Raw genomic sequence first — 121,896 nt, forward strand, 5'->3', positions numbered from 1 at the left:
TATGGTGATATATCAATTGTGCCTGATTATGCAGCAGAATTAATTTTTAAATGTTATAAAGAAAATAATATTGATTTTGTAAATGAAATTTTAAATAGATTTCATTTTTATGTTAACAATATTGATCCAAAGGACACTAATAATTTAAGTAATATCGATCCAAAAGATATTGAATACAATAAATATCGACATTTTTTTAAATTTAAATATATTTTAAAAAATTATTCATATAGAGAAATGCTATATTTAATAGAAAAATGTTTTATTAAACAAAATTTAAATGAAAATCAATATTTCAATATATTTGTACGTAGATTACTTGCGCAAGTATTAGTATTAGTGGTTCAACAAAATTGTGATATTGGAAATGCTACAAATATTATTACTGAAGAAATAAAAAATTCAATAACTTTTATTGAAAGATTAAAAAATATTAAAAAATTAAAAAATAATTTTAATGAAGTATTTTTAATAAAAAATATTACATATGATGAAATAATTGATATACTTGACATAAAAAATATAAAAATAGATACGAATTTTGAAAATGATTTAAAAGAAAATGATTGTCTATTAAAAACGTTTGAATGTGAAGCATTTAAATTATTAAGTGATTTTTGTTCAAATATTTATTCAATAGGTGCTAAAAATACCATTAGTATTATAAAATGGAATCTTAAATTTTCTAATAATATATCAAATATTTTCAATTTATTAAATGAATTTAATAAAATTTATGATGATCTAATGAAATTTATAATAATTGAAAATGAAGAAAATGTAAAAATTACTTTAGAAAATACAAATAAAGAATATATTAAATCAATTATTAATAATCAAAATGATAAATATGGTACACCATTACACTATTCAGCTAGTAAAGGTATGGTTGAAATCACAAAAATATTATTAATATATGGTGCAAATCCAAATCATAGAATAAAAAAATCAAATTCAAATGAATTATTTTTAAATAATATTAATTTGATTAATAATGAAAATTATTATCTTAAAGGATATTTACCATTAGATTTTGCAATAGAAAATAATCATAATGATATTATTCAAATATTATTACCATATCAAAATAAAATCAATGTAATAGAATGTAATTGCTATAATGAAATAATTTCAGATGATAATTTTGTTTACAATATCCAAGATATGTTAAAATTTCTTCAAATAAATGATGAAGTTATAGTTAATAATACAGATACTAATGATAAAATATCTAATATAAATCAAAATTATTTTGCTTTTAATGATCCAAAAACGAAATTTTATTTAAATTTAGGTGAATTAATAACATATATTCCAATAAATGTCTTTGAACAACCAGGAAAATTATACGCTTCTAAAGCTTTTTTAAAACAAAAATAATATCCCAAATATATATTAAAGTACTTGACATAGCTATGTAAAATTATTTTAAGGTAATATTAAAAAATACATTATTTATGTATGTAGTATTTGTATTTAATAATAAACATAAAAATTTAAAATATAGCTTTAAAAATATATTTTGTTTTTTGTTTGTTGATCATATTATAATTACATACATATGTTATTGATCACATTATAAATATTTATTTATAATATAATTTTAAACAATTCTTTTAATTATAGACAGCTCCTGAAATACTTAAGTACAAATTTTATTATTGATGTTATTGTTAAGAGAAATTTTTCATAATTTGGTGGTTTCAAGATAAGCTCACCATTGGACAATAATCATTGGTGCTTAATATTTCAGTAAAATATGCTGTCAATAACCATGCATGAAAGCAGCAAGAAATGTTTTTATACGATCTAATGGAAGTGAATCCTACAAAATACTAAATTTAAAATAACATAAAATTTAACTAATATTATTATGTTAAGCAAATGTTATATGCAATTTCAAAAGACAACTTGTTGAGCTAAATAATTACTCCCTATCTTAGTTTAGCTTAGTTAGTTTGTTTTCATTTATTTATTTTTAAACATTAGTTACAATATAAAAATTATAATCAATGCAATATAGCACCAAGCTACCAAGGCTATCAGCTCTACTTTAGTTTTAAATAAATAATATAGCTAATAAAATCAATTTTTTTTTAAATACGTACCTACATATAATTTTACAAGTCCAAGCAACTTATGTACATATTTGAGTAACATCGCTTACAATTTTAATTTTCTTTTCTTCTCAATTCCTGCCACATACGACAAAAGGTCTGGGAAAGCAAAAAAAAAACTAAATTTTATTAATTTAATAATAAAATTTCAAAAGAAGAAGATACAAAGTTATTCGCACTTAAATAGAATATTCTTTGACAAGTCAAAGTCATTCAAAACATACTTTTTAATCTTTTTGCTTAAATATGCTGCAAAAAATAGATTTTTCAATTCAAAAAAAATATTTTTGTTGCCAATATCATTCACAATATACTTCCAGAACATAATTTTATATACACGTAATATTTAAAAGAATATTTTTGAACGTAATATTTGTAACCGTTAAAATATCGTAAACGATATTATTTTGACAAAAAACAATATGGCAATACTATTGACATTTTACGTGAAATGTCTTTTAAGTAAAATGTCAAAATACTGAAAACAAGTATAAAGGTCAGTTAAACGTCAAAAATTCAAGTAGGCAAAGAATAGCTTGTTTTTTTCCTTTCGTTGTAAAATGCTCACAATTTTGTTTTTAGTTTAATTTAAAGCTTCTAATCGTGTGGAATAATATTTAATGGAAAGAAAAGAAAATAAAAGATAATTTTGATTGCCATTAATTTATTTTCAAGAATTCAAAATTTTTAGTAAAAAATATCATTTGCAATTAAAAATATTTTGTAAATTTTCAATTAAAATTAAAGGAACTGCGCCAAAAAATTATTCAAACATAATTATTAAATTTTAAATAAAAACATTTTAGAATAATAAAATAAAAAACTACATAGCTACATATTACATATTTTATGTATGTGGAATTTTGTTATATTAAAAAGTGAAAACCTCATTTAAGTACATTGATCTAAGTAATTACATAGAAAATAAACAAAAAAGAAAAAAACCAGCCCCCAAAGTATATAAAACAAAAATAAAAATAAACTTTGTATGTAACTTTATATATGCATAAATTTATGTGTATGTGCCTAAAATTATCAACTTGTTTTGGAAAATAAAAACAAGAATAATATAAACATTAAAAATTTACAAAAAATTTAATGAAAGGAATTTTTAATTGCTACTAAAATATATTTAATTATATTCATTAACTAACTAGAAAGACAAGTAAAAAAAAAAATTGAAGAGTGGAAAAATGGATGTCTGCGGAATATTTTACGGTGATTCTAACATGACATACGGTTCAATGCGAAGTGGTTTATATCGGGATTATGAACAATTTCCATATGGAACTTTGGAGAATACAAAAACTTTTCCGTTCAAGGATTCTTATAGTAAAGTTAAAGGTACATACTTAAAAAAATTCATACATTTTAAGCACTACTTATTTAACATTAATTTCATTTTAGAATTAAATATTAGTATACCAGATATTTTGCAGAATTAATATTTTTTTTATTACAACTTTTCAAATCTTTTTTGTTTTTACAACATTACCAAATAAAATCTTGAAAAGTGTACATATATAGAATTTCCACGTAACAAAAGTTAATATTCACGTAGATTATTTTTACACTTATACATATTGATAAATAAAAGTAAAAAACAAAGTGCCTTTAAGTAGGTAGGTATATCTGCTCACTCTAATTCTCGTACATCCATGTACAATGTATCTAAGTATAAGTGGTAATAAACATAAAGATTTACCTACCCAAATATCAATCTGCCTACATGCATTTTTGTTTTTGAACTCTTTTGTATATCTTGACCATATTACCATGGCAAAAACAGTAAATAATGTAATATAATATAGGTATGTGTGTGCATACCTATATATCTATTTACATTTTATTTTGTATATGTATGTAATTTCAAATTAATGAACCAATTTTTTTAGGAGGTTGAAATGTAAACAAAAAAGTTGTAAACAAAAATATTTATCTTTTAAATTAAAAAACAAAAATAATGAACATGACAAAATTAAAAAAACATTTCTACAAAATTCTAAAATATCTTTGTTCATTCACAAAATATTCATAACTTATAAATAAATATTATTTTTATAGTATGTAAACTTATCTATGTGGCACATATTTACATATATGTACTTATATAAATATACCTAGGTATTTATCACATTTAAAATTGAAATGCGTTGCATTTAATATTAAAGATAAATTTATAAAATTGAAACAGTAAAAAAAAGCTAAGTACATTGTATTTAATAAATGAATCAGACAGACAATAATGAGTTCAAACAAAAAAGGTGTGTTATTTTCGCGATATATTTATGAATTCATTCTGCGACTTAATTAATATAAAATCATTTATATGTATGTAAGTACTTGAGTAGGTATTAGCAACAAAGGTATTTACATGTCCATTCTAAAAAAAATATCTCAAGTAAAAAAAATTTTAAAACGCAATTAAATTATAGTTATTTTTTAGTTAATTAATTCGTTGTGATCGGGTACATATTTTCCACCTTGATTAATAAAAAATTTACGCTTTATGAAATGGTGGAGTACTGCAATATTTAAATTACTTATATAAAAAAAGTTTTAATAGTTATTTGGTTAATGCTAAAATTGGATATTTTCGATAATAAATTTTAATTGAATCTTAATTTAGAAACTAAAATTAACAGTATTTTAAGGAAATAAGGTAAAGACCAAAATATTCGACGCAGAAAATTACTCATAAATGATGATATAGTAATTGAGTCACATAATTTTGTATAAGGATTTTTTTTATTACTTACATATATTAAGCAAACTACGTTATTAATAATATAAAGACTTCTCTTCTATAAGGGTTTGAGATCTTTCTTGGTTAATTGGCCTATAAAATTTTCAATAAATTTCTCTTTTAATTTAATAATATTTTTAGTTTCTTCTTAACGGTAATATCAATTTTTAATCCGAAAGATTATTTATTAATTGGTAGTAATTTTTGAATGTCCCTACCATAAGTAATCTTTTCCGAAATATAAAATTCTTTATTTGATTAAAGCTTTGAAAAATCAAAATGCAATGAATAAATTTATATAATAAATTGAAAAATAAAGCAAAAAAAAATATTTATTAATCTAAAAAATAAATAAATAAACCACAAGCGAAGGTAAATATGCATATATAATACATATGTACATATGCGTGTATATTTTTATATATGTATGTATAGAAAATTAAAAGCATAATATTGCGATATCTAAAAATAAACCACACGTTATTAACTTTTTTTTGTATGTAAATTATCATATATATGTACGTATATATATATATATATAATTTCTAATATGATCATACCTATAAAGATCTTGAGTGTTTTGTTTACTACTTGAATAATTTGCGCTTAGTATTAAAAATATCAGTAATAAGTTATCATTTTTCTTTTTTATTTAAAATCAAATTAATCCCAATGTATATTTTGCATACAAATATATACCTTATTTTATACTTTATACTTAAGTGTACAATAAAAATTATAAATACTTGATAATAATGTAAAGCGGGTGATTTTTTCCCAATCTAGTTTTTCATATTTTTTATATTCTTGACAACTTATTGTTGAAATAAGTTGACGGTTTGATTTTTCGCTTAACCAATGGAAGACAAATAATATTTATTACATTAATATTTATTATAATATAAATTATTGAATTATTTAACTACATAACTAAAAATTATTGAACATTTGCTAAGCAACCATCAAATGTTTTGATTTGGTGACCACCGAAATTATGTGATTTAATCATTCTACATTTCTTTCTTTGAGAATTTAACGTATTCTTCTGCATATTCATACGGTATCGTAAACTTTTAGAAGCAATTCAACTAAATTCTGATAAAATTTATTTCGAAATTTATTATCGTATTTCGGATGTACCATTTAAAATGGAATCGTGTCCAGCTTTTACATAAAATTTCATTTAAAAAATGAATGGCAATTAACCGATTGATTGAGTCGAATAAAAATTAAATGAGAATTTGCATTTTTTTAAATTTAAAAGCCATATGCTTAAAAAAAAATCACCTATTACAACTTGTTTGTACATATTTGATATTCAAAACGTGCTTTGAATTCAAAATGAATTTTATATTATAGTAATATACCTGTATTGGACTGCGAATTTAAATATTATTTTTGCTGTTTATAAAATTATACATAAAAATAATAATATCAAAGTATAAAAGTATTATATGTATACATACTAGGTAAAAGCAATAAAATAATTATAAGTTTAAGAGTTGTTTAAATTTTTTTGCTTTTATCTAGCTCAGAAATTTTAATCAAATATTTTAATCTCTTGTTTTTGAAGGTTCGGTTTTTTAAAAAATTATTTTTTATTTCAACATAATTTCCACATAACAACTTAATAATATTTTTCGTAAATAAATATGTAAATATTTTGCTATTTTATTTCGACTATGAAAAAAAATAAAAATATTTTGGGTGCAATTCATAATTTTTTTTGTCCCATTTAAGGTGAAAAGACTTCTGATAGCAACGAATAAAACTTGGAGAATACATACTTAAATTAAAATAGTTGTTAATGACTGAAATGCTCATAAGTAGGAAATATAAAATTAATTAAAAAAATAATTTATAATAATTTTAAACCCTTTTCATTTAGATATAAGTATGTACATGTATGTAGTACCCTTGCATACAAATAGCAATAATATTTGATTACTTAATTATTATTTAAATATTATTTTATGAAAACGTAAATAATATATAAATATATAATTAAATTTACAATTCTAAACATTTTATATTTTTATAAAATAAACAAAAATTAAGTTATTATAGATTGAAATAATCATATAGAAAAAATATGAAACATGTATACTTGTTAAAATTTTTAAGTATGCAGATGAGAACCTGACCTTTGTAATCATAGTAAGTACGTTTAACATTTGTTAATTGATTACCATATCAACTATAAATTATTATTATGCTTATATTTTTTATAATAATAAATGTGATTATACTGTTAATTACACAGTTTTAATCAGATGTTTATTTATTAAACTTTATTCTTTTGATTAAGTATTTAAAATAAATAAAGATTGTATAATTTTCTTTTTTAAAAAAAAAAGGCATAATTTAAAAATTTTATGATTATTATTGATTATCGGACAAAGTTTGGAATGCGACAATCAAATTTATCTTAAGTAATTATAATTAATGGAAAGTTCGGCCGTTTACAAAACTTAATGTAAAAATATGAATTAGCAGCGCTGAAATAAACTAAATCAAAATAAATTCTTTATAAAATAAAAAAATAAATAAGATCAAAAATATAATTTTGTTGATATTTTTAAGCTTATTTTGCACTTTTATTAAATATTTTCTTAAATATACTATTTATAACTTTACACAAGGTTATTTATTATTCTGTAAGAAAAATATTTTGTATTATAACATTCAGACCTACATACATATATATATTAACATATTAACATTGAAATATAAAAATTTTAAATTTTTATCAAAAAAAAAACAGAAACTATTTTTGAACAAAACCACCAAATTAATTCGGTGATTTATAAGGTGAGACGCATAGAAATCAAAAATGAATTCGTGAATGATTACAAAAAAGTAAAATTTCAATTTTAGTTTACATTTTTATTTTATATAAAAGTTATCAAACAATATTTACACACAAAAATAAAGTAAATAAGACTATGTGGCTTTTTTATTATTGCTTAATTTTATATATGTGTGTACAACACGCGTTTGATAATCGAAAAAGAAATGAAAATAAGCAGCAGTCTCTTGTTGTATTTTCAATATTAAAATAAAAGCAAGAATAATAAAATGTTAAAATGAATACGTGAATTTTCGCACATAAACAAAAAATTAAAGAAAATATGAGCATACAAACAAAATTTTCTATATTTATGTAGGTTATAATATTGAATGAATAAAAATATAAGGAAAGAGCGTGCGTATAGTGTAGTAAATTTTTAAATTTAGTTTTATATTAATAGCATATGGTTATATTTATAATTTTCTGGTTTCAAAAGGAAATAAAGTTACCAGGCATGTTGAACTCAGTAAAAATTAATAAAGTATTATTATTAAAAAATTATATAGAAATTTCTGTTAATAAATTTAAAAATGGTAGACTCAGCTTTTTATAACAACTGTTTAATAGCAAAAATAACTTTTGTGCAGGCGAAGAAATAGAATTAATTACAACATTAAAATACAATTTAAAAATAATATATTAAAATTGTTTGAATAATACATAAAATTTTAAAGTATTCGTGAGAAAAAGGGAACGACATGCAGTACGACCAGATAATTGCAGCCTAAGCTACATAGATCTACATCTCTCCCTCGGTGAGATATCGGGACTTTGACCGGGGACCCGACTAACTGGGTTATAACTATAAACATACATTGTCTGATTGGCGAACATGGTAAGAGGATGTTTCGCTAACGATATCTGCGGGAGTGACGAGATGAAGGACGAGTTCAGTTTTGACAAGGGATACTTTGAATCGCATTTCTTTTTACGAGCATCTGGCGAATGTTAATGCCCCGGATCTAATCCGGTTTAATAAGGATTCGGGCTGGTTCAAGTGAGGTTAGGGATATAGATATCCAGAGCCTGTGTGGGCTTAATGTAGCCTTTGGTAGCTGTGTAAGCCTAACCTGACATAAATAAAAGTATTGAATTTTACTTTATTCTGAGAACAAAGAAATGGTAGTATAATATAAATTTTAAATCATATAACAAATTTAAAATGATACTTAAAGGAGAATATCACAAAGTACATATAAATGTGCTTCTTCATAAAAATAAATTTGAGGAACTAAGTCCAAAATTGATTCTATATCACTTTCAAAAAAAAAAAATTTAGATAAAAATTCATTTCGAAAGTTTATCATAATTTCTTTGTTTTTCATTAAATAATTTAGTAAAGTTCATTAAAACTTTAAAATTTCAATGTATATAAGTTTATTCCTATATAGTTTAATCTTAATCATTTCGTATAATCAAATTATAGTATAATCAAAATCGGATATAATAAAGTTTTGTGCACACTTTTGAAACTTAAATTCAAATACATACATAAACAAAATAATTATATAAATATTTCTTATTGCATACATGTGTGTTTTAAGATTTTCTTTCTACTTGTCGGATTAAATTCAATTTTTAACCAAAAAGTAAATTATAAAAAAATTTATTGTAAACAAATTTAAAATAAAAAAATAAATACAATTTGTCTGGATTTTTACGCAAATTGCTTGAGCATAACTAAGTATATATTTGCAAATAAATTGAATAAGTAATTTAAGCAATTAGTTATTATTTTAAATAAATATTAAAATATTAATTACGAATTGATTAGAATATAATTTATTATTTACGTAAGTAGTCTTACTTTTCTATTGATAATTATTAAAATCTTCAATAAGAAATATTATTTAATTAATTAAAATTCGAATGTAAAATGAAAATTCAATAAATTTAAAAAATGAGGAATCGGTAAATTTCAAAAATTAGAAAGAGAGCTTATAAATACCTCTACACAATCAGGAAGACTTATTTAATTTCCCGGAATTATAAATATATTCATACATTAAATTGATAAGTATCTCGAACTATTGTATAAGGCAACAAATTCAAAGTATTCTTAAAATCAAGGTCTAAATTATTTTTAAACATATCTGCAAACCCTTTAATTAAATTACAAGTATACACGAGTAAAAAAACGTTTTCGTTCCGTATATTTACCTAATACTCGTAATTATTTCTTTGTTTGTCAAATATTTTTTTTTAATTAAATATTAAACAATTATATACTTTCACAATAAAGAATGTTTTTTTTTTTTTTTTGAGTATTCAAACCTTCAAGTTTTATCTTATCTTTCGTTTTCTATTCATAATTTAAACAATTTTGAATTCAATTTAAGTGTCCTTTATCAAAATAATAATTGATTGAATTGTTTGAAAAATTCTAAAATTTTTGACGTAATTCTATGAATTTTATTATTTTTATAATTTCTTCGGAAAAGTATGTATATAGGAAATCTAGTTTTTTCTAAGTCTTTCTAAATCGGTATAAACTTAAGAAATCGTAAATTTAATTCGTATTACTTAAATATAATAATAATAATAATAATAAAATAATTTTATTGTTTTGATATTTTTATCGGAATACCTTGTGCCAAAATTAATTGATGAGGTGATCATATAGTGAATCATAAAGGTTTTGTAATTAAGCCCAATTATATATTTACTTGAATAAGGAACGTTCATTATAAGCACTTTTCTAACAAAAAATTTTGAAAAGAGGTGCTTATTAGTTTAACTCTGCCCGTGTCAGACACACAACTATTACAAATTCTACTACGTTTAAGGCAGAATGCTAAAGGCAAACGCAGATTGGTATCCAAACACTTCTTCTATTGTAGTATAGTTGAGTAATGGTTTGAAATGACAAAGTGGCCGCTATTCAATTCAATTAAAATTTAATTAATGTTAATTAATTTGGTTATCATCCAATTTTGAACTCTTAAAAGTGCTTCTTTGCAAACCGATCAATGGTTTATTTTAGCATTTTTTAAACTATCTACTTAATTATTGTGTAAATTATAACTTTTTATAATTACAACTTTTATAATTTAAATTGGACTGAAATAATTATTATTGTTTTATTACTATAATTAATGTACGAAATTTCCTTTATTACAATTTAAAAATTGAATAAAGAAAAATATTTTTTTTTATTGTTATATTTTAGAATATAATAAAGTTATAGTGCTAATTTATTTAAGGTTATAGTTGCCAGACACATTTTTTCTTTGCTAATTCTCTCTAATTTTTCCTTTTTCTTTTATGATTATTTAGTATATGAAAGGCTATATAATAATTATTAAAAATAATATTTTAGCTTATATAAAAGTTAATGAACAGAAGATAAGATAAGCGGATTATAAACTTAATATTAGAATTAACTTTAAACTAAAATCTAAATTTAATCAGTAAACATTATAAAATTTATATTTTGTTTCTTATTATTTATGACCTACACAATATCATTAAAGTTTTAACCTGCTCTATTAAATAAAAAAAAAAATATAATTAAAATAAATTTTAAATTTTTTTAAATATTTTCTATATAAAAAAATTGTTTTAAACTGATTACAGAATTAAATTAGAAGCATTAGTATCTACATATAGTTGGACAAGGAAATGAATCTTAGACAGCTATAGTTTATGCTTATATATACCCTTAATGATTTCCTCCATAAGTCATTCTATAAGTAGTTCAAAATTTTTGACTCCTTTCTAAAGTCATATTAAAATACATATTTTGGGCATAATAAATAATAAGCATCTAAAATTAAAATATAGTTAGTTAATTAATATGGTCGGTGGTTCGACCAGCCTACCCCAATTGGCACAAATGTTGCGTTTTTCTATTACGACCCTGTGACTGTCAGGCCTATGCTACCCAATTATTTTGAGAAATGTGTCTAAATCCCCGATGGAATCCCCAACGTCAATCTACGATACTTCGTTCAAGCACGTCATGTTTACTTCGCTTAACTAATTTATTACTAGTAAAGTGATTACAGATTATGTATATATGCACATAATTACATGTTCAAACATTATAAAAATTATATTACCTAATTCTGTTATAATCATATAATTATATGGAGAATGTAATGTAATATACAATCACAATATCAAATATAATTTAAATAAATAAAAGTTTTGATTGAAATCTATACCATGTGATAACACTCTAATATTAAAATATTGAATGAATAAATTATAATGTATAGGTAATGTGATATTATTATGTATGCATATATATACTTGAGTATTAATATATATACCTAATACCGCGAGTAATACACAATTTACAAATTGAAAAAAAGCAGAAACTTTTGTATAACCTTCAGATCACAAAACTACATAAGATACATACATAACAAAGAAAATATTGCTACTCTTTATATGCATATAAACACGTAAAAAACTGGTTAATATTTCACAATAACAAAAAATCAAGAAAAACACAAAAAATATATGATTGCAACATTGAATTACAACATTAATTTCATACATTTTGTTGTAGATTGGCGTTGTTATTTTATCCGCACGCGTATTTATATAAAAATATATTTATACAAGTGTATAATAAGTGGAGGGATATATGCTATAAGTCTATTATAACTTTGTGTTCCATTTATAATACTGAAATAATAATTTTTAACTTTACATGTTCAAAGACATGCGGCGAGTAGAAGACAGTAAATTAAATTTGTTTTCTTTCTAATCTAATATACTTAATTATGTACATACAAATTTTGTATGTCCATTCAAATATACAGTCCATTTACCATTGTAAATTAAGTTCGTATCATGAATTCCGTTCGTAAATGTTTAAAATTTTATATCTTAAATATAAAGTAAATTTCTTAAGTATATGCAATGGGAAATAACCATGAACATATTTAGTGATATTAAATCTAATAGCTGTTAGATCTGTAACCATATGTTTTATGAATCATCTCAATAACTTCGATTGATCAACTTTCCAGAATGTTCGATGTATCTTAAAATTGGACATGGGAATTGTAACCGCTTCTCGTTTCATGTGTGATATCTTATTTATTATAGGAAACTAATATACATTAAAAAAAAAACTGCCACATTCATAATATTAAATTCAATTATATTTATTTGTAAATTATATATACATTATATTTATTTACACATATAAGTATATAGGTATATATACAAACAAATTGTATAGTTGTTTACCTTTTAGCTTTTTGTTTACTCTTTTTTTTTTTTAGTTTAAATTTAGTTTATAATATCCGTAATAAAACTGTTTAACAAATATTTTTAAATCAAAACAAATTTTCGCGCAAATTATCAAATTTATTATAATAATATATGATAATAACATACCTAGGAGTTATTTAATATAAGTATATAATATAAAAAAATTAATTCTACATGTGCACGTATATTTTATATAATTCATTATTTTTAAAAATACATATTTGAAAAGAAACATTAAGTTAGAATAAAATTTTGTATTATTGTCACGTGTTTTAATTTAAATTTCGCTCGGTTACTGTACAATTAGATAAAGGTCGCCCAATTCAATAATTTATCCCCTTTAAATATTCCTGCTATTGAACTATTCGTTTATGCTCATATAATTTAATAAAATTTTGTTGCCCATTATTTAAAACCCTAAAATTCTTATCTAATAATTTGTGTCATGCTAGCTGCGGTACAACCTAATCATAATTTAATTTATATGTATACTTATACAATTCATTTGCTTAGTAAATCCAGAAACTTAATTCTATGATGCTCAACAACAAAATGATTTTTTTAGGGGTTTGAGAAGGTCATATGTATATACACAAATAGGTAAATTTTTTTTTTCTAAATTTTATTCTAGAATGTTTACATTTAGTTTACTTACGTATAAACTAACAAGGCTTTTTCTTATTTAAAAAATTTTAAGGTTAAATATTTTAGTCATATTATTAATGTACATATAGTATGTATATACTTAATGCTTTTATCTTAATTTATTAATTTTATGAAAATTCGTTAAATAAATTCTATTATACTTATTGTACCAAGTATACATAAAAGTAAAATTCTAAAATTTTTAACCTTAGACAATAATTTTCTTTTATTCATAAAAAAAAGTCTCTATATGTAAATAGTTATTCTGTAAGAGAAGGGTACCCCGCCCAGCCAATTGTCTCTTTAAATAGTGTGAATAAGTTGATTTTCAATTTTTAATACCTCAAAATTATTCATATATGACATGCAAGAAAGAAAAATATGACATAAAATATGACATAATCCAAGAAAAATTTGTAATTTTACTGTAAAAGCTTTTAATTTAAGAAAAAATTGTGAAAATTAGTGAACTAATGCAAATTAAGAATATCAAAAAAATTACGATAAAGTATACCGCGATTACGCGACATTTAGAAAAACAGCTTTCTTTCTATTTCTTTTTTGCAGTAAATAGATAAAAAACAAATTTAAATATAAATAAAATATATATTTGTTTATTCAAGTAGATAAATATAATATAAAATAATCTACCCTAATTTGTAATTTAAATTATTTTAAAGCTGTACTCATATATAGGATAGGAATTTGAAGCGGATGTATGTGATATTTGAATATGAAAAAATTTTCCATTTAATTTCCTTTAGTAACTAAATGTGTACCTTAAAGGCAAGCACTTATATATATACATAATTAGTAATTTTATATACAACACAATAATTTGATAGCTTCTTCATAAAATTTTATACATATATGCCATTTATGCTAATATAAATAAAGTATTAAGACAAGGAGAAATTATAATTTGATAATTAAAAATTTTAAAATTTTCAATAATTGAAAAATTATTTTCTTTTCTAAATTACAATCTAATAAGTTTTATAAATACATATATAGCCGATAAATAAGAAAATAATCCATAATTATGTAAGTAATTTAAATAAATAACTACGTAGACCTATATACAATATTCATAGCAAATAGGTAAATTACTTGTTTTTTAATTTGTAATTATTATTCATTTTTGTGTTTGTCTAATAAGAAATTGAATATAATTTATGTATATCTTAATAAATAACTATTATTATTATTATTAAATAATATAATTCTATTGATTGGAAAAACCTTAATAATATCAATTTCAATTGAAAAACAAAATAAAATTTATGACTATTTATGTAATAAAAGATTTGATATGTACAGGGTTTTAGAATATGAAATACATCCCTAAGTTCTACAAAACTTGCAGTTAGGCCTTTATTACTGAATTTTGATTCTGAGTTGAAATAATAAAATATCATAAAATTCTTGATAAAAATCTACAAATCAGTTTGTTAATTATGCAAGTTTAGCACACCTTAGAGTGGTCATTTTTCTATTGCCCCAAAATTTTTTGAAATCGACAGCTTCTACGCACATATTGTGCGATATTTATAGCAATAGATAGCAAGTAATAAGAATCGTAATTAATTTGTACTAACCGTCTATTAAAATTTTAATAATAGCAATGATTTTAAATAATAATAGGTTCGAGACTACCGTTATTTGGACACACTTGTACTAACTATATACAATAGAGGTGTAAATTATAGTTGAAAAGTGTTATATAGTTGTTATATAATTTATTTTGTATGTTAATTAACAGTTCTCATGCTTACATTTAAGAATTTCTAGAAAAAAAATTAAATTATTTAGAAAATAAATTTTATATTTTTGTATTTACATTGATGCAAGATGATTCAATAATAAGTACTATAGTAAAGTCTTGCCTTAAAGACCTTAATGATCTCTTTGAAGAAAAATTTACTCGCAGTTCATATCTTTTGTTAACCGGATGATAATAGCAAGTAAAACTCTACCAAATTTTTTTAAAGTTTCAAAAATTATGGAAACTTGGCACCCATATATAGTTAGGCATAAAAAATTTTTCTATTTTTAATTTTCTAACTAAACTATATGGTATAAATAATATTATACTCATTACCGAACCATCCTACATTTGTACATTTACATGAATTACAAAATTTTTAATAAAATATTACATTGTAACATGTTTGTCACGTCTTTGAATGATCTATGATATACAATTTAACTCGCATAATATAAGAAACTAGTTTTTAAATTAAAAATTCATTTCCGAAGGGCATATTTTACTTTTCCGAAGGGCAATAGACTTGTATCTGTTTACGCACTAAACAAAATACTGTTGAACTCATTTTTGCTTTTTTAAATTAAAAATATCAAATTATATTTGAATATCAAACCTGAATAATATAAAATGGAAACACATTTAAGTACGCATTGCATTAAATAGAAACATATTCATTTAAATGCGCAATTAAAATTCAAAAATATTAAATTACGTATTTAAAAAAAATTTAAATAATAATTAAAATTTTTCGAATCAGTTTTTCTACTATATGTTCCACTGTACACCTGCAACGAAATATAAGTATCTTATATTAAATAAGTGCCCACAAAACCGAATATACCACATTAGATGTGATTTAATTTCGCTGGTTTTAATTGTTAATTTGTTCTTAATATTATGTTTTATTTTATCATGTTTGTACATACATGAAAAAATAAATGTTGCAGGGGTTAATATGTATAATTACAATTTTTAAAATAGTATATTGTAAATTAGATCCCATAAAAAGTTATAGACATCTAGAGTTGTTGAGAATTTGTGGCAAACACATGAATTGCAGTATTAAAAATATTATAATACAAAATTCAAGGTTAGTTTAAAATTAAAAACTATGTTAATTGGTGCTCTAATAATTTTCATAATGTTCCTAACTATTCTGTAAATTTATTATTCAAACACTCAACTTATTCGTACACACTTTTTATTAAAATCTCTTTTATTCTAGAAAAATTTTATTTAATATGCTAAATTTTTAATTAGAAAAAAAAAAATAATAAAATTTTTTCAAATATAGATAAAGCTTTTTTTTGTTTTATGGAATAATAAAATCAAAAATAGCGACACACAACCATAATTATTTTAAAAAATTATCAAAAAATTTTTTTCATTTATAAATAGGTACATGTGAACTTTAGAAAATATAACAAGTTGTTATTCAAATCAAGTACATTGTATTTGAAGCAAATAAAATTTAATTCGAAAAAGTTGCAAACAAAAAGATTCTTCTCAAATTGTTCAGTTCTAATTTTGAACTATAGAATTGCACTGTGTATATTTTAAAAGCTACAGCTGCAAGTAAACATTTCTGAAATTTCACGCAACAATGCATTTTTAATTCTCTAACTGCGTTTGCTTAATAATTATGAAACAAACGATAAATTTTTGAAGTTGTCAATCAATGCAAAAAGGTTTTCTTAGTTTTAAAAATGTGGACTCATGCTGTGTTTTCAGAAGAACCTGAATAAACGATGATATTTTGCAATAATTATTTGTAAAAAGTAGACTAATGCAGGGTCTTAATTGTTAATTTAAATTAACTTTAATTAAGTATTTAATGCTAATTTCATTTTTTATTCTTATTAATTTTCTGAAAGTAAAAAAATTCTACAAACACTTAAAATGCATTTTTATTTTCTTGTATAATTTCCATTTGAAATGTATTCAAAAAATTTACAATTCAAATTATTTAAGGTTTAAAAACTAGAAATATATTACAATTAAATAAAACTTTAAATAATTTCTCTGATAATTGTTTTATTTTTTAAACTAAAAGGTGAGAAATTGCACCTAACTATTAATTAATAATAATTAATTCTAAAAATGTGCTTAAAGCTTAAATAAATTAAAAAAATTTAAAGACTGCTCTATAGTATTTACTAATTTAAAATTCATGCATAAAATTTAGATAAAACTAGAATTTAATAGATTTTTAAATTTAATAGAAATTTTATTTTTATAGGAATAGGTATAATGAATTAAAATCAAATTTTTAATTAGGTTTATTAGATATATTTAAGTATTGGATATTTCGTATGTCTCCAAAATAATAGTATAAAATATTATTTGAGTTCCATTTACGTGTTCAAACTACTTATGAGTAGCTAAAATTGTGCCTACAACTACATATAATACCTCGAACAAATGCGTAGATAATTTTTGCAGTTATGTTGGTTTTTTCCGTTAGGTAGAAATAGTATTTTTCATTTACAGCAGATGGATCGTTTGTTTTTGGAGCTATTTTGGCATTTAATTATAATATTTGAAATGTGCGTTTTTTCAATAAATTGGTATTTGAACACTCAAAAACGAAAGCTATTTGGAAAAAAAAATTGTTATGCCAAAAAGAAATTAACGTTATGTAGTATTACTCATATACCGAAAGAGACTGTTCCATTTACAAACTACGCATATATTGGAACGCAAATATTACTTATGGTTTTCAGATTCATTTTGCAAAGCATAAGTGTAGATTATCAATTATTTTAATTTTTTTTTTAAGAAAGAAAATAGCTATTTTTGAAATTAGAATAATAATATAATTAAAAATTGTTGATAAATTCATGTTCTTGTATTTCCTTCCCAACATTCTATATGTATATGTATATGTATTATTAAATTATATTTGATTTTTTTCCTTATAGTATTCAGCACAAAAAATACTAAACAGTTCAAGAGTATTCAAATAATCATCAAATAATTTTCAAAACTGATTTTTTTTCCAAATATTTGATTTTATTTCTATAATAAAACGCTAAAAATTTATTGATATCGTAAATATATTCGAAAATTTTCTATAGAATTCGATAAACATTAATTTTTTTTTTCTAGTTTTTGATATCCAAATATTGAAAGTGCTTAGTTTAAATTTAAAAATTCAAATAAATAAATTTATGTACATAATAATTATACATGTATATATATATGTACATATATGATAATACTTATAATACAGTTACATATTTATATTTGTGATACGAATGTGTGCTAAATCTTTTAATATATTTTTTGATTAAAAAACGATTATTCGAATTGCCAGATAATCGAGATTTATGAATTCAACCTACAACAAAATCGATGACATTAAATTTGCTTGCAATGTTTTTACAATATTACATATTCTATATTATAATCTATATCTTATGACTGTCAAATATATATAGATACATAGAAAAGTATGTAGTTAAGAAGAAAATATAAATATACGCATACACCTTTTGAGATAGCAAAACATTTTAATGAGAGAATAAACTAGTTTCATAAACAATAGTACTTACCCCTATTTAATAGTATTTTTATAAAAAAACAGTATTGCATTTATAGACTACCAACACTACTCCGAAGTAGTGTTGATTTGAAGTGTTGTAACCATTAAAAAGAAACTCAAACAATAATTATTGTAAAATTACAAGAAATTAAAAAATAATGTTTTTCCGTATTAGTAGCGTAATTGGATCTACTCTCTTTTAATGGCTTAATATATATATATAATATTACATGTATTTATTACTATAAATAATTATATGATGACTTACCAAACAGAAAATCTTCCATTCAAAAATTAATCTTTCCACAAGCGGAAATTATCACTTTATTTGTACATTTAAAAGTATTCACATTACTTAAACATCAAAAATTCTCACTTAAGCATGGAATTTTTCCAAAAATGGCAATGATGATTACGAAGAAGTATACCTATATTTTCATTTGCAAGTACATACGCGTATATAAAGTCATAAATTTTTTTAGATTATTAGCTAAAAAAATAAAAAAATTTAAACAACATGAGTAATAATGTTAATCACATAATAAATTTTTATCACATTTTGTAGTTTAAGTCACTTACGTATACACCCATAAATGGATACATGTTCATTATAACATAGTTTCCACTTTGATGTACTTTGTATGTATGTACTTTAATTAAATTTAATTTTTTAATCTTCCACATATTATCAGAAAAAATCAAATTAATTTTCAAAACAAAATTTTGGACGGTTTTATCTTATTTTATTGGATAACTACATTACTTATACTCAAATGGATAAAATAGAAGAAATCAAAAATTTAATATGTGATCAAAATTTGAATAATAAAAGGGTTTTCCCCGCAAAAATTAAAATACGATTGCAATTTTAATGACTCTTGCAGTTATACTTCAAAAATGCTATAATTGACACAAAGAGCTCTTAAATTTTATCGTAAATATTGCTTATTAACAAAAAAGTAAAACAAAAGATTGTCAAACACTCAAACTACATGATAATTAGTATCCAACGGTCAACTATAATTTATATATATATATAACTAAATATTAATTTAAACATAAAAGAATTATAAAATTTTATTTTTTTAATCAATTCCAATTCTACACAATATCAATGATCGTATGCAAAATCTTAAAATTTTTTTTAAATCAAATAAGAAAATTTTTTATACATTTTACATGTTTAAAGCTATATTGTATATTTGGCAACCTTAAAATAATTTAAAAATGTATTCATTAATGGATTATGGAAATAAAAGTCTTTTTAAGTAAATTTTAAATTTAATTTTTCTGAATTTTTATTGTACAAGTTTTTAAAATATACAATGAAGTCATCTAGCTCTAGCTTTCTATAATTTTGTCTATAAAATGTATATAGAATTAAAATGCCTCCTAAATTAAAATTATTGAAGTAAAGATTTGAGTTAGCAAATTCTCAATTAAATAATTTAGCACAATAATGAATGATTTGAATTAAAATTTAAATGAAAATTAAATTCAAAAACTTTTTTTACTAAACAAAACCTTTACCTTATAAATTCTTAATATTTTAAATTTTCAACTAATTTTAATCATTTTATATTTATTTTAGAAAAATGTGAAATGGTTAAAACACAAAAGAATGGAAAACAAGTTTGTCCTTTTTGTAAGGAGCATAAAAAACGTCCCCTGATTTCTTATTTACGAAGAAGAGATATCCAAAAGAATCAAGAAAAAATTTGCGAGGAAGAAGAAGAAGAAGAAGAAGGAGTAGAAGAAAATATTAATGATGAACAACAAGTGAACAATATAATTAAACATTGTACAAGAGAAAACAGGAAACATAATCATTCTCATGAATTACCAACAGTATCAGAATCAAATGACAAAACAAAATTATAACTTTAAATTAAGATTGAAATAAAAAACAAAAAAAAAATTATTAAAATTATTATAATTTTATATAATAATTTTAAGGTTGTATAAACAGCGAAATGATCAAAACTAAAAAATTAATATGTACACATAAAATTTGTAATATTAAAAAAAAAGAAAAATAATAGTACTCCGATAATTGAAAAAAAAAATATAATTATTTTTACCCTCTTATTGCGAAATTTAAGATTTTATATTATTTAAAATAAACTACATTATTTAATGTAAATTCAATTACTTTTATAATATCAAAATTTATTAATTAAATTAAAAAACAAAATTTGGTAATAACACAATAAAAAAATATATAATTTTTTTTTTGTTCTAAAATGACTGAAATTTTCTAAAATATAAAAAAATTATCTGTTTTTCTATACAATAATAAAAAATTTTTCTATTGTTTATTAATTTTTATATAATATTTTACACTTTTCATACAAAATAGAATTTGTAATGGTTACAAAGATAATTTATGATAACTTTAAGTGCATTTCATTATAAAAAAATATTAAAAAATTACAATAACTAAATATATATGTAGCATTTAAATTTTTTTTAATATGAAATTTAATTAAAATAATTTGAATATAAATATATATAAATATTACTTTTTGTAGTCGAATCTTTGTTAGATAAAAATTATTTGTATTTGAAATTCGCCCAAATTTTGATCTAAAAATTATCATAATGTTTCTAACATTGACACTACTGCAAATTTATATTATCCAAAAATAAAAAACAGAATTTTCATATTACGTATAAATAATTTTTTCATTTAAATTTTAAATCTTTTAAAAGATATCAAAAATTGGTTTTATTTAATTATATTTTAAACTTTTTCTTATTTTCACTTTTCAAATAGTGAATTATTTTATTTACATATTATATATATATAGATATTCTATATATAACTAACAATAGAAATTTAAAAAATTACAAATTTTGCATTTGAAATAACTATTCTTACTAGGTGATTTTAATAATATTCCCAAAAACCCAAATTTGATAATATTCCCAAATTGTAAAACTAAATCATAAATAGAATTTTTAAAATGGAACATAATTAAATTTCGATAATATTTATTAATGTAATGATTTATCTTGAAATTTTAAAAGTACAAATATTACATATTGATAAAGTTTTGATTCAGTAATATCTCAGATTTAAAATAGTCGCTGTAACATTTTAACTTTAAAGACCATTTACAAATTATATTCGTTAGTATATATCCTTTTTTTTGTTTGCTTCTTTTATTTTTTTTTTCTGCATTTACTTTAAATACCTCTCAAATTAAGCAATAAGTTAGATACTTGTATGTAAAATACTCATCCATAAATAAGTTTATAATTAATGCAATATTGAAAATACTAAATCCTTCTCTTAAATATTTTAGCTTTTTTTAATTATTAATTTGTTTATAAAAATTTTGGTTGACATTATGAAATTAAATTGAAATTTTATTAAATAAATTAATATCTTAAATATTTTCTTATAATATGTTATCAGTTTATTAATTTTTATAAAATTTCTATTATACTAATAACAATTTTTCATTTATAAATACGAGCTTTAAACATATACAAATCCATACTATTTGATACAAAAATGGAAATTCTGATTTAATTATTTTTAATATTTATATAATATTAATATTAAATAATAATAGAAATTTATTATCCGTTTACATCGGAGTTTGTAAATATTCAAAAAAAAAAAAGAAAAGAAATATTCAAATAAATACTTATATATACCTTGTATATGATAATTATTATATACATATACATATATGTAATAATTATTTAATTTAATTATATAAATTAATATTAATAATTTTTAATATAATAAAAAATTAAAAAAATTTATTCTTTAAACAAAATTTTATGCAAGACTGTTACAAAATTAATTTCAAATTACAAAAACAAAAAAGCAGAAATTTTTATTTTTGTTTTAAAACTACATTTTATAAATTTTGTTATAAAATATTTAAAAAAAATATATACATATATATTTATATATATAAAAAAAAATTTAATAAACTAAAAACGTTATTAAAAATTTAATAATATTAAACATTAAAAATTTTTATTTTTTTACGATTAAATTTTATATGAAATAATCATAAACACACAAAAAGTCTAATAATATTATAAAAATTAATATTTTTGAATTGTTATTCTTATCGCATTTGTTTAAAAAATAATAATATCTGCATATATAAAAAATATTTTGATTGTATGTTAAAATAAAAAATTCCTTTTTTAAATATTTTAGATCCCTATAAAAAGTCTCCAATATATTTAATCGTGAAAAATATATAAATAATTAAAATTATAATATTCATAATAATACTGATTAAAATTAATTAAAGTAAATTTTCTTTAACGAACAGTAGTGTCATAATAATATTTAAAATGTTATACATATGCATAATGTATATATTTGTATACATATATAATATATATATATATACATAATATATATTTATTATATTATAATAGTAATAGTATTTAGTTTTAAATTTAATTTACAAAATTTTGCAAAAATTAAAATAAAACTGTTTTAACTTTTATAATTATGTGGCAAAAAGAAATAATCGTTTTACCTTTTATAATTCTATGGCAAAAAGAAATAATCGCTAAAGTCAACTTTAGCCAAAAATTAAATAACTATGTTAATGTTTTCAATATTCAAATCTATGTCCGAACAAAAATTTTGGTTGAAATTGTACAAAATGTAGAAGAATAAAAAAAATCGTAATCAGTAGTTCTAGTAAACTTCACAATCCGAATCAACATAGCTCCCAAACCATAACCTTGCTAACAGTTCATAGAAGAGAAATCAAAAATTAAAGCATTTTTATTTTTGCTCCCTCCTAAATTATTCTTTTTGCTACACAATTAAATTTGTATTTTTTTTTTTTGATGGCAAAATTTTAGTATGCACATAAAATATGTACGTTAATATTATATAACGTTAATAATATATATTTATCTATACATTTAACTAAACATTTATGTATTAATTAGATATAATCAAAATGATTATATTTTTTTTTTATATTGTTAAAAAAGAAAATTAATTAAAAAACTTTTTCTATACATATATTATGTCTGATTGCATTTTTAATAAAAATTTAAGAGAAAATGGAAATTCGTAGTTTCAGGGCTTTATAGAATAATAATATAAATATAGTTTTATAAATATTCAATTTTATAAAATATAATTAAATACTAATTTGAAAGCCTGCTTTGCCATGTCATTCAAATCAATGGTCAAACCAATGGTAAGATTTAAAGTTATTATGCGATCCCAAAATTCATTCCGTTCAATATTTACTTCTATAATTTTATCTTCAATAGCACTCTTGAATTAGCTTTTTTTAATTATAAACACTTAAAATAAAATTATTATCTCGGATACTAATTTCTAACTAATCAAATAGTTGCGCAAGTAAATTATTTCTGTTTTAGAGATTTGTGTTTCATTTATAATGCTTAAAATATTTACCGCATAAAAAAAATAATATAATTATGTAGTACATTTGTACTAAGCTTTTTTTTTTTAATTAAATACAAACACTAAGATGTGAAAAAGAAAATGTTATCATTTAAAGAAATGCAGATAAAATAATACAATAATTTGAAACTCTTTGAAAATTTTGAAAATATTTGAATAAGTTCAAGACCCCAACGACCTTATACTTGAAATGAAAATTATATATTATGTAAGTATTTATAATTTATTTTTTTTTTGGCATAAAAAGGTTTATCATTTTTTATTATTTGATTAAAGTTAAATAAAAATTTCAATCTCTAACCAGAAATAATAGTAGTATGCAATGAATTTATATTGAATACTTTATTTAAATTGCCAATTAAGAGTTAAAATTACCCGTATAAAATTAATAAAACTACAACGAATCAATAAAGAGGAACTACGAAAGTTGCGATATTAAGCATTTTTCATTATTTCGCCAGAATAATTATGTAAAACTACAAGTTTTACGAATTTTTAACGTTATATTTTTCTTATCAAAACATGCTTTTGCAGTTGTAATTTTCGAAGACAGTGTTTTTTAACTTTAACTACATATTTTATATTTAGATCACTTGCTAAGCTAAATTAGAATAAAGGAGATTTCAATGACACAACTTGGCGCTAGAAGAAAATTAAATTTCAGTTTTTCATTCGTAACGTAATCCAGTAACTCTTTAATATCCAAAAATTTTCTATTATGCTCTTTTTCTAATTTACAATATTTTTGCAGTAGTTATATAAAATCTTAAAAATTTACAGCAAAACCACCATTTTATAGCATGCTATTTTAGCAGATTCTGCAGTTCAAATTTGTCAAACGTTTTATATTGAAACCTAAGTTAAATCTGAATTATCGAAAATCACCAAAATATTTGAAAAGGCCCTTAACATATACATATAATACAATTTAAAAAATAACATACCGAACTCTATATTTTTTTTATCCTAGTATAAGGCAATTAAATTAATAATTTTAATAGTTTATATTAGCTTGCTTTTTGTTCTATCAAGTAAAATAAGAAATATGCAAATGAAAATCAGTTTTAATTTTACAAAAAAAATGTTTTTTAAAATATGTATAGCTACATAGAACCATTGTTATGAGAAAAAGTGTATTCATTAGAATATTAATTATAAAAATATTGTTAAAAATTACTTTTTTATATTTTATATTTATTAATCTTTTTGTACAATTTATACTTAAATACATATATGTATGTATGTTTATATTAAAAGAAAATATTAAAAAAATTTGAAAAAAAAAAATAAATTTATAAAAATATACTAAAAATTTTATTGTTTAACACAATAATTGTCTTTTATTTTTTCACTAAAATTTAAATACTAAAATCTGGGAAAATTTAGAATCATGTACGAAATAATCTATTTTTTTAACAAGCCACACATGTCCACACATGTGCATACTTAGCTACCTTCCTAAACAAGTCTACCTGAAGCTAATATTATAGATATGCAAATAAGAACATAAAACCTCTAGCAAGACATTTAATTCCTTTCGAATTAAAAGTGTCTTGCATAGAACTTCAATTCCTATTTTCAAATTTAACAGAAGTTCTGTAAAAAAAAACATGTTTTTTTATCACGGTGTAATAAAATACAAAATACTTATGTTTACGCGATATTACGCGTTATTTTTACAGCAATGGTTGATATACGTTTCATTCATGTTCATTCCACTTGGAAAGAATTTTTGTCTTTATCGGCAAAACCTTCGTGTAAACACATATAATAAATGTTAAATAAATTATTTGTTTCATCATTCACACAATTATCGAAAAATTTTAGTACAATAGAATTTGGAAAATATTGTGAATAGATATTGTGAATTATGAAATGTCAGAATAGTAAATACGTTAACAAAAAGTTTATAACAAAAATAATAATGTGCAATACTATTATGTACTGTCACAAATAGAATTGCCAATAGAATTGAAATTTTATGAATACGTGGCATTATGAATTTATTTTAGCATGTTTTCTTGATCAACACTTTTTTTTCAAATTTGATTTAATATGTTTCTGTTTAATATGTGATATTCTGGAAGTCCCATTTAATTAAAGCATTACGTATTTCTCTCTTATACTAATTAAAAAATTCAATGACGATTGCAAAATTTAATTTGCTATTCATCCAAAAGAATTATGTCTTAGTTAACTTTAGTAATTAAATTCAACTGCTTTTATTATATTGTGTAAATTAATTTTAGATTATATTAGACAGTGTCAAAAATAGAGAGAATTCTTTTAAAACAAAATTGCAAAAAATTTTTCAACTATTATTTATTATTTCCGTCAGAAAAAAAACATAACAACATCTGGCAATAATGATGTGATATTGTTTTCTCTTTGAATAAAACATAACCAAGTCATACCGAGCCGATATAATAATTGAAAAAGTTGTACAAAAGATAAGAAAAGTTGATTATTAATACATAACTATTAAGAAATCGTGAGTCTATTTGACTACACTCTAGTTAAGTTTATAAGAAGTTTAATTGAGAAAATTACTCAAACGTAGCTTAGATTATGAGTTCGAAGAACGTCCACCTACAAACTACAGAGAATGGAAATGCTAAATTTTTAAAACATTTAGCGATAGGCTTCATTCTAGTGCTAATATTTTTCACTTTTCCACAATGTTGTAGCAGTCACGATGATTTTGAAGCTAATCCAAGCTATAAATGGTCGAAAGAAGCTAATGAGAATTTCGACCCTAAAAGTGTAAAAAGTCACGAACATGAGCATCATCACCATTCTGACGGACATCATCATGATCATGATGGGCATGATCATCATCACCATCATCATCATGATTCACACGGACATTCACATGAATCTCAACATACTGCCCATAAACATCAAGCTACAGCAAAGGATTTAGGTAGTATATATTTATAATAAATTAATAGTTTTTCATTCAATAACAAAAAAAACTTTAAAACAGACTTAGATAGCATTTGGATTCATGCTATCGCATCTACAGTTTTGATTAGTGCAGCCCCATTCTTTATTTTATATGCTATTAAATTGGATAACACAGAATCAATGAAGCCAAGACTCAAAATCTTGCTTGCTTTTGCTTCTGGAGGGTTATTAGGAGATGCATTCTTACACTTAATACCTCACGCAGCTGTTCCACACACACACGGAGAGCATGGTGGTCACTCACACGGACATGGACATTCTCATGGTCATGATGATAATGACTCTCACACTCATGACATGTCAGTTGGTTTATGGGTTCTTGGTGGAATAATTGCATTTTTAGCTGTTGAAAAATTTGTTAGATTAATTAAAGGAGGAGGAGGTCATAGTCATAGTCATGATAACAAACCTGTACCAGCTAAAAAATCAGAAAATAAAAATGAAAAGTCAAAAGGTAAAAAAGAAAAGGCAAAAGGAAAGGAAAAAGAAGAAGTTGCAGTAGCAGGTTATCTTAATCTTGCAGCAGATTTTGCACATAATTTCACTGATGGTTTAGCAATTGGAGCATCTTATTTAGCCGGAAATAGCATTGGTATGGTTACAACAATTACCATACTCATACATGAAGTTCCACATGAAATTGGTGATTTTGCTATATTAATAAAATCAGGTTGTTCAAGACGTAAGGCGATGATGTTACAACTTGTTACAGCCTTAGGTGCATTAGCTGGTACTGTTTTAGCTTTAATTGGTGCTGGTAGTAGTGATATTGCTCCTGCATGGATTTTACCATTTACAGCTGGTGGATTTATTTATATAGCAACAGTTAGTGTTTTACCTGAGTTACTTGAAGAATCGACAAAATTAGGACAATCTTTAAAAGAAATTTCAGCTTTATTGTTGGGAGTTGGTTTAATGGTAGGAATAGCTAATTTTGAATAAAATAAATTATATAATTAAGATTTTATTTTTTACTTAATTCATTGCAATTCAAACATTTATATAAATTTGATAATATAAAATGAGACCATGTATTAAAATCAAAAGTTGCATTAACATTATAGATAACTATTTTTTATAATACTTGTGTTTTTCTTTCAACAATAGAATATCCAAATTATCCAAGAAATAATTGTATTTCGACTACAAAAATTTTATTAAAGCATGACATAAGTAATGGTAAAAAGTATTTTTTTTTTTAATAATTTTTTACTTAACTATTTGTTGTACCTTTTATAAAACAAATTTTTTATTTTGACGACTTTTTTTTATTGGGGGATTGCAAATAAAATTCAAGGTAACCGTGCAACAGATATTTTGATAGTCAAATATTTGTATTTTTTGTTTCTGTTTCAGTCAATGACATATGCAAATAAACGCAAACCAATAATGTTCAGTATTTAGATATTTCATCTGTATTTATATTATTTTATAGATGATGAAAAGTTATTAAAAATATTTCAAACACTTATTGATAATATCAATTTCTTTCTTTTTTGAGTATTTCTTTTCCTACCATTTGGTAAAAAGTACCTACTTATATATCTGTTTAGCGAAGTTATATACTTATTTATGTATTACTATCTATTGATAATAATAATATTAGTACTGATTTATAATGCCGGTCCCATCCAACGATTGTTGCCATGAAATTGCATAAATTTTGGATTCTTAAATTTACTTGATTGAAAATATTAAAGTTATTACAAATTTTCAATAGTTAAGTGGAATACACTGCAATCCTGAATTGAACTTAGCGAAAATTGTTTTTAGTTTAATACATTAAATAAGTTTCCTTCCCAATTTCATTTACTTAAAAGTATTATTTTTAACGAGAAGAATACTAAATTAACATTCTTACTCTTTTCAAAACTACCTGCCCTGCGTTCGAAATATAAATGAAGTAGAAATATTTGGAAAAAATATATATGTATTTGACATTATTCATAATGTTTTCCTGTAAAATTTTTTTAAAATTTAAGGAGCAAATTATTTTATTTGCCCAAGGCTCAAACTTATTTTATTTTCCCATATTCTTCCATATCATCAAATAATACGTCTTCTTCAACTTAAATGTGGTCATTATGATTGTTGGTTGCTATAATATAGGTTTTTATTGCATTATGTCTGTTCACATTCACAAAGAGGATAACGACAAAAAAATTAAAGAGTCTATAATTTTTCTTCTGTAAAAATATTCTTTTCTGCTGTAAAAAATTACTCTCATGATTTTTTCTTATAATTTTATACTTGTTCATACTTAAAATATAATATATTTATATATAGTACATTAAAATTTATTACAAGAATTTTGTACGTTTCAAGTTCAAGGTTTAGTTCAAAGAAAATTCTCAAAATAAAGAATACATGCAGGTTATTTTTGATTTCAGGAATGGACACTAAACTCGTAATAGGTTTGTGTATTAAAATCTTATCCTAAAATTCTTTAAATAATTTGCCTTTTTTGAATACGTAAAACATTCTAAATAATATGTTATATTTCAAATGAAGGACTTTTAAATAGCTCTATATAATATACATACATTTTTATAAAAAATGAAATACTTGTATCAAATTTAAAAGAAGTTAATGACGTCAGTAAAGTTTTTTCTCTATTAATAACCAAATATTCATACTCAATCATATTAAAAATACAATTTTGTTTATAAGAGAGTTGTAGGTAATTAAATGATTGCATGTAAAACCGACATTTAAATAATTCGGGAGGAAAAGAAATTTATCCTTAAATTTTTTCTTAAAAATCCGTATACCGTAACGTTAAGGATATTTGAAAATTCAAATGTAAATATCAATTTTAAGTTGTGGAATTTCAAAATAAATTATGTAATAATAATAAAAAGACGAATGTAGTTGAAAGATCTATATTTTTGCCATTATCAAGCAAAAACTGATACGGTTTTGAAGTGTATAGGTACTCTTAATTTCTGGGATTTAACGAATCACCAAATCTTATATATAACCTAAAGACAGACTTTTAGCAGACCATTTCCAATATTAATATTTAATAAAATATTTAAAAGCTCAACAAAAACAATAGATTGCGAATAGAACATGTAAATAAAACCCTTAGGTATATTTATTATATTATGGCACTATAAATAATATTAATTTTGAATAATTTAAATCTGCGTCATATTTGAATAATTGAACACAGGTGTAAGAGTTAAAAGTAAACAATAGAAAATTTGTATTAAAATCGTTTCTTTGTTTTACCTATTTTCTATTTATTTTCTCATGAATTTTTACTTTATTTTGACCTCATCTTCATTAATATTTCAGTTATCAAATGTAAGGATAAATTTATAAAAGGACTACCATACATAAGGAGCACATAAAAAAAATATTAATGTTTCGAGTAAAAAGGATAATATATTAACTGTAACTTTTAATATTACAGACGATGGACGATGATATTTAAAATCCTTTAAAATGAAAACAAAAAATATTTATTCATACGTAGCTAATTTAGATTGTATATCAGTTATTATTTGTGTTTGTATAACTAATTTATACATGTGTTTGTTTACATGTGTGTATTTTTTTTTCTAGACCTCATTTATCCTTTCAAAATTTTTCATTCTTTTTTAATTTCTGATCACGTTATGATGCTTAAGGATTTTTTATCTATTAAAAATTTATGGCACGATTTACGAATTTTTAAGAGCTTTATATTATTATTACAATATAGTGTTTTGAAAAATTATCATTGTTGAATGCTTTTGATTAACAAAGTGGGGGTTTTACATTAAAAATATTTAGATTTTATTTTTTCCCTTTTTAGGATACTTTCTATACAATATAAAGAAATGAAATAGTTTAAAATTTGTATATGATGCGGAAATATTTTATAAATAACAAGTTAAAACTAATATTTTTTTTTTGAAATAGCCTGTAAAATAAGGAAGAATATTTAGTTTAAAAAATTTTTAATATACTAATTTTTATAATTAATTTTTATAAATTTGCCAACCAACTGCAGAACAGATAGATGACGTAGTTAAAGGAACGAGTCACGGCCAAAAAAAATAATCAGTAATCTACCCCATTATAGGAGAACAACGGTCTACTAACTTGGCTATAGAGGTACGAAGAAAATATCGACAAATTGTTCTCCAAATTCCTTTATATAGTAATCATCTAGATTATCATGTATTGTTTACATCTTCTTATCTTCAAAATTTTATTCAATTTTCAAATTAAATTGATATTAAGATTAATTAAGTTGATTCGAAATAAATTTCTATTTTTAAATCTTAAATTAAATTCAAAGTTTATATTTGGTTAAATTTCACACGACAAAAAAAAAAAACCATCATTTAATCTAAAAATTTCAAATTAATATTCCAATTGGGTTTTATTATATATTTTGTCTCTTTTAATTAAAATGAAAACGAATTAAGAACTAAAAAAACAATTTCTATAAGGATTTTCGGTTGCTATACATACTTTGGATTATTAAGTCTAGACTACCAAATAAAATAGGTAAATCATATTATTAGAAATTAAAGGTATTAGAAATTTTGTATATGAAAATTAAAATTTAATACTTAAGCCTTTTTTAATTGATTTTAAATGTAATATATGTATAGTCTTATAATATTAGTTTTAGAAGAATTAAAAATAAATATTTCTATATTATTTTCCATTTATAAACTGACCGGCATTTTGACAAAATAGCTTAATTCTAGCAAATATCAAACACACACATAGATGTTTGATATTTTGCTAATAACGTTAAGGGCACACTAGCATAGCTTAATTTAAAAAACAAAATCCCAAAATCAATTTTAATTTCACAAACTTAAATTTTCTTAACCTATTAAAATTACAATTTTTATTTTAAAAATATTTGATTTAATTTTGAAATAAATTTTATAAGCTGGTTTAAAATTTTTTAACATACATTATTAAATTTGGTTCTTACATAAAGCAGTTTTTAATGATTAACCTAATTAAAAATATTGTTAAATCTTCCGTATGGTTTCTTGACATAAAGATATACTTACATAATATTTCTCTCTAAACATTACGTACATATATAGGAATGAACTATGTTATATACTTAAGTTACCATATTAAATAATTTCTATATCAAATTCATTTGAAATAAATTCTTTAGTTACTTTAATTTTCTATTGAGATGAATGCTTTATGCTCTTGTATGTATAACAGAGTCGTATTTACTAAAATTAAATTTACGTATTTTTAAATAAATTTAAGTGGATTTAATTTTTCCAAATACAAATTAAAAAGTTTCCAAATACAAATAAAATTTTTGGTAAAATGAGCGGAAACTATTAGTAAAGTAAGTTAGTTACAGTATATGTACCTTCTGCATCGTACTCTTGCTCGCAGAAGACTTTGCTCTCACGGCGGCGGAGTTGCGGCCTTCTGGGTCTCACAAGTTGCTCGAGTTCATCAGATCGACCGATCTGGAGCAAGTGTTGTAGAGCTATGCCTTGCAACCCAGTTGTGCAAATCTGCAAATGATAAAATTAAAAAAAAAAGGTAAATTTAATATGTTAAATACAAATACACTTTGAGAAATTTGAAAAATCATTCCTGAGACAAAAGCAATCCTCATATTTAATTTGATTAATCTCATTTTAAAGTGAATCGGAAAATGTCTACGATTTACTTTTAATTTACAATAAATTTATTATTAAATATGTAATATAATGTCAATTCCCGTATTTTCATCCATGAAATTTAAAAGTGCAAGAGTCAGTAGCATAACAAAACCGACTCTGTTAATTTAGATATATTTTATACAAATATAAGCAGGTTCCTATTTAATATCCTTTTCTATTTTCATTATTTTATGCATCATGTTAGACGGTAAAGAACATTACACTTAAAAAGAAAGCAATAGAAAGTATAATCCTTTATCAAATAAATTTAATTATCTTTCATTAATTAAATTTTCGTATTTATATGAATGTGGAATATATGTACATACACATACGCACATATATAGACTTGAACAGTATTTACAAGATCTGAAAATATAATTTATGTACTCCTCTATTTTTTATGTTTACATAAGAATAAGCGACAACATCCGCAACCATAAATCAAAATTGATTAAGTTGGTTCAAGTGAATTAATTTTTCTCTTACAATAATTCTGTTAGTTTTAATTTTTCGCTTGTCCTAAGATTTTAATGTAAGAAAAACTAATGAATGAAGTTCCAGTTATTGAGGCCGCTTCCTACCCCAATGTATTGAATTTCAGTATCGAATGCCAATCTGAAAAATCGTTAGTATAATAGTACCGTTGTAATGTATCTGTTAAAAAAAAAACATACTTAATTAGCGAGTAGCAAAGTTAATAAAACTAGTATTACTTAAAACTTTTCCAGAAATTGAGAAAATAATTTTTCGAAATAGAAATTATCCTTTCTAATCTAAATATGTTCAACTGTAACTGTTAATGGAAACGTCTTCGCAAATCATACATATGGATTTATGATTTAAAATTCAAATTAAAATTTATTGAAATAAAATTAAAATGTTAAACCATTGAATTGGAGTGAAATATAAATTTAAGTTAAAACCTGCAGTTTCGCCTGATCTACTACAAACCATTCTCAACCCAACTCAACTAAGCACTCCGGACCAATTCCAACTGTTGTATTCCATAATATGAAAAATTGTATTCCCTACAAAGCCTCAGAAAACTTTTTTTATCATTAAAGTTTTTTATTTTTTTACTATACCTACATACATAGATCATTAAATCTCTTACATCTTCATCTTCATCTTGACATTATTTCTCTTTCATACTACTATTTCTACACGAATTCTATATAATTATATATTTAATATAGCACATCTATACAACATTTTTGTAAATACAAAATTTTACTAAAGAGAAAATTTTTATAGAGAACTAGATAGTTGAATTTTCAAGTATGCATGCGTGTATAGTACATTGTCAACAAAATATATTATAGCAAGTACGCACTACATACAATATTAGAAAAACTCTTTATCAAGGACACAGAGATTTTTTTTTTGAATTAATTTCTATACAAAATATTTATGTGTTAAGTCAGTAGTTTGTTTAGGTCAATATACTGCTATTAAATTACATATTTTTTATAAAAATGTAAAGATATGAGGATATTGTGTAACCTTGTAGAAAATTATTGCTTCTAAATAATATGTAGGAATGCTTATACACATAAAATTAATTCGTATAAATGATTGTGTTGCGACAAAATAAATTTTAGAAAATTTATTATTCAGCGAAAATATTTTTTTATTTATTTGATAGTTTGCCAATAATTTATGTTTAATGTATATACCTAGAAACAATATTCCTTTAATTTATTATTAAGTTCACATTCTATTTAGAGAAAGAATAATATTCCAAATTAAATTGTATATGTACATAATGTTTATTTAAAGAGAGTGTGTGTACTAAAATACATGTTGCATTTAATAAAATAAATTGATAACCTTCCGGAATTTTACATCCTTATAAATTCAATATGATATGAGATGAAATAGTTTTTATAATTAAAGTAACATTTTTTATAATATTATGAATGCTTAAAGAAAATCATTCGCTTAAACTAAATCAAGGTTACTTTTAAAGAATATAAAGGTTTTAGGAAAAAAATATTTCAGAGAAAATTTTAAATGCACATAAATGTTAAAAGAACTTTCAAAGTAAAAGCCAAGTCGCGAAATGCCAATCCTTAACACTTCGCTTTATAAGCTTTAACAATAAAAGTGACAAATTTTTTTTGTAACTATGCAAAAAAAGAAAAACAAATGTGTATGAAATTAAAAAAATAAATGTAATTATTTGGAACATGGTTAAAGCTATCAAAGTTAAACATGATTACAGCTATCAAATCGCTCAAATTAGGTTCTCATTGGGTTTGTAATTATTTTGCTTACTTCTCCTATTTTACTTTGAAACAAACTCAGCTATCATGTGGGCCAATATATTAAGTGTGTGCAATACTTTACTTATAAGAATTGTTGTCATTAATATTGTCATTTGAAAAGTCATATTTCAAAATTTGCTGAATGTCGCTAAAATTCAAAAGTTCTACAATACGTAAACAGTTAGATAGGCGCACAATTTTATTTGGTTATTATAAAAATGGTCATCTTATTTGTTTTCGCATGCCTTATTATGGATATTATGAATATGTTATGGAAATCCTTAAACTTTAAAAAGATTATACAAACCGGACTTTTAATTTTTAAAAGTGACCGACGTGGGAATTGATACGTTATTGAATTTGTTTTTTTTATTGTTTGGTATTGAAGGTGTTCATCCACAACATTTCAAATGTTAGCGTTTAAAAAAGGATCGTTGCAAATTGATAGAAATTGTAAGTATACTACTAACGTAACCGGAGTGCTACTAATATTAAATAGTGATTTCAAAACTGGAAAATTACCAAATTAAAGCATACAACATTATTGAGAGTTTTGGGGAAGCCAGTAAAATTTCTAGTTTCAAATTTTGCTAAGGCCTGTAAAATTTCAATCAGATTTTTAATTAAAATGTTAAATTAGAATGTAGGTACATACATACATACATATGTAGGTAAGTTGAAATTATATAGTAAAATATTGCGCTATGCTTTTTAAATTGCAATTGTAATGGGAAAGTGATAAAGTGAAAATATTGAAATTTTAACCAAAATTTAGTACAAGTTGCACATAACTACATACTCAAATGTGTACATATAGGCATACTTATGTACTATTCAGTAAAATATTTTATTACAAATATTTAATTAAATTTCCAAATGTTTTACAATTTTTCTTTACAAGCATAACTTTATTGAGTCAAAATACTGCAGTACCATAGTAATTTTAAAAAAACAATGTTATACTCGTAAATAAATAAAAAAATTGAACGTACACGGGTAAAAGTGGAATATGTTTACTTTTAATTCTTTTTTAGTTTTAACAATTTCACTATTGTTGAACAGCCTTAAGCATTTTTCTACGAAATTTTGTTAAAATGTTGCAAATAGTAAGGAAAAAATAAAGCATTTTCAATGTTTTTTAAATAAATAAATAAATTAAATTTTTCATTTTTCTTATTTCAAACTCATTCTTTTAGTTTGTGCAAAAAAGAAAAACCATTCGCAAATGGGTTTCATTTTAACTTTTTGAATCCAGGAAAAATGAAAAAGTTTTGTAATGAAAATTTATCAAAATACAGAAATTAAAAATATATTTGTACTATTGTATAACACTAATTGCTTATTTCATGGAAGGTTTTGGAATTTATAATGAAGTGAAACTAAAAGTACAAAATAAGGATACGTGTATAGTACAATTTCCAATTGCAAAGTTCGGGAAGGTCTTAATTTTAATTTGCTACAAATAAAATCATACAATTGTTTAATAAGAATTTTATAATCTTCTGTTTTTTTTTTAATAATTTTTAAATTTTAATTAAATTTTTTTTTTTTTTACTCGTAAAATCTGCATAACTAGGTACGTGGTACATACTATCATCAGATCAGATTTATGAGGTATAGGTTAAACATAATTAAATTACAGTCTTATTACATTAATTAATTTCAAATTAAATTAAACCTTAATTATGATTAAAGTCTTGATTCTCTAATGATTAACTCAATTTTATTTCTTATAAGATGCTTATTTTTGTATATAAGTTTAATGAAACAAATTGTATGAGTGTGTAATAAAAAATTAGTTAAGTGTTAAGTAGGTAGGTACTAATAGGCATATTTTATGGATGATATAGATGAATATAGAAATATAGGTAGTATAAATATAAAAAAGAAATATTTATACAGTCGACCTTATATATAATTACATTTGAGCACATGAATCGTTTTTATATAATATAGAGCATTATATAGAACCCGTACAGTTAGAAATAAGAAATACATATTGTAACTTTAAAAAAACATGTTGAACAAAGATTTTGCGCTTACAGGTTAGGAAAATACAAATTAATGATATAATAAATGTGTAATTGATTTTAAGAATAATAGGTAGCACACAAAAACTGAACTTGCATTTGATTAATTACGTATAATTTTTTTATTAATTTTCTCTAAGAGTTTCTCACTTAAGGCTAGGGTTTTATATTACGCGATATGAATTCAGTTCAAAATTATTGCATTTTTCTATCTTGCTCGCTCAACATCAGGATTTTAAATCGTCTGAAAATTTTTACAAGAAAAAAAAACGAACACACGCACATCTAAAATTCTGAAAAATTCCTAATTAGTCGAATATTTAAAATGAAATTCAGAAATTTAACAATTTATACAATATTTTTTTGAATAATATATGGATAAAATTCTTTATTTTAAATTTAATTAAAAATGTAAAAATTATTTCTTCGAAATTTAAGCTAAATTTTTTATATTGTAATTTAAGAATATCTCTAACTAAATCGTATGCATACATATATGTAAAAAAAACATGCAAATCACATAAATTTTCAATAAATTCAATATAAAATGTAAAAAAAAAGCGTTCTATTGAAATATTTACTGATATTTTATTCAAATTCTATAGTCAATAGGGATTTTGAACTTTTAACCTTTTGTATTCTAAGGTAGACATATTTATTAAGTATGCTAGGAAAAAAATACGTCAAATAACGTAGAATTATGTTGATTGAATGTATAGGATCTACCTACCTATATTGCTTAACAAATAGTCATCATACAACTGCTATATTACAGAATACCCATCTATATAATAACATTAAGTACTTAAATCCTCTTGAATTTTTCATGTAATCAACACTTACTAAACAACTTAAAATATTCTTAAAATATTTAAGAAAAAATATATAAACGATTGATTAAAATATAAGTAATAAAAAATTTTCAAAAGAATTTTCAAATATGCATAAAATTTTATTTGAATTCTTTAATTATAATTTTATTTGAATAAAGAAAATTTATTTTAAAGTGATTTTCTCATTCTATTCATGGATTTTAAAGTATAAAAATAGTTAAATAAATTTCTAGCCATGTTGATAGATGACCTAGCCACCTATACCGGTGACAACATAAAATACAAACAGACATAAGTAGTATGATTTCAAAATTTCATTTTAAAAAAGTAAGTATTTAGAATATTTCTTTTATAAAAGTTCTATTTATTTTATCGATTGTTCTTTATTAAAATTTAATAGTCTTTTTATTGAATTTTAATTTTTTTTTAAGAATTATACATAAATATTATATCTATGAATGAAAATATCTTAGAAAAATTAGAAAATAATTTTCTAACACAAAGTTCGAATTGTAAAATGAAGAAAAGAATGTTATCTTTTCACATAAAATTCTTATAAATAAAGGACTAGACATCTAAAGTTTTATGTATTAAAAATGTATGTACTTATGTAGGTACAAAACTGTACATAGGTACATTGTATATCAGTTTATCTAAACTAAACAATGAAATTCTTTTGAAAATAATTTTAAATTAAATTTTGTAATACGAAGTATTTTGTAATAAGGATTTCAATATAATATGTACAAATGTGTGTAGATACATAATAAAGCACTAAATTCGATTTGATTTGAAATTTCAAGGTGAAATTAGTTGATGAATTCTTGGAAATTTATTTTTAAAAAAATTGCATAAATATAGGGGTTTTGTGTTTTGTTTTTTTTTTTCTTTGCTGCAACTGATAATATTCGAAGGTTTAGTGTAAAGTAAATTAATTTGTAAAATATTTTACTAATAAGCACTTGAAATTATTTCAAAATGTGAATTGAATGTCGGAAAACCCTAATCAATCAATACAGTTCATTTTTTAAAGGATGGATAACCAAGGAGTTGCAAGTTTCCACACGAAAAAAAAATTCAAATCTGAGGATCTGAGTCTGCTAATTAGATGTCAAATCGAGAATTTAGATGAATTCTTCATTATCACATATTTATTAAACATTTGCATCCAAAATAGAACAGCAATAACTCCACTCTCATATGATTTTTTTTTTTAAATTTGCGGTTATTTAATGCCAATATATTCCTTGAACAAGTCTTCGAAAATATTTATGTTTATTCTTAAAGTAATGGTTCTTATGCACTTATAACAAAAGCAACCAAAATTAAAGCAGCAACTCATACGAAATAGTAATAATCATAATGATTAGTCTCACGGCCAACCCCTCCCCACCCGCACGCGAGGGAGTCCACAAAAAATTTTTTTTTATTATTATTATTACTATTAATAATTTTTTTATTTTTTTTTTAAATTTTTAAATTTTTTTTTTTAATTTTTGTTTTAGAAGCAAAAGCAACAATTATTAAAGAAATAACTCAAAAAAAAATAGTAATAATAATAATAATAAGTTCCCACGGCCAACCACCCCTCCCCACCCGCACGCGAGGGAGTCCACAAATTTTTTTTTTATTATTATTATTACTATTAATAATTTTTTTATTTTTTTTTTAAATTTTTAAATTTTTTTTTTTAATTTTTGTTTTAGAAGCAAAAGCAACAATTATTAAAGCAATAACTCAGAAAAAAATAGTAATAATAATAATAATAAGTTCCCACGGCCAACCACCCCTCCCCACCCGCACGCGAGGGAGTCCACAAATTTTTTTTTTATTATTATTATTACTATTAATAATTTTTTTATTTTTTTTTTAAATTTTTAAATTTTTTTTTTTAATTTTTGTTTTAGAAGCAAAAGCAACAATTATTAAAGCAATAACTCAGAAAAAAATAGTAATAATAATAATAATAAGTTCCCACGGCCAACCACCCCTCCCCACCCGCACGCGAGGGAGTCCACAAATTTTTTTTTTATTATTATTATTACTATTAATAATTTTTTTATTTTTTTTTTAAATTTTTAAATTTTTTTTTTTAATTTTTTTTTTAGAAGCAAAAGCAACAATTATTAAAGCAATAACTCAGAAAAAAATAGTAATAATAATAATAATAAGTTCCCACGGCCAACCACCCCTCCCCACCCGCACGCGAGGGAGTCCACAAATTTTTTTTTTGTTATTATTATTACTATTAATAATTTTTTTATTTTTTTTTTAAATTTTTAAATTTTTTTTTTTAATTTTTGTTTTAGAAGCAAAAGCAACAATTATTAAAGCAATAACTCAGAAAAAAATAGTAATAATAATAATAATAAGTTCCCACGGCCAACCACCCCTCCCCACCCGCACGCGAGGGAGTCCACAAATTTTTTTTTTATTATTATTATTACTATTAATAATTTTTTTATTTTTATTTAAATTTTTAAATTTTTTTTTTTAATTTTTTTTTTAGAAGCAAAAGCAACAATTATTAAAGCAATAACTCAGAAAAAAATAGTAATAATAATAATAATAAGTTCCCACGGCCAACCACCCCTCCCCACCCGCACGCGAGGGAGTCCACAAATTTTTTTTTTATTATTATTATTACTATTAATTTTTTTATTTTTTTTATAATTTTTTAAATTTTATTTTATATTTTTTTTTTTTAATTTTTTTATTAACATAGCAACAAAAATTAAACCCGTAATTTAAAAAGCGAATAGAAAATATTAAAAAAACATCCGTTTATCCGCTGAACGTGCTCGATTTACAGGCCATTAGTTTTGGCCAGCTAAATGCGCGATCCGTTTCATAAAACTCCCTTCCCCATTCATACTTGTCCGTCATGGTTTTTGGTTTTGAAAAGAAGCTGGAGTAGCTTCTTGACCTCTCCAAATATCCTGTCGACCTTTCAAATGTGGTTGCCAAAAGACTTGATTCGCTGCCACATGCCGTGTAGAATGAAGAACTATCGCTACTTGCAGTGTCGCTACAGGCCGTTAAAAATACCGAACTATCGCTGCGAGGCGTAATGATAAAAGTCCTATTCGAATCCTCGCTGGAGACCGAATAGAATGACGTGTTCTTATAGAGTACGATACAGGGAACAATTGGCTCGTATTCTTCCAAAATTATGTTCCTTATATTCAATCGGTTTGCTTGAGAGTCGTCATCCATTGTTATATATTCCTTCTCTGGATCTCCATTTTCAATCTCAGCTAACGGATCGAATATACGCGCACGTCTATATAAACTAAACACACTTTCACAATATAGTAACACAAAACGACGCACAAATGTATAAAAAAAATATAAAAAAACACAGTATTCACCAGAACGATACTCAAACGCGCATTGACGCAAAGTTTTATAAAAATAATAGAAAAAAGTAAAGATAAATAAAATCAAAACACTTACCAAGAATGTGTCCATTTTTGTCTGTCAAAAAAAAAAGAAGAAAAATTTATTTTAGTTTAGTCAAAAATATAAAAATTAAAATCGCAGTAAGTAAAGAAATGTCACTACATTAAGAAAAAAAAATTTGTGTTGGACGTCGTACAGAAATCAGAAAATTTTATTTTTTAGGAAAAAAGAAATATAACAATAAAAAATGCAGATTTTTTTTTTTATTTTTATATTTCTTTTTTTTGCACAATTTTACACACTAATTTTCAATGTTTTTTTAAAAAACAAAGAAAATTAAAAAAAAAAGAAAAATTTTTTCTCAAAAATTAATAAATTCAAAGAATTCTAAAAAGCGCGAATTAAATCCCTTGAATTTACAAATTTTTTTAATAAAAATGTTTATTTTCACGATTTATTCGTTAATAAATCGTAAAAATAATTTTTAAATTTTTTTTAAGCAAAAAAAAAGAAAATATTTACCGCACGTCCGCTTCTTTCAAAATTTTTTCTTCAATTAATGTAAAAAAATTTGTGTTCGTATTTATAGTATTTCGGTTGTAAAAAATTGTTCAAAAAAATCCTGCGATCAAAAAATTTTTCTACATAAAAATTTTTGGAAATTTTTTAATCAAATTTCGTTAGAAAAAAAATAAATTCAAAATGTCAACACAACAATATTAAATTTTTTAATAAAATGAAAACAAAAAATTTTCATAAAATGGAAAATTTCTTTTTAAGTTTTTGTCCAAACCCGTTTCTTAATTTCTTTTTAGCTCAGAATGTTAATTAAAAAAAGAAGAACCAAAACCGAATGAAGAAATCCATAATTTCAAAATAACACACAAAGAGAAGTAAAAAAAGAAACAGATCATTGTAACAATATATGTACATATGTACTAGAATTATGCTAGAACATGAAAGCTTAGAAAAGGAATTTAAAAATTTTAATCGAAATATTGGACAGCTGAACAATTTCGAATGATGATGTAAATTAAGACAAATACATATATATTCGTAGCAATTAATTGAAGTGGATCACAAATTTTTTACACAAATTTAACTACATAGAACCATTGAACAGATCCAACTATATTAGGAATATTTTAATGTATTGTAGGTACCTCTTTCATTGCATGTGGTAGGTATGAATTATGGATATTCATTTCGGAAACTAAACAATTGAGAACACCTAACACATTTATAAAATTAATAAAATTAATGAATAAAATCTTAAAATTTCCAAAACTTCATTATTTTATACACAAATCTTAGACCCAAATTCCTTTCGTTTAAAATTGAAGTGAATTTAAAATAGAAAGCAAAAAAGAATAAAATTAAAAATTTTTTTTTTTTAAATTAAAATGTGTTTTTTTTTTGTAGATACTTTCCTGATGTAAAATGGCATTTCATATATTTTTAAATGCAATGTAAGGTTGCTGTGACAAATTCCTGTCATCTATAAGTATGTACATAAATAAATTTATTCATAGTAGCAGAGAGGCAATTCAAAAAACTAAAAAATAAAATTCAAATTTATACTAAATAACATGCAGCAAAGTTTATGTATAGTTTCGAGAAAAAGGATGTTAAATTTTATGTAATAAAAAGGCATACGTATATATACAGCCACAAATTTGAAATTTCCCTGAGTTTTTCATTTCTTTTAATTCCGGCATATTATTTTTGAAAATACTTGAAGAGCAACAAAACAAAAACTGTAAAAATATTATGTTCTAAAAAATGTTAAGGTTTTACACAATCTACATGTAAGACACAAGGAAATTTTCTCCATTCTATATTTAGACTTACACTTTACAGATATTACAAGATATTATTGAGATTATATTCCCAGTATATTGTTAAAAGCTAAGCGACAAGTATTTTTTTAGTTATAAAAGAAACATATTGTTTTAACATTGGTATGTAAAACAAAATAAATGGAAATATAAGAAAGAGCATGGAAAAGCATGGAAAAGAATACGGACACATAACAGCGACAAATGCTTTCATAATTTATGGAAATAAAAATTCGTCTTATAGTAAATATTTTACATTGTATTATAACGTAATTATTGAAAAGGACTCCCTGATTTAATTGTGCAGATAAATGTACTACGTTTGGCCAAGATCAAAATTTTGGAAATCAAATTTGCCTTACAATTTTATACAAATAATTGTGGATTTTAAATTAATAAATTAAATAAATAATTGTTCAATACATTCATTTCGTGCAATTCATTAAATTTATTTTTTGTATAGAAATTAATTATTATTATTAAATATAAATATTAAAATAGTTAATGAACATGTTACATATGTATGTATGATTAACAGATTTATGTAATTAATTTTAACAGATTTCTTACGCAAATAATTGTTTTCAGCTGAAGAAATTTTTAACGAATTCATGTTTCAAGCAAAGGAATAAAATTTTTTTAAAAAATTATTGATTTATTTAATTAATAATGATAATTAATTATATATGTATACATCCAGCCAGTTATAAATTCTGTAATTTACCCCATTCTCCCTAGCAATGGTACAATAATGAGGAAGCCATTATTATATTCTTAAAATTTACAATTTTTTTTAATTATTTAAATTAATTCATACAATCAGTCACCATTAGGATCATTTTTTTAGATTTATTTTCAAATTATTTGTTTTATTAATTGCTTTTGTTTACTTCTAGTAATCTATAGGTGAATTGAATTTTTTGTTTCAATAAATTTTATATGCGAAAATTTAAAAACGATGTCATAAGAACTAATGTTATCAAAACTAAATTGAAAACTTCAATATTATTCTTGTAGATTGTTTTGAAATATGTATACATTAATTAATTATTATTCCTAATATAGTTGGATCTATTCAATTGTTCTATGTAGTTAAATATGTGTAAAAAAATTTGTGATCCACTTCAATTAATTGCTACGAGTATATATGAATTTGTCTTAATTTACATCATCATTCGAAATTGTTCAGCTGTCCAATATTTCGATTAAAATTTATAAATTCCTTTTCTAAGCTTTCATGTTCTAGCATAATTCTAGTACATACATATGTATATTGTTACAATGATCTGTTTCTTTTTTTACTTCTCTTTGTGTGTTATTTTGAAATTATGGATTTCTTCATTCGGTTTTGGTTCTTCTTTTTATAATTAACATTTTAAGCTAAAAAGAAATTAATTTAAAAAAAAATTAATATAAAAAAAAATTAATATAAAAAAAAATTAAGAAACGGGTTTGGACAAAAATTTAAAAAGAAATTTTTCATTTTATGAAAATTTTTTGTTTTCATTTTATTAAAAAATTTAATTTTGTTGTGTTGATATTTCGTATTTTTTTTTTTCTAAAAAAAATTGATTAAATAATTTTCAAAAAAATTTTTATTTAGAAAAATTTTTTGATCGCAGGATTTTTTTGAACAATTTTCTACAACCTAAATACTATAAATACGAACACAAATTTTTTTACATTAATTGAAGAAAATATTTTGAAAGAAGCGGACGTGCGGTAAATATTTTCTTTTTTTTGCTTAAAAAAAATTTAAAAATTATTTTTACGATTTATTAACGAATAAATCGTGAAAATAAACATTTTTATTAAAAAAATTTGTAAATTCAAGGGATTTAATCCGCGCTTTTTAGAATTCTTTGAATTTATTAATTTTTGGGCTAAATTTTTTTCTCTTTTTCTTAATTTTCTTTGTTTTTTTAAAAAAACATTGAAAATTAGTGTGTGAAATTGTGCAAAAAAAAGAAATATAAAAATAAAAAAAAAATCTGCATTTTTTATTGTTATATTTCTTTTTTTTTCAAAATAAAATTTTCTGATTTCTGTACGACGTCCAACACAAATTTTTTTTTCTTAATGTAATGACATTTCTTTACTTACTGCGATTTTTTTTTTAACTTACTAAAATTTTATTTTTTTGACTAAACTGAAATTTATTTTTTTTGTTTTTTTTTTGACAGAAAATGGACCCAGTGCTTTTGGTAAGTGCTTTGATTTTAATTGCCTTTACTTTTTTCTATTATTTTTATAAAATTTTGCGTCAATGCGCGTTTGAGTATCGCTCTGGTGAATACTGTGTTTTTTTATATTTTTTTTATACATTTGTGCGTCGTTTTGTGTTACTATATTGTGAAAGTGTGTTTAGTTTATATAGACGTGCGCGTATATTCGATCCGTTAGCTGAGATTGAAAATGGAGATCCAGAGAAGGAATATGTAAAAATGGATGACGACTCTCAAGCAACCCGATTGAATATAAGGAACATAATTTTGGAAGAATACGAGCCAATTGTTCCCTGTATCGTACTCTATAAGAACACGTCATTCTATTCGGTCTCCAGCGAGGATTCGAATAGGACTTTCATCATTACGGCTCGCAGCGATAGTTCGTTATTTTTAACGGCCTGTAGCGACACTGGAAGTAGCGATTGCTCTTCATACTACACGGCTTGTGGCAGTGAGTCAAGTTTTTTGGCAACCACATTTCAAAGGTCGACAAGATATTTGGAGAGGTCAAGAAGCTACTCCAGCTTCTTTTCAAAATCAAAAACCATGACAGAGAGTTACGAATGGGGCAGAGAGTTTTTTGAAGCAGAGCGCGCATTTAGCTGGCCACAACTAATGGCCTGTAAATCGAGCACGTTCAGCGGATAAACGGATGTTTTTTTTTAATATTTTCTATTCGCTTTTTAAATTACTGCTTTCGTTTTTGTTGCTATCTTAATAAAAAAATTTAAAAAAAAAAATATAATAAATTAAAAAATTATAAAAAAAAATATTCATAGTAATAATAATAATAATAAAAAAATTTGTGGACTCCCTCGCGTGCGGGTGTGGAGGGGTGGTTGGCCGTGGGAACTTATTATTCTTATTATTACTATTTTTTTTTGAGTTATTGCTTTAATAATTGTTGCTTTTGCTTCTAAAAAAAAAATTAAAAAAAAAATTTTAAAAATTTAAAAAAAATAAAAAAATTATTAATAGTAATAATAATAAAAAAAATTTTTGTGGACTCCCTCGCGTGCGGGTGGGGAGGGGTGGTTGGCGTGGGAACTTATTATTCTTATTATTACTATTTTTTTCTGAGTTATTGCTTTAATAATTGTTGCTTTTGCTTCTAAAAAAAAAATTAAAAAAAAAATTTTAAAAATTTAAAAAAAATAAAAAAATTATTAATAGTAATAATAATAAAAAAAATTTTTGTGGACTCCCTCGCGTGCGGGTGGGGAGGGGTGGTTGGCGTGGGAACTTATTATTCTTATTATTACTATTTTTTTCTGAGTTATTGCTTTAATAATTGTTGCTTTTGCTTCTAAAAAAAAAATTAAAAAAAAAATTTTAAAAATTTAAAAAAAATAAAAAAATTATTAATAGTAATAATAATAAAAAAAATTTTTGTGGACTCCCTCGCGTGCGGGTGGGGAGGGGTGGTTGGCGTGGGAACTTATTATTATTATTATTACTATTTTTTTCTGAGTTATTGCTTTAATAATTGTTGCTTTTGCTTCTAAAAAAAAAATTAAAAAAAAAATTTTAAAAATTTAAAAAAAATAAAAAAATTATTAATAGTAATAATAATAAAAAAAATTTTTGTGGACTCCCTCGCGTGCGGGTGGGGAGGGGTGGTTGGCGTGGGAACTTATTATTATTATTATTACTATTTTTTTCTGAGTTATTGCTTTAATAATTGTTGCTTTTGCTTCTAAAAAAAAATTAAAAAAAAAATTTTAAAAATTTAAAAAAAATAAAAAAATTATTAATAGTAATAATAATAATAAAAAAAATTTTTGTGGACTCCCTCGCGTGCGGGTGGGGAGGGGTGGTTGGCCGTGAGAACTTATTATTATTATTATTACTATTTTTTTCTGAGTTATTGCTTTAATAATTGTTGCTTTTGCTTCTAAAAAAAAATTAAAAAAAAAATTTTAAAAATTTAAAAAAAATAAAAAAATTATTAATAGTAATAATAATAATAATAATAATAAAAAAAATTTTTGTGGACTCCCTCGCGTGCGGGTTGGGAGGGGTGGTTGGCGTGGGAACTTATTATTATTATTATTACTATTTTTTTTTTGAGTTATTGCTTTAATAATTGTTGCTTTTGCTTCTAAAAAAAAATTAAAAAAAAAATTTTAAAAATTTAAAAAAAATAAAAAAATTATTAATAGTAATAATAATAATAAAAAAAATTTGTGGACTCCCTCGCGTGCGGGTGGGGAGGGGTGGTTGGCGTGGGAACTTAAAAAATTATAAAAAAAATTTTAACAAAATTAAAAAAATTATTTATAGCAATAATAATAATAAAAACGAGAAAAAAATATAGTTGACCTTGTCAACTCTGTGATACCCGTACGAATTCGTTATCCTATGTGCGAATAATGATGCCATAACTGACTATGGAGTTGCCGTATATTAATTTATGAAAAATTTCAGTACAATGTGTTTTTCAAAATACTGTGTGTGCCAAACTACTGTTGAAGTTGTATGGCAGCTACCAGAAAGAGCCAAGAAATTTTAACGAATTTTATCAAGCACATCGGCCCTACTAATATATTCGTTTGTGTGAAATTTCAATACCATAGCTTTTATAGTTTCTGAGATATAGCCAAATAACTTTTGAAGTTGTATGGCAGGTACCAGAAGGAGCCAAGCAATTTCAGCGACTTTTATCAGACACATTGGCCCTATTAATATATTCGTTTTTGTGAAATTTCAATACCATAACTTTTATAGTTTCTGAGATATAGCCAAATAACTTTTGAAGTTGTATGGCAGGTACCAGAAGGAGCCAAATAATTCCAACGACTTTTATCAAACACATTGGCCCTATTAATATATTCGTTTTTGTGAAATTTCAATACCATAACTTTTATAGTTTCTGAGATATAGCCAAATAACTTTTGAAGTTGTATGGCAGGTACCAGAAGGAGCCAAATAATTCCAACGACTTTTATCAAACACATTGGCCTTATTAATATATTCATTTGTGTGAAATTTCAATACCATAGCTTTTATAGTTTCTGAGATATAGACAAATAACTTTTGAAGTTGTATGGCAGGTACCAGAAGGAGCCAAGTAATTTCAACAACTTTTGTGGGACACATTAACCCTATTAATATATTCGTTTGTGTGAAATTTCAATACCATAGCTTTAATAGTTTCTGAGATATAGCCAAATAAATTTTGAAGTTGTATGGCAGCTACCCGAAGCGGTACCCCGATCATGTCCAATTTAAATAGGGTTCTGGCTTTTACTACAATAAGTCATTTGTGAAAATTTGGTGAACTTAGCTCAATTAGTTTTTGAGTTATCGTTGGGACGGACGGACGGACGGACAGACAAAGCTAAATCAACTCAGAATTCGACGCTGATCAAAAACATACACTTGAGTCTATATCTAAGACCGTTATTTCTTAGCGTTACAAACGGTAAGGCAAATTTAGTATACCCTTCGAACATACGTTCGTACGGGTATAATAAGTTATTTAAAATTCGAAATGAATTTATTGTTTCAGTTACGTACAAGTTTCATGTAGCCATAGTTATTAAATAAAATTTTGCGCCAGACATGAATTTTTTTCAATTTTTTAACTCTTCTTTAAACCTTTCAAATTGGATACTTAATGTGAGTGGCAATGTATTGGTAACCAACCATTAAGTACAAAATATGTAAAATTTTGTTTATTATAAACATTATACCTACATACATTTTATACATACATATATACATACATGTCTTGAAATTCTATACTGTAAACCAATTATTGAATTTATTCAAATTTATTATTTTTGCACACTCGTCAAAATCAAATTTCACAGAAGGAAAAAAAAAAATATTTATTCTGTGTAACTACATTCACATTAATCAAAATCCAAGAAAAATTAATTTTCATTCAAAAAATTTTCCAAAAATTTGAGATTTGCTTTTGTCTTCAATATTTTGTTCAAATATACTTAAAAATTCACCAAAAAATTTCCCTTTAATATTTCGAATAGAATTCCGGCGCGAAATGAACATAGACTGAAAAATATTTTTGTATGTGTACGGGTAAGCATTTTGAATAAGGAAAATGAGTAAAAAGGAGGAAAATAATGGTTAACAAAATAATGAATATTCTTTTAGCAAAAGAAAAGATTTCTGAAAAGATAAAATTGGAATCTGAAATGGAATGAATTGGCACTATAGTTTTCAAAAATGAAATTTTCGTTTCATAACATTGGTTTTAAATATCTTAAATACTAAGATTTCAAATTAAAAATTAGAATTAGAGTGATTTTCTAATAAAGCCAGAATTCTTAAGAAATTTTTCAATAAATCATGACACATTAAAGTTTTTTTCTTTCAACTTTCAATCTAGAGTTATGGGCACACTTAAGCATTCTCTTGATTCTTCTGAAAGTCACTTAGTTGTTTATCATAATAAAAATCTGATATTTGTACAAACTCTAAAAGAAAAAGAAATTTTAATTATTAAAGAATTTAATGAATGCTTGCAAGCAAATTTCAATATCTTCAATTCCATGTAACACACTCCAAACTAAAACTCCAAAAGTTGTATTATTCAGCCTCTTCCATAATTCTTATGCTAATATTAAGTACATTTTTGAAATATATATATATTTCGTTTTTGAATATATATGTATTTTAAGAATATCTGAATCTGAGAAAGTCGTTCATAAAATAACACATTTCATCGCCATGACAATTAAATTAAACCAATTGATTAAGTTAGAGGGAAAACAGAATCCTTGTCTTACGATTGAGTTCAAATTTTTCTCTCAAAATAATAGAAGTATTAGGATGCAATTCCATTAAAAATTTAATCATCTGCATTATTGCAATTAAATAACAATAAAATTGAGTCTGAAGCTAGATCTCAATAAGAAACCGGTCCTTTTTATTTGCTTTCTTTCGATTCCTCTTTCAGAATAAGAATTTCTTCTTCATGTTTTGGTTCTTCCTTTCATAATTAATAATTTGAGCTGAAAAAAATAAGTATGAATTGTAATTCAGAATCAATTTTAAAAAAAAATAAAAAGAAATTTAATTTCAAGAAAATTTTTTATTTCCATTTTGATTTTACTAGAAAATTTAATTTTGTTGTGTTGACATTTTGTATTTATTTTTTTTCCTAATAAAATTTGATTAAAGAATTTTCAAAAAAATTTTTATGTAGAAAAATTTTTTGATCGCAGGATTTTTTTGAGAATTTTTTAACAACAAAAATACTATAAATACGAACACAAATTTTTTTACATTAATTGAAGAAAAAATTTTGAAAGAAGCGGACGTGCGGTAAATATTTTCTTTTTTTTGCTTAAAAAAAATTTAAAAATTATTTTTACGATTTATTAACGAATAAATCGTGAAAATAAACATTTTTATTAAAAAAATTTGTAAATTCAAGGGATTTAATCCGCGCTTTTTAGAATTCCTTGAATTTATTAATTTTTGAGAAAAAATTTTTCTTTTTTTTTAATTTTCATTGTTTTTTTAAAAAAACATTGAAAATTAGCGTGTAAAATTGTGCAAAAAAAAAAGAAATATAAAAATAAAAAGAAAAATCTGCATTTTTTATTGTTATATTTCTTTTTTTCTAAAAAATAAAAATTTCTTATTTTTGTACGACGTCCAACACAAATTTTTTTTTCTTAATGTAGTGACATTTCTTTACTTACTGCGATTTTAATTTTGAACTTACTAAAACTTTATATTTTTGACTAAACTAAAATAAATTTTTCTTCTTTTTTTTTTGACAGACAAAAATGGACACATTCTTGGTAAGTGTTTTGATTTTATTTATCTTTACTTTTTTCTATTATTTTTATAAAATTTTACGTCAATGCGCGTTTGAGTATCGTTCTGGTGAATACTGTGTTTTTTTATATTTTTTTTATACATTTGTGCGTCGTTTTGTGTTTCTAAATTGTGAAAGTGTGTTTAGTTTATATAGACGTGCGCGTACATTCGATCCGTTAGCTGAGATTGAAAATGGAGATCCAGAGAAGGAATATGTAAGAATGGATGACGACTCTCAAGCAACCCGATTGAATATAAGGAACATAATTTTGGAAGAATACGAGCCAATTGTTCCCTGTATCGTACTCTATAAGAACACGTCATTCTATTCGGTCTCCAGCGAGGATTCGAATAGGACTTTTATCATTACGCCTCGCAGCGATAGTTCGGTATTTTTAACGGCCTGTAGCGACACTGCAAGTAGCGATAGTTCTTCATTCTACACGGCATGTGGCAGCGAATCAAGTCTTTTGGCAACCACATTTGAAAGGTCGACAGGATATTTGGAAAGGTCAAGAAGCTACTCCAGCTTCTTTTCAAAACCAAAAACCATGACGGACAAGTATGAATGGGGAAGGGAGTTTTTTGAAACGGATCGCGCATTTAGCTGGCCAAAAACTAATGGCCTGGAAATAGAGCGCGTTCAAAGGATAAACGAATGTTTTTTTTAGTGTTTTCTGTTCGCTTTTTAAATTACTGCTTTAATTTTTGTTGCTATGTTAATAAAAAAATTAAAAAAAAAAAATATAAAATAAAATTTAAAAAATTATAAAAAAAATAAAAAAATTAATAGTAATAATAATAATAAAAAATTTTTTGTGGACTCCCTCGCGTGCGGGTGGGGAGGGGTGGTTGGCCGTGGGAACTTATTATTATTATTATTACTATTTTTTTCTGAGTTATTGCTTTAATTATTGTTGCTTTTGCTTCAAAAAAAAAATTAAAAAAAAATTTAAAAATTTAAAAAAATAAAAAAATTAATAGTAATAATAATAATAAAAAAAAAAATTGTGGACTCCCTCGCGTGCGGGTGGGGAGGGGTGGTTGGCCGTGGGAACTTATTATTATTATTATTACTATTTTTTTCTGAGTTATTGCTTTAATTATTGTTGCTTTTGCTTCAAAAAAAAAATTAAAAAAAAATTTAAAAATTTAAAAAAATAAAAAAATTAATAGTAATAATAATAATAAAAAAATTTTTGTGGACTCCCTCGCGTGCGGGTGGGGAGGGGTGGTTGGCCGTGGGAACTTATTATTATTATTATTACTATTTTTTTCTGAGTTATTGCTTTAATTATTGTTGCTTTTGCTTCAAAAAAAAAATTAAAAAAAAATTTAAAAATTTAAAAAAATAAAAAAATTAATAGTAATAATAATAATAAAAAAAAAAATTGTGGACTCCCTCGCGTGCGGGTGGGGAGGGGTGGTTGGCCGTGGGAACTTATTATTATTATTATTACTATTTTTTTCTGAGTTATTGCTTTAATTATTGTTGCTTTTGCTTCAAAAAAAAAATTAAAAAAAAATTTAAAAATTTAAAAAAATAAAAAAATTAATAGTAATAATAATAATAAAAAAAAAAATTGTGGACTCCCTCGCGTGCGGGTGGGGAGGGGTGGTTGGCCGTGGGAACTTATTATTATTATTATTACTATTTTTTTCTGAGTTATTGCTTTAATTATTGTTGCTTTTGCTTCAAAAAAAAAATTAAAAAAAAATTTAAAAATTTAAAAAAATAAAAAAATTAATAGTAATAATAATAATAAAAAAATTTTTGTGGACTCCCTCGCGTGCGGGTGGGGAGGGGTGGTTGGCCGTGGGAACTTATTATTATTATTACTATTTTTTTCTGAGTTATTGCTTTAATTATTGTTGTTGCTTTTGCTTCAAAAAAAAATAAAAAAAATTGACAAATTAGTAATAGTAATAATAACAATAACAAAAGAAATATCTTGAAAATTTTTTGTTAACAAAAACAAAATTTGAAATTAATTATAGGCAATCTCCATTCACATTTCATGTGTAGAGACGTGATGTAGCAATATATTACCTACACTCATCTAAAATGCAATTTACCTATTAATTTAGTACTTAAGAAATTTTACATATTTTTTAACTATAACATTAAACGTATGGTAGCAAAATAACTTTTAGAAGCACAGGTATATCATTAATTTAATTTGTGATCGAAAAATTTTGAAAATTGTAACATTTACAAATTTTATTAGGATCACAAATATATTCTTTAAATGCATGTTCAAATGCACATACATATATGTCTGTAAGTAGCTTAATTGTCAATGATAAATTAAAATGAATTCCAAGAAAATTACAGATTGCTTTCCACATATGTCACAAATTCCAGAATATAAATTAGGTAAAGTCCTGTTTATGCAGTGTTTTTGTGGGAAAGTCCAAAAAAAAAAATTAAAATCAATTTTTATGTTAATTCTATATATACATATATATGTATAACAACTAAACAATGCGTTAAACCTTTTAAATACATATTTAGAGATTTCTAGAATTTTATTCTTAAAATTTAAGTAGGTAATCAAAGTGGTTATATGCACTATAAATTGATAGTATAAAAGGCAAAGTAAAATGCATATTTCAATAATTCATAAGTGAACTTTATAAACAGAAGTAAGAAGCGGAATATACTAAAATAATTTTCCGAAATAATCAAATAAATATTTCTTTAAGGAATCTTGACAAAAAATTAAATTTTTAAATACGGATCTTAAAAATAAATTATTAAAATTTTTTAAAAACTTCATAAGAAGTTTAAAAAGAGTAATAATGCCAAAAATATTTAAAGATGTGACAAATAATAAAATGGAACAATCAACAAATGAATTAATTGATAAAAAAAATTCATTTAAATTAAATGAATCGGATAGTGACAAGGAAAATGATTCATCATTACAACATTCATTACTTTTATATCGTGAAGAATTAAGGAAACGTAAACGTTCTATAACATTAAAAACAGCTGTAATAAAAGCCGATATGACTGAAAAACTACTTAATAAAAATGTAAATAAAATGAAATGTTCACAGAATTTAAATGATAATTCAAATGATCATTTTAATTATGACATTTTAATAAATGATTTGAATGAATTTCAAACAGTTACCCGAAGTGTTATGTATAAAAAGAAATTAGAAAATCATATTGTACAAACACAACGTGCCTATGTCAGAAAAAAAATGGATCAATATTATAATGTCAATGAAAATGATAAAAAGGAAAAACAAGAAAATTCAAGTAAAATGAATACTAATATTAAGAAACCCACCGGTAATCTTAGATTTATTAAAATTTGATAATTTCATATATATGTGTGTGTGTATAATAAAAACCCCAGTAAAATTTGTGAAAAATATGGATTTGATCCTGATCACACTTTTTTATATGTCAAGCGAGAATTTATCACTTTATATATACCTCAAATTTTTAATATGTATGTCAAAGGAAGAATTTAATTCCAGTGTATTTTAAAATTAAAATATAATTATAATTTTAAATAATGTAAATTTTTTTTTAATGACATTAAAATGTAAATTTTGTAATTAATTGTAACCTTAATAAATAATAATAATAATTATTATAGAAAAATCTAAATTATATATTTTTATTCAATCAATTGCTTATAATCGAATTTGAAATATTTTATTTATTCTAAATGAAGTAAAATTGAGAAGTGGATTTCAAATATAGAACTGTCATACACTGCATTATGATAAAATTTGTAATAATAGCACTGCTTATTCAATTTTATTGTTTACAAATTTTTTTGTGAACTGAATTATGAACATTATTATGAATTTAATGAACATGTTTATAAATTTTGGAATTACTAATATCTTCAACAATTTTTAAGTATTGTATAACTGTAAATATTTGAAGATGTAAAATTGCTCTTTTATTAATAAACTTGCGTGGGTTACTTGCATAATCACAAAAAAAAAATCCCAGGGAATTATGATTATTAAGAAAGTAATTTAATGATTAATTGATGCTTTAATGATAAATGCTGACCCACCAGAATTAACTGAAAACCATCAAAATTCATTAAAAATATATGCTATTAAAGACTGTAGACTCTTAAAATTAGAGCACACATTTAAATTTTATAATATTAAATAAATTATAAATTTTAGTAACTACATAATTTACAGATACATACATAAATAGGTACAATGGATCAAATTTAAAATTTAATTTCTTTTCAAGTTTCTAAAATTTAATATAATACTTACTTCCAATGAACATATTCTAATTATTAAAATTCAAATTTTTGTTCATTGTTTCGCCTCTTTAGTTGGTGTTAAATTAAATTAGAATAGGGGAGAATGGTTATTTATGATAACTTATAATTTTTTATATCTGTACATTCTCTAAATATATTCTCTACATATTTGTTTCTTAATATTTTTTGTTTTACCTAAAAAATACCATTGGTATTATTAGGTGTTTTCAAAAACGCAATCTATATGTCGCGATATATAATGAAAATTGCGCTATATTTAGTTTGTCCTTAAAACTTTGTGAATTGCGCAGTTTAATCTTATTAACTGTATAGTTAAAATATGCAGTTATAGTATAATTAAAATATATTTATAATTATGTTTTTTGCAGTATTGCGTTTCACAGTTATTGTTTTGCAGTATTGAGTTTATGAAAATATCTATATTTTTAATAAAAAATTAATTTCTTTTTCTGCTTATATTTTACTGCTAATAAAATTCAGAACAGGTAGACATAATGCATTGTATGTGCAATATAAAAATGTTTTCCAACATGCGCACAATCCCATTACTTTTTTAAACCAACAAATCATACAAACTTTACCCTCACTATAAAATAAAGATTTAAGGATTCTGTATCGTACAATGAAACTTACAGGTATGTGCATTTAGTAAAGAATAAATTTAGCCTTATATTCTAGTTTACTAATTTTAGGTAATCAGAACACAAAAAAAAAATTGACCTGGTTGCAAATTAAGTGTACACATCGATTAATCATGCTTCATATTCATAAAGGATAAAATTTTTTTACCTTTTCTTTCGAAGTACGTACATATTTTTTTAAGGTACAAAACATTTTAAAAACATTTGTTTTTCTATATAAAAGGCAGTAAAAGTTCTGTAATTTAAAACAGTTTTAATCTATTCTTTAAGTATATTATAAAAGCTTAAACTGAAAATAATTTTTGCCCTAAAACAATTATTTTTTAATTGTCTTTGAGAAAAAAAAATAATGGTGAAAATTCTTAAAGATCTGACAAATTTAACTTTAAATAACAATAAAAAATCTACAAAATTACAAACAAATAATTTTTCTTTACCATATTCATTATTTTTATATCGAGAACAACTTAAGACTCGTAAATTTCATTTATTAGAAAAAGCTTTAACAAAAGTCAATATTACTGATAAATTGGTATTAAAAAGAATTTTCAAAATTAAAAATTCTCCTCCTACCATAAAACAAAATATAAAAGATATTTTGTTTGATTTACAAGAGTCTGATAATATGACAAAATCTGTGCTATACAAAAAGAAATTAATAAATCGTATAACAAAAATTGAAAGATTATTATTTATAAAACGGATGGATAAATATCATATTAAAAGTGGTTTGAAAAATCAAACTGCTGAGAGAAATTATAACTCTGGGAGGGGGTCAATAGGAGATGGGAAATTTCATAAACTCAATAAAGAAAAGCCGGTTTCGAAAAGTGGTTATGAGCAATGGGAAAAAACAATATAAAATAGCTAAAATATTTTAAGAGAAAATCGGAACCTTGTATATGACTTAAAAAAAAAGAAACCAGTGGCGGCGTTGAAGAAATTCTATGGAAATAAGCTAGTAGAAAATAATAAAATAAAAAAAATTATTTAAAATTTGGTTTTTTTTTTTTATCTATTTTTGAATTCTTATAATTTTTTTTAATATTAAACACTACGGACAGTCGTCCTGTAATATTAAAAAAATATCTCGTTTTTTCATTTGAATGTGCTATTTTCCCAATAAGATTTCTCAAAAAGTTTCTCAAAATATCGACCTTAAAAAAAATAAATGCAGGGTGACTAAATTTTGCAATATGGAAAAATTTTTCTCACTTAAAAATTACATTACGAAATTATTAATCTAGTATATAAAATTCAGTCTCTTTATTTTCACCTGGTAAATTTGATAGCAGTCTAATTTTATTATTTTAAAAAATTTAAAACACTAAAGAATTTAACAGCGACACATAACAGTTAAAAAATCATACCTCGTGCAACAATGAAACATTTCAATTGGAACAGATGAAATAATTATTATGTATATAAGTAGACAATTCACAAATATTCTTGTGCTAAGAAGAATTCTTATTCTAAAGAACTTATATAACGCATTAAAATATACAGAGGTTTGCTAGTACTAAATGGAATCAGGTAAATATAAATAGTACTCGTATATAAATTGGTCATTTTGCAGGTAATAGTTTTAAACAGCTTAATTATACCTTCACCCCTTCTATAACCACTTTTACACTATGTACATGAGTTTTAGTTGAAAAAGATAACAAGATTTTCTCGCTATAAATATCCATACAATTTTTGCAAATTCTTCAGTATCAACAAAATTTTCGTATAAGAGACATATATAACAATATTCGCAATTAATATAAATATAAGAGATATAATAATATTCGCAATTAATAGTCATATAGTCTTGATTTACTCTAATTATCAACATAAAGTACAACGAATTAAATATGTCAGCCATTGTTGAAGCATCAAAAAATTTTGAAGGGGAACAAAAGAATCCCGAAAATAAAAAAAAATATTTAAAAATAATTAGTTCTAAATTTGATTTAGGATATACGTTATCATACAGTATATATTTATACCAACAACAATTAAAACGAAAAGATTCACCTAAAGTGAAATTGAATGTTACTAAAGTTCATATAACCGAAATATTAGTTAAGAAGACAATTGAAAAATTGAAAAAACAACAGGAATCAAGAAACACATTAAATTATATTGAAGATGAAAATGTAGAAACAATTGAAGAGGATGATTATAAACCATTAAAAATCAATGACATTGAAATAATAGCACAAAATTTAAAATATAAAACAAAACTGGAAAGAGAAATTAAATCATTTGTTGTAAAGAAAAACCAAATTATGAATAAAAATAGCAAAGAAATGAATAAGAAAATAAATGACAAATTAAAACAGTAAAGGAGAATTACAAGAATTTTCCTGCAATTACTTATAAGTTATTTACTAATTCAGTAAAAATAATTTTAGTTCATAGTTAATATTATACAAATAGATAATTTTATTTTTTTTTTTAAATTTGATTTAATTTTAAAATTTTGTAGATTAGGAGACTTAAGATTAATTATGGATAAAACGAATATGATTACTTTTAAATTTGTAATAAATTACCCAAAATATAAAATTTTCTTTTTTAGCTTTCCTAAAAATCTTAAAGACCAGCCAAACATGAAATCAGTCTGCCACATTTAATATTTTTTCTACGTTATTTCTTATTACAGAAAATAAATAAAATTCTAACATACGACTATTGTGTAGCATGTATTTATTACGTATGTATTTTAATGAATTATTTATGAATTCATCAACTAATAATATAATTTTTAAATGTTTTTTTAAAAAAGTATTAACTTTGGCTGTTTACCGCACGTGAGCGCGTAGTCAGGTTAAATTCAAGTGTTACCACAATTTTTACTTACCCAATAAAAATTTAATATAAAATAAAGTAGAAGTGATTTTGCGGGCTCTTGATTGATATTTAAAAATAATATAAAATTAGTTAAATTTTTTGAAATTGAAAAAAAATTATTTTAAATTTTCTATTTAATTTCGTATTTTAATAGAATTATTCTTTATTTTTAACTTAGAATTATTCTTTATTAATTATTAACTTTTATTCTTTAGAGTTTTTATTCTCTTTCCACAATGAAATATCCTGTTATTCGAAAGTACCGTAAAAAAACGGTAAAAGAGAAAATATAATTATGACAATTTTCTTGTATAAATAAATTTACTTTAGTTTTATTAATCTACGCTAGAAGTCACTTCAGTTTCTATCGCATAGTTTTTTTAATATTTTGACATTTAATTGATGTTTAGAAATCAAAAGTTGTGCAAAGTCAAAGCTATTGCTAATTAAATAGAAATTTTGAGAAAAAATATTAATATTGTGTTTTTGTTTTTTATATAAAATATTTAGTGTGATAAAATTTGAAAGTATTACAAAATGTTTGGAGTTTCGTATTTTGATAAAAATTTAGGTTTGTGTTCAAAAAGAAAACAAGTTAGAATTGTACTTTATCACTAATGAGTCATCTTCAGCAACAAAGAATTTTTATTCAAATATTGAATTAAGTTTAAAATTTTATTTTTCAGAAAATGCCACAAGCCATCTTCATTTGGAACCAGATTGGCCATCAATATTATTAATTTGCGATGCTATAAGGCAAAATGATATAAGGTAAATTGTATATTAAAAAAAATTAATTTAGTTGATTTTTCATGTTGAATTTTTTTAGTGCAAAACAAGCATTCCAGTCAATTAAGAAAAAAATGTCATCACCAAATCCTCATTCAGCATATTATGCTCTATTGGTGTTAGAAAGTGTTGTTAAAAATTGTGGCACTCCAATGCACGATGAAATTTTTACGAAAGAAAATTGTGAGATGTTTAGCAATTTTATTGAAGAAACACCACATGAAAATGTAAGACAAAAGTTATTAGAACTTGTACAAACATGGGCATACGCATTTCGTTCTTCTGAAAAATATCAATCAATTAAAGTAAGTGAAAAATATAATTCCTATGTACATGTAAAATCTAAAATCTAAAATGCTTTATTAATTTAAAGGATACAATGACTATTCTTAAAGCAAAAGGACATATTTTTCCGGAGTTGAAAGAAGCAGATGCAATGTTTACAGCAGATACAGCCCCTGGATGGGCTGACGGAAAAGTTTGCCACAGATGTAGAGTTGAGTTTTCGTTCACAATAAGAAAACATCATTGCCGCAATTGTGGGCAAATTTTTTGCGGGCAGTGCTCATCAAAACAATGTCCATTGCCAAAATTTGGAATTGAAAAAGAGGTCAGTTATATATTTTTCTTTTTCATGCCCTAATTGAATTTAATATCTAGGTACGGGTTTGCGATGGCTGCTATGCTAACCTACAAAAACCTCAATCTAAAAGAAATGTTGTGGATACTGATTTACCAGCGGAATATTTAAACAGTACTCTGGCTCAACAGCCGCAGGTTAAATTATTTTTGTTTTTTCTATTTTTTCTTTTGTAATAATATAAATAATAATAAATTTTACTTTTCCTACAAAGAACCCTCCAAGAAAATCTGAACAAGAGTTGAAGGAGGAAGAAGAATTGCAATTAGCTTTGGCCCTAAGCCAATCTGAAGCCGAACAAAAAAATAAAGAGAAGGTTAAATTAATTTTTAGTAACGTGAAACATCTATACTAATAAACGTTTGTATTATCAATTCCAGTCAAAAGCGATGTCCTTCAAACCTTATAAAATAGAAGAACCGTCGTCTCCAAAGTTTTCAAGTTCATTTGAAAGTGAAGAGCAAGTGAGTGATCCTGAACTAGCTAAATATTTAAATAGAAATTTCTGGGAACAAAAAAAAAGTGCTGCCGCAGTTGCTCCAGCTAGTCCTTCAGCTCCTAGTCCTATGCCACAACAAATTGTTTCAAATATAACAAATAACAGTAAGGTATAGCAAAAAAACCTTGTAAAAAACCTGATTTTAAATTTAATCCTTCATTTTTTCTTAAATCTTTGATATTCCTGAATTCTTAATTTGTGTACTACAGCTGTTGTCAGAAGATGAGGAAATGGACGATTTCGCCATAAATATGAAAACTCAGGTAGAGATCTTTGTGAATCGTATGAAGTCAAATTCCAGTCGTGGGCGAAATATTGCAAACGATACTTCAGTTCAAACCCTTTTCATGAATATAACTTCATTACACTCTCAGCTTTTAACTTATATAAAAAAAACAGATGATAAACGGATGTGGTGTGAACAACTACAAGATAAGTTGAATCAAGTAAAAGACTCGCGTGCGGCCTTAGATCTTCTACGTCAAGAACATGCTGAAAAATTAAGGAGAGCTGCTGAAGAACAAGAACGCCAGAGACAGTTGCAAATGGCTCAAAAATTAGAAATAATGAGAAAGAAGAAACAAGAATATTTACAGTATCAAAGGCAATTGGCACTACAACGTATTCAAGAACAGGAAAGAGAAATGCAAATACGACAGGAACAGCAAAAGGCCCAATATCGAATTGGACAAAGCCAGCTTGGTTATATTCCAAGTGGGCAGCCGGGATCACCTAATCATCAAATGAATACTACAGGAATGTTCATGCCCTTTGGTTTTCCTATTCCAGGACAACAGGGGCCAATTAATCAGTATCCAGGCTCTAATCCACCACCACAACAAAACGTAGCTGATATTTATGCAAACAACTCAGGTATTGGAAATCAAATAAATTCTCAAATGACTGGCGTGGGACACAATATTCCTCAATATATTCCACAAGGGAATTTACAAAATATGCATCCTCCCAATATAGATCAAACAGGTAAAAAATTAATAAATATGCAACTTAAAAAAATTCTTCTAAAATATATTAATTGACAGGAAACATAGACAATGTAAATATAAACCATGGGTTAAATGCAAACATACCACCAGGGCACCCTGGAATGATGTCGAATCCTAACTTGAACCAAAACCAAAACATCCATCAAAACGCAAATCAAAATATGGCTTCTAATCAACATTTAAATCAGAATGGAAATACGAATCAAAACATACAGCAGACTAATCAAGGCTTACAAGATTTAAATAACCCAATGACCAATAATATGATTCCACAGCAATCTGGTATGATGGGGGTTCCTCAAAATCAAAATCAAGAACAAACAGTACCGTCAGTTCAATCATCATCTGCTACTAATGTAGCTTCAAATGAAATTGGAAGTACTGGTGTGGAAGAAAATCAAGAAGAAATAGAAGTTAAAACTGCTGAATTGATAAGTTTTGATTAAAAATATTACCTAAATAAAACTTAGATAATGTAAAAAACAACATAAAAATATAACTTTACTGTACATTTATTTACCCTTTAAAGTAGATTTAAGGAAATTTCTTTATAAAGTTGTTTTTCAATTCTTATCCATGTTAATTTATTTATCAAAGAATGTTTATCGAAAATTAACGACTGCTAATAATAAATTTGTATTGAACTTCTTTAAACAAGTTACGATATCATAATTATTTTTACTTATTCTTGCTCTTGTTCACATTTCTTTTGCTTTTTCCTTCCACAAAGATCATATTTTTCATTTGAAATTTCTTCATCACTATCAGAGCTCATTTCTGAATCTGATGATTCTTTGTAACGTCCTATACCAGGTAAAATTGCAATGCATTTCAGAGCTCCTTTATCCGCAGTATTAGCCATATTTGCAGTAGTTTTCTCTATATCATTTTCAGGTTTTCGTTTTTGAGCAATTTTTTTAGTTTCCATATCAGAATTTTGCGCATTGTTTGTTTTTGAAGTTTCACATGTTCCAGATGGTTTTCTTATTATGCCACTCATTAAAGATTTTTGTGTAGATTTTGTTTTCACTATTTTAGAATTTGGTTTAGAATTCATATTTTCAATTCTTTTTTGATTTGTTTTTTCTTGAAGGGCTGCAACTTGTTTTCTATAATCTTCAAGTTCTTTTTCAACCTCCAACTGTTGTTTTTTTTCATTTTCATATTTTTGCTTACTAACTAAATCAAGAAAATGCACTTCATCGTCATCAAGACCTCGAATCAAATTTTTTAATTTGTGCGCTTCCTCATATTCTAAATCTTTTTTCATTTTCTGTTCTTTTAATTTTTCATAAAGAGATCTACTATCATATGGTTCTTCTGGAGCCTCCACTGGATCATCACAATTTCGTACTTTTTCCCATTCTTCTTGTCTTTTCTTCTTCATTTCGACAATTTCTGCTTCTGTTATAAATTTAGAACTCATTGTTTATAAAAATATTTTTTAAAAAACAATTTAATATTGCAAAATTTATCAAATTTGGTATGCATGTACTTCTCAAAGTGAAGTTTTGTTTTTCTTGAACAAAATTTGACATTAGCACTATATTAGTATACTACTGACATATCTTTCTCATATCGATCTACAAGGGAAATTTCATGTGGATTATGGAACATAATCCACAAATAGTGATGGATTAATTATGATGTTGCAGTTGTCATCATGATTGTTATACTCAAGTGCTACTATAGGATTGTAATTTAAGAGATATGTTTTTTGTCCTTTCTTAGTATAGATCAGTTTTAGTATGGGTTTCAAAATAAGAATTAAATGTTTTATTCTTCATAATTTCACAGTTTTGTACTACTTATGTATAATTCGTATATGGCATAAACAAATTTTTTCTATTAGTTTCTATTGCTTTATTCTGACAAGAAGGTGTTTTTTCTGGACATCAAAATTTCGATAATCGCTTCGATATTAATTCCCAACTTTGTATGTTTTGTTTTGGTTTATTTTCTGTTATGACGTAAAAATATTTACATTTTCATGACAAATTATTATTGTATAAAATTAAAATTTCTTTGGAAAAGGATAATATGAATGCGATAATACTTAGAATGATGAATATATCATCGAGAAGTTCAAGAAATATTAAATATTTCAAAAACTTTAAAGTATGTTCGGTCGAACATTTCCCAAAGGAACAAAATTCGCGATTTTTGTGCAATCAAGTTATGCTAAACTCGACTAATTTTAAACAACAAAATAAAAAGTATCCGATATTTCCTATTGTTTTTGCTGGATTATTTTTTAAAAGTAAATCGGAAGAAGGTCAGAAAAAATTTCAAAAACTCACTCTTTATAGTAATAGAACATACATAAATTTTTTTATACTTTGTAGAGGAATCTCCGGAGCATCATTTAATAACTACAATTAAACGTTCTATATTATGCATTCAAAGGCAAGAATATAATAAAGCTGAACAAATGTTGCATCTTGCATTGAAAATTGCTCAAGAAATGCAACATAAAGATGGTAAGAAAATACTTAAATGAAATTGCCGAATTCTTAATATTCCAAACGAATCAGGTATTACATATGTTTACGATGTTATGGCAAATTTAGCCATGGAACAAGAACAGTTTGAAAAGGCTGAAAAGCTTTTTACGGAAGTAATGAGACGATTACTTGGAGATGGATACAAAGAAGATGATAACAAAATTCTTCATATAAGTTCTAAAATAGCTCATATGTCACAATTAAAGGGTCAATTAGAAAAAGCTAAACAAGGTTTCATTTGGACAATTGAAAAGATAGAACAGAAGTTAAAATCATTACCAAATGATAACGATCTTCTAGAGTTATATGGTCTAACTAAAAATTGGTAACATTCTCACTAATCCACTACCAAATTAATAGAATTTTGTTACAACTCATAAGGTATGCACAACTTTTAATGCAAACTGAGAAATTTGCGGAAGCCAAAACGATGTTTATACAAGCTTATGATATATTGACAAATGAATATGGAAAATTTAACGAAGAGGCACTGATGATTTTGAATAATTTAAGTGTGGCTTGTATAAATGTAAATATGTACCTACACAAAAACTATAATTATTAAAAATTACATTTATCTTTTAGTTAAATGATCACATTGAAGCAAAAAAATACTTAGAGGAGGCTTTAGAATTGGCGAAAAATTTGCCGGAGATAGTAGAAGTCGGTGTACTAAAAGCGAATTTGGGTCTTTTGTACCTTAAAGAGGGCTTGGTAGAAAGTGCAAAAGAGATTTGTTCAACAGCTTATAGGTATGGGCACAAAATAAAGGACAAACGTGTGATAGAACAGGCGGAATATTGTTTAGATCAAATTCAAGCATCATTAAAAAAATAGTTAACAATTTTGTTAAAATAATTTGTTGCAAAAGTTCAAAATACAGTTAAAAAAATTAAATTAAAATATTTACAAGGTAAGCTGATTTTGAATACGAGTATGTCGTAGCAAGAGGAAAATTTCCCAATTGTTTGTAAGATGAATCAAATTTTATAATTTATTTATATGTTGTAATTTAGTACCAAATTTATCTTTAATAAATTGAAATTTTGATGTTAAATTTTGGTAATTTTTTAATGGTATGTTCTCGAGGTTGTGATAAGAATTTAGAATTATTCAACATATGAGAGTGTTGAAATTTTTGATTTTACATGTGTATCAAATAAAACTAAATAGAGGAATTTAAATTTAAACATTAGTTTACTCAATTTTTCGTTACTTTCCTTTTTATCTAATAACCTAGCTTTTAATTTACATACATAAAATATCTTAATTTAATGCTTTCATTGAATTTATAGAAGACCTTGCATTTCTTGCATAAATTGCATATAAGCATCATCCTTCGTCGCTCCAGTTTTAGCTTCGTTCTGTTTAATCTCTTGTGGATAAGGTTTTGGTCTTTTTTGTAATTTTTGATCATCTCTTTTAACACGTAATGCTGATGGCACGAAACGTGTTACATCAGCACTTAGATTTCTAAAAATAGTAAACATATTAAATATTTTCCATAATATTGAAAATATTAATCAAATCAAACCTTATTTGCGGTTTCGCAGTAATTGTTGTAACACCTTTAGAATCAGGCTTCTGTTGTAGTTGTTGTTGTTGCTGTTGTGCATTGTGATGACCTTTTTGATGATGGTGCATCATACGATTAGGTGGCATTCCTGGTGGTGGCCCAGGTGGCATTCTTATACCTAATCGTTGTGGCATACCCATACCTGGCCGTACAGGTGGACCTAAAAGCAAAAATTTTATTATTTTAAATTTTGCAAATTTTTATTTTTTTTTAAATTTTTATTTACCTTGCATTCTAACTCCAGAAATATTAGGTGGTACGCCCGGCCTCATTGGAGGAGGTCTAAATTGCATCATTGATGGTGGCATTCCAATTGGAGGAGGTGGTGGACCACCTGGTAAAGTGCCCATTGCTGGTGGGGGTGGAGGAATGGGGGGCAAAGGTATTGATAAACCTTTTTCAGGAATAACATTGTCTTCTTCCTCATCACCAGATTCTTCACTATTTGATTCATCAGTGCCTGAATTTTTATTTTCGTCATTAAACTTTTTCTCATCATCATCACCTTCATCGCTGGACTTATCACTATCACTTTCATCTAATTCGTTTTCGCGTTGGCGATGAACATCTTCAATTTCTTTCATGAATTCGTCAATATTTTTGCTTGAAAAAGAATTTTTCCGTCCTTCTGTATTTGAAATATCAATGTTTTCATCACTTTTTGCATTTTTCTTATTTACTGAAATTGGTAGAGGTATTTCCTCTTCTTCAGCATCGGAATCTAGTTCTCTCATTGTTATTAAATTAGGTGGTGGTCCAGGTGGACAACCAGGTGCCTCCTTTTTTCTTTTTTCAATTTTCTGAGAATGTGTTGTGTGACTAGTCTGAAATTTAATATTTTTAAAATAGAATACTACGAAACGTTAAAACAAATCTATAAGTACTGGATCAGAACGCTTTACTGTTGCTCCTGGTGGTGCTGGAGGCATTAAAGGAGGAAAATTCAAGACATTTGGTGGTGGCACTCTTGGCAAAGGGGTTGCTCCAGGCTGTTGTCCAGGTGTTGTCATCTAAAAAAGTGTGAATGAATTATTAGATTTTTAAATCTTTTTCGATTAATTTGTTTTTACTTGTGGTAAGGGAATCTCATCAATTTGGACACTTTGTGCACTTTTGACACTTTCAAAATATTGTTGTTTTTTCAAACGTTTTTTTTCGTACTCCACTTCTTTTCTTTTTAAATCGGCCCAAAGTTCTGGATCATCATTATGCTGTTTGTAAATAAGTAAAAGTAAGAAAAAGGTATCATAAGTGTATCAAATTTTCCTGAAGAACTTACATAAAGTCTCATCACCCTATCAAACGTTTCTTTAAGTTTTTTTCTTTTTTCTCGAAGAACTTTTTCATTAAGAGGAGATGGTTGATAAACATTGTATTCTGAAATTTCAACAATTTTACAGCATTCAATAAAACCTAAATACAAAGGGGTACTAAATTTTTACCCATTTCATCTATTTTTTCCATTTCTTCTAATATTTGTGCAGGATCTTTTCCTTTCAAAACTGCGGCACGAACCATTTGTCGTTGCCTTTTATTTTTTTTGAGTTCCTTTTTTCGGGCCTCCTTCCCTATAATTATTGCAATTTTTATTTAAAATTTTAATTACGAATTTTAAAAACTACTTACGAGCTTGATCCGTTGGATTCATATATTTACCACTCTTAGTGGTATTTATTGAACGACGTCCCATTTTTCTTATTGATAATAAAATAAAATATTTCTAAAAAATCAAATCAAAATAATTTTAATAAACAATCGTGTGCTGTCTTTTTATTTTTACTTTGGTTTGAAAGACAGCAGAATGAACTCTGACAGTTAAAGTCAATATATTTATTTTTCTCGACTGGAGCGCCATCTATTTTGTAATATCAACATTAACATAAACAAAAATTAGGTTCTGTGAGAGTGTATGAGAATGGAGTTTAAAAATCATTTCAAATTTATTTAACTAAATTATACCAAAGAACCATATTATTTATATGGGTCTTTCGTATAATTCAAATATATTATAATTCATTATAATAAGTGGTTTTTAAATACTCAATTCAGTATAAATATTGTGAGTGGTTATATAACATAATTGTTTTCCTTCCCCATACACATGATAATCATCATGAGTCAATAAATTTTACCTAACCCTGTTCTACTACATTTAGTTAGATCCCATTGTTTCCACTAAAATGACGTACCGAAAAAGTTTGAGAAACATTAGCTTTTTGAATTTAAAACTTTTAAATTTTATTCTAGATTGATTATTTACAGTTTGTTTATTTTGAAAGAGCTGATTATTGAGGAACAATTTTTTAAAAATTCTATTTATTATTAAAAATAAATATTGTAATGGATTATTTATATGGCTTGCTTGATTCCGAAGAATTTTACAGAATACCTTCTAATATCAAAGAACGTATGTTAATTGATTTAACTAGTTAATACTATGAGCATAAAGTTAATAGCTTTATTTTATAGGATTTGCCAAATTAACCTTATCAAAGAAGAAACAATTAAGAAAGTCATTGGAAGCAAATCTAATTCAAAAGGAAAAATCTAATGAATGTAAAGAATTAAGTAAAAATATTTTGCGAGAAATACTAACTGACGATTCCTCAGAAAGTGAGTTTGAAGAATTAAATAAAATTTTCGAAAGCAGCAACAGCAACTTCAATACTGATAAAAACATATCAAATAGGATACCTTATAAACCGAAAAAACTTTCCGAGATATTCAATCAATTGACTACATCTGATTCTGATGAAACACATTGCTCTGCAATTGAGAACATTGAGAAAAAGGAAAAAGAAGTTATTAGACCAGCACAATACAATATTACAGAGGACATGGAAAAATTAGAATTTTCAATTGAAAGTAAGTAAAAAAAATAGTAGTTACGAATTAAAAAATATGTAATTAAATTTTCAGATGAATCAAATGCAAATGAAAATTTATTAATAGATGTTTTGTCACAAAAAGTAAATAGCTTAGGTATTTGTTCACCAAGAAAATCTCAAACTGAACAGATTTGTGAGAAAACACAATTAATTTCCGTTGAAAGTGAGCGTAAAAGCTTAAATGATTTAGATACGATTAAAAGTTTTCCACCATTGAAAATTGAAAATGGAACCCAAAAACATATTGCTTTAGCAGAAACTGAACCAAATACAGACTTAATATTTGGAAATTATAATAAAACATCTGCTGCAGTAATAAGTTTATCTTCCGAAGAATCTGGTGAGAAATCTGAAGACTTAACTTCTGATAGTGAAGACCTAAATGACTACAATATTATTGTTGTAAGTGATTCCGATACTTCAATTTCAAGTTTAGGTCAACCCCCGAAAAAAAGTAGCGATGTTACTGAAAATTATTCAGATCAAATTTCCGACATAAAAGCTTCTGGACAAACTTTTTTACCAGATACATTGAGTAATGCAAAGGCAGATCGCTTAGAAGCTTTTTTAAATGATTTACCTGCACCTAATGAATTTTGCGGCATTAATAATATTGAAAATAGCATTCTTGCAAAATCTACAGACGAATCAAATTTGTACGACACCCTGTCGGTTGAGGAATCGGTAGAAATTTCTGGTACTTCTACAGAAAATGAAATAAAAGATTCAATTTTGAAAAAGAATGAAGAAATTTTAATATCACCTATTCAACAAGAAGAATCATTTATTCAAAAGAATTTTCCAAATACAAGTAGCTCATCAAATTTCCCGGAAAAGAATAATTTAAATCCTGATAAAGAATTCTGTAGAAATACATCTCAAAATGAAAAATCATCTGGTTCCTCTAATTACGAATATGAAGAAATAAGTGTTTCCGCAAAATTTAATATAAAAATTCATATAAATTCTCAACCAAATATTATTATTGATCAAAAAGAAGAAACTTACACTTCAGGAAATTGCAATGAAAGCCCAAAAACTCAAACTTCAAGACAAAGCGAGGTTTATCAGGAGAATTTAAAAGCGATAGCCCCCGCTTCCATTGTAGAGACGTTATCTGAAAGTGATAAAAAGAACATTTCTGTTGATAATATTGATGTAAAAGCAAAAAAGATTTTAACGAAATTATACGGAAATCAATGGCAAACACCAGAAAATATCAAAAAATTAGACAAAACAATTAATTCAAAAAGTAAAGACGATTCAAAATACCAAAATGACGAAAACCATTTAATTTTTCCTAAAAATGCTATAACTTTAGCAAAAAATAAAGACGCGGAATTTATGCCAGATAAATACCATAAAACTGAAAGCAAAATATTTAAATTACCTCCCAAAGTAGCGAAGCCCGTACTTAATGGGAACTCAAAGGTTGAAAAATTTGCTTGTGAAGAGCCAAGAATTACCGACTTTTCCCTTTGTAAGTATTTATTTAAACAAAAACATTATGTTATTCAAATTCAAACAATAATAATGTATTGTAGTTCATAAAAATGTACGAAATGATTTTGAATCAACCCGTTTGAATATTGCTAATAGCCCAGATAAAGAAGGAAAAATCCTAAAACAAAAATTGCCACTAACTGAAGCAAAAAAAAAAAATAAATCTAACTTGAACCTTGACATTCCTCAAACCGAAAAAATAAAAACTACTGCAATTGCCACGCGATCAGGTAAAGAAATTATTTATATTCATACCTACTTAATTTTTGCAAAATATTCAAACATAACTCAGGTCGACAAATTAAGCCTGTGCAATGGAAAAATCTTCTAGATATGGATAGCTCTTCTGATCAATGGTCCGATGATTCTCAAGCAGATGCGACTTACAAAACGCTGTCGTCTACAAAAAGCGACGGAATTTCTTCAGACTCTATATTGTCCTCAAATGACTCTGATATTAGTGGAAATCGTTTACCATCAAGAAGTAAAAAAAAGTCGAAACGTAGAGATGCAGGGAAAAAGAAGAGTTCGGACAATGATAAAATTACATATTTAGATTTATCACAGGAAGTTGTTAAAGTACAGACTGAATATAAAAGCCCACCAGCAAAAAATGGTAATTGATCAACATATTTCTCAAATCAAAACTAATTCATCTTAATTTAAAAGATCCACGCTTTAATGAAAAATTAGATAGCCTCTTAAAATCGTGCACATTTGAACCTCGGAAACAACTAGAAGCTACACCTACCAGGTTTTTATAAATGAATTAAATCCAATATAAATATTTTTCTGAAAACATTTATTTTAAGTTCGAACATAAGAAGAAAATTATTTAATCCTAATTTTGGAGATGAAAATGAAATTATACCACCAAATTCTCCACTAAGACCTTTGCAAAATGATTCCCAAGACATAAAATTGAGTATTCCATTATCATCACTTTTTGGAATGCCAATAAACAAAAAATTAGAATCTGTTAAAACTGGAACACCAATTTTCAAAATTCCATCAACTTCTACTGCTAAAGGTAAACCAAATATTGTTATTTTTTGTTGAATTTGTAGTTTGAATATTCAATAACTTCAGATAAATATAATACCCCAACTGCAAAAGAATCTAATTTTAAATGTCCTACAAAAGAAGAAACACCAAAAACTCCCAAAACACCTAAAACTTCTAAGACACCGAGGACTCCAAAATCTCAAAAAACAAAAACAGATTTAATTGAACAAGAAATTCCGGAGCATGTGCCGTTGAATAAATATGGCTTTTTGAAATCATTAGATGGTATTTGAAATTGTTTTTCATTCTTTTGTTCTTTCTTGAATGTTATTAAAATTTAATATTTTTAGTTATGGTACCGATATCACGCTGTCATCCGGATGCAATCATATACAGAGAAAATTATAAATCCAGAAAAGAAGAGTTATCCCATAGACTTTACAAGTTGTATAATGAAAAGTTATTTAAAAACGAATTAAATGTTCAAATTATTTGGAATAAAAAGTTGGTTAATACTGCGGGAAGGTGCAGCAACAAAAAAAAGTAAATTTTTTTTAAAATACATGCTTTATAGGTACCTAGTTTTCCGAGAAAATTGCACTAATTTATTAAAATTATTTTTTCAGAGGAAATTTACGTTCAAGCGTAATAGAGCTAAGTGAAAAAGTTTTAACAAGTGGTGATAGATTAAGGTGTACTTTGATACATGAATTATGTCATGCTGCCACATGGATATTTAATGGTGAGCATGGACATGGAGCCACATGGAAAGCTTGGTATGTCTTCTTTAAAATTTTTTGAAAATTTTCAATTAAATAAAAGCGCTTTTCAGGGCTCAAAAAGCAAATTTTGTCTTCCAAGAGTTACCAAAAATTGGAGTGTGTCACTCTTATGATATCGAATATAAATACACTTATAAATGCAAGTTATGCCAAGCTAAGTAAGTTTTTTTTTTCAAAACGATCTGGTGTTTATATAAGTACATTACTCTTTCAATATTAAATATACATTTTTAAATAGATCTCATGCACATTCTAAATCGAAAAAGGTCGAAAAAATAAGATGTGCTTATTGTCATGGTGCAATTGAAATTTTATTGAATAAAAAAGATAAAGATGGTAATATTATTTCAACGCCAATAAAGGAACCAACCGGATTCGCTAAATTCGTTAAGGACAATTATAAAAATTTCCAAAAACCCGAATTAAAGCATGCAGATGTAATGAAATTGTTGAGCACTGAATTTGCAGCATTAAAAGTGGACAATAAAAAATAAAAAATAATATGTGCAACAAGTACATCTATAGAAATGCTTATATGTATTTTTATATATGGAAATATTAATCAATTAATGTAGATTTGTCATCTTTAATGTTTTATTTTTGCAAAAGTTTTAAAAATAATTTTATGATTCGGAACAACTAAAATATTTTTGCATTTTTGTTAACATATGATTATATATATCGAAAAGTATCTACATAATATTAGAAAGGAGAACTAAACATTGATTTCTGGTTTGTAAAAAGTACAAAGACGATCAAACTCTTCAGATTTTTTATCTAAATCTTTAATGAAATCACACTCGGGATAGAATTGTCTTATTTGCTCTATGTATCTTGTAAGAATTTCTGAGCTTTTACCAGTGAGATGTGAAAGAACTATCAAATTAATCAAAGTATCTAAGTCATTATGCTTTTTAGCTAAAGCTTCCTTCAATATAGCATCAGCTTCTTCATATCTTTCTTGTGTAATGTGACATACAGCTTGTCCGTTTAAAAGTAAGGGTGTCGGTGGATATTTTTCACAGAATTCTTGATATATATGGAATGCCTCCTGTAAACCATCACCTCCACTACATATTCCAACCCATGCTTGAGCCATTTGTGTAAGAGTTGCATCATCACTTTTTTCTTGCATCTTTGCTAAAATTGGTTTTGCTAAGTCAACCCGGTTCATTTTCAACAATGCTTGTATGGTCATTGCCATACATTCTAAGTCGTTAGATCCTTGTAGTGCTCTTAATGTTTCTTCATGCATCTCTTCATGATCAAATATGATAGCTGCAGCTATTTGCCATATATTTGTTTCACCAACATCCTGCTGCAACTTTTCTTGGAAAAACGATACGATTTCTTCCCGTTTTTCTGGATTTTCAAAGTAATCGTATAAATATCGGAATGCAACTAAAGCAGTTTTATTATCAGAATCGATTTCCGAATTAATTAATCGACCAGATTGTATGGCTAAATATGACAGATATGAATATGCTAAGAGTTCGGGCGTTCCTGAAAATTTTGATCTTCAGTAAATAAAATATCTCATAAACTATAACTATATAAGCAAAAGAAAATTTACCAGTTGTTTGTTCCGGAAGGATTGTGTTAATACAGTTCATAAAATTACCGATATAATAAAAATTTCGTGCATCAAAAAGAATCCCATTTTCTTCTGCCTCTGAGTTTGGTTGATCTTTCTTTAAAGCCATATTTCAGATATATTAAAGGTTAAACAAATCTTAAATTATTAAATTTAATAATTTTTACTTAGACGTGTAACTTCATATATAAATTGTACTATGTAGTATGTGTCAAAAATGTCAAAATTAAGCCAACGCATACACACAATGACACAACTGTCAGTATTGCCAGTTCACAGGGTTTGTATGGTTTTCAAAACTTTGTCAAAATAACAAACCGATTTATACCAGCAGAAATAGAAAAACAGCTTAATTCCTATTTTAGATTTTTTTAAGAATGCTGCACAACAAACACGAATTTTTGCAGTTAAAAATTATATATGAACAAAACTAAAACTATTCTCTAAATTTTACTGAAAAATATTTGGAGTTTAAAATGAAAACCTTTAAACAACTGGTAATTAAGTGAAGTAATTCAAAGTATTCAGCTTATATGACAGGAAGTCATATAAAAGCTAGCAGCATACATTTTATAAAAAAAGTTGGTGAAACAAATGGCTTGCTCAGATTGCAGTCTTGTTATTTTAAAGGCGATGTAGAAGAATCTAGGTTAAAATATTTGAAAAAATTACTTTCAATAATTGATGGAACTAAATAGTATTAACCATGCCATATGTCTTCAAAAAACTTTTGGACATTTAAATGTTATATGTACTTCAATGTCAATCACAAAAAAAAAAGTTCAAAACAACAATTTAAAATATAAAAAGGTCGGATTCTAAAGTTAAAGTTTTACAAATATACTAATTTTAGTGCCTGCACCTCTTGATCTAATAAATTATTAACATTTTATTATGAGAAGCTGCTTTATACCGAATTGTGATGCGAATAATAGAGATCGGCGAAACAGACCGTTTTTTAATGTACCTAAAGTGGGTATAACTTTGTTTACATCTTTTATAGCATTCAATTACCTTTCACATTATTTCTATATAGGATCTGAAATTATATACTATATGGAAAGAAGTTCTGCCGAAGAAAAGGGAACTTAAATCTACAGATAAGGTTTGCGTAGATCATTTCGATGAATCTGATTTGATTACCACATATGAAACTCTGGTTAATGGTAAAATGGTTATTATACCACGGGGTCGACCGAAATTAAATGAAAATGCAATTCCATGTAGAAATTTAGCAAATTGTGATTATGTACATACATATACATATATTTGATCCATTTAGGGTAAAACATTTTTTTAATCTAAATATATTTTAGCCAAAACGTGGACGGAAATGCGGAGTTAAAAATACAAAAAATGAAAAATGTGAAATATCTTTGAAAAAAATTTCATTAAAACGCGTAAAAGTGAAAAAGGTATCCAATTTGAATGAAAAATCTTGTAATGTTATAGTTCATACAATTGAAGAATCCTTTCCGGACGAAGCTGAAGAATTTTTTAAGGAATTGTGTGAAGAGGAAAACACAAATGAAGAGGTTGAAAATAATGTAGTCAATGTTGTTTCAATAAATATCGATAAAAATAAAATTGATGAATGCAACACAATTTGTCAAAATAATAAGCAGGTTCAAAAAGAAAAAATTAAAATTTTTAATGATCTGTACGAAGATATTTTTGAAGTTGAACTACCTTCAACTTTGTGGGCTATACATCGTGATCCATCAAACGTTTTCATCGCCTTTACTTATTTTGATCCAATATTGTATTTATCATCAAAATCTATTATTTTATATAATAATTTGAAGGCAGCGGTCAACCTTTTTAATAAGCATTTTTTAGAAAAAGATTTGAATGACAGTTATTCTATAGAGGATGTTGGAGAACTTTTAAAAGAAGTTGATAAGATAAGACTATGTTCTTCTAATAAAGAGCTACACAGTTCTTGTGAACTAAAACTTAGTGAAAATGATGACAGTGTCTGTACTACTTGTTCACAAGAACAGTATTAGAAATAAAAAAAATAAATACATATATAGAGCTGATGTGAGAGTTTTTTCAATTGTATAAAAATATAAGGTAAAAACTCATGCATAAAATATTTGTCCGAAATAAGTATACATATTGTTTATTATTTTTTGAACGATGAAATAAAAAAATTTTAAAATTTGACTTAATTTTACGTTAATTTTTTGATAATAAGTTGAAATTCTATTGGTTTTGTAGATTTATAGATATTTAAGTTTAAAGAACAAGACGTTGAAACTTAAAGCTTATAAAAGAATGATAATTGATCTTTTTTTTAAACATACAAGTTACTTAATAATATCATAAAACAATAAAAACCTGAATAAAGTTTTCTAAATTTTTATTTTGACTAAGTGATTCTTATTATATTTATTTAGAAAATTTTGGGAGCAAAAATAAAAATGAATAGCTAGCTATATAATATAAATAAGAAATAATAGCTGACATTCACAGCTTCGAAATTTTAATTCAAATTTCTAAAAATTTTAAAGGTAAATGAGTTTGCAAGCTAAATTTGTGTTAATAATAAATTAAAGAAAACAATACTTGCCTAAATAGAAAATTTGCTGTTTTTATTGGAACTAAAAAGAATGTAAGAAACAGAATAAAAATAATATAATAGTGATTAATTTGTTAAAAATTTTGGGGCATCTTTTATATCATCTAAATGCTTCATATATGCTAAAAATATTGACCACATAAAACTACATATGCTAATAAATACAACTCGATTTTTTTCTGGAACAAAACCAAAATTTATTACAGCAACTACTGGCCATATCGATACAGCAGCCTAAAAAAAAATAATTGAAATCGAAGTTAGAAAGAAAGGCAAAATAAAATAATTAACCTTATATGTTGGTAAAAATTTATTTTTAACTTCTGTTGATGCGGCCTCAAAACCTTCTCCTTCAAATAACGTCATTAAATAATAGAAACAAGTCATCGCAGCTGGGGTATATGAGATAGTTTCTACAATAGCTTTAACTATTGCAATTTTTAAATTTGTTCCAGGATACATAGCTGATGCTACTTTAATCCAACCATATAATGTTGGAGCAACAAAAAAACCACCAAATAAACCAAAACGCATTACACGGCACCAATCAAATTTTTCTAAAATTATTTTTATTATTAATTTTTTTTTTGTTATTTTTAAAACATTTCAATAAATTGATTGCAATTTCAACCTTTTCCTTCCATAGTTTGCTGTATTAATGAACTAGCTGGCCATGTTATTGAATAAGTAATCATTCCTCTTGTTACAGGATATTTAGTGGTTATTTGTTTTATATTTTTTACTATATGGTTCATTTTTTAAAATTTCTGTAAAAAATATATTAAAAATTTAAGTAAAATTGAATGAAGTTCGATCACAATATTCTGCGTTTTGTTAATAAAAGTGTGAACTTTGTAAAAATCATGGTCGTTAGTTGTTACTTACATGTAAATTATATTTTAATGATTGTTATAAAAAAAAAATTCTGAATTAAAAATCATTGCTTTTGAGAAAACATAAAAAGATGTATAATGTCTAATTATAGAGACACGTGGTAGTAAGAGGCACAGACTAATTACATTTAATTTAAATTTCAATATTTTCAAATAATTTCTTGAAACAATTAAAATAATTTTTCCATTTAGTGTCTATATAAGTATTTAAGTAAGTTTAATGTAAATTGTAATGAAAATTGTAATTTTATTTTCAAAATTATTGTGGAATATAATTTAAATACTAAAATTTTTAATCATTTGAATAATAATAACCTTTTTTTAATACTTCATTATAATATATGTAAGCCTAAATCAGTATGACTGTACATAATGTATATTATTATTTGTATTCTTACAAATTTAAGATAAATACAATAATTATGTGTTATGTCAAAGGTTTATCAGAAAAAAACTCTTCTATTCCCCAAAAATTTTAAAATATTCATTACAAATGTGTAGATTCTAAATTAATAGAAAGATACTCCAAAATATTGCAATATAAAATTATTAATTTAGCAATAAAAATATTTTTAAATGCATATTTCTTATGTTGATCAAAAGGTTTTCGCAATAAACCGTCGATAACTAAAAATTCAATACTAGAGAATTATAAAATTGTAAGAATCTATGATTGTGGGTATAAGATGACCTAATAATATAGAATCCTATAAAACTGAGGTAACGAAAAATTATTAAAAATTAATTGAATTGCTTATGTACACAATATAAATAGAGTTTAGAGCAATTTAAGAGGCAGTATTAAGGTAATAAAAAAGAAAAAATATAAAACGTGTACTTATGTGTTCAAATTTTTTAAATTAATTTTTAGAGATCGTAATCAAAATAATTACAAAAGTAACAACAATTATGTATATAGATGTATACATATGTACATATATATATATCTAAAATTTCAAATGAAAATATTTTGGAAATCAATTTTAAAAAATGCAATTTTTCAGTTTTTTTCAAATATAAAAGATTTTGCAGATGCACGTATTGTTTATTTAAATTTGATTATAAAATAAAAAAAGCATTAAAAATTAAAAATTTCTTTTTTTCAAATAAAATTATACTTATGTATGTACATGCATTAATTTATTGTATAATATCAACTCACTTTCTATATATGTATATAATTAAGTAGATCCAATTAAATAACTATATCGTATAATATAAGCACCAGCCTTTTGTTCATATTTTAAATTTTATTTAAATAAAATGTACAATTTGTTTTCATCAGTTTAAGTAAAACTCAATTAATTTATATTAAAAAAATTTACATATATTAAATTTATTTGAAAAAGGCAAAAGGATAACAATTAAACAATTAAAAAAAATTATAAAATTCAAGTAAATAAATTTTGTTGAATTTAATTAAACTTTCCTTTTTTAAAAGCAAATTATAACTGATTGATTCCTTTTGTAATAAAAATGCACTTTAATGTGCAATATAACATTGTAATTACATATCTACATACATGAGCGTATGTACGTAAAAAAAATAAACTTAAAAATTTGTATAAAAGCTTCCTGATGCACAAAAACAAGCAAAAAAAAAATAAATTTCTAATTTTAAATTTTTTGTCATTGACATTAATGAAGGTTTTTATATTTTAAAATTTTGCATTTTCTCAAAAAAAAAAAATACAAATAATTAAGGAAATAAAATTAAAAATATAAAATTCATTTCTTATTTTCAATGTTGAATTGACATAAATTTAATATTATTTTTTCAAATTCAATCATTTGTGCTTTAAATGTATAGAGGAGGAAGATTTGAATAAAAGAAATTATGATAAAATTGGTGGAAAAAATGATTCAGTCGAAAAAAAATTCATAAGTTAATAGTGTAAAGTTTTCAAAAATTTTATACCAGGCCTCTGAAAACGCTAAACAGTAATGTAAGAGGAATAGGCAACTATCACGAAATAGAACTTCATCATTAAATCTTGAAAAAGGTATGTGGTTTTTAATTTTACATTACATTGATTATGTAATTTCAAATTTTTACTTTTCAATACCGGACCTACATGATCAACGGATTAGACGTTGATCAATATTAATTAAAATAAGTAAGGCAAGGATGATCGATTTACAATTTAAAATTTGTAATAAGAGTTATTTAGCGTAAGTGTAGGACTGTAGGTAAATCACTTTTATTCAGTTAAGATTTAGGATAAATTAATTCTCTAATACTTTTACAATTAATAATTATTTTACAATATAAAATTTGAACACATAAAAATAAATAAAAAGTAAACAATTATTTTATTAAAATTTTAATATTTCGAAATTTTTTTAATTATGCTATTTATGCGTTGAAAATATTTACATAACGTTTACAGGTACACAAATATATGTACATTATAATTAATATTCTTAAATATTATATATAAATAAAATAATTAAAATAAATACATTTGGTTTTTTTTCTTTTAGAAATTTGTTTTAAAAACAAAACATTTAATACAATTTTACATTTAACGTTTGCCTTAAAAATACTTTTAATTTTTTTTTTTGTATTTTTCTTAAATAAATTAAAATAAAATAAAAAAATATTTAAGTAATATCTTTCTTGTGTAAAATTTTTTTCTTTTGTCTTTTTTAAGATTCTCTTCATATTGATTCTTTAGGCTGTTTCACCTATTTTAAAATATTGATTAAATTTTATTTATTTCGCATTTCATTACATTTTACTATTGTATTAGAAACTATTGGAGTTTGAATTAAAAGTTCACGTTCTCTTTGTTTCATATAAGCTAAAAATGTTGACCATAATAAACTAAAAAAACTTATATATACAACACGATGTTTTTGTGGTACATATGCAAAATTAATTGTTTGTAATGTAAACCATACTGGTGCACCAACTTTCCATGTTGAAAAAAATTTCGTTTGTAATTCTTTAAGAGCTTCATCAAATGTTTTACCTTCAAGAAGGCTCATTCCAGTATAAAAACTAGCTATTGCAAATGGTCCATATGATATTTGATCTACGAAAGCCTACAAAATAAGTTTTTTTTTAAATATTTTATTAAAAAATAGAATTTTATATAAAATTTAATGAAAATATTATGTATAGATTACTTTTTGAATTCCAGCTTGTAAAGTATTTTTTGGAAATACCGCTTGTGCAATACGAATCCATGCATATACTGTTGGTGCTGTATAGAATCCACCATAAATTGAGTATTTAAGGCAACGTATCCAATCAACATTTTCTAGAAAGAAGAAAAAAACAAATTTTAATAAATAATATTCTTTGAATCTTCATTAATAGTCCATAGTAGGAAGAAGTTTATGTTTGATGCGTATTTACAACATTTATGCCATCTTGTAAGTCAAAACAATATAACAGAGTTAGCACATTACACTACAAGTATAAAATATTTGGTAGTATTTATACAGATATTATGTATAGTGATTGCTATATATCCTATGTTTAATTATTTGAAAGCTTATTTTTAACATAATAATAATTTATTCTAGTTAGATTAATTGTGTTCATTATGTATGTTGGACCAAAGCTACTTTTGATAATCATGTGCATAAAGCATTCATGACACTTACGAATAAAAATAGAAAATAATAAAATAGTAAAATTTGAAAGATGAATAATGAAAACATTAGTATATTATGTTTGCAGTTAAACAATTTTTTAATTAATTCAAAAATGTAGCTGAGACAATTGAAATTGAAATTTTAGTTTTTTAAATAAATTGTTCTACATAATTGTAAATTGTAAAAAAATATTTTCTTACCAATTTTCTTTCCCTCAATTGCTGTTTGTTGAATAAAACATGCTGTTGGCCATAGAGTACCATAAGATAACATACCCTTAATTAATGGATGCTTGTCAAGTAAAATTCTAAGTTTTGTCATAATAGAAACAGTTGAAACTGTTGCCATCTTGGCATTAAATGTAAATAAATGTAATTTTAACTTAAAAATTAATTTTTTTGTTAAACTGAAAAGAAAAAAATATATATATACATATAGTCTGTTTATTTGTTCACAAGTATGTAAATTTATTAAAAAAATATTATTTAAAATTGAATTAATTGAGAATTGAATGAGTTCAATTGAGTGCATATTTGTCAATTTGTAATTGTAACAGTAACAAGTTTCCAGTAACGGGTTGTTATAAAAGTAATAGTTTTTCCTGTCCTATTGTTTTCTTAATTTTTTAATCATGTTACCGAAATAAGTTTTTTATTCCAAATACACATACATATGTACGGATGAGTAAATCTTGTGATGCTACCATTTAGTTTTTTTGTATGATATTTTTCAAAGGATCATTTCAAAACATTTTATTTATAGCTATAATTTAAACCTTGAAAATTTTTAATTTACAAAAAATTTTCAAATCTTTTTATGATTTTCTTATTTATCTTTAAATATTTTATGTTTTTCCCCGATGACGTTTAATAATAATTTTTCATCTTCTTTTTGAATAGGTTAAAGTTCAAAGTCAATAATTATGTATTACATTTAATTTTTTATTTATATATGTGTGTATAGTGCTACTAACACATTTAGATATAAAAATACAGGGTATTCGAAATTCGATTCCTAAAACAAGATGGTATCCACAATATATTTTAAAAGGAAATAAGAAATAATTCTAACCAACTTTTGCCACTTTTATCATCCGCTGTTTTTTTTCAATTTTTATTAAAGCTCAGTAGAAGCTATTATACAGATACTAGAAAACTGTACAAAATCTCATCTCTCTCTCTATTGAAATTAAATAAAAAAAAAAAATTAAGTGCACAAAATATTTAAAGGCGAAATCAAAATTAGTTTTCAAATTTAATTTTCATCTACCGTTTATTCATTTAATCATATGTAACTATTTTTTTAATCATGTAGTGTCAAATAAAACCTGCTCTTCTGATCTTCATTTTCATGCTAAATAATAAGAATATGAGGAAAGGAAAATTTTGAAAATACTTTATAGGTATTGGTTATTATATGCTAGTATACAACAAATTTGAATTTAATTTTGCAAATAAAGCGTAATTTTTGATTTTGGTTGAAAAAACCATTTCCATAACGGTAATATTTTTGGCCGAAAATCAATAATTTTTATAGGTGTTTCGTAATTCTTCGCCTACTTAACAATTGTTTTAACACTTTTAAAAATAATAAATAATTTTTAAACAATGTATATATTGGAACAAGATATGGATATATATATATTATGTAAATGTGTATAGGAATATATATATATATATATATATATATATATATATATTATATTATTTACTATATATATATATTTTATTATATACTATATTATATATTACTATATTATATATATATGTATATATATAATATAGTATATAATAGATAGTATATATATATATGTAGTATATATTATATATGTATATTTAAAATTAATATTTGTAAATAAGCACCGTTATAATTATATTTATTTTTATGTATATGCATGTATGTATCTGCTTGTCTGCTGATTTTCAAATAGCATAAAATTTTAATTATAATTATTAAAATAAATATTAAATAAATGAATCCAAAATCTTACCAATACGAAATATGTTTTAATAGAAGTACTTGGGCAATAAATTTTATTAAATTTTTTTGTTGAAATCTCAACTTTTAAAAATTCTAAAAAACTCAAATGCGTTTTACAAATTTTTTTAAATTAAAATTGCAAATATACTTTTGCAAAATTGGACGACTAGTGTGATTATTATGCTTGCCATCGATATTTTAAATTTTTAATATGCAATAATTTTTGAAATAAAAAGTGCTTATGTGGCTTCGATTCAATAATTATTATGTATATCAATTTTCTTATAAATAATTCTTAAATAATAAACACAGTGTGCTTCATCGGGATTTCTATTGGTCTAGAAATATTTTTTCTCTAATTTCTAAAAAAAAAAGAACAATCGAATATTTCAGACAAGTTTGATCTAAAACGGATCCAATTATTATAATTAATAGCAAAATAAGTTAAATTGATGTTATACCGACTTATGTTATCAAAAGTTTTTGGTTGTAAAAATATGAAAATACACGTACAAATAACTTTGAATTTACAAAGTTTAAGGTTTACATTAAAAAAGAAAATCCCAAATTTTATATTTTAATGTTTTAGTAGAAACTGTTATAATACTGGGTAAATCCCGAATTTTTTTTTTAATTTTAATACCCGTACTTTTCAATATCGTATAAAAGTATTTTAAATTTTTACCAAATGTCACCGTTTTTTTTTTTCTCACATTGTAAATAAATTTATAATATTTTTAATTACCCAAAATGGGCATTTTTTCCTGTTCATGTCACAAAATAGTTTACACACATGCATACATATATACATATATCTATACATATTAATAATATTATTAATGAATATGATAATTATTTATTATTAAACAAAATCAAAATAAATAAACTGAATAGAACAACTGAATTATTAAAATATTTAAAATTGTAAGCTTTATTTATTCTGATAATGTTAAGAAAGAAAAATAAATAAATATTGTTATTACACTTTTCAAATTATGTAAATAATCTTTATCAAAACTATATAACAATAATTATTATTTAATGTAATGTATATATATAACAAAATAAACTTTATTTGTAGGTAAACATGCAATTCATGCAAATTTTTTATTATTTAATATTTAATCAAATTATTTAATATTTAATCAAAGTTTATTATTGTATAAAATATTCTTTGCATAAAGAAACAAAGCTTTTATATTTAAATTTTTCTCATAAACATACAAACATAGAAATTCTTTCACACAAACTCATAATATACATCTTTATATGTATTTATAAATAACGGTACAATATGCAATTGCATTACACCGTGCAATATATACTTTGTGTTAAGTATTTATTGTTTAAACACACACACACACACACACAATAAATATTATAATTCATAAAAATATTTTTCTTTAATTTTATTTTATATTTTGTTTTTTTTTTTATAGAATTGACGTATTTATTTATATTCTAACTGTTATTCAAGGACATTTTAAAAAAAAAAAAATTTTTTTTTTTTAAATTCTTATTTCTAATAAAATATTTTTTATTCACTTTTTAATTTCTGCTAATAATAGGTGTATATATTAAAAAATAAACACACTAAACTGAACACATTTAAATTTCATAATAAATATGCCAAATTTTCTCATTATATACTAAAGGTATATATATACATATACATATATATTAATAATAAATAAACTATTTTTATATAAATGAGATTATACAGTAATAAAATTCGCAGAAATTAAAATTAAATAAGCAAATTTTTTGTTTAACATATATGTATATACATATTTATGTACGAATTTGACCAAAAAAAAAATTTTATTTCAAAGAGCTACGTCATTATTAAATAACTTTATAATATAACACTAAATATTTTAATAATTACGATGTTAACGTTAAGTATGTAAATATTACTAAGATTTATTAAGAACGGTAACACCTACATTAAAATAAATTATTATTGAAAATAAATGATTAATAATTAAAATTTCCGTACACATATAGGTACACATTAATTGAACTCGTTCACTTTATTTTTAATTATTTCGATTATAACAAAATATTTTACGTATATAACGAAAATATTAATGTACAAAACAAAATCTTAAAAAAAATATTAACACCACATTTTTAATTAATATTTTACCTTTAATTAATACTTTCTTTAATTTAATAAATATAAATTAAAAAAAAAAAAGAACAAAAAAATTTTATAAAATTAAATGAATGCTTCCGAAATGACGATCGTACTTTAACTAAATCACCGCAACGCAACTTTCTTATAATATTATTAAATTATTATTTAATTTTTATAAACATTTTTGAATATGTAATTCTAAAAGAAAAACAAAACAAAAAATAAAAATAAAATTAATTATGTATCATAAATACATAGCTTTTTTCCTCTATATATCTAGATTCTAGACAGACAGATACTTATTTTCTGTAGGCATGTATATAATAGTACAATATCTCTGATTTTTCGCAAAGCGAAATATATACATATGTCTATATTATAACAATTGTGTAAGTATAAAAATTTGTGTATAATACATAAAGAAAATGACAATGACAGTGAATATTGTTAAAAAAAATTTTTTACAAGTTTAATGTCATTGTGTTTTTTATATTTAATTCATCTATGTTTGTTATGTACGTAAACTGTTCATATATATATAAGCTTATTATATTCTCTATATACATATGTATATACATACATGTAACAATATTGCAAAGCATTTTTTTATTACGTCAAACCGCTTAGAAACACTGTTGAATAATATTTTTATATTTATGAAAGCTAAAAGCGGTATAAAGTTCATTTGTGTGGATGAATGAATATAAATTTATAATTGACATAATGATGTCGAAAATATGTATAATAGTAATATATAACATATATACATAGATTATAATTTGTTTACTTATATTTATTTGCACATATTTAAGAAGCTTTTATCTCAAGTTAATCATTTCAACTTGAAATAAAATAATGACGAAACTTTATTACATCAGTCAGTAATTCGCCGTTTTCTTGCTTTGAACAATACATACTAAGCTAATATAATTATTGTTATCAAAGAACACTACACGTGATTATCAAGATGGGACATTAAAATTTTTAAATATCGAAATGAAAATGAAATTTTTGTTACATTTGGAAATAAGTTAATGGAGAAATTATATTTATGACAGTGCTTGTATATTAATGTTAATCGTTAATACACTTTATGTTAATTATTAATAATGGATTGAATTGATTTCTTATTTTCGGAAAATGCGCATGCATACATAATTTGCAACGGCAAAAGTATATAATTATAATGAATCTTTGCTTTAAAAAATAACAGAATTACATCATATAAATTTCATACTTTTAGGAGAAAATATTCTTAGAAAAATTTTAATAAAAAAATATAACACAAGTTTAAATGTATTCTTGCATACGTTTTGGAGAAATAAAAAAAAAAAAATTTTTAAAATAATAGAAAAATGATTTGATCAAACAGTAAACTTAATATAATCAAAATAATTTTACAAGCGCATTTCCTGATTTAATACGAAATTAATGTCATCACGTTAGAAAATTAAAAAAATTTCTTTTTAAAATTAAATTGGTTTTTGATTTTATGGGAATTATTTTTGATAGGTCCATGGTTGATCATAAATGATTCACTTTTGAGTTCGAATAGTGAAAATACTACAATCTGTTGTCATGCAGTGAATTTCAAAATTTGCATACAGTAATGGGAACAGCTTTCAATTTGATTCAACAGATCGTTTTCAATTAAAAATTTTCCAGATTTTATTCTGTTATAACCTGTTATATTAATTTGGAAATATAATTTCAATGACTATCAAAACGGAATTTTGTTATACACAATCAAATCTCCAATGCCTTTTTTTGGCAAATAAATATTTAATGCATATTTAGTTATAAATATTTTCAAAAACACAAATCGATTTTTTTTTTAAATTTAATTTTCTTTTATTTTCTTATCATTATTTTTATTAATAACATAGGCTCTTATATAAAAATCAGAAAATAATATTAACATAAATGTATTTTGTATTACTAAGACCATTAACCAGAAAAAAGGATAACCACAATTACCCCTTATTATTGGTATACTAAAATGTAATATAAGAAAACTGAATTGTGTCATTTGAATTATTGTTATATATTTTTTCCACCATAATGATTTTTTTAATTCTGGTTTAAATGCTGTTAAAAAATAATAAAAATACATAATTGTATGTACAATACAATTAATTAAACCTAATATTCCAGTATGACCACCAGGACAATAACGTACACCAATCCATACACCAAAACAAATACCCAAATGATGGTATACATGTAAAAATGTTATTTGCTTATAACGTTTTCTTAATACAAAAAATATTGTATCCAATAGATCTAAAATTTTAAATAAAAAATAAATATATGTCATTCTAGCTTCAAAATATCCTTTTTCAGTATAACTATAATCTGGTGGTGCACAATAATTTCTCCATTCTTTACTATAATCATAATAAAAGAATATAGCATGTATTGCCTTAAAAAAAAAAGAATCGAAAATTTAGTAAAATTTAGTAATGTATGAATAAATTCGATTATTTTATTATTATATACTTACTACCATCGAATAAATTCCATTTATTATGACTTGTATCGCATTATATATTGTCATTATTTTATTTAGTTCAAATGGTTGTCGATTTTCCATGAATTTTCTGCCATAACTACTTACAAAATATAAATATAATCCTAAAACTGTTATAATTTTTATTGGTGATCCTAATAGTGGATAGTGATCTATTCGAGGATCTGCAATTTATAAGAAAATTATTTAATTAAATTATAATTTATACAAGTTTTATACAAGTTATTATTTTATTATATTACAAAAATAATAATATGGCCGTTAGGAAGTAAAAATATTAATAACCCAATCAAAGACATAACTCAGAAGGGCAAATTACATTTTTCAAGCTTTCTCTTTGGATTCTGGTATAATTCATTGCTTTTGAAATTATCTGGTAATATAATTATGGTAAAATAATATAAAAAGAAATTAAATGTGACTATTAATTTTAAATTTACTTTAATTTTAGGAGGTTTTGTTTTCCACACATTTATAGCAAAAGTTGAATGACCTTATTGATTTAAAAATAATAAAATTTATTGAACTTTATACCTAAACAAAACATTGGAATTTTTTTTACATCTATACAAACATATATCAAAGGTTTGTAAATGAATTTTAAAATTAATTTATAATTTTATATGAACTGGGCCTATTTTTGTTTTAGTTGTTAAGCCTAATAAAGTGGACTAGTTTTAGATGACATCAAACATGTTCCTGTACTATAATTGCTTTAAACAATTTCAATTTAATTATGTAGATAAAAATTATTGGTAGGTATAACAAGTGCATTATTATTCTCTAATAAATTAATAAAGGTTCTAATAAAATAATTTTATACGAGTACTTCAGAAAACTTCTCTATTATCTATAAAATATTGACAATGTTGTTTTATACTCTTTTATAATATTTTGAATTTAATTAATAATTAATTCGAAGAGAAAAGGCACCTGTATTAAATGTTTATTTCATAATAAATTTAATAAAAATAAAAATTTACGTATACATTTTCCGTTTTCATAAAATTTTTTGTGTTTCAAATTACTTAATTTGCATTATATTGCATACGAAATTATTCATTGACTTTAAAATAGAAGAATGACCAAAAACAAAAAAAAAAGTCTTGGACCAGGGGTATATAAACTTTTGCAATTGAACTTGCATGCGCATATAAATAAATACACATGTGCATATACAAATACTCATTAATAAAAATTTAATATTCTTTTTTCCATTTTTATTATTTTGTGGATTAAATTAATTTTAGTATATGTACAATAAACACACGTTCATAATAAAATTTGAATGAATTTTTTTTTTTTTTTTTACTTTTGGTTTTTGAACTTTTGTAAAATTAGAATAAATTTCGAAAATTTTATGACGTTTGAAAAATATTACTTTATATACTTGTATTTAAATGTAGCATGCATAATATGTATGTAATTAATTAAATAGAATAGCGCGAATTAATTTCAAACTTAATGATAATTAATAAATAACCATTTAATATTTAATAAATTTATTTAAATTCATAATCCTGAGTACTTCTTGAAGAATCCTAAGTATTCTACACAAATTATCATGTAGATCTTTTTCAATAATTGATAGGCCTTTTCATAAATGCAGTATACTGCGATATTCAATGAAAACTGCGTTATAAACAAAATATTGCTAACTTAAGGTGTTCATAAACATGGTTAATTTTTTGCAATATAGTGAAATAAACATATGAACCGTAAATAAATCATATTAACCGTTTTGATTTTGTAGAACACTTAAAAATATGTTGCATGCAGTACTTTGTTCCGCATTTATTGTTTTGCAGTATTGCGTTTATGAAAATTTTTGATTTTTTTTTCTAATATAAAATTTTGGTGAATGATAATTAAAATTTCCCTTATTTGGCCTTCATACAAAATTTTTTGTAGCTAACTTTTTATTCACATATTTAAGACATTTTAAGTTGCAAATATAAAATTTCAATTATATTAATATACCTAGCTAATATAATCGTATTTTTTTACATAATTAATTAATAGAACAATGACACAATCATTGATAGTTTAATAGGTAAAATAAAACAAAAAAATAATTTAAGGAAATTAAAAATATCCAAAATGGTGAATTAAAAAATTTGTTTTCACAACCTGCCAACAACAGAAATAATATAATTGAATAAATAAATTGTGAGTTTCAAAAAATTCATTTAGGATTTTGAAATTTTATCCCTTTTAAAATTATAAATTGTTGCACTAGGATTTGTAAACCTCTTCACTTTTTGAACAATAAATCGTAAATTTTATAAAATTTTACCTTTTTTTCCTTCTACATAATCAAAATAAAATTGGTATAGTGCTCTAAACACCAAAGCCATAATTAATTATTGTATTTGTGGCTTATTAAGTCAAAAAAAATTGTGTTCTTTAAATTTGTTTTTTTAATTTTTTTTTAATTTTATATGCTTTTCTATATTAACACTATTTTTAATATTTTTTTTGCTATTTTTAAAATAAATTTTTGTTAATATAAATAAGTAAATTAATTAAAATAATATTTATTTTATACGCGTTTTTAAAAAATTCAGGTTTATCCGATTTTAAATAATAAAGTTCAAGTACCAATATTCGAATAGTGACTAAATAATATAAATTGTTTTTTTCTTTTGTAAACCTTCAATTATTTAAATTAAAAATATAAAAATGGCTTTTATTTTTGAAATTTTTTTCGGTTTTTAATTTTCAAAGAATTAATTATAAGCAATTTACATATTCCGAATTGATTTTCTTTTTTTTATTTTATATTATTATTGTACATTTAATTTTTGTTTTACGAATGAATTTTTTTAGTATACTATGAAGAATGCTTTAAAGGCATGCTTTAAAAAACTAGTTTCTCTTTTGATATTAAATAATTGCAATCGTAAAAGTTTATTAATTTAAATTTGTTTAAAACGCTTTTGTGAAAAGGAAAAAATTTTTTGAGTTTTGGGTGAAAATCAAAAATTGATTATCCGAAATTTTGGCAATTAGAAATGCATAAAGTGTGCAAGTAATTTGACTTTTGAATTGCGTATTTAAAGCATTAAATTTTAACAAGAACATTTGCACTGAATTTAAGAGAATTAATTTTTTTTTTAATTTAAAGAAAAACAATATTAAAAAGAGGCGTTTTATGTTTCATTAAGAAAACGTAAACTTTTCGGATCAATGACTTCAAATCAATAACTTGAAATTAAATTGAAATCAAGTATTATAAATACACAACTTATTTAAATTGTAAAAATGAAAAATATAATTGTAAATAAATTAAATTTAAATATTAATTAATTAGTGATTAAAGAAAAATTATAAACGATCATTATTTTCATAATAAATTTATTTCTTACTAAAAAAAAAAAAAATACAAAATACAATTTAAAAATTATTATTAAGAACAATATTATATTTTTATATACAATCTTAAGGTACATTACATATTACATTAAATTTCCTTCTTTTCTTTTTTCAACATAATACATACATAAGTACTTATTTACGTATTAATTATATTTTAAATATATATTTTTATATATATTTACATATTTTATATATAAATATACATTAAAATATAATATTATTTATGTTTATTATTTTTTATACTTATGTTATTGTATTATTAAATTAAAGTTAATTATTTATATATTTTTACATATATACTTGTAAACATTAAGTTTTTTATTTTTAAGCTAAATAATTAAAAATCTATATTTTTACATTTTTAATATTTTATATATCTTTTTATTTCAAAATTTATTAACAAAATTTAATATTAATTTTTAAACAATGCTATTATGGCATGACATTAACTATAATAAGTAATGATTAATTTTTTCTCTTAAAATTTGTAATTATTTTTATTATGTGCAGAAATTATTAAAATATTTTGTAAATTATATAATGAAAGAAATGTATTTTCTTATTAATATGATGCTATATAAAGTACGGCAGTATATTTTATTTATTTTCTTTTGTATAATTTTAAACATATTAATTTTAGCAAGTTCTTTGTTTTTAGATTATCAAGTAAAAATTTATTTTCGAAAACGTGACAAGTTTACTTTTTATTTATTTATTTAATTTTTGTTTAAAACTGGGGCTTAAAACAAACTAATCGCTTTGCTTTAGTTTAAAAATTTCTTTTACAAATAATTTAATTTTTGGACTAAAATCAATTTCAACTCAACTTGGTTTTTCAAGGATTGAATATACATATTTAAATAAATAATACATAAAATATTTGTTGAAATCGAAATAAAAATTTTCAGCAAACTATAATATTTTTATTATAATATAATTAAGTATATGAAAATGAATTAATTTTATTAATACATCATATGTATATAGATGGAATGGCAAGCTATAAAATAATAATAACTAGTTCTTGAATTATCCATTTTTTTTTTTTTCATTTAACTTATTATCCTAAAACAATATTTTTTTAATAATTTTTACATAATTGAAGTATGGTTAAGTAAATCTTATACATAACATTTTTTATTTGTTTCCTCGTTTTTTTTTCTTGAATTTATTGAAATTTTCTTCATATGTTGTACATATAATACAATTAAGAACAAAAACTAGCTTTTAAATGGTTTCTCAATTTTTTAATAAATATTATACACCTCCTAAAAGATGTAATCAAAAAGGTTCTATCAGTAGATCTATTTAGCATTATACCATAGTACTATTTAGTAAGTACTACGTTAGTTGTTGTAATTTAATGTAAATCTGACGTCAATTTGACTTATTCTACGCTACAATTTTAAGTATTGAATACATCACATTGACGTTAGATACGCATTTAAGTGTTTCCCTAAATTCATAAAAAAATCTTCATAAATAATTAAATTTTATATTTTTTTTAATATTTAAATAAAATATTTAATAAAATTTATTTACAAATTCAATTTTTCTATAAATAACGAGACTTAATCGAAAACGCCAACCGCTTGTTAAGAATTTAATTTTTCGAAATGAGTACACATGAAAAATATGCATCATCATTTTTATTCTATGGATGATTAGATGAATTTAAATCAAGATGTTTGCATATTATTGAAAATATAATTAAAAATCTATTTTGATTCTTTACTTTAAACGACATGATTTTGTTGAATAAATTTGTAATACTTAAAAGAAATTCGAAAATTTTATAAATTTTATAAACGAAGCGGTTTTTTTTTATAAAATTATATATATATTAATTGTTTTTTCGATTAGATCTATTATGATATTAGGATATTTAATATAATTCAAATTTTCATCTATTTTTTTTTTATTTATTTAAACATTACTAATAAATATTTGTGCTTAAATTATGTTTTTATGTATTTAATGTAAGTAAAGTGCGATCATATTTCCTTAATAATAATAAATAAATTTCTACAATTATGTAGTTTTATTATGAATTTAATATACATTCATAATTTAATTTATATTTCAATAAACTTTGATTGATTACAGAATTTTAAAATAAAAAAAAAAATTTTTTTTTATTTTTTTCTTTTATAATTTATCACACTTTTAGAAAGACACTTTGTTTAATTATCTTTGTAAATACATATATGTAATTATTAATGTATCTTAAAAACATTATTTGCATAATTGAGAATTTTCAAATATAAAAATTTATTATTAAAATGTAGATGTTAATTATGAAGAGTCAAAGTTTCTTATGCAGTAAATTAATTGTCAATAATTTGTAAATTTTATTAAATATTATTTTAAATTTCTTTTCCTGTGTTTTGTCTAAAACATAATTATTTATTATAAAAAGCAAAATATTTTTGTGTTGGAGTTTTGTACTTTAAAAAGAGTTTTCTTGTTGAACAAAATTTGATTTTTTAATTTTTCGTACTACATTTTAAATGCACAAAATTGTTTTTATGTAAAGTACTATTTATTTAATTTTTTCAATACAGAAAAAAAGCAAAAAACATATAGTTTTATAGAGAAAAGAATTAACTAAATTCTAAATATGTAATACAATTATTAAAAGTTGTAAGAAAATGAATTCTTTAAGTCTAACGTAAAATATTCACATTAAGCGCATTCATTCTAACATTTATTAACTTACATATAAAATTTACATATATTTCATAATTATATTGTATTTCATTTTAATTTAAGATAAATTTATGAGTTAAAATTACTACGTAATGGCACTGTAATATACAAAATATAAAAATTGGTGTATCTGAATTATTTCAAATTCAGTAAATTTTTTTGACATTGAGTTATATAAATCTTAAAAAGACTATTGTAACTTATTAGAGTTTAAATGTGTGACTAATATAATAATTATTCATAAATTTCCCAAACTGGAATGCCTTCCAAGAAATATGGAAACTTAATTTTATTTTAACATTCAAATATGCAAATAATGTTTTAAAATAATGATGAAATACACATATTATACAAAAACATTTTAAATGAGCACCAATAATAATATAGCTCGATATTTTAATAATTTATAAACTTATCTCTAAATTATATAACACATAAAATAATTTAGTAAGATTTATTCTTTTTCTCAGAAAAAAAAAAAAAACAGTTTGTTATTTTACACTGAATTTTAAAGGATAAACATTTATCGCCAAAATGGTATGGTTTTTTAGTATAATTGTAAATTTATAATTGTGACTCATTTCTATGTAGTTATTAAATTATATATTTAATTTTCTATTTTAGAAATTTAGTTAAATCTAAAATTTGAATCAGAAATGTTAAAATGTTGGATAGTCTTAAATTAGAATAGTCAAATAATTTTACAAATCTATAAATTATTTCATTTTTAGGAATAGAAATAGGATTTAGAGTTGCTTGATTTTATAAATGCCGAGATCAAAATTATATAAATTGAATTTTCTATTACATCATAAATTGAATAACCATACCAATGCGAATCGAATTTAATTTACAATTTAGTCAAAGTATTATAAAAAAATCGATCCAATCGATTTTTCCTTTTTTTGACAATTTATTCAAATATTTTTAAAACAGTTTTAAAAAAACAGCTATTTATCTCCTAAAAATGGTTTATGTTCACTACTTTTTTCAATATTCCCGCTTAATGTTGGATCTGGTCTTCGTCTCTTGAAGAAACCACAACGATACATTACTGCTGCTAATAATATTAATAATAATATACCACATGCTACCGAAACTGCAATAATCCACCAAGGTGTCGAGCTATCTCGCACTTGATCCAATAACTCAGGATAGGCTTTAGTTTCCAACTAAAATATTTTAGGTATATTTAAAAGCACTTTCATAAAATAACTATATAAAAAATACCTGTATTCGAGTTTTATCACCAATTTGTTCGATAAAAGCCTCTTTTGGTATAATAATTCTGGCTCTTGACACAATTTTTACTAAATCAACTCTAGGATAATCCGAAACTAGTGTCGAATTCCAAAGTCTTGCTTTTACATGTATATATGCTTCAGTTTTTTGTGGCATGTTAAATAAATCACATCGGATATGTATACACTTTGCTGTATTTTTTTCACAATCCATTATAACCACATCATGTTTCTTACCATCTTTATCATAAAGATGTTCTGGTCGTATAATTTTTGCTCGATCTCTTTTTACTCGATTTAAATGAGCTTCGCTATTAAAGCTATGAATTTTTTCATCTGAGGTAGAAGTTACTTTTTTGCTGCTAACAAAAGATCGTTGTCCTGTATATGTATAAGAAGCCCCGCTTCTATTTGGATGCAACATAAACGATTCTGGTGGTAAGGTATCGCCATCGAAATGATTAACTTCAGACATTTTTAATTTTAATGGATTAATATCATTTGAATTGACAACGCTACATTTACTTTGGTGGAGACCTAGAAAAAACCAAATTAAATTTTATTTAATTATAAATATTTTATAACGTAATTACTTTCAACTATAGGTTGACTTTCTAAATAAAGTAACCATTTTCCCTGTGGCTTGTCATTTGCAACTTGATGTGGCCAACTTATATGTACTGTAACATTCGTTGCTTTCCACGGACCTTCGTTGTATACTTGATATGTATGTGTTATAGATGTACCGACGTCTTCCATATATACCATTGCACTTTCACCCTTAACTTCACCACCATAGAATGCCTGTTCAGGACGTGCCCAGCTGTAAATTTTAGTAATAATATAAAAATTAATTAAATTGAAACTTCACTCAAAATATTTTTAAATATACCCTCCGATTCCCAAGCTCGCTTTTTTGACTACATTGATGTCTATAGAAGCTTTTGGAAGTTCTCCAATCAATTGTGAAGTTGAATTTGCGAAAACTTGGAAGTTTAATTTTTTAATATCATCGTCAATAGCATTGGGATCAAATCGTATCGAAACTTGTACAACACTGTCACGTTTTAATGGATTTCCTAAACTACATGAAACAATTGTTTCATTATAACGGTTGCATATAACCGAATTCTGCAAGAAACAACCGTTACTTTAAATCTTGTTATTAGATTTATTTAAAGAACACTTACAGTTTTACTAGCAGCTATATATGTGATACTTTTTTGATGTACGAAAAATAATTGAGCCTCATACGCAGAATCAGCTAAATTAGTGATATTAACATTAATTTTAAATTCTTCGCTTTCTCCCAGCACAAGCTCATATTCGTCTCCTTAAATAAAATATTTTAAATTACAATTATATTATTATATTCTTGAAATTATTTAGTAAAAAAAACTTACTTGTCATCTCTAAATCTACCTCTGTTTGCATAACCAATTGGCTTTGACAAACATTATCATAACCACAATCCTTTTGGAACGTACCCTCGAATTCAACAGCTGACTGTTCTTTATTAAGAATAGGATTTAGGCCAATTAAAGCTGAACTCTGCAACTCTTGTTCAACAATCGTAAAATTTAAACGAAACTTTATAGAACTTTGTATGTCTTTTGTATTTTCTTTGATATATGCGGTTTCTTTGTAGCACGACTGTCGACTATTTGGCTTAACCATTATTTGCCGTTTAACAACATTACTTCGTTTCTTTTCATTATCAAAGAAAACTCTAGAAAATTTCTTTACGTTTGTATACGTTTCTGCCTCAATTGTATATAAAAGAGTAAGTTCTTTAGACTTGGTATTAGAAATGTGTTCTTCATATGATGCAATTAGGCAACAGGCTTCAAATGTGAAACTGTAATTCAAATATTTTGAATTAAAATATTTTTTTTAATGAGATATGTTTTACCAAGTTAAATTTGTGTTTCGATCAGTTGAACATCCAGATTTACTTGGATCAATGTTTTTTAATTCATTACCGCGAGCCTTCGTTTGAATATTAATGATTGGTCGTGTAAATAAGGCTATGACGGCTGATGATCCATAAGCACCAACTACCAAATCAGGGTAAGAATTGTCATCAAGATCACTTCCAGCTGCTAACGAACTACCAAAAGTTCTAAGACTTCTTCCTAATGGACCCAAATCGGCAGCATGTATAACCTTAAAAGATATGATATATTTATTTATAGTGTTTTTAGTTAATTAAATCACACAATATTAAAAGTTAATATATCTTACTTGACTCGGTTTTTTTGATAATCCTTGTGGGTTACCCAAAAATATATAAACTACACCATTCCCTTCATATGGGGCTCCAATTGCAATATCATCACATCGATCTTTATTAATATCTCCCATATTTGCCATAGCAATTCCAAAACGACTTTCGGCAGCACCAGTTAATTTCAATGTTGGTGTATCGGGTAAACTTAATTTATCATTTTGATAAACGTATACAGCACCACCAGTAGATTTATTGAAATAAAATGGAGCAGCTACTAATAAATCCGGTTCACCATCACCATTTATATCAGCTGTAATTAGTTCGTAACCGAAACTTGAACCAAATTGTTCACCATCTATAATTTGCTTTGGTGGTAATACAGAACTTGCTGTTTCACCAGTATTTTTATTAAATATTATAACTTGACCATGACCTTCAGAACGTGGTGCCCCAGCAGCATAAGACATATTATTGCCAAAATATTTTCCACCTGTAACACCCATCCCCAAGTAACTGTATTTATCAACCGGTGAATTAAAATACTGTGGGGCATAATAGAATGCTTTGTTTCGTTCCAAATATTCTCCAGCAATTTCCGTAACGAAAACTGTACCACGCCATGTATATGGACCTGGTGTACCTAAAATCATTTCATTTTCCAATAGTGCGGCTGAAGTTCCAACTTGACAAAATCCATAAGCTTCATGTAAACTGGAAACAAACATAAAATTATAAATTTTCATTAGTAAATAACTGATTGAATTAAATAACTATGAAGAATTGGAATACAACTGGAAAATCGGTAAGATCAGCGTAATTCTTTCGCTTTAGCACATTTTATTTTGAATAATTTTTTTACTTTCGGAGATGATAGCTTAAAGCATATTACATATTATAATTTTTTTTTATCGCGCAATAAAAATTCTATTTATGAAAGGTGAATGGAAGCTAAATTTAATTTTGATGAGCTGTCAGCAGAATATTCACAATTATAACGAATAAATAATAAATGAAAGAGAATACGAAGGATTCATTGGAATTTTAAAATAAGTATTCTGCTGATGTTAAGTGTATTTGGTTATTTATAAAAGTTTTCAGACAAAGGATTATCGCTTTTATAAATTTTTTCTTTTCTCAAGGTGTGGTCAACAGGTATAAAAGTCAAAAATATTTTTATTCTCACTTCTTTCTGCCATATAATTTTGCAAATTTTTTTTAAAGAAACAGAGGATCTGACATTTTTATAGTTTATAAGTATAATGAAAAAAAAGGATGAGAGTTAGAGTGGCCAGCATTTTAATTATTTAGGTTATGAATATATTTAAGTTTGGCGAAAAATTGTGAACAAGGTCAAGGCTCACCCGGAGCTGTATATCCAAAAGATGATGATATAAAATGCTTAGAGCTGGAATCAAGTGTTATTGTGGTACAGAATTTGTAAGAGTGTAAGCTATATATCTGTTATGTTGCCAGGAAAATTAAGTCGGGCGGAGCCCGTATTAATAATTTTCTCTAAAAATTTACAAAAACACAAAAATATTTAAAAAAAAAAATAAACATTTACAGAAATTACTAATTAGTCACTAAATTGAAAAAAAAATTGCCAGGTCATAGTTGCCACAGTCATAAATTAAACATAATACAATATCTTCCGGCGTATACTAGACACCGTAGCTTTCTTAAGTGTTAAAAAACATGCGAAGAAAGTGTGAATGTGTGAATAAATAATCTTTTTTTCTTTTAAAATTTAAGTGTTATTAAGTTTTCGTAAAATGATCTGATTTTAAATCACGTTCTTTAAAACTAATTTTGAGAAAGAAACTGTTTTAAATTATAATTTAAACACATTAAATTTTTATTTTCCACCCCCTAATATCACATCTTTTCCATTAATTATTTGATTTCCTTTTGGTCTTACCCATGAACTGGCTTTCCTTTACATGGTTCATAAGAATCATCAAATTTTAAATCATTTGTAAGTACATAACATAAACCACGTCCATATTGATTTTCACCTTCTTTAACAATATAACGATGGGCACAAACTAAAACCTAAAATTATAAAAAAAAAATTTAATTTAAATTTACTAATAAACAATATTTTACAACATAAAAACATTATTTTTTTTTATAATGTTAAAAAATGAAACTCAAAATATAATAAATCCATGTGAAAAAAATTATTATATTGATAATAAATTATTGAAATTCAATAAATTATAAAAATTTTTATTAATCTACAAAAAACACAAATTGTTTTTAAATGATCTTTTTAACTCTTCTTGTAACCAGACAAAATAAAATGAAGACGCACATTAGATTTATATAAGAAATTATTCAAAATAATTTTAACCAACGAACCCGCATCTTTAATTTTCAACCGCTTTCAAATCGCCAAAATGATTGTGATAATAAGAATAAAGAAACGATCAAAAATTGAATGTTTTTTTTTAAGATTATTGTAATTTTTTTATTATTTTTGTTAAGATAAAAATTAAATGAAGTTAAAATTTGTTTTCAATTTTTTCAATTAAATTCAAAATAAAATTTTATTGTCGGAAAAGCCTGTGTTGTTAACATTTTTACTTTATTATGATTTACATATACCATTATGTATGTAAACATGTTCATGTGTATAAATTTCTTGAGGAATTTTGTTATCTAACTGAGTTTTCGTTTGCAATATTGTTTATATTATACGACGATTTACATAAGAAAACTACAAATAAATTTTGAATAGATTAAGGCAATTTCTAAAGAGTTTTTTTAAACTAAATTTAATGTGAACACGATAAATTTAATAGTAAATAGTGCAAGCTTTGAACGACTTCAATGTTGTATATATATAGTAACATAAATTATACCAGATGTGCAAGATATACCAGGAACAGAAAATTATGAAAGGGTTTTTCTCTTGATGAACTTAAATTTTCACCACTTCTTGTGCTCACAAAATATTTTATATAGAAAAAAAAATCGTTTGCCTACTATAATTCGGCCGCTAGCCATTTAAATTTCTTGTTACACATTTTCCTATATCTCTTTAACAAGTATTACACATTTATTTGTTAATGGTGTTAATACTGAACTGTTATTTCGAAATGATATGCACAATTCCGAAATGATAGATCGTTCGATGAATTACAATTATAGTTGAAATACACCTTTTAAACTTGAGGGTGAAAGTAGAACATTAAACTGCTTAGCATTATTGATAGTTCTCTATTACTGTCTAATAGTGTTTCTTCTATTCATATGCTCGTATCTTATAGTCTAGTTCAATCAAATTTTATGATTTATTTTTTTTTCTTAAAAAAATTTCTTATTTTATTTTAATTTTATTTTAAATAAAATTTGTTTTTAATTATGGTGGTCGTTAGGGAATTAGATTTTCTTATTTCTTCGCGAATATTTTTATATATTACTAATTGTTCTTCCTCAGTTTAATTGACAACACTTTATTATTTAGTTTTTAGGGGCTAAAACATTTAAAAAATGAGATATATTTGAATTTAATTGAAAAAAATAAAAATTCGCTAGATATTATTCGATAAATAAAAAAGAAAAATAGTAAAAATTTATTTATTTGCGGGATTATAAGATAAAATTTTTTAAAGAATTTTTTAAAAAAAGATTTAGAATGAAATGAGGGGCTTTTCATTTATGCAAGCTGCACTGAAAGTTAAACAGTATGAAAAAATTTCTTCGTCAACCTTCGGGAATGAAATAATTGTCATGAAAATTAAAATTTTGAATGCACATTATTACAATCGATACTGTAGATATAGATCCTCGAACAGATCGTTCAAGGATCTATATTTTAAGTGCTTGCAGTATACAATTTTTCAAACAAGTTAGAGTTATTGAAGGGCTAAATTAACGGAAACCCATTTAAGCTATAAATTAAAATTTTTAACTTACCTTACTACCTAATCCTTGTGATTTTACATTGACACCTAACCATTGATCTTCTTTAATTTCGGAATTTTTAATTGGTGGCCTTAATTCAACGCTTTCATCATAAGCTATTATAGATATTATCCGAATAAATTTTTTGATGAGAGATGAAATATAAAATATAATAAAATTAATTTAAAATATTAAAATAATTAATTTAAATAGAAAAAAAAAATACAAAAATCAAAATTTGTTAATATTTAGCAGCACCCAAATGCAATGTTAGTTTTCTTCTTTTTTTTTTTTGTTAGAATTTTTTTCATGTCATATATTAGTTTCTTTGATTTTATTATTCACCCAAATTTGAGATTAATAAGCACAATAAAATAATTATTACAAATTGATTTAAGAAAAAAGCAAATTTAGCACAAACAAAAATAAATTTTTAGTACAAGTTTATTTTACAGTTACATATACATATATCGATTTGTATTTTACGTACATTGTGTATACATATATATATATATATGTATATATAGAGCAAACATTCACATTGTTAGTTTATAAAGCAAAAAAAAATATTAAATATAAATTCTAAAAAGGCAAACATTTTATTTTAGACCACAAAAATGATTTCAATTCTTTTAATTTTTTTTTAAATTGGCATTGACAATATTTTATAAAAGGCAATCAAAAAAGTGTCAAACAAGCGAAATTTTTAAAATTTAAAGATTAAAATTTGTATAAATTAAATTTATTATACAAATATATTCGAATCAGCTGTTTGATGCACACGTTCACAGCCGCATTTATACATAAACTGTTTTGCATTTTCAGTGTGATTATTAATAATAAAAATTTACCTTTTCGCAGTGGAAGACAACTTATAAAATTAAATAACATTTAATTTACAAACTACCAACATTTCTAATACAATCTTACCAACATACGTAATGGTATTTTTATCAGATATAGAATCATATAATTTTTTATTTTTAAATTAACATATAAGACTGTTAAGTTAACAGTTTAATTTAATGCATTAATGACAAATATTCAATCAAATTCAATTAAAATTGTTAGATTACACTCAGTTGAGTGTCTTAAATAAATGAGAGTAAAAACACGTCATTTTGTTGCATTGCTAACATACATTGCTAAACATACATTCATATATATAATATAATAATATAATAGAACACAAATTGAATCATTATTATTTGCAAAAAAATCAAAGCAGGGCTGGTCATATTAGAGATTTTCACAAACGCAATACTGCAAAACAATAACTACGAATCGCAATACTGCAAAAACATAACTTGAATATATTACTAACTATTCCACAAAATCAAAACCATTCATATGATTTAACTGCGCTACTCACAATAATTTTGCTATGAAGCGAAAAATTAGGTATGTTTATCAACAAATTACGTTAGCAATATTTGTTTATGAACACAAATATAACGCAATTTTTACTATATATCGAAATTTACTGCGTTTCAGAAAAGGCCTATTATGTTAAGAACTAAAAAAAGGAAGACGCTGCGCTGTGGTAACATATTGCTCTGCTTCAATTTACTTGCTTATATTTCTTTTAAAACTTAGTTATATAATAAAATATAATCAATTAATTTATCAAACTTATAATTAAAATGAAACAAAAAAACTTGTTATTAAACATTAAAAAAAAACAAAAAGACAGCGCAGAACATGCAAATGATTTAGCGGCTTTTTTTTTTATTCTCTAGATTATTTTATAAAGATAATTTGTAAATATTTAAGATTTTAAAATTTACTATCAAATTATCACCAACAAAATCTCTTTAACCAGAAACAAACAAAAGAAAGAAATTTATAAAAAAAATTAATCGTTTCTTTGTTAAAATACACTTAACCGGGAAGGATAGAAAAACGAAAGAAGCAAAAAAAAAACAATTTTCAAGTTTTATAGTTGTAACTCTTGTCTCATACCCTACACTCATAAAATAGTCGTAAAAATGAAAAGTGTCCTTTAAATGAAATTGCAAAAATGTTTTTGTCGGGAAAATTTATCTCTTTTAGTTTATTGCATGACAGCAACTGATAATCTTTAATTTAAAAATGCGGTACTAGCTCAAATAATTCAGCAAGACAGCATGCAGTTTTTAGTAATGCAGTATAATACTGGAATTTTTTAAGTTCTGGGATTTCAGTTTTTTTTATTCGAGACCCAAGATTTTGATTTAATTATTTGTTATAAAATAAAATCTTAGTTTTAAGCACTAGTTGAAGCTACAATAATTGTAGAATAGAAGAAATATAGCTTTTCTACAAAGAATCCATTAAAATGATAGAGAACATATTTACAAATTAACACCGGGATGACCGGACGGATGATCCTAAAAAGCACTTTTTTATTTCGTAAAAATTGGTTGAAAATTTGCTGGTATAAAATAAATTTAATTGGTTTTTAATCGATTTTTTATTTTATATAAAATTTTTAGATGATTTTCATTTATTTGCATAAATCTTAAAAAATATATGAAACTGTATTTCCTATATGTATATACATACTCTTATATATGTATGAATATAAATTAAGAATGATATGTGAGAATGAATTTTTCTTTTGAAATGCTTATGAATGTGCAGCTTCTTATTTTATCATGTAATATATGGAGCTATATACAATCCAATTAATTATATTATATGTTTTTTTGTGTTTTATAATTTTCCTAATTTCTAATTTTAAAAATTTCTTTAATTAAATCAAAATTAAATTGAGTAAAATTAAAAATATATTGAAAAATTTCATTTTGCTTTGCTGATAAACAATTACATATTTTAGGTACAATTAATATATAAAATTTAATTATGAACTCTGCAATATTCTTTTGAACTCTATTCAATAATGTTTAAATATTTTACATATAAAATTTGTCAATGATCTCATAACTTAATTCAATAATGAATTAAGGACAAAAACTTTATTCCCATTAAGGTGAAATTAAGATTTATAAATAATAAAAAAGTTGGGTCAAACCAATGGTTTGTATTGTAGCACTTTTCCCTTCAACAAGTGAAAATTCTGCTCTTAAATACAGTGTATGCATACCTATCACACTATTAAAATTATTTTCATTCATATTTAACTATTTCTAGGATTGCATATATTTAGGATGATGCATTCATGCAGTCCGATTTTAATGGTTAATTGTGTGAGTTAAGAAAAATAATTATATTTTTTAATGTCACGGAATTTACCGCTAGCTTTTTATGTTTATAGAAATTTGAAAACGTTTGCGGTTTTGGAAATATAAGGCGCCAAAAATTCAAATTTTGCAAATTTCAAGAGGCGATAACTTGAGAGGGGGAGAAGATGGAAAAAAATTTTCTTCTAACGAAATGAACTATTTGTTAATATCTATAAGCCTCTAACATTTCAAACTTCTACAGGCTGGGGTCTAGAAGAAAAACGAAATCAAAAATTTGGAAAAAAAAAATTTAGATAACGGTAAATTTGAACGGCCATTTTGTTTTTATAAAGTTTAAATATAGTATATCGCGCTAGGGGAAGCAAGCCGCTGGCTTTATGCGTTTGCAAAATTTCAAAAATGCTTATGGTTTCATTGCAACAAATATTTAAAAAAGGCCATTTTTAAGGTTTTGGGGGGGTATAACTTCTAGAGGGGGGGAGATAGGTAAAAATTTTGTTCTACGGAAATAAGTTTCTAGTAAAGATCTATGTACATACAAAATTTGAGCTTTCTATCTTCAAGGGTGTAGAAGTTTTGTAAACAGACACACGGACAGACGGACGGACGGACGGACGGACGGTCGGACGGACGGACAGAGTGAAACTAATAAGCACTTTTTTTCAAAAAATTTTTTGGAAAAGTGCTAAAAATGTGGCGCACAGTCATTATAAAAGCGTATTCTTTAGTTGTTTTTCATCTACTACCAATTGTATATAGTTGGATTGAATGATCCTACGAATATAAAGAGTTACAAATTAAAAATTTAAAAGTTTTAAGTTTTCTCTAAATTAAAATTTCACATACCGAAACTTTAATTTACCATTAAAAATTTGCAATACATATTTTAAAATGTTGAAAAAAAATTTTTTTTCTTGAATTTGCATTTTACTTTGCTGCCGCCAATTGAGATGGGATGAAAAATAGTCCTTTTTAAAAAACAAATGTGCCTTCTCTTATTCGATATTTTTTTTTTATTTTGCATCTTGTCTTTTAAAATCATGTATTTTAAATATATATACATACATATGTATGTATACTTATAATTATAATCACATGTTCTCCACTTGAAAATTTAAAAGATGATCTCATAAATTAAGAAATTCTTAAAAAAAAAGTCTTTATGGCTCATCTAACCTACACAATGCTTTATACATATTTCATTATAAAAGATTTTTCCAATTATAATTATGCAAAGGGAGCATTTTAATCCATCCATTTGTGTATGTATGTAAATATGTATGTGTAAAAGAACATCCATCTATGTAGTTCATATAATTTTTAATACCACTTGTCATTCCAGCTGAGATAGTCGATTTTAATTTTATTATTGTTTTTTTTTTTTATTAATTTGTTTTCTTTTTTATGAAAATGTATTTTAACTTTTGCACTTATGCCAAATTAAATCGCATTCATTGTTGATGAATATTTTTTTTATTTATTTAAAATACATGTATTTCAAAATGAAAACAACATAAGAAAAAAAATTAACTCAAGAGTGAATAAAAATTATAATAAAATAATTATAAAATAATAAGAAATAAAATAACAGAACTAAAAAATTTTAATTGATCTTGCCATCTAGCGTACAAAACTTAAAGTCTAGTTCAAATTTATTGATAAAATAACCTGTATTCACACATTGACTTTTGCATCTATGGTTGACATATACATGTTTTTCATCTTAGCAACAAAACTTTTGGGCAAGGGAAATGACACGCACGTAAGTTATTGATCCAAGAGTCGTCGTACATAATAAGTTGAATGCAGAGAGTTATAATACGTTGAACGCACATCGAACGTCAATTTGATTTATTGAGCTATTGACATACTGTTGGTGAATAAGTCGAGTTAATGATAGATTTAATATAGGCTTAAAAATAAGCTAAGATGAAATATTAGACTAAACGATTTTATTTTATTTTCTACTCAAGTGGATTTTTAAGCTTTTCGCATAAAGATATGCATTTAATTATGACTTTGTCCATAAATCTCGTCTTAATTTTCTCATTATTCTTATGAACCTCTCTTTTTTTTTATTATTTTCGGTATAATTTGTTCCTAAGTCCTTCATATCAGCAGTGATAGCTCAAATATTGTTCATGAAGTTTATTTAATGATATTCTATTTTTAGCATTAAATAAAAGCCGACAGCGTCTACACATAAAAATTTAATAGAACTTTAATTATATTACAAACAAAATGCATTGACAATTCTTGATAGTGGATAAGTCCTGACTAAGAGACTATATTTTTTTTTTTGAATTTAATATTCAAAATTTACAAATCCATATGTATTATAAACGAAAGTCAAATTTTAAAATACGTTTTGTTTAACTCGTTATTTAATGATCTTCTAAAGAAAGAACTTGAAAACCTCTTGAACTTGTTGAAAATTTTTTTTTATGTAAAACTTTGGAATGCGTTCTTTATTGATATCACACTAAATAATTAATTTTGAAATTTAAAATCATCATTTAAATACATGACTCGGTTGGTAGGTTGTTGTCATTTTACTAAAATGAAAAATTATAATTTTGTTTTTATAATGAGTGTGTAAATTTGTTGCTACAAGATGATGAGTCAATTTGCAAAACTAAATTACATATTTCAAATTTCTTAAGATTTTTGATATCGTAGAAAACTTTTATCGTAAGAACATTTATTTATTTTTTCTCTTGGAGTAATTTGCAATAGAATAAATGGACTTTTAACCCTATAATTAAAGTACAGTTCGTAACCCAATAATAATTTTGATTCTAATAATAAATTTTAGCAATTATAGTAATTTACTTCACTGCATGCTGTTCAATGTTCCCGGTTGGTTTGGAATTCAATATAAAAATTATTAGCGAACTGTAAGAATTTTTAATGACAAAAGCAAGCAAATCTGAAATAGGAATAGCAAACTTTTAAATTTTTAAAATCCAATCGATTTGTGGACAGAAATTTATTTCTTATTTTTATTATAATTCGTAATTTTTATAAATTATTCACTTTAATACAAAAATCAACTTTTTTCTTTTTCCAGTTTAACATAAGTGAACTTGAATTGTATGATCTTTATGATCAATTCATTTCTGACCAATGATCAGTAATTATTGGTCACTAATCGAAATAATTTTTTTTTCTTGTTTTCTCTTTTTTAATTTTTTAAAAGCAACTTATGCATTTCAATATTTGGTCAATGGTCATCTTCTTCAATTATGCATATTGAAAATGAATTTAAAAAGAGTGAAAAAACAGAAATAAAATAAAAAGGGGGAGAGAAGAAAAAAATATTATGACAAATCATTAAAATTGAATGTCAGTGCCATTAACATCCATTATAAATTGTTTATGCAGCGGCATTGACCTTAAAAGATGTTAAGAACAAAATATACACATACTAACATACAAAAAAAATAAAAATTCTTTTAAAAAATTGTAATAAAATTGTAAAAAAAAATGCTAATAATTGGAAATCAGACTAATTGTTGTGCATAAATTAGATAATAAGAATAAAATATGAAGGCACATGACGAATTATTGGCTATTATTCAAAGCATTTAATCAAAATGAATATTTTATTTGATAAATGGAATGGATTAATGGATTTGAAGTTATAAATGTAGTGGACAAGAAGAAAATATTAATTTTTCTGGATTACAATCATGTATGGAGGCTATTTCGAACATGTTAGGAGTAAAAGGTTAGACTTTAGAATTTAAGAATCGAAGTTATCTATTAAAAAATCCGATTTTTATTAAACAAGCCGAGAAATTGTTTTATCAGTCAATTTTAAATTTACTCAACTCTATAGTAATGATTAAACAATGAAAACAGTTCCAATAATTGAAATTAATTAAAATATTTCAATTAAATTTTATTAATTAATTATGAATTCTCTTTGGGGTCACATTTAATTAAAATTTGTGCTCACCTTTAAATTTAAATTCCAAAATATAAAACAGATACGATTAAAAAAAAATATTTTTGTTGTTTAAAATAAAATTATGTTTTGAATTTTTAATTCAGATTATATTATACATTCAGAATTTCAGATTATAAGGTCTACTTATTAATCACGGTGTCTAGACACAGAAGAATATCCCAGCGGAAAAAAAAATAAAATGGATATTGTATTATTTTATAAGTGGTTGTTATATGGTAGATATATTATTGAGAAGTTTATCCGATTTGTTTGATGGCGCGCATAAGAGGTGAAAAATTCACTTTCAAAATGAATATGATTAATTCTTTTAAGTGAAATTATGTCACCGTACTAGAGTTACATACATTCGAATATTTTAATAATTTAATAAAATACTAATTAATTTGTAGAGAAATTTGAATGCAAAAATATTTTAAATTTAATATGTACTCGTATAATATATAAGAGTAAATGTAATGGTGTCCATTATTCCTAGATTCCTACTTATGGTAAAATATAGGAATATGAATCTTAGCATTAAAGATCCGGGACATCCATTATACTATACGGTATTACAATTAAAGAAAATTTTATTTTAGCAAATTTAGAATATGAGTTTTGACTTGCTCTTAAAATTAGTTGGAAACAGAGTTGATATCAGATTTTGTTTCATTTTATTGTAATATAACCAAAGCAAATTTGCTATATAATATTGATGATTGATCAAGATTATTGTTAGTTAAACAAACTACATATATATGTGTTTGTTTATTATATTATTGAAGCAATAAATTGTGGAACCGAAACAAAATAATTTTGATTATTTTTGCAGATTTAATCCATAAAAAAACCGATTGTTAACCCTTTATTTTTGTTTGAATAAATGTTAAACCAAGCATTTCATTATTATTTTTTTTTAAATTAACAAAATAAATTATTTTTTTTTTCTTTAATTAATAGAAATTCAAATGAATATTCACAAGTAAAATAAATAAAATTTAAAGTATGCAGAGAGGCCCGCTTCTTCCTCATATTCATACGTTTTATTTAATGTGTTTTATTTAATAAACATTTACATGCCTATACATTCCTACATAATATTTAAATTACTATACATATAGAGTCTAAATAACGACACCCTAAAATAACATCAAAAATTTTCTGGTGGCGTCTTTTAAATTTAATATTTTTTAGTTGCTGCTGCTGTTGCTGCTATGATGATGTTTTTGTCTTTTTTTGGCTCATTTTGCTTGCTTGACATTCAATAATTAAAATATTTAAAAAATTAATTATTCATGTGATCAGAAAGAAAAAAAAACCACCAAAAATTTATAATATATTGTAAATAAAAATATGTAAAAATTGGGTAAATTCAGGGATGTTATTCTGGAATCGAATTACATTCTGTAATATCTACTAAAAATGGTTTTAAATGAAAATTGACTTTAATGAGTACAGTTTCGGAGTCATAGGGTTAGGAAAAGAATGAATATGTTTATATTATATGTGAATTCATTTTCATATAAAACTTGAAATGCGGGACAAGGTTTTGCTATAGGACAAAACGAAAAAATCATCTGTCGATTAGATTGATATTTGGAAAATTATAGAAAACCGTTAAAATTTAGTTTTTAAATTTAGCCTTCGATTAGAGGAACTTAAAACATTTTTATCGTAATTATCGTAGAATTTTTGTTCAGTAATGAGGTGCAATAACGGTTTTGTTAAAAAGTAAAATTCTCGCCAAATCCTTACACGAATTTCTTTTTACAAATTGGAACAAGGTGACATCACTATGGGCCCCATACACGCTATAAAATCACCTTATAGTCGATTGCTATATTTTATAATTCTATGTATGTATGTATGTGTATAGATTTTAATAATATATGTATATTTAAATTTTTTGCTCTTTAAATTAAAATCGTTCTTCTTTTATATTTTATTAATCATTAAAAGAAATGATATTAATTTGATTCCTTCATTATAATATAAAAAACATATTTTAACTCGAATTATAATTTTTATTTTTTTTTATTTTCACTTTTTTTTGTCAAATAATGTATTATTTTTTAATTTTTATGAATTAATTAACCCACATGCGATACGATGATGAGGTTTACACTTTAAACTTTCTAAAAAAAACAAAACAAAATTAATATAGAATATGACGGTATGAATATGTCAGCCGCCGTGATCTTGGCAACAATAAATTTTTTTCTTTTTTGGTTCATTTACTCCTTTTTTTCGTAACTTTTATATTAGATTGGAAATTTATTTAAATGTAAATCTATATGTGCCGAAAATGAATAAACAATATGGATATACATATGTATAGAAATTGTCTATGATGGTAATTGTCGTTTGCTTTTATTAACCAAATGATTGTGATGCTGCGAGGCAGGAAATTCTAATGTTGTCAAAAAATAATTCTATAATTATTAAAAGCTATAAAAATTTTAGACTATTGAATTAATGAACGTTAAAATAAATAAGTATGGGTATCGGAGATGAGTCTAAAAATTTGAGTTACAATAGAATAAAACTTTTGCTTCTCATATACGGTTGTATTAGAAAAATTTAATGGTTTAAAAATTTAATGAAATTTCTGTTGTATAGGGGCTTGAAAAATCTCAGATAAATGTTATGTATAAAGATGTACATGATTTATATTGAGATCTTGATTCCTAATTAGATTTTCTCGCAATAAATTTGGATTTCAATTTAATTTTGAATGATCCCCTAATGAAAAGCTTACAAAATTTCAATTTTTTTTACTAGAACTTCAATTTCGTTTAATTTTCATAAATTATGAACTAAGTGTATATGTATGTAAATTTAATTTTTTAACATTATTATAAAATTCTCAAAGTCAAGAAAATTTTCATATTTCATATCACGTTACTGCATGTGCAACATTGTGTTTAAATTTATATGACACTTGGAATTTTGTTCACAATAATAATTTTTAAGCAAATTTTTCTTTAAAACTACTTTGACTTCCCTTTATAAGGAGTTTTAAATTTTGATCTTAATCCAAATTTTATTGCACGTTATTCATTTATGTATGTATGTCGGAAATTTTCCATATGCACAATTTACATACCTTGTAATTGAGTATTAAAATTATAATTTAAAAATAGAATTATAAGTATAATGCTAAACAATGTTGATATTAATTTTGACATTCAAGTTGCTACTGCAAATATTCATTCGCATGTGCAGTTTTCTTTGTAAGTGGATTTTAATCATAATTTAATAACAATAAATTTAAAGCAATTCTGGATTGATTTAAAAATTCAATAATTTGAAATTTTAACATGTACGAACATTTTATATTTATATTTTACATGTTTTTATAATTTTATCACAATATAAATTATCTTTTTTAGTGTATATAAGATAAAATTTTTGTTTACCGACTGGATTACTACAATTTGCTCTTTCAAATTCACGATGAACCACTTATAACGCATGAAATTCAAATTATAAAATAGGATTTCAACATCTTTTTGAAGAGGAATGATTGCAAAATGTTGCAATTATTTGCAAAGTATTTTTTATATCAAACAGCATTTTTAAAGTTCTGGACTATGGGGAAGTCAAAAACGATTGAAAGAATAAAATTGAATACCATATTTTGTGAGAACCTTTTGTATTTAATTAGAATTCTGTAATTAATAGAAATTATATATGTATGTACTTTTGTAAAAAGTTCTTATAATTCTAAAATTGGAAATTTAAATTAATTCCAACATTATTCTTCACTATTTGTATCAATTCTAATCCGTTTTGAATTATTAAAAACTTCGAAATTGGATGTGAAAATATAAATATATGGGAACACTGTTTCATTCAACTGATCTTTAAAAAATTACAAAATTTACATACACATATTGTAAAATAATTTGCATTAGGTGGCGGTAACTGTATCAAATATTATATAATAGGTTAATATCAAATTGTTATAACAGTGATATATGATTCGAATGCTCATATAATAATATATGTAGGTTCATACAATTGTGTATAAAATATAATTTTAAATGAATTCTGTAGGTATTATAAAATAATGTAGGTACATACTTGTGTAGTTCTTGAATCGAGTTTTTTTTTTTATGTTCATTATTATTGATTGTATAGTAGGTTCAGGAAATCAAGTTAATAAAATATAGTAAAACGCTATAAATATTTTACAATTTGCATTTATTTTACAACATATAGGGATTAAGTATTCATATATGGTACAGTGCTGAACTGAATTTGAATTGAAGCCCGGAAAGTTTAAATATTTTGTTTGGTTAAAATAATAGAAAACATATTTGAAGTTCGAAATAGTTTAGCTTAGCGAAAACACTTGTTTACCATGAATAAGCTATACGGTTTTTTAATAAAACGAAATAGAATAAGTAATATCTGCTTTATTATTGAATTTAAATTTGAAGATGACTATTTCAAAAATTATGATATACAATTTGCAGATTAGTCTATTTTTATTAAAAATTATTTCGTTTGAAAGACGAGTCAAAGACGGAACTTTAATTTAAACTCATAATTGGAAATCAAATTTTAAACTAATTCAAATTTTCTTGAATTTTTCTTAATTTTGGTAATCTAATCCGACCCTGTACTTATAACAGCCCTACATACATACATATGTGTATTATGTATAATTGAAAATCGTTTCAACTATATAAATCTATTATGCAGGATTTAAGTGGATTGAAATCATAAGATTCATAATTTGTTCTCTCTATATCTATTCTATAAAAATGACATTTTTATGACTAATAATATTTTACATCTGAACTAATTCTGAACGAGTTTTTGCAATTCATTTTTAATGCAACATGTTATTAATATCCGCAAACGTATATATGTGTATGCGCTTACTACAAGTAAGTTATGAAGCTTTTAAAATATTCTTTTGATTATGTTTAAAATTTAAATCAATTGTGAATGCAATAATCCAGATCAATTTGTATCAGTTAAATATAATGTTGAAATCGAGATTTGATTTTTCCTTTTTACATACATACGTTAGAAATAAAATTTCTATACCCATATAATATAGAAATTGTTCGAATATAAAAGAGTGGAAAAGCATATAAGCGAAAGGCGTTAATAATATTTGGAAACTGTAAAATTTATTAAAAAATTATAATTCATTTATTACAGGATTATTTTTCATGTACATATATGTATGCATGTGGATGCAATATAATACATCTGTATGTAGATTTATTTTATTTATCATGTTAAAAATTTAGTTGTGTATTCGTGATTTTTAAAAGCATATGCATAGTTATGATATAAAATGACTGTGATATTGCGATTTGCGAAAAAAATAATAGTTTTTTCCATTACCTTAATAAGTGCAGTTGCGCTATTAAAAGCTTAAGGTAATAAATTTTTATTTAGTATTCTTCGACGACCTTCAAACAAATTGGAAAATTTTTATAAAAGTCCATTGAGAATTTCTTTCTGGAGTTTAAGGTAGCTTGAGCGAGTTCCAAAAAAATGAGCAAAAGTACACCTGTATATGGCGGATAAGACATTGAAAAACTAAGCATGAGGCTAGAAGTGGTCTTTGCAAAAGGTTTGTCAGATATGACTGCAGCTATTAAGTGAATCGAATGTAAGGCGACGCAGGCTCTCAGAAGCAAGGCAAACAATTGAAGGATAACGCTGAAAAGGTAACGCCGTGAGAGAAATATTAGAGAATTCAATTAGGACAGTATATATAAAATCAAAATGCGGAAGATATTGTGTCTCGGTGGCAAATTTAATACAAACTATTATATAAACAAACCGACAATTTGAAAAGAGTGAATTGTATAAATTTGTATAATACTTTTCTAATTCTAATGCAGATTATAGGTTCTTCAATTGGTTTTTAATATATTTCCAAAATTTAATATTTTTATTAAATTACTTAAAATAAGATTTCCGGAAAAATAACCTTTAAACTAAAATTTTGTAATAATCTGTAACTTCGTAAAATTTTAACACTGAAATCTAATTATTTGTAGTTTAAATTTTAAATTTTAGTGCATAATTTTAATATGTATAAATGCATATATATTTACAAGTTTTAAAAATAGATATTTACAAAAAAATTTAAATAGGATTAGTAAAATTTTTTTTCTATAAATCTTCATGCATTTACAATTTATTTAACCCTTTCAGACCTAAGCACAAAATAACACTATTAGATTATAATGATAAGCATTGCCTTTTTTAATTAGTCTTTAAATGTTTAAGGCTAAACTCATAAATAAATGTGTTGGTTTGAAAGGATTTTTTTCATAAATATGTGTTAAGCAAAATTTCCGGTTAGCAACAATATCTAAGCATAAAATTCATTATATGCCTTTAAAAAAGAAATGGTTTACTTAATTTAAAAAATAAAACATAAAACATAATAATAATTCTAAATTTGTTTTAAAGCCCCAATACCACTTACAAAGATCATAAGCTCCGCCAGGCACTATACAAAAAAAAAATAAAAATAAAATATATAAAAAAAATCTTTATGATTGTATATTTTTGTTTGTTTTAAATGTTTTTCGTTTGTTTGATTTCTTGTTTTCTTTTAAAGTGTATTAATATATAAATGTTGTATTGCATGTTTTATGTATGTGTGTGTGTTTTTTTTTTGAATATTTTATGTATTTGAAAATATATTAATTGTTCTTACAATACATCTATAATATAATAATTATATAAATAACGGCACATAATGTACGTATGTAATTATATTTAATTAGATTATTTATTATTTAATTTAAACTATAATATTGCTATAACAAATAAAAATATCAAATGAAAAACATATCAAGCAAAATCTTCTTTTTTTTTTGTAGAAAATTAAAGCAAAAAAAAAACACAATTATAATATTATTAAATAATAATTATTTAAAATTAATAATATAATTATAATAAATTACTTTTAAAAATGAAGTTAAAATAAGACGCGAAACAATAATAAAAGGAATTCACTGAAAAAAAAAATAATTCTGCACAATTTATTATAATATAGATGAGAAGCTAAACATGAATTATTGAAATAATTTAAAAAATTAAAACAACAATTTATTTAAGATTATTATTTAAAATTATTATTAAATTAATACGAATAACTCATCTACGTGAATTAAATTTTACTTTATAGAAAATTAAGATTTATATTGTGACGAATTTAAGTAAAAATTTACTAATTAACAAATTAGTAAATTATTTAATAGTGAAATTTGATTTGATAATTATCAATAATAAATAAAATTTTGTAAACCTATTTTTAAGAGTGCAATATTATTGAAATTGTAATTATTAAATTAGAATTTATGAGAATAAACTGTTGAATTATGAGAAAATTTTATAATATACGAAAAATAAATGGAATTAATTGTTTATTTTATGATCCGTAGTTCTACTTAAGTCATAAAATCATTTGATAATTTTTACAATCTTAAGGCACAATAGTGTTATTTATTTATAATACTTTTAACAGCTCTCTACAATACATTTCCTTTCAGTTTTGTTTTCTAGAAAAATTTGATTTTTTATCAACATTTTGACGATATTTTATTTTTTTTTTAATAATATTTTGAATAATAATTATAATCAATCATGAAATTTCTGCTGGTAGCAGCAATTTTTACTTGAATTCATTTGTAATACATAAATATACCGGGATTTCTGAATATTTATAGCAAATATAAAATAAAATAATTTATATTTATTTAATTTCATCCAATCATTCAAATTTTTAATTGTCATCAATTAAAATACAATCAAAACTCAAAATAATGATTGATTGAAATTAAAGTCAATTCAAAAACACATTTTAATTAAATTTCTTTAGTTTGATTGTATAACAAATAAATATGATCAATCAAGAGTATTAAATTTATTTTAGATGGGAAAATTAAAAAATTAAACGTAGTTTAAATTTTTTTTATGTATAAAGTCATACAAAATTAAACTTGTACCCAAATTGTACTAACAAAAAAAAAAAAATGGGGGATTGAAAAACGAAACTTTATGTCCAGAGAATTATTTAAGTGAAGTAGATTATCAAAGATTACATAAGATTCTGTAAAGATTCTGCAGAATAATAATTTTGTATGCAATATTTACCTCCAAAGTCTTAAAATTTTTTTTAATTTAAATATTCTAATATTATAGATATTGTTGGAATATACCGGAACTCTTGAAAAATATTTGTTTTAAGCATTTTTATTTGAAATCATTCATTATTGCTTATTAATATTAAAAGAATTCTTTTAATTACTTTAAAAATTGCTGTGATTTCATATTTATTTGTTTAAAAACTTGAGTCATAAACTTTCGGATTACTTTGAAATTTAATGAAATATTGTTATAAATAGAAGAACAGGAAATTCCAGTATATTTTCTAACTGTATATGTGCATTTACTGTATAATTTACAATCTAAACTTTAAGATTTCCCCAAAATTTTTTTCAAAATTATAATATCTTTTATAATTTTTTGAATTATTCTTTGAACAACTTCGAATCCAATTTAAACTTCTCAATTCTTTATTTAAGATTATCAGTTACAAAAAAATTTCCATATAAATATTCAATTTAAATTTTATTATTTAAATATTTTATGTAATGCAATTCAATTTTACTGAAAAGATTTGCAAATAAAATTCATGAATCACAAAAATAATAATTCTGTTCTTTTTCGATATCAAACTCACTCGTGAAAAATTCGTCATTTTGAAATTTTCTTAGAAAATCAAAATTAATTTTTGGAATTTATTATGACTTCTGGTATATTTAAGATCAACTATGTTCATTTAATATACAAAATTGCAAATTTTATTTATCTTGAATATAATAGGATATTTCTTGTTTTGGTGAGTAATTCCCAATTCTTTAATAGTCAATTTCAAGTTCTTCGCAAAAATATTTGATTGTGTTTGGAATTTGGTAATTAATTGCAAAATTCATTAAGTATTTTTGGGAATTATAATGTATTTTTAGTACAAATACTAGTTATAGTGCATTGCTCATCTTATTTTTTGAAATATAGTAATTAATGCACATATGAGAAACTTTTTGTAATTTTGTTAATTTTTTAATTATTAGCACTGCACAATTAAGCTAATTCAAATGAAATGAATGAAGAACTTGTAGCCTTTTAAAACAGATAAAATATGAATTGAGAGAATTTCGGAATATTAATGGTATTTTTGTAAGAAAAATAAAGCTGTCAAGTTTAGCAAACTGTCGAAATATACGAACATTGTCATTAATTTTCCGATAAATTATTTAATGACATTGAAAGCAAAATTATCATTTACTGCCTTAATTCTTATATGTACATAATTCCATTTATTTTTCTGATGTATTATAAATGATTTTTAAAAATTTAACGCAATAAGTATAGTTTATTATTTATTAAATATTTTTTAATCTTTTAGCATTTAAATTAATATTCAAATATTTATTTGAAATTTTAATGTGTTTTTTTTAACATAAAACATTTGAGGGTAATTATTTTTTTTTTTAAATAGAATAAACATAAATTTCTAATAAAATTTTTCTACTGACAACTTTTAAAATCAAAAAATTTTATTAATTACAAAATCATGATTTATGTAGTAATTATTCCTATAAGCCTTCACCTCTACGTCATTTCTACCATACGTATATATATTAAATATACAGTAATAATACATAGTATATACAGTTGAGGAAATTTGTACAAATTCAATATAAAATATTCAAAAATGCACCGTGGAAAATTCACTTTACGTTTACAAAAAATCATTATGTCACAATTATTAAATATTTTAATAAGTTTTTTGACATTTATATGACGTTTAAAGAGCTAATCAGTGAAAATTTAAATTCATAATAGCGATTTCATAAAATTTATGATTTTTTTAAGTATCTTGAATACAAGAAACTCCAGCATGTGAAATTTTCTAGTACAAAATATTTGGAAAAAAAAAAATAAGTAAATTTGTTCAAATTTCCTCTACTGTATATACACGATTTTAAAACACAATTATATATTTCTATTTATAAATAAAATATAAACACTGCATTCTTTTTTAAATTAAAATTAGAAAAATAATAATTTATATTGAATTCTTGATTACATTTTATTATTCTGTTTACACCTTAGAATTAAGAGTAATTCTATCTTTTAATAGTGAGTAATGTTTACAATAATAAGAAATATTATTCGAAAGTCTACACATAATTAAGAAAAATTATTGCATTAACTTATAGTTGTTTTGCAATATTCCATTATTGTAATTTTATTTTTAGAAAATATTGGAAGTAAAATGGCGCCTATGAAATTTTTAATATACAAAATACAAATTTGGGAATACTTGTATTATAATATAAAAAATTGTGTACCTATAATTCTTTAGTTATATATAGTATTTTATAAGTTTTTTTAAATATTATTATTAGACTCAGTTAAATATTAAAGTGTTATACATACTAATGTATATTATATAACTAGTATTTAATTTTAAACCATAAGAATAATAAAATATATTGGCGTTTAAATTAAGTATTATTACATGATATACAAAAAAATTAAATTGGAAGTTTTTAATTTATACTCTTGATCGTATTAGAACCTTTACATTTCATTTACTTCATCTTTGAATTCATAGAAAGGAAGAAATAATTTGAAATATTAATATGTAAGTAGCTTTCAAAGTGTTGAATAGGGACGAACATTATAACAATGGAAAATTGAAATAATTTACCGAATTTGCAAACATTTGAGTGAAATAATAATTAATGCTTTTATTAGGTGCACATGTTTTCTGAAGATTTTGTTAATTATTTTGTTGTTTGTGCCAAAATTTAGTTTAAAAACAATTTATATTAAGCTGTGACTCTTTGCTCAAATCAATATACACATATTATTTATAAGTGAATTAATATTAAAAATTTCTGGTTAAAAATAGAATGCAGTATTTAATAAAAATGTTATTCAAAATAATTTATCATATAATTTTAAATAAATAAATTTTTGTTAATCAAAATAATGTATATGTTTAAATAATTATCTAAAAACTTCCTAAATTATTTATATAGAATAAGAAATTCTTATTGTATTAATTACATCGTTATTTACTTTTGTTTATACTATTCAAAAGATTCAATTATTTACTTTTTCTTTTTAATTATTTTAATTTAAAGTACAACAGAATTTAATTGTTGAAAGAAATTCATCTTTAATATACATAATTATTATTTACAAAATAATAGAGCGTTTTCCTGCACCAATAATAAAATTTTTTAATTTATTTATTTTATTTCATTTATAAGAACATAATTTTTATTAACTAAATTTTAATTGTTTATTTGTTGACTGTGATTACAATAATATTCATATATCAATATTTCATTTTATACATAATATAATGTATAGTAATATAATATTGTATTAAACACAGTATTCTATATAATATTGTATAAATGTATATATTGAAAAATTTCTTACATTTTCTACCATCTGTAATTATTTGCTCACAATCATGTGATTCTTGTGTAATAGGACATCTATATAAAGCACCAGATTTATATGTTTGTGGTTGAAGATTTTTTCCTAATGGAGCGCCAACTAAAATCCTAAAATGAAATAAAAAAAAATTTTGTTAATTAAAAAATAAATAAGAGTTGGTGATAAAATTAATAATATTAAACAAAAAATTATTTTTAAATAAAAATTTTCAATATAATAGTTGATATTTTTGGCAACAAATTTGAACAATGAAAAAAATGACAATTACTCAAAAGTAACCTAGTTTTCAGATGTGACAGTATTTTCACTGACACATTGTACTTTTCAAATGTCAGTGTTGCTGTACTAATATTTGCAAATCGTAATCGAAATTACAAATTTTTAAATCCCGCGGCAATCACAAACGATCAAATTATAATTTTTCGAGTGAAAATAATCATGGCATTTAAGTAATGGGAATTCATATACGAAAAATATTTTACTGTTTAAATCGAAATATTTAAAAAATTTACAATAAATGACAAATTATTAAATTTATTGTTTATTGTTGGAAAGGAAAACCAATGCACTAACGTAAGCACATAAATAATGTAATTTATCAAATTCTGAAATTGTTTATAAACTTTTTTTAATCAATTATGTTTCGTCATTCTTAAGCAACAATAATAAATAAGCACATGCAATTATAAAAATAAAAATAAGAAAACAGGAAATTATAAAATGACCCCAAAATTTTAACCGATTAAAATTAGTAAATATTTAGTTTTTTATTATTATTTTTTCCAAATATTTTAGGAAAAAAGATACACAAAATCCGAAAAAGACAAGAATAAAGAAAGAAGAGAAAATATTTCTTCAAACATTACAATTTTAATTCAGATAAGATAATAAAAACATTAAATATTTACGCATCTCCAAAAAAAAAAATGAATTACGTTATCTGTTGACGATGGACATTAGCGTAACACAAATGAATTGGAAAAAGAAGGGGGGATTAAGTGATCAAGAAAATTTTAGTATTACAAAAATCTAGTTCTAGTGGTATTCAAATTGTAATGTTTTATAGTTTTGTTGCTACCAACATCAGAACAAAATCAATGATTTTCCAAAAAAAAAAAACGAACCAATTCTCTGGTGTTAATCTAATAGTTTAATGTTGTGTTTGGTTATACAACAAAATCTGAGATTTAATCTGAGTCTGTTGAAAATCATCTGATCCTGTGTGACATTACACTTTTGTAGCAAATAATAGAAATTGCTCTATTCGCATCACTGCCTGATTTACTGTCAGATTTTTAAAAGCAGAAGATATTTTGTAGGAGTTTGGAGCGGCGATCAGCTGATTTTCATTTTGTTTATAATTTTTCAAAACAAATGTATAAATACATGCTTTAAGGTTTTGTTTGAAACGAAAAATTGGATATACGTATACGAGATTATAAAAAACCCCGTTTTTGATACTTTATACCTCATATTTTTTTTAATCTTTCGAAATATTTATTACCTTCTATAAAAATGTCAACAAATAATTTTTTTTGGGTAACCAAAACAAAAATACAAGAAAAAAAATTGGAATCTTCTTTTCGATGATATCTTCTTATTTCTTCTTATATTCACTCGAATACACACTGTAATACATACTGTAGATATCAACAAAATATAAATGTAAATGTACATAATAATGTTCTTCAACTGCAGTTATTTTTTACGAATATTTTGTAAGTAAACACATAATATTGTGTACTTATATAATGTCATCTTAATTCTTAATGCAAACATCACGTTTTATGAAAGTTTAAACCGTTTCTTTTTTAACCTTTTTAAATTTTTATTATACTTTTAATGTGCATTGGTGTACAAAGAACCATTAAATTCAAAAAAAAAAAATTAAATATTATCTTTTAATAAAGGTTTATAATTTTCTGCATTATAATTAATGTAAACGAATATAATGTACACTTAATAGATTAAATTATTTAAGCTTTTTCAGCACACATTTCCAAAAAAAAATAATATGGGTTATTTTTTTTACTTTTTAACAGTTTTTAACAATGTCTTATTTGCGCTGTTCTTTTCTTATTAATGCTTTTTATAAAAAATACAGCTAGCCGTCACTAAATGATCTAAATATCTGTTAC

The 121,896-nt window shown here is 23.8% G+C and overlaps 13 protein-coding genes across 13 annotated transcripts; 6 read left to right on the plus strand and 7 right to left on the minus strand.

The window, feature by feature from the left end:
• Positions 1–2,841: 2,841 nt before the first annotated feature.
• Positions 2,842–21,135, plus strand: LOC129605448 (uncharacterized). The gene is made up of 2 exons (XM_055515224.1): positions 2,842–3,461; positions 20,492–21,135. Exons 1-2 carry the CDS (start codon positions 3,311–3,313, stop codon positions 20,779–20,781), a joined length of 441 nt encoding a protein of 146 aa, XP_055371199.1. The 5' UTR covers positions 2,842–3,310; the 3' UTR covers positions 20,782–21,135.
• Positions 21,136–26,733: 5,598 nt separating this feature from the next.
• LOC129605259 (protein catecholamines up) lies at positions 26,734–28,379 on the plus strand. The gene is made up of 2 exons (XM_055514901.1): positions 26,734–27,254; positions 27,318–28,379. The coding sequence occupies exons 1-2, from the start codon at positions 26,900–26,902 to the stop codon at positions 28,238–28,240; spliced, it is 1,278 nt and encodes a 425-aa protein (XP_055370876.1). The 5' UTR covers positions 26,734–26,899; the 3' UTR covers positions 28,241–28,379.
• Positions 28,380–59,523: 31,144 nt separating this feature from the next.
• LOC129605675 (hepatocyte growth factor-regulated tyrosine kinase substrate) lies at positions 59,524–62,490 on the plus strand. The gene is made up of 9 exons (XM_055515569.1): positions 59,524–59,673; positions 59,789–59,873; positions 59,932–60,196; positions 60,265–60,501; positions 60,552–60,668; positions 60,746–60,847; positions 60,912–61,139; positions 61,240–62,014; positions 62,074–62,490. The coding sequence occupies exons 1-9, from the start codon at positions 59,640–59,642 to the stop codon at positions 62,481–62,483; spliced, it is 2,253 nt and encodes a 750-aa protein (XP_055371544.1). The 5' UTR covers positions 59,524–59,639; the 3' UTR covers positions 62,484–62,490.
• A 228-nt stretch (positions 62,491–62,718) lies between these two features.
• Positions 62,719–63,553, minus strand: LOC129605421 (PSME3-interacting protein). The gene has a single exon (XM_055515191.1). It carries the CDS (start codon positions 63,461–63,463, stop codon positions 62,720–62,722), a length of 744 nt encoding a protein of 247 aa, XP_055371166.1. The 5' UTR covers positions 63,464–63,553; the 3' UTR covers position 62,719.
• Positions 63,554–64,019: 466 nt separating this feature from the next.
• Positions 64,020–65,592, plus strand: LOC129605422 (tetratricopeptide repeat protein 19 homolog, mitochondrial). The gene is made up of 5 exons (XM_055515192.1): positions 64,020–64,312; positions 64,383–64,517; positions 64,572–64,866; positions 64,923–65,070; positions 65,127–65,592. The coding sequence occupies exons 1-5, from the start codon at positions 64,078–64,080 to the stop codon at positions 65,376–65,378; spliced, it is 1,065 nt and encodes a 354-aa protein (XP_055371167.1). The 5' UTR covers positions 64,020–64,077; the 3' UTR covers positions 65,379–65,592.
• A 136-nt stretch (positions 65,593–65,728) lies between these two features.
• On the minus strand, positions 65,729–67,895 carry LOC129605518 (WW domain-binding protein 11). Its single transcript, XM_055515328.1, has 8 exons — positions 67,744–67,895; positions 67,560–67,685; positions 67,397–67,494; positions 67,188–67,328; positions 67,002–67,127; positions 66,344–66,941; positions 66,076–66,277; positions 65,729–66,014 (listed from the first exon to the last, which is right to left on the minus strand). The coding sequence occupies exons 1-8, from the start codon at positions 67,805–67,807 to the stop codon at positions 65,831–65,833; spliced, it is 1,539 nt and encodes a 512-aa protein (XP_055371303.1). The 5' UTR covers positions 67,808–67,895; the 3' UTR covers positions 65,729–65,830.
• A 562-nt stretch (positions 67,896–68,457) lies between these two features.
• On the plus strand, positions 68,458–72,790 carry LOC129605690 (germ cell nuclear acidic protein-like). Its single transcript, XM_055515595.1, has 12 exons — positions 68,458–68,524; positions 68,587–68,982; positions 69,037–70,485; positions 70,550–70,738; positions 70,801–71,124; positions 71,178–71,260; positions 71,328–71,538; positions 71,598–71,798; positions 71,864–72,056; positions 72,140–72,289; positions 72,346–72,453; positions 72,534–72,790. Exons 1-12 carry the CDS (start codon positions 68,458–68,460, stop codon positions 72,787–72,789), a joined length of 3,627 nt encoding a protein of 1,208 aa, XP_055371570.1. The 3' UTR covers position 72,790.
• Positions 72,791–72,867: 77 nt separating this feature from the next.
• LOC129605323 (coatomer subunit epsilon) lies at positions 72,868–74,013 on the minus strand. The gene is made up of 2 exons (XM_055515006.1): positions 73,869–74,013; positions 72,868–73,798 (listed from the first exon to the last, which is right to left on the minus strand). The coding sequence occupies exons 1-2, from the start codon at positions 73,996–73,998 to the stop codon at positions 73,011–73,013; spliced, it is 918 nt and encodes a 305-aa protein (XP_055370981.1). The 5' UTR covers positions 73,999–74,013; the 3' UTR covers positions 72,868–73,010.
• A 692-nt stretch (positions 74,014–74,705) lies between these two features.
• Positions 74,706–76,083, plus strand: LOC129605569 (uncharacterized). Its single transcript, XM_055515414.1, has 3 exons — positions 74,706–74,861; positions 74,926–75,138; positions 75,206–76,083. Exons 1-3 carry the CDS (start codon positions 74,784–74,786, stop codon positions 75,896–75,898), a joined length of 984 nt encoding a protein of 327 aa, XP_055371389.1. The 5' UTR covers positions 74,706–74,783; the 3' UTR covers positions 75,899–76,083.
• A 374-nt stretch (positions 76,084–76,457) lies between these two features.
• Positions 76,458–77,291, minus strand: LOC129605549 (uncharacterized). The gene is made up of 3 exons (XM_055515378.1): positions 77,105–77,291; positions 76,765–77,030; positions 76,458–76,707 (listed from the first exon to the last, which is right to left on the minus strand). Exons 1-3 carry the CDS (start codon positions 77,226–77,228, stop codon positions 76,540–76,542), a joined length of 558 nt encoding a protein of 185 aa, XP_055371353.1. The 5' UTR covers positions 77,229–77,291; the 3' UTR covers positions 76,458–76,539.
• Positions 77,292–79,666: 2,375 nt separating this feature from the next.
• LOC129605582 (mpv17-like protein) lies at positions 79,667–81,369 on the minus strand. The gene is made up of 3 exons (XM_055515441.1): positions 81,173–81,369; positions 80,499–80,632; positions 79,667–80,414 (listed from the first exon to the last, which is right to left on the minus strand). Exons 1-3 carry the CDS (start codon positions 81,318–81,320, stop codon positions 80,079–80,081), a joined length of 618 nt encoding a protein of 205 aa, XP_055371416.1. The 5' UTR covers positions 81,321–81,369; the 3' UTR covers positions 79,667–80,078.
• A 5,469-nt stretch (positions 81,370–86,838) lies between these two features.
• LOC129605691 (elongation of very long chain fatty acids protein 7-like) lies at positions 86,839–90,034 on the minus strand. The gene is made up of 4 exons (XM_055515596.1): positions 89,919–90,034; positions 87,596–87,786; positions 86,981–87,514; positions 86,839–86,853 (listed from the first exon to the last, which is right to left on the minus strand). Exons 1-4 carry the CDS (start codon positions 89,977–89,979, stop codon positions 86,839–86,841), a joined length of 801 nt encoding a protein of 266 aa, XP_055371571.1. The 5' UTR covers positions 89,980–90,034.
• Positions 90,035–94,462: 4,428 nt separating this feature from the next.
• Positions 94,463–121,231, minus strand: LOC129605694 (integrin alpha-PS1). The gene is made up of 13 exons (XM_055515606.1): positions 121,227–121,231; positions 119,738–119,865; positions 114,693–114,716; positions 101,102–101,205; positions 99,099–99,232; positions 97,195–97,891; positions 96,863–97,116; positions 96,354–96,808; positions 96,141–96,283; positions 95,843–96,081; positions 95,544–95,773; positions 94,940–95,487; positions 94,463–94,881 (listed from the first exon to the last, which is right to left on the minus strand). The coding sequence occupies exons 1-13, from the start codon at positions 121,229–121,231 to the stop codon at positions 94,660–94,662; spliced, it is 3,183 nt and encodes a 1,060-aa protein (XP_055371581.1). The 3' UTR covers positions 94,463–94,659.
• Positions 121,232–121,896: the final 665 nt, after the last annotated feature.

This window comes from Condylostylus longicornis, unplaced genomic scaffold (assembly GCF_029603195.1).
Source record: "Condylostylus longicornis isolate FDR11 unplaced genomic scaffold, ASM2960319v2 ptg000013l, whole genome shotgun sequence".
In the NCBI taxonomy this organism is placed as follows: domain Eukaryota; kingdom Metazoa; phylum Arthropoda; class Insecta; order Diptera; family Dolichopodidae; genus Condylostylus; species Condylostylus longicornis.

Coding starts and splice junctions, on each gene's coding strand:
- LOC129605422 (XM_055515192.1), top strand. CDS start 64,078: ATGAATGCGATAATACTTAGAATGATGAATATATCATCGAGAAGTTCA. Junction 64,313..64,382: donor TAAAAGTAAATCGGAAGAAG/GTCAGAAAAAAT, acceptor TATACTTTGTAG/AGGAATCTCCGGAGCATCAT. Junction 64,518..64,571: donor AGAAATGCAACATAAAGATG/GTAAGAAAATAC, acceptor CAAACGAATCAG/GTATTACATATGTTTACGAT.
- LOC129605259 (XM_055514901.1), top strand. CDS start 26,900: ATGAGTTCGAAGAACGTCCACCTACAAACTACAGAGAATGGAAATGCT. Junction 27,255..27,317: donor AGCTACAGCAAAGGATTTAG/GTAGTATATATT, acceptor ACTTTAAAACAG/ACTTAGATAGCATTTGGATT.
- LOC129605518 (XM_055515328.1), bottom strand. CDS start 67,807: ATGGGACGTCGTTCAATAAATACCACTAAGAGTGGTAAATATATGAAT. Junction 67,686..67,743: donor GAATCCAACGGATCAAGCTC/GTAAGTAGTTTT, acceptor CAATAATTATAG/GGAAGGAGGCCCGAAAAAAG. Junction 66,278..66,343: donor TTCTGGAGTTAGAATGCAAG/GTAAATAAAAAT, acceptor TTTTGCTTTTAG/GTCCACCTGTACGGCCAGGT.
- LOC129605448 (XM_055515224.1), top strand. CDS start 3,311: ATGGATGTCTGCGGAATATTTTACGGTGATTCTAACATGACATACGGT. Junction 3,462..20,491: donor TTCTTATAGTAAAGTTAAAG/GTACATACTTAA, acceptor TATTTATTTTAG/AAAAATGTGAAATGGTTAAA.
- LOC129605323 (XM_055515006.1), bottom strand. CDS start 73,998: ATGGCTTTAAAGAAAGATCAACCAAACTCAGAGGCAGAAGAAAATGGG. Junction 73,799..73,868: donor CCTTCCGGAACAAACAACTG/GTAAATTTTCTT, acceptor CAAAATTTTCAG/GAACGCCCGAACTCTTAGCA.
- LOC129605582 (XM_055515441.1), bottom strand. CDS start 81,320: ATGGCAACAGTTTCAACTGTTTCTATTATGACAAAACTTAGAATTTTA. Junction 80,633..81,172: donor AATTGAGGGAAAGAAAATTG/GTAAGAAAATAT, acceptor TCTTCTTTCTAG/AAAATGTTGATTGGATACGT. Junction 80,415..80,498: donor TACAAGCTGGAATTCAAAAA/GTAATCTATACA, acceptor CTTATTTTGTAG/GCTTTCGTAGATCAAATATC.
- LOC129605694 (XM_055515606.1), bottom strand. Junction 114,717..119,737: donor AATTACAGATGGTAGAAAAT/GTAAGAAATTTT, acceptor TTTTTTGTATAG/TGCCTGGCGGAGCTTATGAT. Junction 96,284..96,353: donor GGTAGATTTAGAGATGACAA/GTAAGTTTTTTT, acceptor ATTTTATTTAAG/GAGACGAATATGAGCTTGTG.
- LOC129605675 (XM_055515569.1), top strand. CDS start 59,640: ATGTTTGGAGTTTCGTATTTTGATAAAAATTTAG. Junction 59,874..59,931: donor ATAAGGCAAAATGATATAAG/GTAAATTGTATA, acceptor GAATTTTTTTAG/TGCAAAACAAGCATTCCAGT. Junction 60,197..60,264: donor AAAAATATCAATCAATTAAA/GTAAGTGAAAAA, acceptor ATTAATTTAAAG/GATACAATGACTATTCTTAA.
- LOC129605421 (XM_055515191.1), bottom strand. CDS start 63,463: ATGAGTTCTAAATTTATAACAGAAGCAGAAATTGTCGAAATGAAGAAG.
- LOC129605549 (XM_055515378.1), bottom strand. CDS start 77,228: ATGAACCATATAGTAAAAAATATAAAACAAATAACCACTAAATATCCT. Junction 77,031..77,104: donor GCAAACTATGGAAGGAAAAG/GTTGAAATTGCA, acceptor AAATAATTTTAG/AAAAATTTGATTGGTGCCGT. Junction 76,708..76,764: donor AATTTTTACCAACATATAAG/GTTAATTATTTT, acceptor ATTTTTTTTTAG/GCTGCTGTATCGATATGGCC.
- LOC129605691 (XM_055515596.1), bottom strand. CDS start 89,979: ATGGCTTTGGTGTTTAGAGCACTATACCAATTTTATTTTGATTATGTA. Junction 87,787..89,918: donor TTATGTAGAAGGAAAAAAAG/GTAAAATTTTAT, acceptor TATAAATTGCAG/ATCCTCGAATAGATCACTAT. Junction 87,515..87,595: donor ATGGAATTTATTCGATGGTA/GTAAGTATATAA, acceptor TTTTTTTTTAAG/GCAATACATGCTATATTCTT.
- LOC129605569 (XM_055515414.1), top strand. CDS start 74,784: ATGAGAAGCTGCTTTATACCGAATTGTGATGCGAATAATAGAGATCGG. Junction 74,862..74,925: donor CGTTTTTTAATGTACCTAAA/GTGGGTATAACT, acceptor ATTTCTATATAG/GATCTGAAATTATATACTAT. Junction 75,139..75,205: donor ATTTAGCAAATTGTGATTAT/GTACATACATAT, acceptor AATATATTTTAG/CCAAAACGTGGACGGAAATG.
- LOC129605690 (XM_055515595.1), top strand. CDS start 68,458: ATGGATTATTTATATGGCTTGCTTGATTCCGAAGAATTTTACAGAATA. Junction 70,739..70,800: donor TGCAATTGCCACGCGATCAG/GTAAAGAAATTA, acceptor AACATAACTCAG/GTCGACAAATTAAGCCTGTG. Junction 72,290..72,345: donor GGAGCCACATGGAAAGCTTG/GTATGTCTTCTT, acceptor AGCGCTTTTCAG/GGCTCAAAAAGCAAATTTTG.